At 37.6% G+C, this 141,862-nt stretch overlaps 13 protein-coding genes across 19 annotated transcripts in view; 7 read left to right on the top strand and 6 right to left on the bottom strand.

Moving 5' to 3' along the window:
• The window catches only part of LOC103444875 (dicarboxylate transporter 2, chloroplastic-like), a 3,852-nt gene extending 135 nt beyond the window's left edge, over window positions 1-3,717 (top strand). Inside the window, exons 1-4 of the mRNA XM_008383822.4 lie at window positions 1-786; window positions 1,761-2,074; window positions 2,373-2,821; window positions 3,472-3,717. The exon at window positions 1-786 is cut by the window's left edge and continues 135 nt beyond it. Of these exons, the coding sequence (XP_008382044.2) occupies window positions 1-786; window positions 1,761-2,074; window positions 2,373-2,821; window positions 3,472-3,587 (1,665 nt within the window). The 3' untranslated portion in view covers window positions 3,588-3,717. The remainder of the gene's footprint in view (window positions 787-1,760; window positions 2,075-2,372; window positions 2,822-3,471) is intronic.
• A 1,062-nt stretch (window positions 3,718-4,779) lies between these two features.
• On the top strand, window positions 4,780-7,620 carry LOC139188894 (uncharacterized). The gene is made up of 2 exons (XM_070806940.1): window positions 4,780-5,612; window positions 6,507-7,620. The coding sequence occupies exon 2, from the start codon at window positions 6,511-6,513 to the stop codon at window positions 7,489-7,491; it is 981 nt and encodes a 326-aa protein (XP_070663041.1). The 5' UTR covers window positions 4,780-5,612; window positions 6,507-6,510; the 3' UTR covers window positions 7,492-7,620.
• Window positions 7,621-10,316: 2,696 nt separating this feature from the next.
• LOC103444872 (putative H/ACA ribonucleoprotein complex subunit 1-like protein 1) lies at window positions 10,317-12,507 on the top strand. The gene is made up of 4 exons (XM_017334799.3): window positions 10,317-10,558; window positions 10,917-11,065; window positions 11,161-11,276; window positions 12,130-12,507. Exons 1-4 carry the CDS (start codon window positions 10,426-10,428, stop codon window positions 12,278-12,280), a joined length of 549 nt encoding a protein of 182 aa, XP_017190288.2. The 5' UTR covers window positions 10,317-10,425; the 3' UTR covers window positions 12,281-12,507.
• Window positions 12,508-25,169: 12,662 nt separating this feature from the next.
• Window positions 25,170-29,103, bottom strand: LOC103444873 (2-carboxy-1,4-naphthoquinone phytyltransferase, chloroplastic). 2 transcript variants are annotated; one of them, XM_070806733.1, is made up of 13 exons: window positions 28,911-29,103; window positions 28,699-28,778; window positions 28,510-28,587; window positions 28,077-28,326; window positions 27,316-27,419; window positions 27,134-27,205; window positions 26,869-27,007; window positions 26,582-26,688; window positions 26,397-26,496; window positions 26,261-26,299; window positions 26,051-26,161; window positions 25,891-25,956; window positions 25,170-25,674 (listed from the first exon to the last, which is right to left on the bottom strand). In XM_070806733.1, exons 2-13 carry the CDS (start codon window positions 28,704-28,706, stop codon window positions 25,537-25,539), a joined length of 1,212 nt encoding a protein of 403 aa, XP_070662834.1. In that variant the 5' UTR covers window positions 28,707-28,778; window positions 28,911-29,103; the 3' UTR covers window positions 25,170-25,536. The 2 variants fall into 2 exon arrangements, with proteins under 2 accessions (XP_070662834.1, XP_070662833.1); XM_070806732.1 differs by lacking the exon at window positions 28,699-28,778 and having other exon boundaries at window positions 28,911-29,082.
• Window positions 29,104-55,591: 26,488 nt separating this feature from the next.
• Window positions 55,592-57,319, bottom strand: LOC103444961 (nuclear/nucleolar GTPase 2-like). The gene has a single exon (XM_029109490.2). The coding sequence runs from the start codon at window positions 57,284-57,286 to the stop codon at window positions 55,607-55,609; it is 1,680 nt and encodes a 559-aa protein (XP_028965323.1). The 5' UTR covers window positions 57,287-57,319; the 3' UTR covers window positions 55,592-55,606.
• A 2,247-nt stretch (window positions 57,320-59,566) lies between these two features.
• LOC103444870 (uncharacterized) lies at window positions 59,567-68,869 on the top strand. The gene is made up of 13 exons (XM_008383817.4): window positions 59,567-59,916; window positions 60,471-60,544; window positions 60,994-61,077; window positions 61,252-61,332; window positions 62,256-62,336; window positions 63,120-63,212; window positions 65,541-65,720; window positions 65,877-65,944; window positions 66,129-66,180; window positions 66,388-66,441; window positions 66,525-66,617; window positions 68,204-68,270; window positions 68,485-68,869. The coding sequence occupies exons 1-13, from the start codon at window positions 59,766-59,768 to the stop codon at window positions 68,571-68,573; spliced, it is 1,167 nt and encodes a 388-aa protein (XP_008382039.2). The 5' UTR covers window positions 59,567-59,765; the 3' UTR covers window positions 68,574-68,869.
• Window positions 68,870-70,702: 1,833 nt separating this feature from the next.
• Window positions 70,703-75,701, bottom strand: LOC103444871 (uncharacterized). The gene is made up of 5 exons (XM_008383819.4): window positions 75,129-75,701; window positions 73,401-73,525; window positions 72,276-72,590; window positions 72,009-72,178; window positions 70,703-71,327 (listed from the first exon to the last, which is right to left on the bottom strand). Exons 1-5 carry the CDS (start codon window positions 75,429-75,431, stop codon window positions 70,927-70,929), a joined length of 1,314 nt encoding a protein of 437 aa, XP_008382041.2. The 5' UTR covers window positions 75,432-75,701; the 3' UTR covers window positions 70,703-70,926.
• A 2,964-nt stretch (window positions 75,702-78,665) lies between these two features.
• Window positions 78,666-84,390, bottom strand: LOC103444960 (ATP-dependent Clp protease proteolytic subunit 6, chloroplastic-like). The gene is made up of 9 exons (XM_029109488.2): window positions 84,152-84,390; window positions 83,973-84,040; window positions 83,723-83,792; window positions 83,019-83,220; window positions 82,826-82,891; window positions 81,770-81,910; window positions 79,979-80,032; window positions 78,972-79,064; window positions 78,666-78,801 (listed from the first exon to the last, which is right to left on the bottom strand). Exons 1-9 carry the CDS (start codon window positions 84,256-84,258, stop codon window positions 78,754-78,756), a joined length of 849 nt encoding a protein of 282 aa, XP_028965321.1. The 5' UTR covers window positions 84,259-84,390; the 3' UTR covers window positions 78,666-78,753.
• A 10,175-nt stretch (window positions 84,391-94,565) lies between these two features.
• Window positions 94,566-95,625, top strand: LOC114827251 (probable sodium/metabolite cotransporter BASS3, chloroplastic). Its single transcript, XM_029108906.2, has 3 exons — window positions 94,566-94,801; window positions 95,205-95,300; window positions 95,417-95,625. Exons 1-3 carry the CDS (start codon window positions 94,737-94,739, stop codon window positions 95,547-95,549), a joined length of 294 nt encoding a protein of 97 aa, XP_028964739.1. The 5' UTR covers window positions 94,566-94,736; the 3' UTR covers window positions 95,550-95,625.
• Window positions 95,626-102,534: 6,909 nt separating this feature from the next.
• Window positions 102,535-113,007, top strand: LOC103444868 (potassium transporter 7-like). The gene is made up of 10 exons (XM_008383815.4): window positions 102,535-103,079; window positions 105,718-105,946; window positions 106,159-106,407; window positions 106,609-106,659; window positions 107,545-107,805; window positions 108,898-108,950; window positions 109,083-109,197; window positions 109,403-109,657; window positions 111,307-111,829; window positions 112,106-113,007. Exons 1-10 carry the CDS (start codon window positions 102,807-102,809, stop codon window positions 112,644-112,646), a joined length of 2,550 nt encoding a protein of 849 aa, XP_008382037.2. The 5' UTR covers window positions 102,535-102,806; the 3' UTR covers window positions 112,647-113,007.
• Window positions 113,008-113,529: 522 nt separating this feature from the next.
• Window positions 113,530-117,290, bottom strand: LOC103411985 (copper-transporting ATPase PAA1, chloroplastic-like). Of its 6 annotated transcripts, none has more exons than XM_008350598.4 (5): window positions 116,538-117,290; window positions 116,372-116,425; window positions 116,108-116,261; window positions 114,007-114,085; window positions 113,530-113,883 (listed from the first exon to the last, which is right to left on the bottom strand). In XM_008350598.4, the coding sequence occupies exons 1-4, from the start codon at window positions 116,976-116,978 to the stop codon at window positions 114,051-114,053; spliced, it is 684 nt and encodes a 227-aa protein (XP_008348820.1). In that variant the 5' UTR covers window positions 116,979-117,290; the 3' UTR covers window positions 113,530-113,883; window positions 114,007-114,050. The 6 variants fall into 6 exon arrangements, with proteins under 6 accessions (XP_008348820.1, XP_008348817.1, XP_008348819.1 ...); XM_008350595.4 differs by having other exon boundaries at window positions 114,007-114,091; window positions 116,538-117,287; XM_008350597.4 differs by having other exon boundaries at window positions 113,530-113,939; window positions 114,007-114,091; window positions 116,538-117,278.
• A 12,317-nt stretch (window positions 117,291-129,607) lies between these two features.
• LOC103422096 (calmodulin-binding transcription activator 2-like) lies at window positions 129,608-137,983 on the top strand. The gene is made up of 13 exons (XM_008360131.4): window positions 129,608-129,793; window positions 129,889-130,008; window positions 130,437-130,552; window positions 130,758-130,846; window positions 131,085-131,127; window positions 132,123-132,300; window positions 132,461-132,574; window positions 132,718-133,016; window positions 133,477-133,977; window positions 134,561-135,246; window positions 135,615-136,194; window positions 136,705-137,028; window positions 137,486-137,983. The coding sequence occupies exons 1-13, from the start codon at window positions 129,754-129,756 to the stop codon at window positions 137,618-137,620; spliced, it is 3,225 nt and encodes a 1,074-aa protein (XP_008358353.2). The 5' UTR covers window positions 129,608-129,753; the 3' UTR covers window positions 137,621-137,983.
• On the bottom strand, window positions 137,548-141,503 carry LOC103444959 (tobamovirus multiplication protein 1-like). The gene is made up of 11 exons (XM_070807030.1): window positions 141,176-141,503; window positions 140,944-141,034; window positions 140,797-140,849; window positions 139,705-139,800; window positions 139,535-139,606; window positions 139,341-139,413; window positions 139,073-139,118; window positions 138,906-138,969; window positions 138,712-138,765; window positions 138,553-138,630; window positions 137,548-138,425 (listed from the first exon to the last, which is right to left on the bottom strand). Exons 1-11 carry the CDS (start codon window positions 141,347-141,349, stop codon window positions 138,333-138,335), a joined length of 894 nt encoding a protein of 297 aa, XP_070663131.1. The 5' UTR covers window positions 141,350-141,503; the 3' UTR covers window positions 137,548-138,332.
• Between the last annotated feature and the right edge of the window lie 359 nt (window positions 141,504-141,862).

The raw sequence follows: 141,862 nt of genomic DNA, 5'->3' as shown, positions 1-141,862 counted from the left end.
TCCTTCTCTCTATCTTCCCGCCCTTCCTTATTCCGTTTCTCAAAACCCGTCATCAAATCCCCACCGTCCATCCACCACAACCTTAAACCATCTCCCTCACTCCCCACGCTCCGATCACCATCCCTCTTGGCCTCAAAACCCTTCATTTCCCCGTCTCATTCCTCAAAACCCAGAAAACCCCACTTCCCAATCGAAGCCTCTAAATCCACAGAACCCGGAACCACTCTCACACCACCGGCGCCGCTTCAAGGTGCCAAACCCATCCCCTTCATCATCTCCATCGCCGTAGGCATTGCGGTCCGCTTTTTCGTACCCAAACCAGTCGAAGTCACCCCACAAGCCTGGCAATTGCTCGCCATTTTTCTATCCACCATTGCCGGCCTGGTTCTGAGCCCGTTACCCGTTGGTGCTTGGGCCTTTCTCGGCCTCACCGCCTCCATTGTGACCGGAACTCTGTCTTTCCCGACGGCCTTCGGTGCTTTTACCAATGAGGTGATCTGGTTGATTGTCATTTCCTTCTTTTTCGCTCGCGGGTTCGTGAAGACGGGCTTGGGGGATCGGATTGCCACCTACTTTGTCAAGTGGTTGGGGAAGAGCACACTGGGTTTGTCCTACGGGTTGACAATAAGCGAGGCACTAATTGCTCCAGCAATGCCGAGTACCACGGCCAGGGCTGGCGGTGTTTTCTTGCCAATTATCCAGTCATTGTCCCTCTCCGGCGGGAGTAAACCCGGTGACCCCTCCAAACGAAAGCTCGGTTCTTATCTGGTTATGTCTCAGTTTCAGGTTGGTGCTCTTTCAGTCCCTCCCTTGTATTTGTAGATATATGAATTCTATATTCTTAGCCAGTGGATTTTCTTCAGTATTTCATATTTAGGGTACGGACTCGATAACATCTTTCGTTGATTGCCTCTTTAGATACCTGTAATATTGTGAATGATATGACTTTGATAAACTCAGTTTGGAGGAGTTTTCTTTTGCACTTTTACTTAATCTGCTCACTGAATATCCTTATTTCAGTTGTTCTATTAATTTAAACCAAAAACTGTACTAAAAACGCGGAAATCTAAATGCTCTCGACCATGCAAGAAGAAGAAAACTAGAGCTCTACAAGTGGGAGGAGGGGGTGGCGGGTTATTGTCTTAACTCTTCTTTGTACTTTACCTTTAGTTTCTGCTGAATTAGATGGGAAGAGAACCTTTTCTTTTTCGTACAAACAAACAACTGCCCTTCACTCTATGTTGTTGAATTAACCAAGGGGAGAACTTTCTTTCGTTGTTCTGCCTTTCGCCTCAACAACCACTGCCTCTTTTACTCTAGTTGTTGTTGAATTGTACACAAGAGGATTTCTTTTTTCCCTCTTCGTTGATGTACTATGCTTTATAAGTTTAATTTTTTTGCCTCGTCCTGTGTGTTTGTTTGAAGACAAAATGCTTATGTTCTCCCGTAGTCAGTCAAAGTACAAAGAAGAGCATATAACTCTTTGTAGTTCTGTCGTGTCCCACATCAGTGGATTCTATTAAATTTTAAGTAGAGATCCTTGAACTAATCAAACTTATTATCCGTACAATTGTTTGTTGAAAGAAAGGGTAGGAACTCTCATGTGTCAATTAAGAAATCCAGTGTACGTTTTATGTTTTTTCTAGTGAATTAATCCAGCATTAACTATTACTGTGTTATATATTCTTTCTTTGCTGACTCTAGTAGCATATGTTATTTGTGTCTTCTTGTGACTTATGCATCTGTGTTGTCGGTGACAGTCGTCTGGTAACTCTAGTGCTCTTTTCTTAACGGCTGCAGCTCAAAATTTGCTGTGCCTTAAACTGGCTGAGGAAGTTGGGGTGATTATTCCAAGCCCTTGGGTTTCTTGGTTCATGGCTGCTAGTTTACCAGCATTTGTCTGCCTTCTAGCTTCTCCGCTAGTCTTATACAAGCTGTTTCCTCCAGAAACCAAAGACACACCTGATGCCCCTGCCATGGCTACAAAGAAATTGGAGAATATGGGTCCCGTCACAAAGAATGAATTCATTATGGTTGGTACAATGCTTCTTGCTGTCTCTTTGTGGGTCTTCGGGTAAGTAGTTTATCTTGCTTTGGACTATTCGTGTCCAGTAGATCATAATTGCATATCCTTCTTTTTTTGTAATCGGATATATTTTTCACCAAGAATAGGACTTTGCTTGGGATAATGGGATGTTTCCATGGACTATAGTTTTACAATATATTCTTACAGTGATGGTTGACGGTAGCAAACCCGTCATGTGTGTGTGTGTGTGTGTAAGTTATCTTCATGATTTCCCTGGGAATGCATTTTGTTCTACTAGGGTTCTAAATCTTCTGATTCACCAATTCGTTTCTTTGTTCGCTTGCAGAGACACTTTTGGTATATCAAGTGTTGTAACTGCGATGATTGGCTTATCTATACTCCTTTTGTTAGGAGTCCTTGATTGGGATGACTGTTTAAGTGAAAAATCAGCATGGGATACATTGGCTTGGTTCTCTGTTCTTGTTGGTATGGCTGGCCAGTTGACAAATCTTGGTATTGTAAATTGGATGTCTAGTTGTGTAGCCACTACGCTTCAGTCTTACTCTTTGAGCTGGCCAGTTGCATTTGGTGTTCTTCAGGCAGCTTACTTCTTCATCCATTACCTCTTTGCAAGTCAAACCGGTCATGTGGGTGCTTTATACTCTGCATTTCTTGCCATGAACTTGGCAGCTGGGGTACCTGGTGTGTTAGCAGCGTTGGCTTTAGCTTACAATACAAGTCTGTTTGGGGCTTTAACGCATTATAGCAGTGGTCAGGCTGCTGTATACTATGGAGGTATGCTCCCTTCCAATACCCACTTCATAAGTTTGGATTTTTTTTCCCTAACAATAACATTTTTGGATTTTTTTTTTCCTTAAACAATTACATTTCTGTAGTGTTAGTTTTCCTTTTCAATAACAGTTGCTTCATTTTATTATTTTATGGTCTTTAAAATTAGGGGAAATTTTCGAGATGTCACTTGAAGTTTGTACAAAGTTCATTGTCACCTCAGAAAAAGAAATTTAAGAAATATGTCACGTTAATTTTTCAAAACCCATGACAACCTCACTCTGTCAAGTTCTCCATTCAAAACATGGCACTTGCGTCACTCTGACCCACTTTCAGGGATATTTTTTTACTTTTTGAGGCAAGTTTTTAGGATTTTTCATTATTGTAAAGACTGGGTTTCTTTTTCTGGACGGAAAGTTTGAAGGTGTTAGCATGAGGTTTCAAAATGAATTTGGTGTGTTGTAAGTTGGTGACATTGAAATTTCGCTTACAATTTGATAGCCTCAAATATTTTTATTTACCTCTCTCTCTCTCTCTCTCTCTCTTTATTTCTTTCACTAAAGTGCTCAGAAGTCAAGAACATGAAAGAAAGTGGATTGTCTTTATCAGTATCTGTTTTGTGTGGTGACTGATAAGATGTTTGTTGTTTCCAACAGCTGGTTACGTTGATCTTCCTGATGTATTCAAAGTTGGCTTTGTAATGGCTCTTGTTAATGCTGTCATCTGGGCAATAGTAGGATCCTTCTGGTGGAAATTTTTGGGCCTCTACTGATGTTCATCAGTTTCCTGTAAGTAGATTATTTGGTATTCCCTGTTGTATTATTATTTTCAGGGCAGAATGGAACTATCGTTTTGGCAGAAGCCGATAATAAAATGCAAAACCATAGGTTTACTTAGCCACAGTTCAGGTAATTCCGTAGCCGTAGGACCTCTCTTCTGTTCTTTAACATGAAGCAAAGTATTCTCTCTTTTGAATTACTCTTATTTGTCCACCCCAAGCATGCCTCACTACACTTGTGTTATACGTTAGTCTTGTTTCGGATTTAACCATGTCGGAAAAGAAACTTTTCTTCGTTTGAGAATCATATCCTGCTAGTCTCGGCGTAGAATTTCAAATTAGCGGACTCGTTCATGGATGCTGTTTTATGACCTGACTTTTCATTCATGGTTCATGCTCTTTTCCAGATCATTTGTTACCCTTTCTCATCTTGATGTTGTTAGAGTTTCTCACTATCTATAAACAAATTCCGGTGAAATACTAGCTGCGGTTAATGAGATTCCGGCCATCATTCCCGGACTTCAAAAGGGGCTAGCATTGCTACAAAATAATTTTCACACCTTACTAAAGATTCAGAATCATGAGTGTTTCTCTTCTGCGCATGACCCGAATCAATAGAGAGTGACTTGAACGAAGCGAACGACGATATTGCGAATGAGCATTTTGGAAACATAAGGGAGGGATTTGTAAATGACTACTTGAAACGTGTCATATACAAATCCCTTGTAATTTAAAAGTATCTCACCCAAACATACCCTGAGGATTCTCTTGGATAGAGAATTTATATGAAGGAATTTGCTGATGATGGGACTAGAGAGTGAAGGGATTTAAGATGATGATATTGTGGAGTTGGCGATAAAAAAAATTTGGCTTTATATATTAGCACCTCACAAAATATTAAATGCACCTCACATTAAAATTTAATATTAATGACTTATTTACTCTATTATGCAATGACAATTTTGACCTTATTAGGTTTAAAAAATAATACAAAATTTATAAATACACCCCAAATCACTTTTAACGTATTATTTATTTAATTCAACTATCAAAACCCCTCTCACTCTCCATTGTTGAATAAAACCCTAAGTAATGAAACTACAAACATGATTGAGAAAAATTATTTTTGACGAATGGAACACAAAATCGATGTTTCGAAAGCTTTGAAATCATTATTATTGTTATTGAAAAACGTTCAAATGAACCTAAACATTTTTTCAAATCATTCAATTTGAAATCATTCGGCAAACTAACGTTCAGATGGTTTGAAATCATTCAGCAAAATTAAAAATGAGTGTTATAAGATTTGAGGAATGTGGGGTGTATAAAAAATGTGGGGTGTGTGTTGAAAATGTAAGGTGTATATTAAGAATGTGGGGTGTGAGAGTATTATGGGGAAGGAAGTGGAGTGTATTATGATAATTTTTAATTGAAAAAATAAATGTGGAGTGTATTAAGTATGCGGGGTTTATTCAATAATTTATGGGGTGCTAATATAATAAGCCTTTTGTTGTAAACATTCCTAGTTTAAGTATAATTGTGTAAATCCTAGATAAGATTTGATTCTAGTTATCATTTCCTATTAAAACTTGTATTACTTGGAGGAGAAGGAATATCTTCTCTCCCTTTACTACTATAAATAAAGGCACAATGTAGGAGGGATAACAACACACACATTCCCCTACAATTCTACAAACACACATCTCTCTCCTCTCTCTCTCTGCCGCCGGCCCTAGTCCATCTGTCAGATAACATAGACCACAACACGTTATCAGCACGCTCTTCACGCTGTGCTTAGAAGAATTTAAAGAGAATTTATTCGTCTACAATCAGGGGAGTATTACGTTTCAATTATTTTTAATTGATTAAATCTTGATTTTATTGAATTCATATATTGTTATTGATTCAATTTATTTTTCTTCTTATGTTGAACGTGATACAAGCTTGAAGATGAAAGCCGAAATTGAAGAAATAATTTTTCTGCATCAAACCAGTTCATCTATATCATCACGCAATCAGGTTCTTTCTAAACAACGGCTTTTAACTCGATATTTTGCAAGCCCTGATAGCATGAACATTCACCATGATGCATGACCCAACTTTACGTTTAACGTATTTTAGATTCTACATAAATTGTGTATGCTTCATAATCAAAATTGCTACAATTATGTGAATTTGATATTTGTCATGAATTGAATCCTACATATGTACATGCATTGAAACTATTATTTGCATATGCATCAACGTAAATATGTGATTCATTGAATTATATATGCATCTAATTTAAAAAAAAAAAAAAAAAAAAAAAAAAGAAGTTTCTGGGCTCGCCTGGAGCGGCCCGCATAAAAAAAATAATAAAAAAATAAAAAAATTCTGGGCTCGCCTGGAACGGCCCGAGAAAAAAAAATAAAAAAAAAAATTTTAGGGCTGCACACAGCAGCCCATTCCCCTCTTCTCACCCCGTGGGCCTGTAATCCCACTCGAGGGTTCTTGGCTTATACTTTTAGGCCCTGAGATTTTATTATTTAATATTTTTTTAAATATGGGTTTTTATATTTTCACCCACACTTTAATTTGGCCCCGAAGACCAAAAATAAATTAATTCACTTATCATTATACAATATTTCTGCATATATTCTTTGCATATTTGTTTGCATATATATTTGTGTTTGCCTGCAGGAATATATGAACCTGAAGTTCATAATTACTTTGAAACCCGAAGTTTCTTATACACATGCCTTGTTAGAAAACCCGAAGTTTTCACTTAAACATATCACCCATGAAAACCCGAAGTTTTTCATGCAAAATTAAACCAATACATGTCTATTAGAACCTGTATGTTCTACTCCTATGTGAATGGATTGATTTTTCTCCATTACACTAACCACATCTTGTTCATCCATTTTGTGATAGGAACATGTCGAACTTGAACAAACTCGACTTCACCACTTTGGAGGTTTCTGGAAGGAACTACCTCAAGTGGGTTCAAGATGTGAAGCTCCACCTCACTGCAAAGAACTTGCGTCCTGCTATTGAAGAAGCAACAGATAAACCTGTTGGCGAAGCTGAAAAAGCCACTGCTATGATCTTCATCCGAAGACATATCCATGACGCTCTACAAACTGAGTACCTTGCTGAGGAGGATCCACGTGCATTATGGGTCGCTTTGGCTGATCGTTTCGATCACCAAAAGGACATATTCTTGCCTGAAGCAAGACACGACTGGCAGCACTTGCGCTTCCAAGACTTTAAGTCTGTGAATGAATATAATTCTGAAGTTTGTCGAATCCGATCACTTCTCACGTTTTGCAATGAAACTTTGACTGAAGAGGATCTCCTGGAGAAGACCTACTCGACCTTCTCTGCTTCTAATATTGTCCTGCAGCAACAATATAGAGCTCAGAAGTTCACTAAGTTCTCGGATTTGATCTCTGTTTTACTTCTTGCTGAAAAGCAGAACCAGCTGTTGATGAAGAATCATCAAGCTCGACCTACTGGGGCTACTGCTGTGCCTGAAGCACATTATAGCACTAATCAGCACCCAAAACGCCAAAAGAGGCGTGGTAAGGGTGGCCAGAAGCCATCCCACCAAGGTCAACAGAGCCAAGGCCCATCCAAGGGAGGAAACAAAGCCCAGAAGCGCCCAAACCTCGCTCCCAAGGCCCCGAACTTCAAGAATAAGGGCAAAGCACCTGCCACAATGAATGACGATATGTGCTATCGTTGTGGTTCCAAGGACCATTGGTCCTGTATTTGCCGTGCTCCCAAGAAGGTTGTGGATGCATATCATTCTCGTCATACGAAGTTTGAATCAAACTTCCTGCAAGTGGACGAACCGGAGACTACAAAGATGGAGGTTTCTAATTTTCAGGAGGATACCACTCCTATGGAAGATTAGAATCTTAGACATAGACTTATTTTTCAGTTAAAATAAGACAATTGGGGCCGAATTCCACCTTGTGGCCGAACCCCCCCTTGTTTTTGGTTGATTTTGAACAATTTTCCTTTATGTTTTGGATTATTAGTTGGCGATTTATTTTGGATATTAAGTTTTTTCCTTGAATAAAGGAAATTATTTTGAATTGATACTTGTTTTTATAAACTTTTATGCATGTGACCGATTCAAATTAATTTTTCATTCTAGGTATGACTAGTGGGAAAGTTAGTTGTCTAGCAGATAGTGCAACCACGCATACTGTTTTGCGTGAACGCATCTATTTCACTAACTTCGTACCTAAGAATGCACATCTGACAACCCTCTCAGGCCCATCCAACCTGATCGAAGGATACGGTAAGGCACGTATAATGTTGTCCAATGGTACAATCTTGACCAATGCTGAGGCACTCTATTCTCCACGTTCCGGAAGAATGTTACTAAGTTTCAAGGACATTAGAGATAACAATTACCACGCTGAAACCCACGTAGAAAATGGAGTTGAATTTTTGTGCGTAACTTCCTACGAATATGGCCAGAAACGTATTCTCGAGAAGATGGAGCGTAACCCGAGTGGTCTGTATACTACGACCATACGCCCCATAGAATGCCACTATGTGGCCGGCCCTACCACAAGGACCGCGTACGAAATTACACTTTGGCATGATCGTTTGGGACATCCTAGACGAATAGCGATGCGCCGTATCCTCAAAACTTCACACGGGCATCCACTAACCCGAAGCTTAGGTTCGATCCATGAAATTGCATGCCAAACATGTTCTATGGGAAAGCTTATTACAAAGCCTTCTTATGACAAGATTCGTTCGAATCCTCCCATTTTTCTACAACGGATTCAGGGGGACATTTGTGGACCGATTCAACCTCCCTGCGGACCATTTAGATATTTTATGGTTTTGGTTGACGCTTCTACACGTTGGTCACACGTGTGCTTGTTGTCCACAAGGAACGCTGCATTCTCCAAACTGTTGGCTCAGGTTATTAAGCTCAGGGCTCACCACCCTGATTATCCGATCAAATCTATTCGATTGGATAATGCTGGAGAATTCACATCTAAAACTTTTGATGACTATTGCATGTCGGTTGGGGTTGAAGTTGAACATCCTGTACCCCATGTTCACACCCAGAACGGCCTGGCAGAGGCTTTCATTAAGCGTTTACAAATGATTGCTCGATCGTTGGTCATACGTACCAAGCTCCCGATCGCTGCTTGGGGCCATGCAATATTGCACGCAGCAAAGTTGGTCCGCCTGAGGCCTGTTGCGACACAACCATTTAGTGCCCTTCAGTTGTTCACCGGATGCGAACCCGACATATCGCATCGGCGCGTTTTTGGTTGTGCGGTCTATGTGCCGATCTCGCCACCCTTACGTACAAAAATGGGGCCTCAGCGAAGGATGGGAATCTATGTCGGATATGATTCTCCTTCGATTATTCGTTACTTAGAACCTTTGACAGGCGATCTGTTTACCGCTCGTTTCGCGGATTGTCACTTCTATGAGACAGTCTTCCCGTCGTTAGGGGGAGATAAGAACGTCAACGTTCCTAATGAACGACGCGAATTATCGTGGACGACTCCCACTTTGTCTCATTTAGATCCCCGCACCGCTCAGTCTGAAGCTGAAGTGCAGCGCATATTAGATCTCCAGAGCATAGCTCAGAGCATGCCAGATGCTTTCACCGATCTAGCGCGCATGACAAGATCACATATTCCAGCTGCGAATACGCCTGCAAAGATGGATGTACCAAATGCAAAGATGGTTTGAAATCATTCAGCAAAATTAAAAATGAGTGTTATAAGATTTGAGGAATGTGGGGTGTGTGTAGAAAATGTAAGGTGTATATTAAGAATGTGGGGTGTGAGAGTATTATGGGGAAGGAAGTGGAGTGTATTATGATAATTTTTAATTGAAAAAATAAATGTGGAGTGTATTAAGTATGCGGGGTTTATTCAATAATTTATGGGGTGCTAATATAATAAGCCTTTTTTATTTTTTGTCAAATGATAGATTTTGTTATATTAGATGTTAGATTAGCTACTGACGGGTTTTAACCCACGCTGTCATGTAATGGCTCAACACCTTTCCACCACTGTAGGCGATAAAATCTAAATTGATGGGATTTAGAAATTACTAAATTTGCTATCTTAGGACTAATACAAATTAACAAAAATTGAAATTCTTTAGCAAATTACTATTGCGGCAAAATATTTTTATAATAATACGTATGTTGTAAAACCTCTATCAAGCCAATGAAAAAAATTTCGATAGTGAATTATCGTGCTGGTTAGGAAATTTGTTTTCAACCTAGTGCTCTTGGGTTTAGACCCTCCTATTTCCTCTCAGGTAGCGTCATTTACAACCCCAAGGGGCTAGTCTAGTAAAACAATAAAAAGAAATAAAAATTTTGGAATCCTTAACCTGAGTTTGAATTCTCAAGGATACATTATCTAAGACATTGATTCTGTTTTGATATACCGTTTAGTTATGATGCTAAAAACACATTGTCACATCATGTGGAACTGAGATTGCATGGAGAGCATGATTAGTCAATCACTAATGTATGTTTGGATACCTCTCGTATTAAAATAATTATTATTATCATTAAATGGATAAAAGTATTTGATAATTAACTTAAAAGAAAAAGGTTCAAATAATCTTTTTATTTGAAATAACTAATTTGGGCCGGTCCAGAGTGATATGGCCCAAGCCCGCGGACGCATCTTGAAGCAGGGGTATTTTAGTCATTTGAAGACGGAGCATGGAAAGCCCTAGACAGACATGCTTAAACCCTAATGCCATTTCACTCATTGATTGTATTGGAGGCCGAAACCAACACTCTCAGAGCTCCTCTTCCTCGTTCCTTAAGCACCCAAACATCATGCGACCTCCCAGAGGCGGCGGAAGTTTCAGAGGCTCCCGCGGTCGCAGTGGCGGTGGCGGTGGCCGCGGCTTTAATAGGGGTGGTGGTCGCGGTTTCTTCCGCGATGAGGGCCCACCTTCCGAAGTCGTGGGTCTGTTCATTTTTCTTTCCAAACTCATTTTTGTTCATTATTTTGGTAGTTCTTCTATTTAATGGGGAATTTGGGTTTTCCGTGGAGTTTTCGAAACCCTTTTCTTTTAGTTTTTTGTTTTGTAAATTTTGGTGTTCAGCTGCTGTGGAATTTAGAAGTTGAATAGAAATCTGGGTTGGTGAAATATGTCCCAGTTTCTGCAAAAGACGACGACAACGACAACAAAGTCTTATCTCACTAAGTGGGGTCGGCTGTAAAAATCTTAGAACGTCGCTGTTCTCGGTTTTGTAGATTTTGAATTCTGTTACCTTTCCTCATCGGGTGGTTTGTTGATTTTTTTTTTTTGGTTGTTTTGCAGAGGTTTCGACATTTGTTCATGCATGTGAGGGTGAGGCAGTGACAAAGCTCACAAATCCGAAGATACCCCATTTTAATGCCGCAATCTATCTGCAGAACAAGACTCAGATAGGGAAAGTTGATGAAATATTTGGTCCAATCAACGAATCTGTGAGTCCTTCTGTGCACTGTTTATGATGCCAACTCGTTGTGGCTTGTTTTTCAGTTTTGGATGTTTAATTTGGTTTCTTGTGATGCAAATGCAGTACTTTTCGGTCAAAGTTATGGAAGGAATTGTGGCTACTTCGTATTCACAGGGTGATAAGTTCTATATTGACCCAATGAAGCTTCTTCCTCTTGAAAGATTTCTTCCGCAGCCAAAGTATGATTTTCGTACTTTTGCATTATTTAGGTTGCATTTCATGTTTGAGGTGAAATAATGATAAGGTTCATTCCACATTCCGTACTTTAATTAAACAACACATGCTTTCCAATGAACAACTGCAAAGAGTCTATATCATTCCTTGTTACTTCATGACCTCTTTTTTCTTCGAAGGGGATTATTGTAAAGACGTCAGTGTCCCAAGTTATTTATTAGTGTAGGACAATCTAAAAGCTGATCAGTCTAGCTTAATTTTGGTCACATTGCCAGACCAAATTCTACTTATTATAGATAATAGATATCCCATTGGTTTCTCGGGGAGCCTCTCGATACGCTCTTTATTCTTTGGCTTATCTTCAACTGTTATGTTTGATAAGAACAGGAGTTGGCTGATGGAACATTTTTATTCAAACACTTGAACTTTCAAGATCATTGTATGATCGTTCACAAGGCTTATTTTGAACTCTGTTATTTTTATTTGACAAAAATCAATGTCTGAAAGTTCTCTTGGAAATGGTCTCGTCGATGGGCTTAACTATGTCATTCAGTTAACACATGAGCTAGTTTTATGGCTGATCCTTGGCTCTGATAATTTTTTGGTAACTGTTAGTCATATTCATTCGTTCCTTTCTTGTACTGTGTTGAGTGACAATTCCTTTGCTTCATTGTTATTTTGAGTTGTATATGTATAGGTTTTTTTTTTTTTTTGGGTCTGCCAGTGAGCATGGTTTTGTGTGGTAATCTGTTTTTAGTAGTGTTAGAAAGGTCTTCCATTGTTCATCCGAAGTAATTGTCATATTATTCTCGTTGTCAATTCTTGTGAGTCACACATGTATGGATGGTTTTCCTGCAGGGGACAGAAGCCAGCGTTTTCTCGAGGTGGAGGCCGTGGAAGGGGTGCTCCAAGGGGAAGGGGTTTTCCAAGGGGAGGGGGTTTTACGAGGGGAAGGGGTCCTCCGAGGGGTGGTAACCGTGGTGGCTTCAGGGGCAGAGGGAGATTTTAGAATAGCATTTTGTAATAGTTCTAGTGCCCTCCCCACTTTGTGTTATCATTTCTGGATGCTTAGGGCTCACAAGAATCACAACTTCATGCTGATTTTGGTGTTGACATGCGGTTGATGGACTATTTACTTTCCTGAGTAATGTAGTTTTATGATCCTAGCTGCAATTTGAACTTGAGTTGAGTTAAACGTAGATGTTTATTTTGAATTTAAGAAATCTGCTGTGGAAATGAGCCTTGTCTGAGTGGTTATGAGTTTTTGCAGCACCGTATTTGGTAGACCCAAATACATCATTATTTTATACTTTTTCGTATGTACGGCGCAACCCAATCTTTGTTGGGCCATCTTGGAACCTAAGACCTTGCTCGTAAAGTAAATCATCGCACCTACGGTCCAATCAATTGAAAGATAATCAATTGATTTTTTTTTTTCTTTAGATTCCTGAGTGTGAAAGTTCTCATTTGTCAAGTTTTCCAGACGCCAAGTGGTGATATAAGTTCATGCAAGATTTTGAGCTTTTATGGAAGCTTTTGAGCTTTATGATCTAGTGGTTTATTTTTTTTTATCACTTGTAAGTGAGGTTTTTTTGTTTAAATCTCGTAAATAGCGAGTTCGTTATTAATTTATTCACCTATCTTTTGGTGTAAATATATCATGGTGTAAAAAAATAGAGTGAAGTGTTGGAAATGTGCCCTAAAGCCAATCATATGATGATACTTTACGGACATTTCACATGTTAAACTAATCTAGTTTACATATAAAGGGCAAAGATTATTGTTTGAGCCGTCTCATATAAAGGTTATATGCTTAAACGATAAAGTCCAAGGAATATGTGATTGGGAGAATGCAATCTAATGAAGTTAGATTAATGAGACCATTCTTTTGTAGACACATCCTAAATGTTCCTGATCATAGGATTGCCAATTGGGCATTGACAGTCCGTTAAGATCGGTACGTACTGTGTCTTCTCTCAGGGAGAGTGACTAGTCTCGAGTCATTGGTGTGTGTGACATCAAGACAAGTACTTAGGTGCTCAATAGAGAATGAGTTCACTGAACGTGATCAACGAAGAGTTCTTATATTCCATGTCACATGAGAACTCATGGTTGGGATAATGCAAAATAGTCCTTTGACCTGAGGCATCACAGTTGTCTTGTGGTTAAGTCCTTGATCTTTGATTATGTCAAAGTCACCCCCTCAGGGTGTCCACGGCATCGTTGGGGTTAAGCCACTTAGCTATGGAGACAAGTGAATGCGCAACAAGGGATCTCTAACCTTCAAACAGTTGAGGGAGAATACTCTATGATATGATTTGGAATCTCTGGCCAGAGTATGAATGAGATTAGGGAATGCGTTCCAAATCACATTCAAGGAAATCATATAAGCACACGAATCACATTGGATAGTAGACATGAATAAATAAACTATCATACCAAACAATGTGGTCAAGAGTATTAGATTAGAGAAGGACCGTATTGCATTTGTAATCCCAAACTGAATAGGTTCTCTATCCTCTTCTGATTAGCTTAGGTAACCATGATATGCTGCTAGGTGTCACTCATGGTTTGTGAAAGCCCTAAACGTGTGTAATCACTAAAGGGAGAATTGAAAATAGTTTCAATTCACAATCGATGTAAAATGGTTTTAATCGCCCACTACCTCGCTAAAAGGAACCTAATGGATCGCACACCATAAAAGGTGGAGATTGAAGATTAAACGGAAATGAGTAAGAATGATTAAATGGTTTAATCATTTATTTATGGCAAGGATTAATTAATATGTTAATTAATCAAACGAATAAGTTCGTTAAAGACCTCGGGATAGTTTTGGACCTTAAGGCCCAATGGGCTTCGAACGTCAAGCCCATTAACTTAAGTTGTATGACAATTTAATGAATAAAGATTCATTAAAGCCCAAAAGCCCAAAATTCCTTAGGTGGCCGGCCATATGGTGATGAATTAGGGTTTTGGTTGTTTAGGTCACTTAAAGAAGTGACTATATAAAGGACTTTATAGCCAAATATTCATTAAGATTATTAAGGGTTTATTTTGGGGGAAAATTGGTGAGAATTGTCTCTCCATTTTCTCTCTAAAGAAGCTAACACCTTGGAGGGTACATCTAGCAATCCTACTACTCCAAGGTCACTCATTTCTTCTACAATCAAACCTTGGTGAAGAGACTTAGATGTTCCCTATTTTGGGAACTTGGAGAAACCTATTCTTCCATCCAAATCCATGGATCTAAGAATCAAGGAATGAAGGCCCCTATCTCTTTGGGTGATTAGCCTTTGCTTATGCAAAGAGGAATCTACAAAGGTATTAATTTCAACTCACTTTGTTTTGAGTTGATTATTGGTTCACCAATCTACTAGGCTTTGAATTTCATGGGTAATGTTTTGTTTTTGAATGCATACAAGCATGATTCCGCCTTTAATTTGTTAATTGCATGCTATAGATGTTATTCAAATGAACATGTTTTTCAAAATAAATCCTTCAAGTGGTATCAAGAGCCTAGGTCTAGTAGTTGGTGAATCCTTTTGGGTTTTGTAGTTCATAAGTTTATGATTTAAAAGTTGTAATTGTTACAAGCTTTATTCTTGCTTCTTTGAATGTAAATTTTGTTTGAAAATTTGCCATCTCAAATGTTGTAGATGTAGTTCATATGAGGATGAATATTGGAGCTAAAATTTGGTGCCATGATTTTGGGGATTTTCGGCCAAATCCAAAGGGTGATTTTTTGGGTTCATGTTTGTCTTGTTAAAAATGTTTTAAGGTGACTTTTGGAACCCCTAAGTACCCTAGGATGTTAACACCATTTTGAATGGTGAAAATTTGAGTTTTATGGCTTGAAAACATTCATGGAGCTCTTATGGGTTTTCATGGATGTTCTTCATTGTTCTTGATGTTCTTGCCAAGAACAAAAAGGTTTTGTGTTTTGATTCAAAGTTTTGAATATTTCATAAAGTTTATGTTATATGTTTTTCAAATGATTTATCATGTATTTAAAGTGTTAAATATTTGTATAAATGATGATGGAAACATCAATCATCAAAACATATATTATTTTTATGAAAGTATTTAAAGTGTTAAATATTTGTATAAATGATGAAAGAAATATCAATCATGAAAACATATATTATTTTTATGAAAGGTGAAAGCACTACTTGATTGTTTTTGACAAAACTAATAAATCAAAACACCCACCACTCCTTTTTATCCCTAAAAACCGGCCACCCTAATAAAATAGGGTATTTTTGGGGCTTTTATGCAATTACATAAAGTTTTGATACTTTTGTGTATTTGTACTTTGACCCGAAAGTTTACGTTTTGACGTTAAGGCCTAAAAACGCTAAAGGACAAATTGTTTTGCTCCTTTAATGAAGTTTTGAATTTATTTAAATTTTGGGTTCTAGTTGTATTTACATGAAGTAGTGACTTTTGTGTTTTTACAAAGTGACCCCAAAAGTTTATGTTTTCGCAATATGGCCCAAAAAGTTGTGGTTATTGCATGATGGCCCAAATATGATGAGAACAAAATTGTTTTGTCTCTTTAAATGAGAATTGGATTTTCATTTTGTTTAGCTCCACTTAAATCAATTTTATGGATACAAAAACCAAATGAAAATGTTGCATTCAATTAATTAGTTAAAGCGTTAATTAATTAAAGGATGATTATGAACCTAAGCCTAATATAATTGAGCTATGTGAAAGGCGTTTCAAATTTGTTTGAACCATGGGAATGTGTAGATTAGATTTTGGTTGTAATTTGATTTGATCAAATGTTGTAAAAGGGCATAAGTCCTTCTTTACTTTAAGGTAATTTGTTTTATGCAAATGTTGTAATGAGCATAAGCTCATCCTTTACTTTGAAGTATTTCTTTCTTGCTTTATATGATATGCATGAAAATGAAGTAATTGGGTCCAACGCCCCTAAGACAACACGCCTTAATGTGATTAAACGCGTAACTAAAATCAATCTCCATCCCTAGACCGAGATTCAACACAAGGCTCGTGTTGAATCTAAACAAAGGTTCATAGTCATCCTAAGGCCCTAAGGCAACTATATAGTCCATCAAATGAATGCAAACCTTATGTTAGTAGTAACATATACTCTTGCTTTAAAAACCGTTTTAAAAGCATAGTGGGAGTATTATGTACAACTAAAACAATCATATGGACCAATAGTTGTAATAGGACCAAAATTGTTTTAATAGAGATTAAAATGTATATTGATATGTGATGAGACCTAAAACCCTCAACCAAACCATTATTAAGTTGATAAGCGGAGAGTGCTTTGAACACTCTTTCGTGGCCTTCCATCGTGGTAGGCTTCAATCGTTTGTGACTCATACACCGTATTCGTCCAGTTCTGGGGTTGCAAAGTATGTGCTTACATTCAGGAGAAGCCTATAAACATATGATGAAGTGAAAGGTAGGCAACGAGTGTGGCCAATATGGAGTTCTTCTGAGGCCATTCTTGAACCCCTACTTGAACTAGCATGGTGGGAATGACTTAACTAAGTGCAATGGTGCCAATATGGAGTTCTTCTGAGGCATCATTCTCTAGAGGCCAAACGAGATGGGTACTTGCATTAGTTGCAAATGAGTAAGCGTATTCTCTCATTATTATTGTTGCTAGCCAATATGGAGTTCTTCTGAGGTGGGCTTGGTAATAGTGAGCCTCCCATAACCTACTAAGAGTTTCATCCAAAACTCTCGAATTCCAATGAGGGATATGGAATTTGCCAAAAATAGTGGGTGGTGCTATTTGATTTAAAGACCCGAATCAAATGGCTTAAAATCAATCAATTTATATTCGTTATGTATTTGTTTACCAATATATTTGCAAACGCTATCCAACACTTGACAAAACCGAATGTTTTAGTTTCCGGACTTAGGTACCACAATCCCAAAGAATGTCTTAAAAGGATTGCATATGTATCTAAGTAGTCTCATCCTCACAATCTTACTATTGATAATGTATCATTAGAAGAATATGTTAGAAAAGGTCTATCATAAAGAGGACAACACTTTTAAATGTCATAATTCTTCAATTACAATTTGTTGTATGAAGAAATAGGAGTTGCTTTGAACAACTCTTAGTCAATGCAAACACTTAGTGCTTGTTTCTTTGTTAAATGAACAAAGAACTTGAGAAGAAAGCACAAAGGCATGAATACATTATGTGCCATGATTCTTCACTTACAAATTGTTGTATGAAGAAATGAGAGTTGCCTTGTACAACTCTTAAAGGTTTGTAATTATGTTTAGAACATAATGGTTGATTGACAAAAATAGTCCATTAACATGGACTTATGATGATTTTGAATCATAAAATGTTGAAGTGATAAACCACTTAACGAGACGGAAACTAGGCAAGGACTTCACCTTTGTTTCCCTATCCTAATCGTTCACTAAGTTTATTGTAAACTATGTAGTGAAAAATAACCACATGCTCTCCAAAATGTTTGATGTGTATAACACAATTGAAAAAGGTTTCAAGAGAGATAGTGGGAGTTTAGGGACCATGACTAATGTAGTCAAAGGTGAAAGTCAAATAAAGAAGATAAATAACTCCAAGGGAACAAACTTTCTTTATGAAAGGATGGACATTGGAAGGGGTATTTGCAAGAAATGTCTTGCAAGTGTCAAGAACACACCTTTCGAAGGTGTTGTAAATTGTTCTTGAATAGTTCAAAACAGTTGGTTCTTCTACTTGAATGTATGATTCCGTATTAGTAACTATGTTTTACAAATCGTTGTAAAAGTGTGACTAATAAGAAGTAGAAGATATATGAGAGAAGAAAAGGTGCTTCACATACGGAACGTGAATAAGATATAGATCTCTGCGAAAGCAGATAGTACTTACTTCCTCATATGAACTACCAAAGAAATTGGATTATAGTAATCTAATTGATTGTCTCTATAGTATAGATGATATGGTAGTGTTAACTGTTTAGAATATAATGATGCTTAAAACCCAAAAGGTTGCAAGGTAGTGACTAATCCCAACTAAATTGTGATACCTCTAAAACATAAGTTACGAGTTGGTGAAACAAGGATGCTTTGGATCGTTAGATCCGGATCCAATACCTTCTTGTTAAAATTGTATAGAGGCGAAATGTTCGAATCTTTATTCTTTTGGAAAGAAGAAAGAATCACAAAGTTGTTGAGGTTAATTCACTTAAATGTTAGTGGCACTTGTCCACAAACATAATATTACTCATGTTGAATAACATTCACCGAAGATCACTCTCGGTTGGACTATAGTTTATTTTGAATAAACACAAGTCCGAATACTTTGTAAAATGTTTCAAAGAATTCAAGTAATGTAAGTTGATGAGTAAGACATCTAAAGTATTTACCTCCTTAGATTTGATCCAAGGAAAGGTAACACTTTAGATAAGTTTCCTTGAAAGATATCAAGGAAAATAGCATCATAAGATAATGTATTTCTCCATTAGGAGAAGAACGAACTTGAATAAGATTTAGTTCGTTAAATGTTATCTATTACCCATATATAGGATATATACTTCTAAAACAATATGATTGTCAATGAGAAGATCTTCCAATATTTTCATGACTCCATAAGATGTAGTTGGAAAAGAAAGACAAATCTTAAGCATGTTAAAGATTTGGGGTTGTGTGCTAATAAGCAATATTTGTTTGATAACAATCTTGTAGGATATCCTTAAAATAACTTTTGGATATCGCTTCTATAAACCAACTAACAAATGTTGTTTTGTTGGGTAGTTCATTGTAATTCTACAATGTGATTTGCCTAAAAGCAAATGAACGAGAGATAGAACTCAAAGAATGGGTTCTTTGAGAGACAAGATAGTAATCAACAAATATAACAACCTAGTTCCTATACCACAAGCTCCAAGATAGTCGATAAGAATGAAAATCCTTATGACTACATTGAGTGCATATACGATATATACTCAAGGAAATGGTAAAGTACCATTTGACTCGAAATAATGAAACCTTCATAGCTAATTGGTAGCTTAAGGTAACTACAATCAAAGAGAATGGTTGACTTTGAAGAAACCATCTTTGAGATAGGCTTGGTTTCAATTAATTCGAAGATTGCTAGCTACAACTAAAATGGTGATTCAATGTTTTGACATAATATGGGTTTCCGAAACCATTATTAAGATATTCTTGATAATATATGTCCAAAACTATAAATCACAAGACATGTAAGTTGTAGAGATCCATCCATCATGGATCTTAGCAAGTTAGTGGGAGCTATTTGCATTTTATGAGGAAAAAGGATCAAATCGTTTGATTTCTCATCAAGATGTAAATGAATCTTTTGTTTACGAGTTTTACAAAAGATTAGTGGGAGTTAATCATGTTCCTAAATTTTAAGTATATATGATATATTAATTTTGGAAATGAAAAGAATACTTCTTCGTTAAAGTTATTACTTTAATACATTATATGAAGATAGAATGTATATGGGAGAAATAGTCTATATACATGGGATGGAAATCTATAATGATATATTTCATGATATAATTGGATTATATCAATCCCTAATAATAGACAATGGATGCTAGGAAGTTTCTCATATGATGATAAACTTCAATAAGAAGGACGATTCTAGTGAGACTAGCAAGTTGCCCTTCTCAAAGGGAACGTACCATTTGACTCCCATAGAAATAATGCGTAAATTGAATCCTTTATGCATAAGCAGAAAGGTGATTTATGTATTTCATATTGTATGAAAAACATTGATATGAGTTGTACCTAGAACGGTACAAGACGATATCAGTGCAAGCCCAGGATCAGAACCGTGGCAACTGTCAAGTGAGTCCTTAAGTATTTAAGAAATACTTAAGGATAGATTCCTCAAAGAATGAGGAAGAATTAGAGTAACGTAATGGAAGCGTAAATGTATTAGATTATGAATCTGATCCATCATTGGATGTTTCTTCATTATGAATGAAGAGATAAACAAATATCTCTTTATTATGACTAAAGAGATATTTGGATGGAAACATTAAAGTAATGACTTTAATGTGTTCCATTATGAATGCAAGATATATTGCCATATAGAAGTTTACAACAATGTTGTTTGGATGGGAAAGTTCATTTATGAACTCTCTATTCGGTTCTAACTAGAAAGTGTATGACACTAATGGGGCGATAGCTCAAGCCTGGGAATCAAGGTCTCATCAAGATCCGAACACAAATGAGAGACTGAACCACATGATTGAGAATCATGTATAATGGTGACGTCGTTATTCTCAACGTTGCTTCTATGGATAACATATAGATATCCATTGACTAGGCCTACTACTCAGCCATTTATGAAATGACTACAGAAGAGGTATCATACTGATGACCAAGCTGATTGGCTCTAGTGCAAGTGGGAGATTGTTGGAAATGTGCCCTAAAGCCAATCATATGATGATACTTTACGGACATTTCACATGTTAAACTAATCTAGTTTACATATAAAGGGCAAAGATTATTGTTTGAGCCGTCTCATATAAAGGTTATATGCTTAAACGATAAAGTCCAAGGAATATGTGATTGGGAGAATGCAATCTAATGAAGTTAGATTAATGAGACCATTCTTTTGTAGACACATCCTAAATGTTCCTGATCATAGGATTGCCAATTGGGCATTGACAGTCCGTTAAGATCGGTACGTACTGTGTCTTCTCTCAGGGAGAGTGACTAGTCTCGAGTCATTGGTGTGTGTGACATCAAGACAAGTACGTAGGTGCTCAATAGAGAATGAGTTCACTGAACGTGATCAACGAAGAGTTCTTATATTCCATGTCACATGAGAACTCATGGTTGGGATAATGCAAAATAGTCCTTTGACCTGAGGCATCACAGTTGTCTTGTGGTTAAGTCATTGATCTTTGATTATGTCAAAGTCACCCCCTCGGGGTGTCCACGGCATCGTTGGGGTTAAGCCACTTAGCTATGGAGACAAGTGAATGCGCAACAAGGGATCTCTAACCTTTAAACAGTTGAGGGAGAATACTCTATGATATGATTTGGAATCTCTGGCCAGAGTATGAATGAGATTAGGGAATGCGTTCCAAATCACATTCAAGGAAATCATATAAGCACACGAATCACATTGGATAGTAGACATGAATAAATAAACTATCATACCAAACAATGTGGTCAAGAGTATTAGATTAGAGAAGGACCGTATTGCATTTGTAATCCCAAACTGAATAGGTTCTCTATCCTCTTCTGATTAGCTTGGGTAACCATGATATGCTGCTAGGTGTCACTCATGGTTTGTGGAAGCCCTAAACGTGTGTAATCACTAAAGGGAGAATTGAAAATAGTTTCAATTCACAATCGATGTAAAATGGTTTTAATCGCCCACTACCTCGCTAAAAGGAACCTAATGGATCGCACACCATAAAAGGTGGAGATTGAAGATTAAACGGAAATGAGTAAGAATGATTAAATGGTTTAATCATTTATTTATGGTAAGGATTAATTAATATGTTAATTAATCAAACGAATAAGTTCGTTAAAGACCTCGGGATAGTTTTGGACCTTAAGGCCCAATGGGCTTCGAACGTCAAGCCCATTAACTTAAGTTGTATGACAATTTAATGAATAAAGATTCATTAAAGCCCAAAAGCCCAAAATTCCTTAGGTGGCCGGCCATATGGTGATGAATTAGGGTTTTGGTTGTTTAGGTCACTTAAAGAAGTGACTATATAAAGGACTTTATAGCCAAATATTCATTAAGATTATTAAGGGTTTATTTTGGGGGAAAATTGGTGAGAATTGTCTCTCCATTTTCTCTCTAAAGAAGCTAACACCTTGGAGGGTACATCTAGCAATCCTACTACTCCAAGGTCACTCATTTCTTCTACAATCAAACCTTGGTGAAGAGACTTAGAGGTTCCCTATTTTGGGAACTTGGAGAAACCTATTCTTCCATCCAAATCCATGGATCTAAGAAGCAAGGAATGAAGGCCCTTATCTCTTTGGGTGATTAGCCTTTGCTTATGCAAAGAGGAATCTACAAAGGTATTAATTTCAACTCACTTTGTTTTGAGTTGATTATTGGTTCACCAATCTACTAGGCTTTGAATTTCATGGGTAATGTTTTGTTTTTGAATGCATACAAGCATGATTCCGCCTTTAATTTGTTAATTGCATGCTATAGATGTTATTCAAATGAACATGTTTTTCAAAATAAATCTTTCATGAAGAAAGTTGAGTTCTACTATAAAACAAGAGTGATGATAGACCCACCCTATTGTCCTATTTCTACACCAAGGAAGAAAATATCGGTAATATCGGAAATATCGGTAGTCCGAAAACACGGAAATATCGATGGAAATATCGGTAAAATATCGATATCGATAAAAATTACATGGAAACCACAGAAATTGTAAGAAAAACTTGGAAATTTTTATTGAAACTTTGTAGGATGTTTATTTAGTCAATTATCTATTAGTTTATCACAAAAAATTGGAAGGAAATGCATTGCATGATGGATTTATCATTATCAAGTTGATTATATATCGAGCTGACAAACATTGTGAGTGTAGAAAATATGTAGTAATTAATGAAAGAAGTCTAAACACACCATAATCATTTATATATAATGAATTAGTACAATATTTGGAGGTTTTATTTAGGATATTAAAAAAAAAAAAAGGGAAGTGAATAAAATGATGAAGACTAATGTGCCAAATTTGACATTTTAAATTTCTTACGCATAAGCATGCGTCTAGGCATTGAAGTTCCAAATTATAGTATATCAATTAACGATTGAAAATCAATACATTGAATAAAACTAAACTTTAATTTGGATGCCGATTATGTTTTTTCAAGTTTATATAAAGTAAAAGAATTGAATTTTGGAAGTCAGGAGTGTGTCAATTGTTTTATAATTCGTCCGAATACATATATCAGGTTGCTACTCAACGTAATTTGAAAGTATATCTAGTGCAAAGACTTGTCTTTTTTTGCTGATAAGCAAAGGGTTTGTAGCTTTTTTTGCTAAGCAGTAGAACATATTATGTTTGTTTAATCTTTAGCATTTGATGGTTGTCCACAAATATAGGATAGAAGGTCCCAAATTAGATTTGGCTCTTACCTAGTTGGAGTCACAAGTTCACATGTACCAGCCCTTGAGGCAATACGTTTTGGTTTTCCGGCCAAACCACTGCGAGTTGGCCGGCGTGCAAGGTATCAATCTCTTCGTCTCGTCGAGTAGTACAACTTTCCTTTTTGTTTCACTTAATTTCGTTGAGTATTGAAAAAGTTATACTCATTTGAATCTTACCCAGTTTTCGGCGACCTCAGTGGCTTTCGAGGCAATTTCTGGCCAAACCACAACGAGTCAGACGTCGTGTGAGGTACCATTCTCTTCGTCTCTTCGAGGGCTACAATTTTCCTTTTTGTTTCACTCAATTTCGTTGCGTATTGAAAAAGTTATACTCATTTGAATCTTACCCAGTTTCCGGCGATCTCAGTAGCTTTCGAGGCAATTTACGGCCAAACCACGGCGAATTGGCCGGCTTGCAAGGTATCAATCTCTTCGCCTCGTCGAGTAGTACAACTTTCATTTTTGTTTCACTCAATTTCGTTGAGTATTGAAAAAGTTATACTCATTTGAATCTTACCCAGTTTCAGGCGACCTTAGTGACTTTAGAGGCATTTTCCGGACAAACCACGACGATTCAGATGTTGTGTGAGGTACCATTCTCTTCGTCTCTTCGCGGGCTACAACTTTCGTTTTTGTCTTGCTTGATTTGGTTGAGTTTTGACAAAGTTATGGCCGTTTAAAGTGGGTATGAATTTTCGGCCGAAATTTCTATTTTTTTTCCTTGGTCGAGTCCCACATCGCCCAGAGAGGGCAGTGAGCATGCCGAGAATGCCTATAAAAGGCTCATTCACTCGGGGAGAAAATCATGACTTGGTTAGCCTTTTGGGGCTTTGATCAAGTGTAGTATATGTTGATATTTTCAACATTTTAAAATATTTTTGAATATTATATTGTGATATTATCGATAATTTTAAAAATATCGCGATATTATCGATAATATTGCGATATTTTGACGAAAATCATTTGGATAGTTAAAAAAATTTCGGATCTCTAAAAAAACGATAATATCGGCGATATTTCGCCGATATTATCGATTTTTTCTTCCTTGTTCTACACCTACATTACAATTTCACACACCATAAAAATAAAAAAAATAAAAAAATATTATTTCTCCACCCACCATTATTCCTAAATTGCCACTACCATATTATTTCACACACCATAATAATATTAATATGTTAATAAAAATAAAAATAAAACTTCATGGTTCCTTAATTGCCACTACCTAAGCTCAACAGAACTTCCTTCCACCCCCATCAAAAACCAAAACCTTTGACACCTGCTTGGCGGCATCTCCTTTGGAAAGAGAGAGAAACCAAAGGGAAAGGAAGAGAGAAGCACAATGGGAGTTTTCCAATACAAAGGTAGATTGCTCCAAATTGATTTATTCCAACTAGAATTGGGTATGATTTGATTTTAAAATCTAGGTTGTCGTCGTTGTTCATTTATGAGGAAAATGAGGAGAGGATGGAGGTGGTAGTACCAGAATTGAAAGGAAGAGTGGGTTGGTGTTTGTTTCTGAGGAGGGTAATGGATGATTAGGGATTTGATAGTTGTGTCTATCGTGGATGATTTGGGAGGATGATGGATTTATTTTTACTTTTGTTAGTTTTAGTTTTTCTTTATTCTCTTTTAGTTTATTTAATTGAAGTTATAACAAATTTATATATGTGAATTTAAAAGTCTTTTGCTAAAAGGATAATTATGTGATTAGCATTTTGATTAAAAGGTGGGTGGGAAAATAAGACAATTGGGTGGTTTTAGTAACACTCTAAAACAATTGGCAATATGGTTTCCCATCAATGTGGGGTTCATTATTACCACGCCAACTCACATGTGGCGAATTTTTAAGCCAAACATGTGAACAATCAAATGAGGTGGCATGGAGCACGTGTGGCCGTTAAGCTTCATAGATGGGACAAACTGCTCTAATACTATGAATAAAAGTGAGGTTCCACCGCAAAACCAATTGGTAATATGGAGTATCCCAACTACTTATAAACTCAGGCAAAGATCCACTCTCCCATCAATGTGTGATTTATTCTCCACACCTATTTTTAGTCAAGTTGGCCAAAGCAAACTTCTCGTAGTCCTTTGAAAATGGTATATCTTCGTGCGTACACAACAGATTCTGCGATTGCAAAACTTCATGACAATCCAAACGTTGAGGAAAGGCTAAGTTTAGGGAACATTCTCGACACAACGAGTCCAGCAGCCAATGCAGTTCCAAACAAAGAATGCAGTCTCACACAGTAGTACTTCGCCATGAATATCTTCTGCTTGTCCTGTAACAAAAAGAAATTTCTTGTAATCAAAATCTGCAACACTCGGAATAAAATGAGCAGATGTTGTCGTTCCTGTCACTACACCGATGTATGAGTGAAGCGACAGGAACGACACTCTGCGCCAAATTTCAGTAGAATCACACATAACAGTTACAACAGAACCAAGAGAATTTTGAAATCGAGGCATCCTGCGTTCCACGCTAGCTGCGTACTCACATTGTGGTTTTCTTCAACATAGCTAACCACCAGTCTTGCAATTGGTAAGGTCAAGCAGCAGAGAAACTGAAAGAAGCCGCGATCAAACTCAGACTTATAAATGTAGGATAGAATCTAGCTACTAGGCACATGTATACTTCACCAATTAGATATAACTTACGATACAAGTAAAAGGAAGAGCGCTGCTCAGACCGAAAGTGAAAGTAAGAACATATAGTCCTGTTACTGCCCATTTCACTACCCCTGATCCTCTTTCGGTGCCAAGCCTAACCTGTATACCGATAGACATACAAATTAAAAGATCAACGGTAAGTGGTTCTCGTTAAGGTTTCAAGTTTAAACATATAAGAGCTCAGTTAAGTGTATATACCAGAGGGGATATTTTTCCCACAGCCCGGTCTCCTTCGATCTGTGTTACATGACATTTGTGTGAGTTTCGACACACTGTCATGCTAATAAACCAGCCGGAGAGCTCAAAATTTCTCAATATAGAAAACGATAACTACCTGATGAAAGTGACTACAGAAGAGGATCAAGGCCGTTGTAATGCCAACAAGGAGTGATAGGGAGAGAATTGAACCGGTGAAAGGAAGATGGATCACTTCCCTGTCAAGACAAGCAATATTAACAAGGGTATCAAAGACAAGAAAAGGTTAAATCAACATCCATGGCATTATCGAAGTTAGTTAACCTTGTGCTGCCCTGCAATAAATAAAACCCGGTAGTAGCGAATGGACCAAATGCTGCAAAACACAACGGCTCTCCCAATCCCTTGTAACTTAACCGAAATGGTGGACACTGCAACCCAGCAGTAGAGGAAACATGCTTCGAAAATTCAGCTAATGCTTACCCCCATTTATAAAATTGCTAATTTCAAAAGATGTGACTCGAATTTTCATTTGCTAAAGAAGATCATCAAAGATACAGATTTGTTGTTCAGATTAATTTACTTGGTCTCATATGCAGCATTCTACTTACCTGATATATATAACCACAAGTGACTGCACAGCCGAGTAATAATATTGCACGCATACTTCCTGCCTTAACAGATACCCAAGCAAGCCCCAAGAAGCCAAGAGCAAGCAGCAAGTATGCAGAAACAAGAGTGCCTGTACGGCTTGCCAAACACATTGCAAAACAAAATCGGAAATTAATACTGGACATAACGACGACACAAGATTGCAGGAAAGCGCAGACACACTAAATTCATTAATATACAACAAAGAAGAAGCATAAACCTTACCTGCCCACCAGATTTACAACTGATTCTTTCTTATTTATGTCTGCTCCTGTATCGAAATCGTATACATCGTTGCTGCAAATTGATGAACGAATATGAATTTTAAAGGTGCAGAAGTGAAGAAAGGAGTTAACACATTTCTAAAAGCCAAACGCATGCACTTACGAAATTATTACGATGTATACCTTAAGTTGAGCCATGTGATGATAAGAACCGAGGAAATCAAAAGAATAGAATAACGTTGAGCTGAAAACATGCCTGTCTGCAAATAAGCAGCTGCGCTACCTACCTGCTTAAGAAAGCAAGACATGGTGAAGCGAGCTATAGTTAGAGGCGGGGAAGTGTATATCATTTCAAGCATAGTGATGATCAGAGCCAACGGTGTAACAGAAATGACTGCATTATATTAAAAGCAGAGTATATCAGTAACTTTAAGAGAGGAAGAGATATGCTAGAAGCACTCCGCGTAGCGTACTACTTCAAAATCCAAAGGAGGATATAAATTACAGCGAAGACAACTGGAATATATAAAATTTAAACCTGTCAAAATTGTAACGTGAACAAAATTCTACAGAATCTCGTGTACGTGCCCTCACTGAATGTCTGTGTCGTATAAAAATAGTAGTTACATAAACACGAGTTCTCAAGTATAGTGTAGGAGCTCTGTGGAGTTTTCGGGATTCACATATCCAAAGTTATTTTAGTTATGCAGTCTTATGTTTTATAAATGCAATGCTTCCTCCAAAACACCGCTACACACACATTCAACATGTTTATGTTTCTTCCGATGTGTGTATAGTCCATTATACTGCACACAGAGAACGGAAGCTGGATTTCCAACAGTTGCGGACTTGACAACCATATATGTACAAATACATAGAAAATTGAAACCTTAACATGATGTTAGTAGAAACGGAGAGATGTATGCATCACCCGAAAAACTCACCGTGAGAGGAATCAAAGCAACGGAGTATATTGGTAACTTGATCGCCCTCCATGTCAAGGTTGCTTTAGAAATATCCGCTTCCTTATCCTCTTCTTGGTGGATGGTGGTGTTAGAATAGTAGTCTGACTTATTGTTGACAAAAGCCTGTCCACAATGTTGCCACTGCCGCCTGACCTCTACCTCTCTTCTAGGGAAAACTTTTTGAGGATTACAGGAGAAACAAGACAACGTTTCGAAGCGTCGATAAGGTCTGAGATATGAAAAATGTCAGTACAATTATACAGAGATTCTCGGGAAGTTTCATCTATTTAATTTTTTTCTTTCTTTGATCCGATGATTTGATTTTATTCTAGCGATATTTGATCTAATCTAAAACAAAGAGGAAAATGATTCGGTCACAACTTAGCAATGGAAAATAAGGCCGAGAACTCGCCTTTTGGAGACACGGTAGTCATTCAGTTTTGTGAGACCAGACCCCGTGGGAAGATAACAGAATGTTGTTGCCATGAACCTATCCAAGAGAGATGCTTAGGGTTTAGGGGTAAGCCAGCAGTAGTGAACAAACTAATTAAGTCATCAGATTAGTGTTAATTTACAAATACACATCCAAGAACCAACCAACCTGATCATACAAAGACACTAATCAAAGAAAGCCAGTTGAATGATTGAAGCTTTTTCACTTGCGTACGCGTAGCAATACAGCTGAAGTGGAAGATCATTCACCCATTTACAATGAAAAAATGCAGTCAAATGTTTTCTAAGCAAATAGTTTACAACAAATATAGCAGAAAAATCTCCGAAAGTCAGAAGAAAAACCAAAAAAGAGAGACCGACCTCTCTAATCTGCCGGTTGCGGTTGCGGTTGCGGTGGGAGTTAAGGCTTCCGCAACTTCATTTATCATCTGAGAATTGATCGAGTCCTTTTCTGGTCAAGGAGAGTGAGTTCAGAGTCTTGAGGTTTTAGACTCGCCAACAAAATCTAGCATGCATGAGATAAGATAACGTTAGTCTGATTCTGTTTGTCCCATTGCCACGTCTAATTTCTCTTTTTGACCACTACTTTCAAATCCCTGAAGTTTTAGGCAATTGTCAAGTTGGTCCTAAACTTTTCAATATTTTCCAATTTTTTACATCAACTCCAATAAACACTTGCATGTAAATCCCTAGTCAACAATGAGAGATTTTTCCATGTACATGTAACACAAGTCGCTATACCACGTGATTCTTTCATGTACACGGAATACAAACCGTTATACCACGTGTCATAGTAAAATGAAGGAGAGAATATTTTTCAATGCTCCCTTACTTGTACTATTATGACAAACTGTGTACCGACTTGTGTTATGAGCACACTGAAAAATCTCTAGCCAAGAAGGCTATGAAATCTAGTTTATTTGTACTCATTACCCACGAACCAAGATGCAGTAGCATCCCTATACTTATCGTTATTATTTTTCCGTAGATCTGACAAAATTGCTTGTGGAGCAAAAAATAATCAAGAAAATTATAGATGTGACACGTCGACTTTTGGGTAAAATGTACAAAAATTCCCCTCGAATCACACCAGGATTCCCACGCGCATGCAACGGACAATAACGGCTCAATCATGGAAAAGCCAAAGGTGATTAAAATGGTAATTATTTAAATCCCTCTCATCACTCCTCATCAAATCCTTATTCGAAAGGTAACTCCTAAATCTCCTATTTAATTTAGGATTAATTGTCATGTTAATTGCAAGATATTATTTCACATAATATCTTACAATTATTTACCCAATCACACCATATATGGCCGACCACTACTCTTCAAATAGGGCCGGTCACTCTCCTATATATAGCCTTATTATCCCGCTAAAAAGCTAAGCCATTTCTTACCCACAAACTTCTAAACACATTCTTTTTAGAATTCTAACTTTGGCATCAAAGATTCTCGGCCAAAGCCCCTCATTCATCGTGGGCGCATGAGGCTTTTGGCCTTAATATTAGGTGTTATTATTTTGCAGGTGCATTTTCGTCAAAGGAGAAGATGGCAGAAATTTGCATCCACAAATTGGTGCTTTCATTGAGAGTCTTCTTTCACACGCTCGAAGAAGACTCTCGCATTCAAAGTTTCTCATTTCTCGTTCATTCGTAGATTTTTCGTACGTTCTTATTTCTAGATTTTATTTATTTATTATTTTATAAAGTTCTTTGAATAAACGTAAAAGAAAAGTATAATGACTAGAAATTCGGAAACCACAACGAACGAAAACTTCCTACGTTCAAGGATTTGGACCAAGCGAGGAGATCAAGGCATAGTCCCACCACGACCATCCACAAGGCTCAACGCGACGACGAGTGGAGCGGCACCATCCCCACGGGGCACCATCATGGCTATGCCAACGGCAGCAACCACTGTGGTAGCTTACAATGAGACCTAAGCTCACGGTGAAGGCATCACCTTGCAGCCGCAAGCCTAAGTCCATGCCACATTGCAGCAGCTAGCCTAAGCCCACCCCACAAGGGAGACCAGCACGGCTCATCACAAGCAGGCCCAATCTGCAGCAGTAACTGCCAAGGCAGCGGCCCAAGACCCGCAGGCCCAAGCCGCGCCAAGGGGAGCCCAGCGCCTACGCACTCTAGCAGCCCAGCCCACGCCTACAGTCTAACCCATGCCGGTGACCCGACCTAGGTCTAGCCTATTCTCGTGGCCCTTTTAGCAACCCAAACTGGTCTAAGATCGGTTCAACTGTCCCGACTTCAGATTTATAGATTGATGATTGAACATAGGTATTTTCACCTTATTTCCCTACAAATTTGACATATCTCAACTCAAATCTCGCATCTGGAGTCCATTACACTTACCCTACTCAAAGAGATGCATACCGTCCAAGCTCTCCCAACCCAAAGGGCAAACAATACTTGTCTCGACAAGTCATAGAGTTGATAAGCTCCCTCGCGCAACAGACGATCTTAGTGAATCAGCTCTTGTAGCATGCCTCAGACGAGGTGTCCCGAAGTAGGACAAGGGCAGCCGACAAACCTCTCTAGCAGCATCACGGAAATCAGCCTCTCGACCAACCACGAACTAAGCATTTGGGCGGTGTACACTCCCAACTAGGCCCCCAAGATAATGTATACTCTCGTCTTAGCACGTAGAGGAGCGTGCACTTTTAGTTAAGCCCACAGACGAGCATACACTCACGGTTGAGGCCATACTCCGATAATCAACATGAGCAACCTTCTAGGCGAAGTGTTCATTCATGACTAGGCCCACGAGAAGCATCTTCTACCTCACATCGGAGTAGGCAACACGATGGACAGAGAGAAGTAGTCACTTAATCCAACTCAAGTTCAACCGGCAGCCTGCAAGAAACTCGCTTGCCTACTAAGAACATACCACATACACCGCAGTAGAGGCATAGACGAGCCAAACACATGAAAAAGCAGCCTAAACCAGCCAGTCACGATCAGGGGCAGCCGAAAGCTCCGCTACCCCAACAAAGGTAAATTCAAGAAAAAGTAGAGAGGCTTCTGACTGAGCGATTGTGTAATTTCCAATGCAACGAGGTCACTGACGAGACACTACAACGGGACATGACCAGCATAAGTATGTCACATTTTACGAACGAGATCGAGTAGGCAGAGCCTCCATGCAAGTTCAACATGCCACATTTCACATTCTTCAAATGAGATGGAGACCTGGAGAGACACTTAAAGCACTATCAAAGCGCAATGATCCTCTATCAAAACTACGACACTCTTATGTGTAAGATATTTGCCATCACTCTATAAGACGAAGCGTAGATTGGTTCCACACCTTACTGCCACAATCCATCCGTAATTTCACCAAAGCATATTCATCATATCGCTCGATCAAGAAGAAGTCCAACCACTTGTTCAACATCAAGAAGAACCCAAAGGAGTCACTCTGTGACTATATGAAGAGGTTCAAAACAGAGAAGGCAAAGATAGTCGGATGCAACGACTCGATAACTAGTGCAGCCTTCCAAAAATGACTCACAACAGACCACTCGCTGTTTGGAGAATTGATCATAAAAGAAGACCTAACTCTGGCAGACTCATTTGCTCTGACAGATAAGCATGCACTTTGGGTCGAGGCTTGTCAAGTAAAAAAGGCACCCGAGCAACCTTGAAAATAATCGACAGTAGTTCAAAAGAAGGAGGACGAGAAGCAGTACAACAACAAAAGCAGGCAAGAGGCTAAGCGCATAGACTGATCCCTAACTAAAGGAGGCTTGACACCCAAGAACTACTCTAAGTTCTCGATCCCGATCCACCAAAACCTTCATGACATCAAGAATGAACCATGGTTCAAGCTATTGAAGAAATCAAAGGAAGATACCTCGAAGTTGGATCACACCAAATACTGCACATTCCATCGAGGTCCTGGTCACATAACTGACGATTGCTGCACTTGGAGGAACTACCTAGAAAAATTGGTGAAAGAAGGCAAGGTCGATAGGTACCTAGATAAGCTAGTTGCATATCCTAGAAGAAACACAGATGCCAACGAAGAGCCGTCGACCAAGACAATCTGGATCAATGGCATTTTCGTCAAATCCGAGCACTTGGAGGCCACCAACAACTCCATGAAGAGGAAGATCCAATAGGCTCTATTAGTCTTTCAGGTCCAGGCAGTCAACCCCCAACCTAGACCCATCGTTGGCTTTATTGAGCAAGATGTCGAAGGTGTTGACTTCCCACACGACGATGCACTAGTGGTATCTGTCCAACTAGCCCACACTATAGGCGACAAAATGATGGTTAACAACGGAAGTGTGGTTAACCTATTTTAGCTCTCAGTAATTTAGAAGATGGGCCTGGAAAGCACAGACACCGAGCGGAGGTACTTACCGGATTCAACGGACACACCTCGACTGCCATTGGTAACATTACACATGACGTGAGAACACCGCCAGTTGTCTCAAAACAGATGTTCACGATAGTAAGCGACCAGTCTCCTTACAATGGGATTCTAGGGTGACCTTGGCTGATAAAGCTAGATGCCGTAACCTTTATCAAGTATCAAAAAATATTATTCCGTATCCTGGGATAAGGAGTCGGAGAAATTAAGTTTGACCAGGCCACATCTCGATAATGCATTGTGTAAGTACTGAATGAGTAAAAAAACAAGACTTTTACACCTGTAGAGGCTGCCAAGGTCCAAAAGGACAATGAAGTTACCAAATAACAATCACAACAAACGAATCAAGAAGATAGTGTCCAAATCAATGCGCTAGCAAACGAAACGGGATGGAAACCTGAAGATGACGTTGAGCACATCATTCTTGATCCCTAGCAGCTGGAGAAGACTACTAGAATCGGCTCACGTTCGATCCCAAAGGAAAATGAAGAACTCATGTCTTCCCTTAGGGAAAATCGTGACATCTTTGCATGGTCACCTTCTGACATGCCTGGCATCAACCCCAAGATAGCTTGCCTCTAGTTGCACGTCGACCCCGCTGCTAAATCGACGATCCAAAAGAGAATACATTTTGCACTCGAATGAGTGGTGATCATTGAAGCAGAAATCAACAAGCCATTGAAAGTCAGATTTATAGAAAAGGTAGCACACTCAGTATAGCTAGCCAACGTTGTGCTAGTAATGAAGAAAAAGATTGGCAAATGGAAGGTTTGTGTGGACTACACCAATCTCAACAAAGCATGCCCAAATGATCCTTATCCAGTTTCTCGAATCGATCTACTAGTAGATTCAACTTCCGGGAACCAGCTGCTCAGTTTCTTGGACGCATACTCTGGCCACAACCAAATAGCCATGCACGAGCCCGACAAAGAGAAAATCACGTTCGTGATCGAGTGAGGCACATACTACTACAAAGTCATACCTTTTGGCCTCAAGAACTCGGGAACAACTTACCAACAACTGGTAAACATGATGTTCAGGAAGCAAATTAGAGTAACCATGAAGGTCTACGTTGACGACATCATGGTGAAGGGCAAGCAGCGATCATACCACATCGGCATCTTGGCGAAAACTTTCGACATCCTTATAAAGTACAAGATAAAGCTCAATCCCACCAAATGCACATTCGGAGTATCTTCAGGCAGATTCTTAGGGTACCTAGTAACCCGGAGATCTAAAGCTTGACCGGACGAGCAGCTGCACTCAACTGTTTCCTTTTGCAGTTCACCAATCGATGCAAGCCTTTTTTCAAAGCAATTAAGAGAGCACAACGAGACAAATGAGATGATGAGTGCGAAAGAGCTTTCCAAGACCTAAAAAAGTAATGAAATGGGCATTGGAACTTGACTAGATACTTCATAGCAGAATTTATGCCTAGCTTAGATGACGTAACCAGAGTGATCCAACGATGCCCCGGAAGTAACCAAGCACTCCCTAGCCACGCTTGCCTCACCCGATGGAGACTTCTATCATTTGGACGTCTACGGCACATCCAACTACAAGGGCTTGGGAGCATGCGTGGTCCTTATCACCCCAAACGGTTCAATGCTCGAGCAAGCTATCACTCTAGGCTTCAAAGCATCCAACAACAAAGTAGAGTACGAAGCCCTATTAGTAGGCCTCCGAATGGCTAAAGACTTAAAGGTGAAAAAGCTTGTAATTCATTTTGATTCCCAGCTAATCACCAGCCAGATTACTGGAGAGTACAGGGCAAAACTTCTGAAGATGGAGTAATACCTAGAGAAGGTACGAAAGCAACTTGAGGTGTTTCAGACTTACACCCTCATTTAAGTTATGCGGGCAGACAACGCCCACACGGACGTGCTAGCCGGCCTAGGCTTCACCTTCGACCATCAACTCAAACACTCTATTTCGGTGGATTATCTCGACAAACCAAGTATAGAGGCGGAGCCAGTAGCGAAGGTGTCACAGGTTAGTACAACTTCAAACTGGCTAGATTTTATTATAGACTACCTGATCAATGGTACCCTCCCCATAAAAAGATTGGAGTCTAGAAAACTCCAAACGAAGGCAGCACGCTACTACATTGGAACGACATTCTCGTTCGAAGATCTTACACTAAACCACATCTTCGTTGTCTAATGTCTCCCAACGACCTGAGGGTTCTAAGTTCAATCCATGAATTCGTTTGTGGAAATCACTCCGAATGTCGATCTTTAACACAAAAGGCTCTTAACGTAGGCTACTACTGGCTTACTATGCGTTAAAACGCTAAGGAGTTAATACAAAAGTGCGACCACTGCTAATGCTACAAGCCGGTACCAACAATGCCTGCCATCGAACTACACCCACATATGAGTCATTAACAGTTCATGTAGTGGGCAATTAACCTGGTAGGGCCAATACCGCCCGCTACTGGGGGTAAATGCATGATGATCGTGGCAACTGACTACTCCACCCAATAGGTGGAAGTAAAGCCCATGACAACCACAACTCAAAATGACATAGAACGCTTTATATGGAAGAACATCATCTGCCGAATTGGTATCCCTCAATCCATCATCATAGACAACAGCTCATTTGTAGGTAAAGATTTGGCAAGGTATCCCCAAGGCAATGGGCAGGCTGAAGCATCCAACAAGTCGATTCTCGACTGCTTCAAGAAATCCATCTCCGATAAAAAGGGAAAATGGCCAAACGAACTTCCCAGATGTCTATGGGTGTATTGCACAACCAAACGATGAATAATTGGTGAGACTCCATTCTCCTTGGCATTTATTTTAGAAGCAATCATTCCTCCCAATGTCATTGTGCCAAGTATCAGCACTTCACTGCCAAACATCGAGCATAACATAAATAAGATAGCCACAAACTTAGATCTGGCAGAGGAGGAACGCGAGAAGGTCAGCACCCGCATCGCAGCCTATCAGTAGTCTTCTCCAGCTACAACAAAAAGGCCAAGATCTGGCAGTTCCAGCCCGGAGATCTAGTCTTAAGAAAAGCCTTCATCACTGCCCGCAGAGAAAGCTCCAAAAAGATAGATCACATCTGGAAAGGTTTGTACAATATCAGCAGAGTAGGCGGCAAGGGTAGTTGCACTTCACCACCATGAACAACAAAGAGATCGAAAAACAGTGGAACGCCTACAATCTGAGGAAGTACCATGCATGACCTCCCACTATATTAAACCCCGAAGACTCATGTAGCTCAACGGGTACCACCTTACAAGCCGAGGACTATCTAGTTGTTATGCAGTTCCTACTTTACAGCTAAGTTTTCATTCGTTTCACTCGTTTTTCAATGAGGAATTCATAAGTAATTTACAACTTGTCTTAGTTGTATGCTTACGACAACTAATCACTCTTACACTCCAAAAAAATATTGCGCCCTTCTTAGGGACTTATTGCAGGAATTGCACCCATTTGGGGACCAATCATGCTCTCTAGTGTGAGAGGGTAAACCAACTCCCCAACACCCACATGGGTTTGCTCTCCGATGCGAGAGTATAAACTATACACTCAGAATATCTAGACGTAGATGAGTCGGGCTGCTCTGGTGTAACTAAATGCACGATGGCTTACACCATGATTCTTAGAAGTAGCCATAATGGTATTTTTCAAGGCTTAGCTAACTGAATGATTTTTGGTCTCTTGGCTTAATCCGTTGGGAACCGAGCCTCAGAGACGGATGAGCCACATTACGTAATACGCTCTATAGATAGTTGCCCTAGAACCCTAAAGCTGCTACCGAGTGCACTAAGGTAGCCTACTGTTTCCAGAAGATTGCATACGACTTGTCATCCGAGCAGTAAATCACCCTAAACTTATACAACCGCATATTTTTTATGAAAGGTTAAACAATTAGCGTGCATATATGAAACTCTATCCATTACCGACATGCGACGCAGTCGATAAGCTTCATCTTTGCCATGCGTAGAATGATCGTTCAGATCTACACTAATTCTTAAAGTGTTGTGATACTTGCTACGCAACCCACAAAATTGGTTACATAAAGAGTAAAGAGTTCTCTTGGACCTTTGCCTACGAAATTCCATACAACTGTGTACTTTTTATACGAAAGGTTAGCCAATTTCATGCCCGCAAAATCTTTAGTATGTTGTGATGCAGGCCACACAGCTCCAAAGATTGAAGAAAGCCAAAGTTAATAGCCGAGTTATCACGCAGGCTCGTCTGCTTCTATAATTAAAACGTTTGGCTGCCAACCCTATGGCTAACAACTTTGCAAAAGTTCTACACCAAAACCCATGCATGTTGCTGGCCTAAGAGTCAAATGTTAGGTGTAAACAAAATAAGCGAAGATAAAGAAAAGCGAAGGAAGCAAGTTTATTAAAAAATTTAGCAAAATTGATAAACAAATAACAAGGGCCGAAGAAGTTCAAGCAAAGCAAAAAGCAACAAGGAAAACAAACAAAATCCTAAAGGCTACCTAGAATACTACTCTTCAACAGCTTAGACATCCCATGACTACTCGGTCGCCACACCTTCAACAGCCGCGACATTCTCAGCATCGGCATCATCCAACGCTTCACCCCTGGCTACCTCAACTTGGGCACCAACTTCTCCAACTACTACACTAATGGAAGCCTCAAAATTAAAGGTAAACAAGTCTTTTGGAGAAATAGAGAAGGTCTCAAATTTTTTCCCAGCAAAGTCAAAGTTAGATGGCCTACCAAAGAGATAATCTACATAACCCAGCTTGTAGAAATCGGCCTGACTCTGAACAAGCGAAGGCTTGAGTCCAGCCTTTTCGCCCTTCAGCTACTCGTTCTCTTTTAGTAAACCAAAAAGACGCGCTACAGCTCATCCACTTCCTTCATCAGATTTTCGTTGATCTTCAGCGCGCCTTGGAGTTCCAACACTTGGGGGTTCAAGCCTGTCGACGATCTTCTTAAAGTGAATCACTTGGTTATAAGCAGCAATCAACTCTTCATCCTTTGCGTAAGCAGCAGAACGAATCTCAGAAACGGTATGCTCAAGATCTTGAATTTGAGGTATGTAACAACTAATCTCATTCTCTGCATTTTCATACTTAACTTAGATCGCATCAAGCCTAGTCTTCAAGTCAACGATCTTCTGGCAAGCGATCTCAAGCTGCAGAGAAGTGGGGGCAGAGATATTGGACCCCTTCAAAGTGAAAAACTCAGACTCCAACATTTTAATCTTCTTGGCAGAAGAATAAGCTTCAGTTGCCATAATTGTTGCCATCTATTTGGCAGCCTTAGAATCCCCTCAGTCAAGGAGCATAGACTCGGCAACTTGAATCGTCATTTTCTGCATCATGGCTAGCAGAGTCCTCATATACTGGGTCTTATGCTTCGCAAATGAACTTGGGCAAACAACCCTTATAACGTCATCAACAAGTTTGGCACACGCGTCAATGTCTTCAAGCAAATCAGGCTTTAAAAGCGCACAGATCTCAACAGACTCTCTAGAAACAGGCTTGGTGGATTTCTCGCGCCTATGTGAACAGTCTCATCTTTCTTAGTAGGCAAATTAGTCTTAACAACAAGAAGAGTAAGCCTTAGCACCACTTTAGCAACAAAGTCCACTGTATCACTCTTCATAGTAGCAAGCATCTCCAAAGGTGAACCAAACCTAGCTTCCAACGAACGTCTCGATACAAGCATCTCGACAGTAGGAGAACCCTCACAAACAACGGAGGAAGCCTTTGGCTTTTTCTCAACCGACATCTTTTGAGCAAGCAGGGAAGATATCTTCTTTTCACCTTTATTCACAGTAGGCTCCACGAGAGCGATCAAACAAGCCAATGCATTCACTTTGATCTGCTTTATCTTCTTTTTCGGGGGCATCCTATATTTCTCCTGGTAAAAAGGACTAAGCAACCAACACTATTCACGGTACTCAACAGGGATACCTAAAACAATGTGCACCTTCTTCATATTTGGAGAAATCTTAAGAGTTGAGCCAAATTTTGAATCTACATAGAAAGAGGATGATAATCAACAAATTAGATAGCAGCTCAGCAAGCATAGAGCAGCCTAAAGATCAACTTCGACTGCCCACAAGCCAAGCCTTGCAATTTATCTTTCTTGACTCAATTAAACAGTAGGGGAGCTTAGCCCATGCTAGCTTTTCCCTTATTATTCTCTCTCGCACCAGCAGGCAGGAGGCTTGCATGCCCAGTATTCTAGCAGCCTAGGAGGCCCGTGACCTCATCATTTCTCTCAATCGCCAACCTGGCCCACGTCAAGAGCCCATAAGGCTTGAGCCATGTGGCTTGCCAAGCACTGTGCCCTAAGTGCCTCAAGTTGCAGCCCCAGTCGTGGTCCATGCCACACCATCTTCGCGGTCCATGCTAAGCCGACTCCTAGTCTCTGCCAACTGATTTGTTGCACCACCCCGACGACTGCCTTGTGGCAGCACGTCCAAGAAGAAGACAAGGAAAATTAAATTTTTCTTACCTCGGTGCGGCGTGGAAAAGACAAAGAAATCAACAGAAAATGGTTCTTTGCACGGGCAAGTGATGCAAAATATATAAGCACACAAATTAAACCCTCTTTTGACAATTGTAGTATATGTATAAGTAAGGATCGTTCTAGACCAGGGATTAGGAGGGATTGCTAAAACACTTGAAACTAACTAGAAAACGTAAAACTAAGTTTAAAACACTAAACTAGACTCAAAGAATGCGAAACTAGACTCTAATACACTAAAACAACTCAAATAACTCAAAACAGCACAAAACAAGCTAATTGACTCAAAACAGACACTAAGAGTGAATTTGGACGAAAATTGGTTTTAACTTGACTTAAAACACTTAAAAACACAAACTAAAATAGTTTATAACTAATATGACTCAACAAAGTAAAGGGGGAATTGGTTTTGACGAACTTGAAAGTAAAACAAGTAAATTAAAGACTTAGAGAAATCTGCACGAAATTGGGGAAAAATATGGATGATTGGTTAGCTAGAGTTCCTTCTCCACACATGACATACTTCCATACAAATTAATGTTCAGTTGTTCTTTCGATAAACCATAAACCTCAATGCCCCAGATTAATCGTGAATTGCACTAATTAACCTTCAGATTTTCCTAGTTTCATTGAATTGGACTCGGCGCCGACAACCAAATTATTCCTCACAAGTTCCCTACATGAATTGCATAATAGAGATACAAGCAAAGATCATTAAGTTCTACGAAAATCATAAGCATTGACAAGGCACTTGTAACTATGAATTGCATGATACTTATGCCAAGAATTTACTTAACACGATCATGACCAGCAACCTCCACTACTCGTGAATATAAGTTCATAGTGATTAGGTGAAACTCCCTTATATTCTAGCATCAAATTCATGCATGCAAACTAAGTGTTGACCCTCAATCAACATACAAGAATAAGTTATCAATCAAACCGTTAAGTAAATTGCATTCAAGGTTTATGAAATCATAACTGAAAGTAATCAATTCATATTGCAAATATGTTCATGGCTTTGAATTCCTTCTAGCAAAAATGGGTTTAGCCACTCATGTTCACAGAACAAATATTATTAAACATAAACATTGAAAACAAAAGGTTGAAAACACCTAAGAAACGTTCCAGTGATCTAACTTGAATAGCAAGCACGTCTAAGAGTCTCTTTCCTTCTCCTTTGCTGCGGCACAAGGGATAGGTGATGGTTTGGATGGTTATTTGTATGGAAGAATGGCTTAAGGTTGTGTAAGAGGTGCGGCAGAGACTTAGGTTGATCTATGGATGTGTGTTGGATGGTAAGAATGGTGTAGGATGGATAGGTAGATAGGTGGATGGAATGGCTGAGGAGAAGAGAAGAGAGCCCTAAAGGGTGCGGCAATATGTTATTTATAGGGCTAGGGTACTCAGAAAATAATAGGAAAGGTTTATAGCTTAGCTAATTTGTCCTACAAGAATTAAAAGGCAGAAATTAAAGAGAAAAGGAAAGGGATATGCGGCAAGAAAAGGGAAATGCATTTAATTGTTAGAATTTAAGAGAGAAAAGGGAAGAAGGTGCATTTTAGAGCATTTTGGAGCAGTAGGAAACATTGGCAAACATTCCTTCTTTGAGTAAGAATCCTCATTCTTCTAGGAATCCTCATTCTTCTAGGAATCCTTCTTCAACTAGGAATCCTTCTTCAATTAGGAATCCTAGCATCTTTAGGTCTTCAATTTCGTCCATACCCTTTGCTCCAAGCCTATGCTATCAATTTCATGCTCAAAACTGCTCCAAAATGCTCTAAAATGCACTTTCTTGCTTCCTTAGCCCTTTGGACCTACAAACACACGAAAATAGCTTAAAATACTAAAATAACTAAGAACTAACAACATAAATGCAAGAAAACAAGCTAACTAAACTAAGAACTAACAACATAAATTCAAGAAAACAAGCTAACTAAGTCGCATAAATATGCTCATATTAGCAAGCAAAGAAGAATGATATGGGATGGGGAACAAATATCCTTTAGCTTTCTCTCTTTCTTGTAGGGATAAATAATTGTCCTCTGAAGTTGATTTAATCCTCTACTTAAGGTAGGCTTAAATAGGCTTTGATGGCGATTTACTTCTCGTTCCTAGGAGAATCTAATTCCAAATCAAAGTGGGAATCTACATCAAAATAGGAAACAATCTTATGTTTCCTTAAGCAAGGGAAGATCTATACACCTGCTGCCCTTTCGTACAAGCAACCCAAAAGGTGTGGGGGCATTTGTGGAGCCAAAAATAATGAAGAAAATTATGGAGGTGACACATGGACTTTTGGGCGAAATGACAAAATTACCCTCAAGGCACACCGGGATTCCCACACGCATGCAATGGACAATAACGGCTCAATCAAGGAAGAGTCAAAGGTGATCAAAATGGTATTTTTTTCAAATCCCTCTCATCACTCTGAAGGATTTATTTTGAAAAACATGTTCATTTGAATAACATCTATAGCATGCAATTAACAAATTAAAGGCGGAATCATGCTTGTATGCATTCAAAAACAAAACATTACCCATGAAATTCAAAGCCTAGTAGATTGGTGAACCAATAATCAACTCAAAACAAAGTGAGTTGAAATTAATACCTTTGTAGATTCCTCTTTGCATAAGCAAAGGCTAATCACCCAAAGAGATAGGGCCTTCATTCCTTGCTTCTTAGATCCATGGATTTGGATGGAAGAATAGGTTCTCCAAGTTCCCAAAATTGAGAACCTCTAAGTCTCTTCACCAAGGTTTGATTGTAGAAGAAATGAGTGACCTTGGAGTAGTAGGATTGCTAGATGTACCCTCCAAGGTGTTGGCCTCTTTAGAGAGAAAATGGAGAGACAATTCTCACCCATTTTCACCCAAAATAAACCCTTAATCACACTTTTGAATATTTGGCTATAAAGTCATTTATATAGTCACTTCTTTAAGTGACCTAAATAACCAAAACCCTAATTCATTCCATATGGCCGGCCACCTTGGGGATTTTGGGCTTTTGGGCTTTAATGAATCTTTATTCATTAAATTGTCATACAACTTAAGTTAATGGGCTTGACGTTCGAAGCCCATTGGGCCTTAAGGTCCAAAACTATCCCGAAGTCTTTAACGAACTAATTCGTTTGATTAATTAACATATTAATTAATCCTTGCCATAAATAAATGATTAAACCATTTAATCATTCTTACTCATTTCCGTTTAATCTTCAATCTCCACCTTTTATGGTGTGCGATCCATTAGGTTCCTTTTAGCGAGGCAGTGGGCGATTAAAACCATTTTACATCGATTGTGAATTGAAACAATTTTCAATTCTCCCTTTAGTGGTTATACACGTATAGGGCTTCCACAAACCATGGTTGACGCCTAGCAGCATGTCATGGTTACCCAAGCTAATCAGAAGAGGTTAGAGAACCTATTCAGTTCGGGATTACAAATGCAATACGGTCCTTCTCTAATCTAATACTCTTGACCACATTGTTTGGTATGATAGTTTATTTACTCATGTCTACTATCCAATGTGAATCGTTTGCTTATATGATTTCCTTGAATGTGATTTGGAACGCATTCCCCAATCTCATTCATACTCTGGCCAGAGATTCCAAATCATATCATAGAGTATTCTCCCTCAACTGTTTGAAGGTTAGAGATCCTTTGTTGCGCATTTACTTGTCTCCATAGCTAAATGGCTTAACCCCAACGATGCCGTGACACCCCTAGGGGGTGAATTAGACATAATCAAAGATTAAGGACTTAACCACAAGACAACTGTGATGCCTTAGGTCAAAGGACTACTTTGCATTATCCCAACCATGAGTTCTCATGTGACATGGAATATAAGAACTCTTCGTTGATCACGTTCAGTGAACTCATTCTCTTATTGAGCACCTACGTACTTGTCTTGATGTCACACACACCAATGACTCGAGACTAGTCACTCTCCCTGAGAGAAGACACAGTACGTACTGATCTTAACGGACTGTCAATGCCCAATTGGTAATCCTATGATCAGGAACATTTAGGATGTGTCTACGAAAGAATGGTCTCATTAATCTAACTTCATTAGATTGCATTCTCCCAATCACATATTCCTTGGACTTTATCGTTTAAGCATATAACATTTATATGAGACGGCTCAAACAATAATTTTTGCCCTTTATATGTTAAACTAGATTAGTTTAACATTTGAAATGTCCGTAAAGTATCATCATATGATTGGTTTTAGGGCACATTTCCAACAATATCCCACTTGCACTAGAGCCAATCAGCATTGGTCATCAGTGATGATACCTCTTCTGTAGTCATTTCATAAATGGCTGAGTAGTAGGCCTAGTCAATGGATATCTATATGTGTTATCCACAGAAGCAACCTTGAGAATAACGACGTCACCATTATACATGATTCTCAATCATGTGGTTCAGTCTCTCATTTGTGTTCGGATCTTGATGAGACCTTGATTCCCAGGCTTGAGCTATCGCCCCATTAGTGTCATACACTTTCTTGTTGGAATCGAATAGAGAGTTCATAAATGAACTTTCCCATCCAAACAACATTGTTGTAAACTTCTATATGGCAATATATCTTGCATTCATAATGGAACACACTAAAGTCATTACTTTAATGTTTCCATCCAAATATCTCTTTAGTCATAATAAAGAGATATTTGTTTATCTCTTCATTCATAATGAAGAAACATCCAATGATGAATTAGATTCATAATCTAATACATTTACGCTTCCATTACGTTACTCTAATTCTTCCTCATTCTTTGAGGAATCTATCCTTAAGTATTTCTTAAATACTTAAGGACTCACTTGACAGTTGCCACGGTTCTGATCCTGGGCTTGCACTGATATCGTCTTGTACCGTTCTAGGTACAACTCATATCAATGTTTTTCATACAATATGAAATACATAAATCACCTTTCTGCTTATGCATAAAGGATTCAATTTACGCATTATTTCTATGGGAGTCAAAGGGTACGTTCCTTTTAAGAAGGGCAACTTGCTAGTCTCACTAGAATCGTCCTTCTTATTGAAGTTTATCATCATATGAGAAACTTCCTAGCATCCATTGTCTATTATTAGGGATTGATATAATCCAATTATATCATGAAATATATCATTATAGATTTCCATCCCATGTATATAGACTATATCTCCCATATACATTCTATCTTCATATAATGTATTAAAGTCATAACTTTAACGAAGAAGTATTCTTTTCATTTCCAAAATTAATATATCATATATACTTAAATTTTAGGAACATGATTAACTCCCACTAATCTTTTGTAAAACTCGTAAACAAAAGATTCATTTACATCTTGATGAGAAATCAAACGATTTGATCCTTTTTCCTCATAAAATGCAAATAGCTCCCACTAACTTGCTAAGATCCATGATGGATGGATCTCTACAACTTACATGTCTTGTGATTTATAGTTTTGGACATATATTATCAAGACTATCTTAATAATGGTTTCGGAAACCCATATTATGTCAAAACATTGAATCACCATTTTAGTTGTAGCTAGCAATCTTCGAATTAATTGAAACCAAGCCTATCTCAAAGATGGTTTCTTCAAAGTCAACCATTCTCTTTGATTGTAGTTACCTTAAGCTACCAATTAGCTATGAAGGTTTCATTATTTCGAGTCAAATGGTACTTTACCATTTCCTTGAGTATATATCGTATATGCACTCAATGTAGTCATAAGGATTTTCATTCTTATCGACTACCTTGGAGCTTGTGGTATAGGAACTAGGTTGTTATATTTGTTGATTACTTCCTTGTCTCTCAAAGAACCCATTCTTTGAGTTCTATCTCTCGTTCATTTGCTCTTAGGCAAATCACATTGTAGGATTACAATGAACTTCCCAACAAAACAACATTTGTTAGTTGGTTTATAGAAGCGATATCCAAAAGTTATTTTAAGGATATCCTACAAGATTGTTATCAAACGAATATTGCTTATTAGCACACAACCCCAAATCTTTAACATGCTTAAGATTTGTCTTTCTTTTCCAACTACATCTTATGGAGTCATGAAAATATTGGAAGATCTTCTCATTGACAATCATATTGTTTTAGAAGTATATATCCTATATATGGGTAATAGATAACATTTAACGAACTAAATCTTATTCGAGTTCGTTCTTCTCCTAATGGAGAAATACATTATCTTATGATGCTATTTTCCTTGATATCTTTCAAGGAAACTCATCTAAAGTGTTACCTTTCCTTGGATCAAATCTAAGGAGGTAAATACTTTAGATATCTTACTCATCTATTTACATTTCTTGAATTCTTTGAAACCTTTTGCAAAGTATTCGGACTTGTGTTTATTCAAAATAAACTATAGTCCAACCGAGAGTGATCTTCGGTGAATGTCATATAACATGAGTAGTATTATGTTGTGGACAAGTGCCACTAACATCTAAGTGAATTAACCTCAACAACTTTGTGATTCTTTCTTCTTTCCAAAAGAATAAAGATTCGAACATTTCGCCTCCATACAATTTTAACAAGAAGGTATTGGATCCGGATCTAACGATCCAAAGCGTCCATCTATGACCAACTCGTAATTTATGTTTTTAGAGGTATCACAACTTTAGTTGGGATTAGTCACTACCTTGCAACCTTTTGGGTTTTAAGCATCATTATTTTCTAAACAGTTAACACTACCATATTATCTCTACTATAGAGACAATCAATTAGATTACTATAATCCAATTTCTTTGGTAGTTCATATGAGGAAGTAAGTACTATCTGCTTTCGCAGAGATCTATATCTTATTCACGTTCCGTATGTGAAGCACCTTTTCTTCTCTCATATATCTTCTACTTCTTATTAGTCACACTTTTACAACGATTTGTAAAACATAGTTACTAATACGAAATCATGCATTCAAGTAGAAGAACCAACTGTTTTGAACTTTTCAAGAACATTTTTCAACACCTTCGAAAGGTGTGTTCTTGACACTTGCAAGACATTTCTTGCAAATACCCCTTCCAATGTCCATCCTTTCATAAAGAAAGTTTGTTCTATTGGAGTTATTTATCTTCTTTATTTGACTTTCACCTTTGACTACATTAGTCATGGTCCCTAAACTCCCACTATCTCTCTTGAAACCTTTTTCAATTGTGTTATACACATCAAACAATTTGGAGAGTATGTGGTTATTGTTCACTACATAGTTTACCATAAACTTAGTGAACCATTAGGATAGGGAAACAAAGGTAAAGTCCTTGCCTAGTTTCCGTCTCGTTAAGTGGTTTAACACTTCAACACTCAATGATTCAAAATCATCATAAGTCCATGTTAATGGACTATTTTTGTCAACCAACCATTATGTTCTAAACATAATTACAAACTTTCAAGAGTTGTACAAGGCAAATCTCATTTCTTCATACAACATTTGGAAGTGAAGAATCATGGCACATTAAGTGTCCAAGCCTTTGTGCTTTCTTCTCAAGTTCCTTGTTCATGTAACAAAGAAACAAGCACTAAGTGTTTGCATTGATTAAGGGTTGTTCAAAGCAACTCTTATTTCTTCATACAACAATTTGTAATTGAAGAATTATGACATTAAAAGTGTTGTCCTCTTTATGATAGACCTTTTCTAACATATTCTTCTAATGATACATTATCAATAGGAAGATTGTGAGGATGAGACTACTTAGGTACATTTACAAGCCATTAAAGACAATCTATGGTTTTGTAGTACCAAGTCCGTAAACTAAACGTTCGGCTTTTATTTGTCAAGTGTTGGATAACGTTTGCAAATATATTGGTAAACAAATACATAACGTATATAAATTGATTGATTTTAAGCCATTTGATTCGGGTCTTTAAATCAAATAGCATCACCCACTATTTTTGGCAAATTCCATATCCCTCATTGGAATTCGAGAGTTTTGGATGAAACTCTTAGTAGGTTATGGGAGGTTCACTATTACCAAGCCCACCTCACGATGATACGATATATGGCTAGCAACAATAATAATGAGAGAGTACGCTTACTCATTTGCAACTAATGCAAGTACCCATCTTATTTGGCCTCTAGAGAATGTAACCTCACAATGATATGATATTGGTTCCATTGCACTTAGTTAAGTTCTTCCCACCATGCTTAGTGCGTGAAGGGGTTCAAGAATAGCCTCACGATGATACGATATATAGCTATCCTCGTTGCCTACACTCACCTCATCATATGTATATAGACTCCTCCTGAGTATAAGCATGCACTTTGTACTTCCCCATGATAGGGTGAAGCCGGTGTACAAGTCATAAACGATTGGAACTACCATGGTGGAAGGCCACGAAAGAATGTTCTAAGCACTCTCACGCTTTCAACTTAATATTGGTTTGGTTGAGGGTTTTAGGTCTCATCACATATCAATATACATTTTAATCTCTATTAAAACAATTTTGGTCCTATTACAACTATTGGTCCATATGATTGTTTTAGTTGTACATAATACTCCCGCTATGCTTTTAAAACGGTTTTTAAAGCAAGAGTATATGATACTACTAACATAACCTTTGCATTCATTTAACGGACTATATAGTTGCCTTAGGGCCTTAGGATGACTATGAACCTTTGTTTAGATTCAACACGAGCCTTGTGTTGAATCTCGGTCTAGGGATGGAGATTGATTTTAGTTACGCGTTTAATCACATTAAGGCGTGTTGTCTTAGGGGCGTTGGACCCAATTACTTCATTTTCATGCATATCATATAAAGCAAGAAAGAAATACTTCAAAGTAAAGGATGAGCTTATGCTCATTACAACATTTGCATAAAACAAATTACCTTAAAGTAAAGAAGGACTTATGCCCTTTTACAACATTTGATCAAATCAAATTACAACCAAAATCTAATCTACACATTCCCATGGTTCAAACAAATTTGAAACGCTTTTCACATAGCTCAATTATATTAGGCTTAGGTTCATAATCATCCTTTAATTAATTAACGCTTTAACTAATTAATTGAATGCAACATTTTCATTTGGTTTTTGTATCCATAAAATTGATTTAAGTGGAGCTAAACAAAATGAAAATCCAATTCTCATTTAAAGAGACAAAACAATTTTGTTCTCATCCTATTTGGGCCATCATGCAATAACCACAACTTTTTGGGCCATATTGCGAAAACATAAACTTTTGGGGTCACTTTGTAAAAACACAAAAGTCACTACTTCATGTAAATACAACTAGAACCCAAAATTTAAATAAATTCAAAAACTTCATTAAAGGAGCAAAACAATTTGTCCTTTAGCGTTTTTAGGCCTTAACGTCAAAACGTAAACTTTCGGGTCAAAGTACAAATACACAAAAGTATCAAAACTTTATGTAATTGCATAAAAGCCCCAAAAATACCCTATTTTATTAGGGTGGCCGGTTTTTAGGGATAAAAATGAGTGGTGGGTGTTTTGATTTATTAGTTTTGTCAAAAACAATCAAGTAGTGCTTTCACCTTTCATAAAATTAATATATGTTTTGATAATTGATGTTTCCATCATCATTTATACAAATATTTAACACTTTAAATACTTTCATAAAATTAATATATGTTTTGATGATTGATGTTTCCATCATCATTTATTCAAATATTTAACACTTTAAATACTTTCATAAAATTAATATATGTTTTGATGATTGATGTTTCCATCATCATTTATTCAAATATTTAACACTTTAAATACATGATAAATCATTTGAAAAACATATAACATAAACTTTATGAAATATTCAAAACTTTGAATCAAAACACAAAACCTTTTTGTTCTTGGCAAGAACATCAAGAACAATGAAGAACATCCATGAAAACCCATAAGAGCTCCATGAATGTTTTCAAGCCATAAAACTCAAATTTTCACCATTCAAAATGGTGTTAACATCCTAGGGTACTTAGGGGTTCCAAAAGTCACCTTAAAACCATTTTAACAAGACAAACATGAACCCAAAAAATCACCCTTTGGATTTGGCCGAAAATCCCCAAAATCATGGCACCAAATTTTAGCTCCAATATTCATCCTCATATGAACTACATCTACAACATTTGAGATGGCAAATTTTCAAACAAAATTTACATTCAAAGAAGCAAGAATAAAGCTTGTAACAATTACAACTTTTAAATCATAAACTTATGAACTACAAAACCCAAAAGGATTCACCAACTACTAGACCTAGGCTCTGATACCACTTGAAGGATTTATTTTGAAAAACATGTTCATTTGAATAACATCTATAGCATGCAATTAACAAATTAAAGGCGGAATCATGCTTGTATGCATTCAAAAACAAAACATTACCCATGAAATTCAAAGCCTAGTAGATTGGTGAACCAATAATCAACTCAAAACAAAGTGAGTTGAAATTAATACCTTTGTAGATTCCTCTTTGCATAAGCAAAGGCTAATCACCCAAAGAGATAGGGCCTTCATTCCTTGCTTCTTAGATCCATGGATTTGGATGGAAGAATAGGTTCTCCAAGTTCCCAAAATTGAGAACCTCTAAGTCTCTTCACCAAGGTTTGATTGTAGAAGAAATGAGTGACCTTGGAGTAGTAGGATTGCTAGATGTACCCTCCAAGGTGTTGGCCTCTTTAGAGAGAAAATGGAGAGACAATTCTCACCCATTTTCACCCAAAATAAACCCTTAATCACACTTTTGAATATTTGGCTATAAAGTCATTTATATAGTCACTTCTTTAAGTGACCTAAATAACCAAAACCCTAATTCATTCCATATGGCCGGCCACCTTGGGGATTTTGGGCTTTTGGGCTTTAATGAATCTTTATTCATTAAATTGTCATACAACTTAAGTTAATGGGCTTGACGTTCGAAGCCCATTGGGCCTTAAGGTCCAAAACTATCCCGAAGTCTTTAACGAACTAATTCGTTTGATTAATTAACATATTAATTAATCCTTGCCATAAATAAATGATTAAACCATTTAATCATTCTTACTCATTTCCGTTTAATCTTCAATCTCCACCTTTTATGGTGTGCGATCCATTAGGTTCCTTTTAGCGAGGCAGTGGGCGATTAAAACCATTTTACATCGATTGTGAATTGAAACAATTTTCAATTCTCCCTTTAGTGGTTATACACGTATAGGGCTTCCACAAACCATGGTTGACGCCTAGCAGCATGTCATGGTTACCCAAGCTAATCAGAAGAGGTTAGAGAACCTATTCAGTTCGGGATTACAAATGCAATACGGTCCTTCTCTAATCTAATACTCTTGACCACATTGTTTGGTATGATAGTTTATTTACTCATGTCTACTATCCAATGTGAATCGTTTGCTTATATGATTTCCTTGAATGTGATTTGGAACGCATTCCCCAATCTCATTCATACTCTGGCCAGAGATTCCAAATCATATCATAGAGTATTCTCCCTCAACTGTTTGAAGGTTAGAGATCCTTTGTTGCGCATTTACTTGTCTCCATAGCTAAGTGGCTTAACCCCAACGATGCCGTGACACCCCTAGGGGGTGAATTAGACATAATCAAAGATTAAGGACTTAACCACAAGACAACTGTGATGCCTCAGGTCAAAGGACTACTTTGCATTATCCCAACCATGAGTTCTCATGTGACATGGAATATAAGAACTCTTCGTTGATCACGTTCAGTGAACTCATTCTCTTATTGAGCACCTACGTACTTGTCTTGATGTCACACACACCAATGACTCGAGACTAGTCACTCTCCCTGAGAGAAGACACAGTACGTACTGATCTTAACGGACTGTCAATGCCCAATTGGTAATCCTATGATCAGGAACATTTAGGATGTGTCTACGAAAGAATGGTCTCATTAATCTAACTTCATTAGATTGCATTCTCCCAATCACATATTCCTTGGACTTTATCGTTTAAGCATATAACATTTATATGAGACGGCTCAAACAATAATCTTTGCCCTTTATATGTTAAACTAGATTAGTTTAACATTTGAAATGTCCGTAAAGTATCATCATATGATTGGTTTTAGGGCACATTTCCAACACACTCCTCATCAAATCCTTATTCAAAAGGTAACTCCCAAATTTCCTATTTAATTTAGGATTAATTGCCATGTTAATTGCAAGATATTATTTCACATATAATATCTTGCAATTATTCACCCAATCACACCATATATGGCCGACCACTACCCTCCAAATAGGGCCGGCCACTCCCTTATAAATAGCCCTATTATCCGACTAAAAAGCTAAGTCATTTGCTACCCACAAACTTCTAAACACATTCTTTTTAGAATTCTAACTTTGGCATCGGGGATTCTTCGGCCAAAGCGCTCCATTCATCATGGGCGCGTAAGGCTTTTGGCCTTATTCTTAGGTGTCATTATTTTGAAGGTGCATTTTCATCAAAGGAGAAGACGGTAGAAATTTGCATCCACATTGCTCATTCCGTAAAATCTCTAATGGTGTTGGCAACTAAAGTAGGCAAATTGTAATGTGGTAGCTTATATGGCATGCTGCCTACTCATTTTCCTTGTCGACAAAATTGGTTACTCCAATGAACTAGGTCTGGAAAAAAAAATTGAAAGAATTGAACCCGAACTGAAAAACTCAAATTGAAAATCTTGCAAAGTTTGGTAACCGAAGCAAAAAAAAATCTGAAAATTTCGGTAACCATTGAAAATTATAGAAGACTAACAGAAAACTTAGCCATTTCTCTCTTTTATGCGCGATCTCAAACCTAGACTTTTTGCACAAACTCTCTCTCCCTCTCGACCTACCACGACTCATTCCTCACCATTAAGGGGGAGCCTCCTCACTTCCAGAGGCCATTTCTTAAGCCTCCTCACCCCTCTCAAAGCCTTACTCTCATTATAGAGGCTCTCTCTCTCCCTCACAATCCTCTCAGAGAAATATAATATCAGTGTGGACGTAGCCCAAACATTGGGGTGAACCACGATACATCTTGTATTATTTACTTTCTTGCAGATTCACGATCGGATTTACGTTGTTCCAATACCCCTCCGGTTTTGTGCATCAACAGTATTAAAAGTAGCAAATCAATATCATGAAGGCTACATCAAATCCCTATTAAAAAAATTAATTACTCATAGCCATCATATTACAGAACATCATAATTATGAAAATCATAAATACAAATTCTGAAAAACCCTTAGAGTGCCCTTGGCGTCAAGCTTCCTCCTTGGATTAATCGTCAATGGAAATCCGACTGTGAGTGTGAAAACACAATAGGTTGTACCATAAAGCCTAGAAGAGATGACATTCTCTTATTCCAGTGCCCGAAGGACAACGGGATGGCCACGTGCTGGCTGATACCTGAGGGTGACACAATCCATGTTCTCAACATATGCATTAAGAAAATGACTTGTGTCACCTTCGGGTGTCATCCAACACGTGGCCATCCCGTTGTCCTTCGGACACCGAGATCGGGGCGTGTCAAGAGAGGTGAATAGGCTTAATCCAATTTTCACAAACTTTACTTATTAATCACATTGATCAAGTATGCATCAGAAATAGTAAACAAGTTGTGATTAACAAGTGCAATGGTCGAATGATGCATGTCCAATATTATAGTGGATAAGGTGTTGGGTTTCTACTAATGCGTACCAGGTGTCTCGAAACACAATTGTTATACAAGCCTCAAGCCGAGCCCAAATGCTGAAAGTCCCCAAACACTAGGTTCGAAACTCCCCCTTCCCTAAATTATTGTAAAAGTTTCGAACTCTCCCCGCTCCTCATAATAATAGTAAAATAGAAAAAAGTACAATGATCGAACGCAAATAACAAGCAGACATCAGGATGGCCTAGGCCTGGCATTATGGACCCAACCCGTTAACCCGACCCGACCCGACCCAACCTGTTAATATTTGTATTTGGGTGGATGCTTAACGGGTCGGATCGCTAACGGGTGAACCCGTTAACAACCCGTTAAATAACGGGTCACTTTGGGTCAACCTGTTAGACTCGTTAGGATCCGTTAACACCCGTTAGCACCCGTTAGTTGAGGATATTTTAGTAATTTTAGTAAAGTCTTAATAACAAAAAATAAACTTTATGCAAAAAAATAATAATAATAATTGTTAACAGGTGATAACGGGTGAAACGGGTGATCCATTAGCTTAACGGGTGACCCATTAGCTTAACGGGTCGGGTTCGGGTGACCCGTTAACTTAACGGGTCGGGTTGAATCCGACCCAAACGCAGTAAACCCGACCCGTTTACAGGTCTAGGATTGACCATGGATATCAATCTTATTATGCATATAATAAAGTGCAGAAAATTAAATCATAGAACACAAGGATTTAGCAAGGTAAAACTCCAATGCATGGAGAAACATCGTCGACCACACAACCAGCAAAAAAAATCCACTGTGAGAAAAGTAACTTTACAAGACTCACCCAATGAACTTACGCAAGCACCAGGACGCAACCTTAGCCTAGCACACAAGACACCCTCCAAGATGTTGGTATATGGTCCAGCCCATGATCAATGTTCTAGATTATTCTAGTAAGCAAGATAGGAGGCTGGAGCATGCTAGACAATTCTAGCATGTTATTAAGTTGATGGAAGAAGCTAGAGAGTACTAGTTTCCTTGGTTGCAAATGGAAAGATCTAGAAGCTACAATTATGTGGCTAGTCTAGAATTTTCTATACTAGAGGTTTGAAGAAGGAACTAGAAACTAGTAGAATGCCAAGCCCTCACCTATAAATATGGGTGTGATGTAACCAATTAAGAACCGAGTGTGAGTAGCAAAGGATCAAGTCCAAAGCTAGAGTTCCACTCTAAGAGTGAGAGTGAGAGTGTTCCACTACACATTGTGAGTGAAGTTTAGAGTGATAGAAAGTGTGTGTCATACTTTCTTGTATCCATCAAGCCTTGTCTTTGGCTTGGTAAGACTACTCTTGTTGTACTCATCTTTTTTATATAGTGAAGATTGATCCTTGTCTTGTGGACGTAGGCATAAATTGCTAAACCACATAAATTCTTGGTGTCCATTTTCTACTTTACTTTGAGCATTCTCTATCTTGTAGTACCAACATTCCTAACACAAGACTCCCAAGACTTACATTGTCGGTATGTCGTCCTCCACGATGAAAATATCACTTCACGACTTTTCTCCCACAGGATCTTCCACGTACAATCTCAAGATAAGAAATTGTGATAAAACCCTAGAAAATGATCCAAAAAGGAAACAAATCTTCTAGGAACATGATATGCACATTAACTCACTCAAAAACTATTTAACACGTATAAAGTATTTTCTCTCTAATGCGTATGAATTCTCTATGTTCTGTATACTGCGTATCTGTGTGCAATTTTTCACGGAAACAAGCTAGCAGCTACATAATATTTCCAGTGTAAACCCTAGCACCAAAACTTCAAGTCTGCTGGGCTTTTTTCCCAAAGCCTTAACCAGTACTTACTCATCTTAACCTACGCCTAAATTGTTGCCGTAAAAGGAAAGTTAATAGAGTAGTTCTATACTTACCATCTAGTTGTACCATCACTTGTACTATCTTCCTAATAGAGGTAGGGCTCGCCAAAATATTTGTATGAATGTAAACCACCTAAGAATGCATGTAGGTCTCTATGTCTCACTTACCGTTCTAAACTTGAGATAATAACACTTCAGCTTCGTGTTTGAATCAACTTCGTCAGTATCTTGCTCCAAATTTATGTATAAAGATAATCAAATCTACTTTAAGTTTTCTTACTTTACATTGACATTTTTGCACATAAATCAAGTTTTGGTATATGATCCAGAATCATTTGGTGCAACATTTAATCAATTTTTTATACAGAATATCAAGACAACTTTAAGCATTCATATGGATGACTAAATATCCAATACATTTACTTTTGAGATGAATAATGCTAAAAGGAATGAATGATACCTGTTACGACGTTTGTATAGTGAAATAACGTTGTATAGTGAAAATGTGCTTTATTAAAATACCAATAGATAGTAGAAGACATCATAAAGAACTATTGAAAAACTCAAACGTGACTATTAAGAACAAAACCTTCGTCTAATAAAAAGAAACGCTGCCCTATCTATCATAGGGCAAACACTTGAACAAAAACTGCGTCCATATAGATAACTTATCTGGTTCCTCTAGAAAGAAAATGCACACGCTAACAAAACACCTTCCGTGACAAAAACATGTGTTGGAGGCTTAGATGTGTTTAGGATTTCCAGACTGTTCAGCCGTGTCATCCTCCAAGTCCAGTGACTGCTCAGATATTTCATCATCCGACTCCGGAGACTTCTCAGATACTTCAGTGGCTGGAAGCTGTTCAGGCCCCTCATCGCCATTTAACTCTTCTTCACTGAAAAGATCCCTTTGCACCGGGATAGTGCAGATCTTCTGAAATGAAATAATATCTCCAATGACTCGATAAGCAGCCTCCTGATTGTTATCTTCCACAGTGTCATCTTTATTGTGATTGGTATCAGGCTCCCCGGTTGATGATTCACTTTTTGGTGGCGGCACAAAAAATGGTATCTTACCCCTCTGCCAGTCGTGGAGGACCATCTTTGCTGCAGTCATCAAGTCGGGTTCACCACCCTTCAAAAGTTTGCCTGACAATTTGCATAGCTGACATAGGAAGTCATTATCATCTTCCCACTTCTCTATCTTATATGCTCTTTTCAGGTGGATTTTTTGAACTCGTTTCAAAACTTCTCCTATGTGTTCTGTAGCATCCTGCAAATTTGTGACACGTACCACGCCCTTCAGTACGATATCTGTTTCAGAGTCACCGCTTTGATAGACAACTCCAGGGCAATCAATCAAGAAAATCCTCTTTGTAAGTGTTATATACTGCCACACTTTAGTCTCCCCTGGGATAGGAGCAACTTTGCAAACATTTTTAGTTCGCAATGTGTTGATAACAGATGACTTTCCAACATTGGGATACCCAACAAATCCAACAGAAATTGCTTGCTTGTCGCTTTTCAAACGGGCGAATTGTCTCAAAACCGATAGAAGAGTTCCCTTGCCAAACGATTTATTGATGCTAGCATGAAATGCAATAGTTGGAAATTCAGCCTTCAGTACGTTCAACCAGCGTCTAAGCACCCATGAAGGAATCAAATCACACTTGTTTAACAAAAGAATTAAGTGTTTATGCATGCAGTGCTCTTTCAAATATTTCTCTAAGTGGTGGCATCTTGTACCTTGTGGATCCCTTGCATCCAAAACCTGGACAACCACATCAGAAGAGTCTATGACTTTGTAGAGCTCACTCCAAATACGTTTACTTTGGCCCTTCTCAAACATTGTATGCCGAACCAGGTCCCGAAATCCATCCGTTTCACTACCTTCTACAACATTGTCAGCAGCATGCTTCTCCTGAAACACATCAGCCTTCTTAGCTAAGGATTCATAATCTGCTGCGAGGAGCTTTGGACGTTTCCTCTTTGTCTTAGGTCCAAAGACATTAGAAAATGTCTCTCTCTCTAAAAGATGGAATCTGGTTAGCTTCTGATGGTCATTCAAGAGGGACCATGGCAATTGCTTCTCCTTCAAAATAACATTGTAGTTACTTGAACCCGTCCTACCGTGCTCCTCACGGAAAATGTCGATCTGCTGCTGAGACGCAGCCCGAGTAACCCCAAACAGGCCGCGATCGGGCTGGATACGAGTGTTAGGCAACTCCTTGGACTGGAACTTGTTCCTCAAGACCTTTCCCTTGCGGTTACGTTTGGGCCTAGTGTTGTACATCTGGAGGCGGCGGACGGTGGCGCCGGTACGCGCGTCCTTGTTCTTGACCTTGCCATCGGAACGATTTGCGTCCAGAGAGTGCTTCGGATTCCCAGAGATGTTCACTTTCCTCTCCGTCTTCTTCACCATCTTTGCAGTGGGTCTGTTTGGCTGCTGAGAACGTGACGGAAATGTCCGAGATTTTGTTTTGAGCAAAACCCTCAGATTAGGGTTTCAGTTATATAGAAAAACTAGGATGGTATCTTTATTTATTTATTTTGTGCTAATTACATTTTACATCATGAGATTTAAAATTAAATCGATTTATGTCTTTTAACTCTTTTAATCATCTATTAAATTGATTTACATGATAAAATTAAAACTTTAGATTTTGAATAAGAGTGGTACTATTAACATATTTATTTTTACTTCTTTATCTTCTTAAATTTTTACCGTCGAAGACCTAGAAAAAATTAATTTCAGAGGGTGTAGTCAAACTTGGATTTGAGAGGATTTTAAAAAACTTTAAAATCCTAGTGTAGTCAATTAAAAGATTTTAAAGGATTTTAAAATCCATTCAAATCTAGGTGTAGTCAATTAAGGGAGGTGTAGTCAAACTTGGATTTGAGAGGATTTTAAGACTTTAAATTCATAGTGTAGTCAATTAAAGATTTTAGAATCCATTCAAATATAGGTGTAGTCAATTAAAAGATTTTAAAGGATTTTAGAATCCATCCAAATATAAGTGTATTAAAAAAATTAAGATTTTAAAGGATTTTAAAAAGTTGTGGATTTTGTGGGATTTGAAAGCAAAAACGATATATAACCAAAACTAAAAAGAATCTAATCTCACCCCCTAGGATTTCAAATCCTTCCCCCACAATCCACCACAATCCATTCAAATTCTTTAAAATCCATATGAATTTTGTAAGAGTCTTTAATCATCTTAAATCCTATAAAATCTATCACTTTTAAAATCTTTTAAAATCTTAGTTTGACTACACCCCTAAAATATTTTAGAATCTATTCAAATCTAGGTATAGTCAATTAAAAGATTTTAAAGGATTTTAGAATCCATCCAAATATAAGTGTATTAAAAAATTAAGATTTTGGAGGATTTCAATAAGTTGTGGATTTTGTGGGATTTGAGAGCAAAAAGTATATATAACAAAACTATTCCAACCTCACCCCTAGTATTTCAAATTCTTCCGCCACAATCCACCACAATCCATTCAAATTCTTTAAAATCCATATGAATTTTGTAGGAGTCTTTAATCCTTTTAGGGTGCGTTTGTTGCACCGGACTGTCTCGGACTGGATTAGCTTCAGGGACTAAGCTGGACTGACTTAGACTAGACTAAGCTGGACTAACTTAACGAAACGTTTGGTGCAGTGTCGGACTAAGAATCAGGATAATAACAAAATTTTATACAAATACAAAAAAATTGAACCCCAACGTCAACATTTTCTGCAAAATCCAAATCCTAACATCCAAATCCAAAACCCTTCTCTGTGTCTGTGACCCAAGTGTCGAAAACCTTACCCTCTTCCCTCCTTTTCTTTCCGCCATGGAAACCCAGCCGAGTTGAAACCCCACAAACAAGACTCGGAACCCAGTTCCCGGAGACATGCGTCTTCTTCTCCATCGGCCTTTCCGCAACCTCCGGGCTCCTAATGGCCTCCAAGCAGCTACTCAAGTCCGCTCCTTTTTCGAACCCACTGACCCCTTCTGCAAAAAATTGAAGATTATTCTGCAAATTTGCATGTTTGAATTGAATTTGGGGATTTGAGTACTGGGTAAATTTAAATATGTCAAGCTCTATTTCTTTGTCTAACGGAGAGGGCCCAGGCGAGCTCAGAGGAATCAAACGACGGCGAGAGCGGAACCTTCCTTGGAGGTTTGCAGCATATAAGTCATTGTTGGAGCTCTATGCAGCTGCAATTTGGTCGGGTTGCCGAGAATATCGCCATAGTTCTCTCAGATTCGAAACGAGGGAATGGTCTTGGTGTGGTGCTGTGATCTCGTTGGATAGAGGACGCAACGCAGACGAAGCAAGGTCTTCGCAGAGGGAGGACGCCAAGCGGCGCAAAGGAGACGAAGCAGGTCTTAGCAATCCGGTGGTTTTCGGGGTGCTTCGCTAAGACGACCTAGCAAGGGAGATAGTCCACACGAGTCCGGGCTAGTCCCACTTAAGTTAGTCCCCAAGCTTACCAAACATGGGACAATAATCCTAGCCAGTCCAGTCCCACTTAAGAAGGTGAAACAAACGTACCCTATAAATCCTATCAAATCTATCACTTTTAAAATCCTTTAAAATCCTTTAAAATCTTTAATTTGACTACATTCCCAAGATGTAAGATGTAAAAATTAAGAGGGTGTAAAATGTAAAAATGGGTGTCTCAATGGTACAACCTTAAACAATTGCAATTAATTTTTGTTCAGCAAACATAAGTATAGCCGGTGACATTTCAAATTAAAATTTGTCAACCGGTCGTCTCTGTCTCTGTCTGTCTGGTCGGGTCGTCGCTGCTGAATTGAGATTCCCGAATCGCAGCATCCTTCCTTCCTTCCTTCCTTGTTGTGGACTGGTGAGATAGAGAGGGCAGGCAGGCAGGCAGAGAGAGGCGAATGGGCAGGGACGGTGGTATCCTTGAGAAGCTGAGGGGTTTGGACGCCTACCCTAAAATCAATGACGATTTCTTCAGCCGTACGCTCTCCGGCGGCATCATTACCCTCGCATCTTCCCTCCTTATGTTCTTCCTCTTCGTCTCCGAGCTCGGTATGTAATCATATGCAATTCCAATTCCAACCCTTTGCTTAAGTTTGCTTTTTTTGCCCTCCTGTATTTTACAAGTTTAGAAATTGAGTTGTATTGTTCTGGGTTTTATCTGTTGGCTTGAATGATATTGTTTTGGGTTTCTTTAGGATAATTCAATTAAGTTAGCAGAAGAAATATAATTTAGTTTGTTGACTTGATATTTACGATTTTTAGAGGGGATAACTTATAGGTTAATGTTATTATTCCTTCATGTCGCCACCGTTAAAGCTGCTGGAAGCCCGCCTTAATTAACCTTTCATACTCCCTCCTGTGATTTTTCTTTGATAGTAAGCACTACCCCATGCCAGTGATCAATCAGGGGATCAAAAGTGTATAAGAAAACAGCACAATAGTAATCGTGTTTAAATCTGTATGTAAAGCTGAAATTATTTCCCTTCTTACTGCTCTAGTGTAATGCGTTGAGACGAATGCTCGAGTGCTTATTATGACCACGCCTTCTGCCCTCTTCAATCTTTGTTAACTATATAAATTCTTTTACTTGTTTGTGCTTGCAGGACTATACCTCCACACTGTTACAGAGTCAAAGCTTCTTGTAGATGTTTCAAGAGGAGAAACCCTACATATCAATGTAATCCTCCCTTTCTTCCTCCCCACTCCCTTCTGGGGTGATAAATATCAAAATCTTCATTTCCAATAACTTCAGGGATAAATTAAACTTCTTTTGCAGATATCAGTTTTGTAGAACACCATCTTACATGTTACGTTCATAGGTTTACCTCTGTCATAGGTTTTTACAAGATCAAATCTTTTGTACCCAAAATGGGTGGGGCCTCTTGTGGCCTCCATCATTGTTTGACACATATTAAGTTTATGAAAACAAAATTAAGAAAAGTTCAGTTTATAAATACGTGTTGGTCAATGATTGGGGCCACAGAGAGGCCACACCCATTTTGGGTGCAGAAGATTTGATCTTGGTTTTTACATGGAGTAGTTCTTTTGCATGTAAAAAATTGTGTCCTTCATAATTGTTAATGGTTGTAGATTTATTAATTCTCTGTATCTTGTTTGAAACTGCAGTTTGATGTGACTTTTCCAGCTATCCGATGCTCATTACTCAGTCTTGACACAATGGATATTAGTGGAGAGCGGCATTTTGACATAGTATGTACCGCAGGCAGCTGCTTCTTGATAATTATTTTCCTTAATAGTTTCAATTGTGTTAGGAACATGCCTATTGTTGACTTTTATCACAATCATACCGCCAGTGACCAACTTGCTTGAATGTCATGCTCACTTATTTTGTTAACTGACAATTTATGACACATCTACTTTCAGCGACACGATATAGTCAAGAAACGAATTGATGCGCATGGTAATGTAATAGAAGCTAAGAAGGATGGAATTGGTGCACCAAAGGTTTGTGGGAACACATTTTGTGCCATTTTCTTCAGAAAGCAGTGGTTACATATCATACATGTTTGAATACCTGTCTATATTATTTGGTAAACATAATATTATGACTTGTATTTTACTCTCTGTTCAGTTTTTGTGCTTTTGGAAAAAACATGTAGAATTACAGAAAACCTTTCATAATGTGCACACAGACATTTATCAAACAAAATTTTCATCCGTATTCCTCATAATCTGACTATTCTGTCTGTTGCTGGATGGTTCTTTGTGGGTGCAGCTAGATTAAAATTACCAGCATTCACCATCTGCCATAATTGTAATTAATCATGTGATTATGATACTTTCATATGGCTTTGTAGCAGATGCTTTGCTGTCTTTGTGAATATTCCATACATCCCTTCATCATAGCATGTGCTAGTGCACCATCGCTTGAATATTTAGGTTCTTTTTTATGATGGGTAGAATTTGACAAGGCATATGAACTACAGATTTGAATTAGTAATGCATTTGGCCTTATTTACTGATATGGAAAATGTTGCTAAAGAAAAATATTCTAGCGGCGGTGCCTTATGCACCATTTTTTGGTAAACTTCATTTAAAAGGTACTCTTTTTGCAAGTTTGTTCACCTTTGTTGCATGAGTAGTGCACAAGAAAACACCTAATAAAAGAGATCTAAAAGCAGACCCATTGAAACAAGAACTCATCAGTGAAAACGAAAGAAGAGGAAAGAACCTGATCACCCCTTCATAAATGGAAGAAATGACAGTAGATAATACATATGTTTTTTTGTTGCAATCCTTGTTCATTTTTTTGGGTGGGAAGCAAACAAGGAATACGAAACAGAATATTCTGTTTCTTATTCCTTGTTTGATTGGTACCCTGATCCTTTTATTTATTTATATACTTTCATTTTAATTCTCTAATGCAGATTGAGAGCCCCTTGCAAAGGCATGGTGGAAGGCTTGAGCATAATGAAAAATATTGTGGATCGTGCTTTGGAGCAGAAACGGTATAAATGATTTTCTTCCATTCCTTGTGTTAATAATAGTTCTTTTTTATTTGGAAAAATAATGCTAGGGACACCATGTTTGGTCCCAGATGATCTGCCTCCAATTTTGGAGCTCTCTAGACTCCACAGCCGCAGGTACAGATTCCCAGAAAGAAGCCCAAAACAAAACCATAGAGAACTCTATGAGTGCCTAACAGGTTTTGTGTGTGTGTGATTAGTGGTTTCATAGAACGCCTAGTGTTTTCCTACTCCTTGTTCTCTCCTTCTAAACATTTTTTTCCAGAAAATTCCATTAACCTTGGGATACTGCGAAAGCTGTCAAGGGGAAATGTTATTACTAAGAAACTGTTCAAAAGCTCAATTCCTGTAAAATCTCCACTAAGTTATAAGGATTCTCTATCATAAACTGGAAAATACATTTCGATAATGCCATGTTTGAAGAATGCGTATGTGTATGAGTTCTTAGCATGACCAGTAAATTTATTTTTTAGTTCAGAGGATGTAGATTAAGAAGGTGGCACAGCTTACCAAATCTTTTAAACAAGTTGGTTTTGTTCAACTTGCTTCCTTAACATATGTACACGAATGCAAATTGCCTTATTCGTAAATGTCCTGCATGCTTGATTCATTAACATTTGATCAAATATTCTTGTTTTGTTATTTCATATTTTGGCAATTCTGTTTTAGTTAAACTGATTAGAGAATTAGTAATCTTGAAGCGTGCATCAACGAGCAATGTTCTTCCATTGTCCTTTAATCTCTTCCTTTTTCTTTCTTATGCAGTCTGATGATGAATGTTGCAACTCGTGTGATGAAGTTCAAGAGGCATATAAGAAAAAAGGTTGGGCATTGACGAATGCAGATTTGATAGACCAGGTTAGGTCATAGAAACTTAGGATTTTTCTTTGTGTGATCTGGTTCACTGGTATAAACATGGGCATATTACACCAATAAGTTTTCTTATTACAAATGTGTCTTCTTGTGAGTCTGCTGACATACCAAATTGACTGAGAAAGTTAATAATTGGCTGGGGCACAGTTTCTTTCTTCGAGATCTGTATCTGAAATTTTATACCTAAGAAGTTTTGGACACCCTCTCTCCGAAAAATTGAAAAGAAGTGTTAAGGTAAGGAGACTGAGGATAAGGGGATTTTTGTTTACAGCTAATTTTCAGTTTTAATCAATGGGAGACTGAGGAGTAGGTTTGGAGCATCTAGAGGGTTAAGGCAAGCAGATCTCCCATCTGCTTTTTTATTTAATGTTGTGGTGGATGGGTTGAGTACATTGGTGAAAAGAGCCAAGGACATCTGGTAAAGAGTTTGATAGGTGGTAGGAAAGAAGTGGAGATTTCTTATTTGCAGTTTATGGATGATACAATTCTTTTACTTTCCAAGAATGATCAAAATTTGAGAAACTGATTGATTGTACCGGAAGTTTTCTGTACTACTTCGGGACTGAAGATGAATAGAGGAAAATCTTCGATTCAGGTATTGACACCCCATAAAGAAAAGCGGAGAAGCCAGCTTTGGTCTGGTGGTGGTGAAGTGGGCAGATGGGCTGTGAAGTATTTGGGGCTGTTAAGTATTTGGGGCTGATATTGGGTTGTAAGCCATAGGCTTAAGGACAACTGTAGATGCAAGCCATATGCTTGGTGATAATGCTTGCATTAGTATCAAATTGACCACAAATAAACACTTTCCTGTTATTTTACTTTACCTTTTCATAGGATCCTATGTTCGCATTGCTTTTGAGTTAAAAATTAAATGAACAAGAAAAGTGTGCATAATATTTTTTTATATGATGAGTTTGTGCGTTACAATTTCTGCGGAATTCCTGGCAAGAGGTAGGAACATAAAGATGATAATGTTCCAAAAAGATGACAAATACCCGTCACGAGCCTAGCAAATCTATTATTGAGACATGTTCAACAACATTTGGATAATTCCTTCATGTTGCTCAATCCGAAGGCTTCTTTCCATCCCAATGGACCGGAGCACCCCGAAATATAGCACATATACTCCGAGAGAACTTGAGCAGACAAAGCACTGAGACTTGTTACTCTATCATTGTGTTCCAACATGTAAATGCCATTCATGTAGAACAAGTAACCAGAATTTAGAATTTAGAACTAGAGGATAGAAAGAAATAGAAAGGCCAAGTAGAATCCAAGATAAGACAGGAGTAAAACAGAAATCTAGAGGAAGACCGAGATAGAAGAAAGATTTAGAGCAAAGAAGATACACACGGAGAAAATATGATTAAACAATCTTTAAGTCTGTCTAAATACAATTAGAAAGGACATATTTATACTATTGAAATCCTACAGCAAGGGTATTGTCTGGGAGAATCTTTTAGGAAGACCGAGATAGAAGAAAGATTCAGAGAAAAGAAGATACGCATGGAGAAAATATGATTAAACAATCATTAAGTCTGTCTAAATACAATTAGAAAGTACATATTTATATCATTGAAATCCTCCAGCAAGGGTATCGTCTGGGAGAATCTTTTATCAGTTGTGGTTGTGGACTGCTTTTGCGGGAGGGAACTCAAGCTTAAAGGTGAATAAAGAGTGCTCGTTGTCGATCAGAGTAAGGTGGAGAGGTGGGTTACTTCCTGAGGTGTGAATGTGATTAAACAGTTGCCACTCCCTTTGTTGGGTATTTTTTTTTTTGGGGTGGGGGGTTGGATCCATGGCGGAAAAGTTTGAGAGAAGGTTACAAAGTTGGAAGTTAGTTTCTCTCTAGAGGTGGCATGTTAACTTTTGACTACATCAGTTACCGAATTTTACAATGATTCTTAGACCTGCACTTCACTTATTCATTGAATTCACTTCAATATCTGTAGTGACATCCACCAAAAAATTATTTAATAAATTTAATTTGAATAAGCAATAAGAGAGACTATCTCTCATTAAGAAGAATAAATATTTTTTTTTATAATCAATATTTTAAGTAACAGGTAAACAGGCCTGCTCGTTTAAGGGCCAGCATGACCCGGAGTGAACCGGGCTGCAGGTGTGGTAAGTTTTAGGTGTAAGTTATTCGGGGCATTATTAAAGACTGGCCCGAGCGGGACATGGCATACTATAGGTCTCTGGTCTTGACGGGCATCTGTTGAACACCTTTACTCCTCCCAAGTTTGGACAGTTTTTTATGTTTGTGTGGCATTATGTTGATATTAATCATCAATGTGCTTTTGTTTGCAGTGCAAACGGGAAGGTTTTATTCAAAAGATAAAAGATGAAGATGGTGAAGGATGTAATATTGAAGGATCCCTTGCAGTTAACAAAGTCGCGGGAAATTTTCATTTTATGCCTGGAAAAAGTTTTCACCAGTCTAACTTTCATGTCCATGATTTGCTGGCTTTCCAGACAGATAGTTACAATGTAAGGAATATTTTATTTCCTTCGGTAGCAAAGAAAATAATATATTCATGAAGTATAATATAAGTTTTGCCATCATTTTTTGGTTGTAATTTTCTTTTTTTGTTTTCAAGTAAAAAGCATGTGCCAACTATTTCAGTTTCATATTTCGTGATACAGATGAGTCACAAGATAAACAGATTAGCTTTTGGTGACCACTTTCCTGGCATGCAAAATCCCCTTGATCGGTAATTGTTTCTTTCTACCCATCCCTAGCTATTTATAAATTGAAGAAATCTTAGTGGCATCAACTTCAAAATATGGAATTTGTTTTAGGTGGTAGTTTAATAGATATTGTTGATATGTTGTTAAATACAATATCATATGGTTGCAATTTGAATCTTTTTTGTTATTTTCTTACTGCATTTTCAGTGTACAATGGATGCAGGAAAGACCTGGTGGTATGTACCAGTATTTCATCAAGGTTGGTATTATCGGTAAATTAATTTGGGTTTTGCTATATGGTTATCCTTTCCAGGAACTCTGTTGAATGATTTCTGGAATTTCATCGCTTTCTCTGAATAATGACAGCACAGGATTGCGAGCAAGTTATTATTTGCATTTGTACTGTTTCTTTAAGAGTAGTTATTAATCAGTGAGGATATTTAGACACTTAATTTATACTTTGCAGGTGGTCCCTACGCTATACACCAATATTAGAGGCCGTACAATTCGCTCAAATCAGGTACTTTTAAGCTTGTTGAATTTGTTTGGTTTGTGTTTGCCATCACATCTGCCCTGATATGTAGTCAAATTTGTATGGTATAGTATTCTGTGACAGAGCATTATAAGAGTTCAGAGCTGGGACACTCTCAATTGCCACCAGGAGTTTTCTTCTATTATGATCTTTCTCCAATTAAGGTGTGTTTCGTGGTCCACATGTAACGTGGTATTCTAAATCTGATGTAGTGTCTTTGATAATTATGGTGGTGTGCCCATTTTTCTTAATTTGCTTTTTTGCGCTTTCCTTCTCTGGTAATTACGTAAAAAAATAAAAAACTCTTCCATACTAAGATAAAAGTTTAGACTTTCCACAGTGAAAACATTCTATGCTTGTGGAAGCAAGAGGGGGAAACTAATGAAAACAAAAAGGCCAAATTGCATAAATCATCCCTGTTATAAGAGACTAGTCTCAAAATGGCCCATGGGGTACGGAAATTGGCATTCAAACCCTTGTGATGAAGCCTGATAACAATTTAGCACCAAAATTGAAATTTTTGTCGATTCTTCATCTGAAGGATGCACACGAGCCTCATGTGTGAGGTTAACTTTGTCTTCTCACCACTATTATTTCAGTAAGACAAGTGAGCCTTATAAATCTCATAAACCTTCCTGTGGTGTCAACTCTCAAGATGGCTCATGGTAAAACAATTGACATTAAACCTTTGCGGTGAAGCATGTTAGAAATTTAGCCCAAAACTTGAAATTTCATCGATTCTTCATCCAAAAGGATGCACATGAGCCTCATGTGCTAGTTAACTTTGTCCTTTTACCTTTTTTTATTGAGAGATGATGAATTTCATTGTTTTAGGGAGAGGCAATATTGAATGGGTTAATAAATGTGAAGGTGTTAAATATATTGGAGTATTATCTATTTGCCTCCTTATGTGCAAGTTATGGTAGTGCATACAACTTTAAGATACAATCCAAAGCCTCAGAATTTCTGGTTCGTTGTGCACGTCAACGACAAATGAGAATCCAAGTCTTGATCGATTGCCCAGAAAGTATAACACAAAAATAGTAGGAGAGGAATATTGATGATAGTATTAGAGACGTGGAGAGTGAGAGCAACAAGGAAATTGTATGTTCTCTAGTTTGTTTGAGGGGTATCTTATTTATGGAAGTCCTAATAACCCTCTAATAAGAGTTGGGACTATTAGGCCAACAACTTTTAATATTAGTAGAGGTTGTGACTTAAGAGGTGAAGCTCGTACCTGGGACTAACGTATTAGGTGGAAAATCTACGAAATAGGGGGAAAAAAATATGGGCTGACTGATGAAACCCAGCAGAACATTTACTTTTTATCCTGAGAATGCTCTTCCTTTTATCTAATTATAAATTTTTCTCAACTGAAAATAGATCTGTTGGTTTATCTTTTCCCTGTTAAGGATAAGATTGGGGCTCGAAATTGACATGAGAGCACATCGATATCGACGTGACATGAGAGCACTGTCATGCCACACTAAAAAACCAGTAGGATTTTATTTGAGCTATTCCCTGAATATGGGGAAAAAACCTTCTGGTTTCTAGTGTAAGTTTATATCGGAACCTATTCTTTGTCTCTCAAATATCAACCTCATCTAGATTTGATCAAAGAACAATATCACAAAATTGTCAGGTTTATAACTTCAGTTAATAAAGTAGCATATAATCATGTTATTGAGATGAACATTTGTATGAGCTGCCTTGTATATCAAACCATCTTTACATATGATCGATGTTGCAGGTCACATTCAAAGAAGAACATGTTCCGTTTTTACACTTCGTGACCCATATCTGTGCCATAGTTGGAGGTAATCTCGCCCATTCTTACATGCATTGATGTATGTCGAAGAAACTAACCAGTATTTGATAAGTCCGCAAAATCATTACGCACGTAGTATAACCATTTGATTCAAACTTCAAATATAAGCATGTATGAATGACCACACTGTTCTATCTTTTTTGTGGTTATGTTTTTACCTAAAAGACTTCTAACGAGTGTTAAAATTCTTGACTTTGTTCTAGGTATATTTACCATTGCAGGACTTGTGGATGCGTTTATATATCACGGTCAAAGAGCAATTAGGAAGATTGAAGCTGGAAAATTTGGGTGAATCCGGCAGTTGGGTATATGCTGCTCTAATATCCTCGGCTTTCAGGCTTTCAGGGAGACATCGATTACAAATTTACAAGAGATGGTCGTCGAATTACTCTCTCTACTGAGTGTCGTCGTGATCACAGATTATTAGCAAATATGTGAAACTAAGTAGTAATGTGTAATGGTAAATTCATTTGGTTCGGTTTATCTTTTTGTAAGTTGACTTACTAGATATACGAAGTGATTTCATGCATGTAACCACCAAGCTCGTTCAGGCTTCCCAACAGATAAATACACCGAAGTGTTAATTAATGGGTAATGTAGTATATTTCAACAAAATGAAAATGTATGTGGAGTGATGTGTGAGGGTAATTTGTGTCACATCGATCCCGAGATAAGCCAAGAATTGACGCGTGGCAAAAGGACGCAACGGTACAAAATACAGAGTCCATTGGAACTCATACATAAAACATCAGAGTTTCATCGGAATACAAAGTAGCAATAAAGGGTAACAAAACCTCCTATTGAGTGCGCTAACCCAAAATAGTTATACTACACTGCTACAGGTGCAAATATAATAGATAGTAATTCTTAGGACGGGATATCACAATTTGAGTATGTAAAGTGGGTACATTAAGATAAATTTTTTTTTAACAAACGATATTAAAAAGTAGGGATGTGATATCCACATACCATTTTTTACTTCTCACATACCCTTTTAATTTTTGACCTTTAGATCGGATGAATTGAAGAATATCAACGAACAGAAATTAACAAAGGGTGTGTGGAAAGTAAAATAAGGTGTGTAGATAGCACACTTGAGCAGTTTTCAGTACGTAATGTGTATATCTAAGGTGTTTTTATCCACTTGAGCAGTTTTCAGTACGTGTATTTAACAAAATGTGGAATAATAAATGAGGGGACAATGTTGATGAGTTGACAAAACCTGAAGGACCAATTGTGATAAGCAAGTCTTTTCAAATGTTCGTTTTTCTCCTTTTGCATTTATTCAATTCAAAGTAAAAAATTAAAGATAATTCTATTCATACATTCTTTTTTCTTGAACAACAAATGATATTATCTACACTAAAAAGGTAGGGAGTGGACTTAGCCTCGCAATGAGCTAGCAATAATGTGGTTCAAACTAGCACCTATTTTTAATTGAAGCTTTAATGAAAAAGGTTTGAACTAAGTTTATTTTAACCAAAAACCAGCCTATAACTTTATTTAATGAAAATAACTTAAATTTCAATGAAATTGACTTAAATTTTAATGAAAAGAACTTAAGTTTTAAGGAAAATGTAATATAATAAAATAAAATGAAAAAGGTTGGTGGCCTTCCTTGAGAGACAACACAAGAAGTTTTCATGAGTTTCAGAAGCCTCAAACTTCGTCATTGACTAAGTAATCGACTCCAAAAACTATGATGGATGATCAGGACCTGGGCTTTCTTACCAATTTACTGGGCATCTGGATTTACTTAAAAGTTTTGTCATACAATATGACTTGCTTCATATGATTTTTCTTCTCTGCAAACAAAAGGTTAAAAAAAAAAAAAAAAAGTAAAAAATTGACTATTTCTTAAACTGAATACTGACTAGTTCTTCAATTATTATTTCTGAAAATGAATACGGGTACTACACTATTTCTTAAACTAAATACTAACTACTTTTGATAACTGAACACGGGTACTATCATTATTTTGTAAACTTAACACTAGTACTATAAATATTTTTTAAAACTGAACACTATTTCTAAAATTGACAATTTCTAAAATTGACAATTTCTAAAATTGAACACCAGTATTATACTATTTCTAAAACTAACTATTTCTGAAACTAAATACGAGTACTATTTCTAAAACTCAGTGCGCTTTTGGCTAGGTTTTTTTTTTATTATTTCTTTCTTTCTTTTGTCCTTATCATTAAATAAAATTATTGAATAACTTTTAGTTAAATGTAAAATTTTAAAGCCATTTTCATTATTTTTTTTAATCTCCACGCACCCTTGTTAATTTTTGTTATTAATCTTTTTCAATTCATTCGATATGACAACAAAAAATTAAGAGAGATTTGTGAGATGTAAAAATGGATGCATGGATTACGCTACCCAAAAATAAACAAGTGTGGATTTAAAGAAAAAAGGTGTCCAAAAATCATACTTTCCCTTTATACGAAAATTTGAATAGATATTTCTATCAAAAATACATGTTTAGAAAAATTGAAGAAAATTCATCTCTTCCACTCACTTGATAGTGCGATAGTGAAGGCAAAAGTTCCCGAAAAAATAAAACAAAAACTAAAAGAGTTGGAACAATAAATTAGATATCACCCCATTGGTACATGAAAACATATCAATCCATGGGGATTTTATGTACTCTCTATAAGAACCTGGATACCTCCCTTATGAATTGAAACATGGGAAAGCTTCAATCTAATGGCCTCAAAATCTGCATTCTGCCTCTCTTCACTTGTCAACCACAAATTGAAGCAACGATCAATCAGGTCCTTGCCGCAGCTTAAGTGGGAACCTCCTTTCTCAAACCTCGTAACCCTTGCTAGATTCAAATCCGAAGGCTCCTCGGCATAATTTTCTAAAATGCGCCGAATGGAACAGCACCAAATTGGTCGAGCTACTTTAAGAAAGTCACGCAAAACCAATACTGGAAGATTCACACTACCCAGCTCGGACTCGCCATGCCCACCTCTCCCATGGTAATCTGACCCTCCAAGCTTCAGCAGATCGTAAGTATCAGCAAGATCACTGTACACTGTTGACAACATCAACGGACAGAGATGAGTACAGCACTAAGAACATAAGAAAAAACTTCCATTGTTTCCAAGGACAACATCTACCAAATGAAAACCAGGATTCCACGCTTATGCCACAAGAAGTTAAGACATTTAAAGGCATAACCCAACAGGCATGTGATCTACACATCTATTCATGCCAGTTGGACACAGTTCCAACCAGAAGTTCACCGAGTATATTGCATTATCATGATGAAAAACATTGTGTCTTACTGAAACAATTGTGCAGTAGAGAATCACTGAATTGCATTTGACCTACACGCTTGTTAGATGACAAACAGTAAACTGACACCTAGATCCTATGACTCCAACGTATAGCATGGTGAGTTGGGAGCAATTCCAGCTTGCTCCTCCTTATAGTAAAACATACAACTTGTCGACTATCTTATAAGACACTTTCCTTTTCTACCAGGAATGTGACCTGTAACACTTAGCATGAATTAACCCAAAGTTGAAGTCAAGCCCTCAGTCGTTTTATATTCTTAGAAAGAGATGCATGACGTGTACATCTATTCAAAGAAAAAACATTGATATCCATTCTCTTTCTAAAGATGACATTGTACAAGTAAAATTTCTGCATCGACCGCGTAAAACACACATTATACAGAAAGGAACAAATAGTTGCATCTCGTATAGCATACCAGCTAGTTTTCCATCACTTCTGTAAACTTCGATCCCATGAAGACCAGCTTCTTTCAAACTTTTGACGATGGCAACTGGATTTTTCAACGACCAAGGATGAGCTAGCACAGCCACACCTCCCGTGTCGCATATCAGTTTTATTGCTTCTTCTGCCAGAGGTTCGCTTCCCCTGAGAACTCATACAAAGAAAATATTTCTTTATAATTGTTTATTAGTCATATATACACATCAATAGTAATCTGAAAACAGTAAGCTCAAAATTTTACGTAGAGTATGCTGGTCCACCATCGTATAGATAGCGGGCAAAAGCTTGTTTCAAATTTTCCACATAGCCGGCTTCAACCATCGCACGGGCCACATGCACTCTCCCAGGAGCAACTCCCTTGCCTGCAATCTTTGCAACATGCTCCCATTTAAGAGGGAACTTAAGCTTGTTCAATTTCAAGACCATATTTTTTGCACGAAGATAACGACCATCCCTTATATTTGACAAGAACTTTTCCAGATCTTCAAAACTTGTTGGTCCACAGCTGCTGTAGTATGCAAGGATGTGAACTGGCTCCTCTGGTGCAGACCCTCCTCTGAAACCATTGTGAAACATCATCGGAGGTGTTCAAGAACTACCAATATGGGATATTTCCTTTCCATTGCTAAAATAACCTTATTTCTCATTTAGTTTAAGGGTGCCTTGATTTGAACTATAGTTTCAACTATAACCTTTTTAATGAATTATAAACTTCCAAATTACCCTTGAGTAAAATGACAATAAGCAACATGGTTGGTTTAAGAAAGGAAAAATATCAGGAAAGAAGAATTTGAAATGGTAATCTACCCATAAACCCAAAACATTCATCACTCATCCCCTCCCACCAAAAATCTTAATACAACTTGTATCATTTCTTATAATAACTTCATCATATTTTAGTGCCAAAAATGCTATGAATTCTCAAAAAGTGTGACAACCAACTTTTTAGTTTTTCACAAAACCGTAATAGTCCATGTGTTCAGCAGACCACGACCGAATGCAGAAGATTTACCAAACAAACAAATAACCAAAACCAAAATTACTTTTCAGTAGGCTTGGTCTTTCCCATTCTCGTATGTCAATTTTGGTATTAGATTGTAGGTCCCTCCACTATGTTCTTACAAGGTGGAAGATCCTACAGTTTTGGCAAGGAGGGGAACTTGGTACCAGCTTAAGATCTTACTACCTCAACATGACAAACTCAAGGTCAAGTTTTCTGCAACCAAGGGTGAATGATGCAGGAGCAAAGTTCAAAATTTGTTGAAGTATATCCTTTCTAGTTTCTTATGTAATAAATGCAGTTTACAACAGCCCAATGTTGTACTTATTTAAAAGCATCCAGAAGGCATACTTCTTCCAAAGTTACCTTGAGTAGAATTTTGTACTTATTTCAACACCTGGAATTATCTTAATGCGATGTCTCCGAGCTGCTTCTAGGGCCTCGGGGATGCCAGACATTGTGTCATGATCTGTCAGAGCAAGAACTTTCACCTGTTATGAGCACATATATTAATTAAAGATCACTACATCTCAGCATGTATTCATGTATTTAAAATGTAGGAACCTTAGTTAGCTGGCCAAAGAACTTCTAATGTCAATACATACGATATTTTGGGTCTTTTCCGACATTAGTTACACCCATGAGAAAAGATGTTGAGTAGAAAATCAAGAAATTGTTGGAAGAGTCATGGATTCTGTTTGTACCATATTTCACCAAGCCCGAAACTACCAAGCACGGGCAACCATATACCTTCGGAGACTTACTGAAGAGTTCATGGTGAGACACACTTGCCAAAGCACATGAGTTTCTCTCCAACTAGGAGACCAATCACCATGCGCCATGTGTCAACACCAGTATAAAGTATCTAGAGTCTCACATCGACAGGGGACAGCAACAGGGTGTAGCCCAACTTAGATCTTGCTAACGACAATTATGTGCAATCCCTTGTTTTATGTAAACACTACATTGTTAATGAGAACTCCTCTACCCTCGTGGATGTAGCCCAACTTAGGGTAAACCACGTACACCTTGTGTCTATTTCTCTTCCCTTTATCTCTCAATCTACTATCTTCACTAAGTGACCAAAGCACCCTTGCGAAGGTCACTTTATGACAATTTACGTTGTTCCAAAGTCAACCCAATTTTGTGCATCAACAGATTCGATTATGACATAGCCTTACATATCCTCCATACATAAAATTGAATGGAATACGTATAAATAACCCCTAAAAATCATACATAAACCTCAACCATTTCAACTGAATCACTACTTTAGCTAACCCAAACCAGCACACTAAATTAGCTCAGTCATCCCTAAACATAAAGCTGTTCATCGTCTCCATCAACTACACTTCTCAAACTAGAGCATGGATATCAACATTCCCCAGCTTTTGGAAAATATAGTACAATACAAATTTAACAGCTTTTGGAGAAAAACTTAACGAGAATTGAGCAAGACAATAACAGAGACTAGAATGGGCTGTAAAGAGCTATGTTGCCAACACTCCCCCACAAACTGGGAAATAGTAATGGCTGACTCAACCTGATACAAAAGTATTAGATTAACTACTGCGGAGCTCATCGCCTTTCCCGTGTTCGCAGCCTTTTAAAGTCCAAATAAACCCTATTCTTTCTACGATTAAGGTGAAAACAAATTGTTCTCCCCCTACCCTATGCATACAGCAAATAGAAGGTTAATTTTTTGTGATGCCTTCGTAGTCCCCGAGTCTATTGAAAGCCAATTAAGTCTTCATTGTAACTAACATCCTTCGCCCGCACGAGGTTGAACCCGAGTCCCATCCATCATTACAGCGTGTATGCTTAATCTGCTAATATTTCAGGCCAGAAAAAAAGACCCTAAACAGGTTAAAGATGCTGCATTTTAACCAATACAGGGTATGTCTCCTACTCCTACTACTAGAAAACCGGAATGTGTGAGAAGATTGAATTCGACACCCACAAGCGGTTAAAGAAGTTAACATGTAATCTAAAAAGATAGACAAAGAAATTACATGATAGAAAATAAACAAACTATAACAAGTTAAAGAACCGACACCCACGAAACGAAAGATTTTTGTTCAGAATTTAACTCACCCCATTTTCATGAGCCCTCTCGACCAACTTGGAAGGCGAAAGAAACCCATCACTGCAATTTGAATGGGAATGCAATTCAAAGAGTAGCTTGTTTGCTATGCTCTTTTGCACCAACGAAACCCCAAAATCATCCGAAGCTGCAGCGGAAGAAGCTTGGTGCTGTTCCAAGAAAACCCATTCACTCACAGACTTGAAAGCTAAAGTCTGCTCGGCAGTCATCTTCTTCTTGCTCCCGCTCCCACCTCGCTTTTTCTTCTTCCTCGCTGTTTTCTTTGGGCTGCTCAAGTTGTTTGTGGCATCCATACTGCTACTGATCCAGGAGAAGGGAGAAGGGCGACTTACGGTAGAGCAAGCTAGGGATTTTTAGGGATATCAGATTAGATAAGGCGGCCTACTAAGACTGCCAAGTTTGCTTCATACAGAGAGAGTTCACAGGTGTCCTCCCCTCTCTTCTACTTTTTCTTTTCGTCAGACAAAGCTTGTACCCCCCAACCCAGTAGTACATCCTCTGTTTTAGAGATTTTTCATGACTAGAGACTTTTCGTCGGCACGAAACACGGGTACATACGTTATATATACTGTGACCATGACTTTTTCATTTTTAATATTTGCGCCCTATCCACACATGTTCCTAGTCGTAGATGTGTCCTGGATGTGGCTCTGGTTGTTACAATGAACTGTCTTTATCTTACATAATACTAGCTTCAGGAGCTAAAGTGAATTACTTTAACAAGTGGCTTCTTTTTCCCAAGTAGCATCTTATACTCCATGATTTCTGCATACTACTTTGACGGTGGTAGGCGTAGGATTGGTGGTAGTGGTGGTAAGCGGTGGAGTCACTTTATTTTTCATGAAAAAATACTTGTATAAAACAATCTAAGTTTTATTTTTCTTCTTATCTTTAAATTAATTTTTATTTCATAAAGAATCTACACAACATTAATAAACTTTAATTTTTTTTCTTCACTTATAAGTAAGAGATCTTAAGTTTGATTTTCGTCAAATGCAAATTTGAACCACATTATTACTAGCCTATCATAAGGTTTAGCTCACTCTTCCACCGTCTTAGTATAGATAGTATCATTTGTTCAAAAAGAAAAAAAATTCATTAGATTGAATTTGAGAGTGTTTGGAGGCCTTTGTGTCGAAGGCTTTGCTGGCCTTTTTGTGTTAAGAGCAAACAAAACCTTCACGTCCCCCATTTCTGAGTTAACCATTTTACTTGTTACAAAATTTGTTAGATTGGGGACTTTTTGTGTCGAAGGCTTTGCTGGGCTTTTTGTGTTGTAAAGAGGCAAACAAAACCCTCACATCCCCCATTTTTGAGTTAGCGAGAATTAGGCCCAAAGCATCTGAAGGGAAAACAAGTCCTGGGAAATGCATTGTTGTTCTTCCAGCAGCTCTTAGGTGCTTGGTTTGGTGTTACGTTGAAATGCTTCTAGCAGTTGTCGAAGTTTTTCCATGGCTATTGAAGTGCTTCATGCGGCTGTTAAGGTGGTGAGTTAATATTAAAAAGGGTTTGGCATGAGAGCTTGAAGTGTGGGAGCTAGAGATCCACAAGTTCAGCAAATAACAATGCATGAGCTTCATTTTGGTACAGTTACGTTAAGATTTAGGAGAAGAATATGTAAGAGATATTGATAGTGGTTGAGCTTTTGGTCATGGTGGTTGGTTGAGGTTTCTAAGGTAGAAGATCAGTGGTGAAAGGAGAAAGCTTAAAGCTTGAGTCTATGGCTTGCTGGAAATCTTGTAGCAGTCAAGACCAGGGAGAGAGATTTCCTACAGCAAGGAGAAGATGTTCTTCTTTAAGCATGAAGTTGAAAGCGCGTGATGGAGAAGGTTTCTAGCACGTAAAACAAGAATTGGAGCTACCTTATATTCAGTGAACAAAGTGGGGCGTTAGAAATTGCTTCTAGTAGGTAAAACACTACTACAAAAGGGGATATTACTTTCGGAGTAAAAACGACAAGAAACACTACTTACTGTTGAATTATTGGTAAAAATCCGACATTAAATTGTGCAATGTCGGATAGAGGAACCGACACCATGGTGTGTTGGAAGCTACTTGTTTTCATAGGGTAAAGGGATGGATTGGAACCTCCTTGTGTCCTATGGACAAGAACAGGCACTGAGACTAGTTTTTTTGCAACAGCTAAAAGGGTGGAATGGTATCTTCTTAGTGACATATGGATAGAAGGGTGAGATAGGTTGCACCATGAATAGGTTCACGAGAAACATATGTCTTGGTGCAGGAAAAGAGAAGATATAAATATGTCTTGTGTGGATGGGTTGTTGTAGAGTTAGGTTATTGTTGTAAATAAGGTGTTGGAAATTATCTCATTTGCTTTTCCAATGTGAGACCACTCCAAATAATAATCGTGGACATTGATGCTCCCAAGTAGACCAAAGTCTCCATTATCGAAGAGTTTCTATGAGCCTTGTGGACGTCCATAACCGTCCACACCTCAACTCATCTAACAAGACCATGAAACCATATATCTTGGGTCATGTGAGCTTGATAGGTGTTAGGTTTAAAGGGATGTGTTTGACATGGTGTTATATATTTTACTGTTTGGCCTAACATGAGAATTTAACTTACGTAAATGCTTGCTAAACTATTAGTTTTGCCACGTTTCCAAAAAAAAAAAAAAATTATTAGTTTTGCCACTAAATTTGCATAATATAATCGAGATCCACATGGGGCAATAAAACCGTAAGGGTAATGGATGTTTAATGTGTTTGGGCCTATGCGTGCAATTTTTGGGTCCAACAGAGAGTATGAATCCCGCTGTCCTGCCAAACTCTTTTATTTAGGTTCAAAAGCCTTCAGGTTAGTCGCATCGGATGGTCCTTCTAAATCTTGATCGTGGAATCGGATTGCCTAAATGAATATGGTGAACAGAAATGGAGTTTAAAACCTTCGAGCCTAGAAAATGAAAACCAAGAGACTTTACACATGCATTATATGGAGTTGTGGTACTCTTTGTATTGCCAATTAATTTTATTATGAAAAACTATCAGAGCAGTTTAACCCATGTGTGAAGCGTAATGGTCACATGTGCTCTAAGTACCCAATTTTTGTTTTTCAAGTGTCTAGGTAGAAAATTTGCCACATGCTAAGAGGCATTGCAGTATCCATATTGTCGATTGATATTATGGTAAAACCTCAGCTTCATACTTATCAAGATAGAAGAATAGTGGGAGAAAAACTATCCTGATGTGCACCTAACAAAATGATGATTCAGTCCATCATGGATGCCCTGCAGCTGCTTGCTCAGACCCCTCTTCCATTGTACAGATTCTCTCGTCCCTGAAAACAGTATATACAACGGAAAAACCAAAAAATCGAGGGGGCTGCTCCGACCAGTTTAGTCGAGTTGCCCCTCATAACCTCCTCGTGTATGCTCAATCTGCTTCTCTGAAGAATGACGCGGCATCTAAATTCCAATGTCATAACCTGCACCGCGCATTGTTAAATCTTGAAAGCCAAAATGATCGAATATGGCATTCATCACAAGGTGAAGTGAGGCAGCAACATTGGAATCAAATAAACTGGATAACTGATGACCGATCATAATTTGTAAAACATTGAAATTTTAAGACAACAAACGGTACAAATTTGGAATCAATATTCGGTTTCCAGCACGCCATCAATAAGCCCGAATTCCATAGCCTGCAATTTAAAAAAAATAAAAATAAAATAAAATAAAATAAAGGGGAGGTTAATAAGCTGGATAGATAGATATGTAGTGCTGGAGTATTACTAGCGGCTGGAAATTGAAAAATTAATTTGGTTAAAAGAAGTTTATCGTAGTTCTGGGGTCGCAGAATTAGCAACATTACCTCGGAAACAGATAAGAAACGATCCCTCTCAGTGTACTGTTGCACTTTCTCTAGAGATTGCCCAGTAAACGCAACATACATTTTGTCGACTTTCTGCATCAAATACATCAGGACACAAGACCAAATTAAAAGACTTAATGTGGAGCAGATGGCACTCATAAATTTGATGAATAAAGCACAAAGAAATAGCTCTAAGGGAAACTAAGTACATGTTAAACACAGTATTGACAGAACCCTAAATCTTGATTTCCTAGAACTCGAAAAGCAATAATCACAAATGCAAAGTCTTTCAAACATTAAAAGGAGATTCCCAGTGGATGAGGACCCCGCCCATGCAGGGTCTGAGTAGTACGTATTTTCTCAAAGGTCCAGAGAATGCCCTTTTAGTTTTTGGAGCAGTAAGTGTTATTAGCGATGTTCCTTCATTGTATGTGATTCTCCTCACAATAGATCCACGCTACTTCAAAATGGTGATTATGGCTGTATTATCTACCACTAACTGCCCCCAGATAACCAAGGTTTGTCTGTCACTAAATGAAGACTAAACTAATGGCACAGTGAATTTATACATAACAACCCAACCTCGAACAGGGCTGAACCTAAATTTAAGTTGTCCTGGTATCACTGTGAGACAACAGCTCTCAACATCCGCATTCAAATTGTAATTCTCTAAAATACCACATCAAAAAGAGATTTCCTTGGACACCAAGGTTTGTCTGTCATTAAATGAAGTTGCAACTCATGCAGTGAATTTATTTGCAACAACCCAGTCCCAAATAGGGTTGAATCTAATTCCAGTTTCCCTAGTAGCCCTGTGCGGCAGCAGGTCTCAACAAGCCTTCAATTTGTAAAAGTCTATAAGCCATCAACTTTGACTTGATCAGAAAAATTATATAACAAAATTGATTATTCTGCTCACAGTTTGATTTAAATCAATTAGGCTGCAACACTAATATATGATCACCAGAAAGATTTTCAAGAATACAACTAAGGGAGAAGAGACTGACATGGCGAGTTTGAACTGCTTCATTCACTTGGCGCCTCACATCTTCCACGTGGCCCTACAATAAGACAATTCCAAATCAATCCACGGATATAAAATAAAATGGATCACGTAGTAATTAGTATATAAAAAATTATTTTAATTTTACGGAAAATAATTAACAAAGAATCTGAGAATTTGAAACTAATATCGTTAATTTCTCAGACAATATCAATTTGTTGCGTTATACATGGAAAAATCAACCACAAAGACATGAACTAATGTATTACTATAAAAATTCATGCAGTTATGATTGCAGGAGAAAATAGGGCAAGAAACAAAAAAGACTATAAAAACTAGATTAAGTAACAAATAGGTTATGAGATTATTAGGTCATTTACAACAGAAAGTCAAATCTGAGACCTTCGATGGTTCAAGGATGTAACATAGTACAGAGGTATTTAAAAAGATCAAATACAAAAACTAAACAAGAAGTTATCTTCTCACGGTAGTATTTCTTCTTCATACTTGTATTTATTTTTTTGTTGGAGACCTTCACAGTTCCAAAAAATACATTGACGTTTAGGTAGTACGATAATTTTTGGTCAAACTCACATCACACCTTTAGTATTGAGACCATCATACTTAATCAAACGCTTGGTAGAACCAATAATGAGATAATACAAAATTCAGCATTTCCATCATCATCTAAGGGCCTACTGAAGCCACCAAATTTTCTATCATCTCAAGCAAATGCAAGGATCAAAAAGAACATTTAACAATTTTCAAAGGCATTAGTTCTAGGACTAAGAAATAACATGCTTCATGGTTATAATATCAATCAGAATTGGAACATAAGAAAAATGGAACCTTAGGACACAATGCATATACGATTCTAAGGGAGTTTATAATATGAAAACATTTTACTCAAACTTCAATTTAAAAGTTAAAACAAATATATATTCACTCTTTTTCCTGATCAGTACAAATAAACTGAAAAGAAATGTAATCAAGTTCCATTTTCTGGCATGTCCTTGCTAAAAATTAGTGGAATGATGGAAATGCTATATAGAATCCTAATCCAACCTAACATAGCTGTTCCAAATTCTATATTCTTAAATGCATGCGCTGTGGAATCATGAAAATGTGAAAAGTGTTTTACTTGTAATCTAGAATCCTTGAATCCTTGAATCCTAGAATCAACCTTCAGAAAAATGTTTTACATGAAATGTATGCATTATGGAATGGTGGAAATGTTAAAAATGTTTTACAAGTAATCTATAATCCTAAAATCCAACCTGCCGAAATGCCAGGTTAAAATAACCAAGTTCCAGCATCTATGTCCTTGCAATATTAGTGGAATGATGCAAATGCAAGGATTGAAAAAAATATTTAGGCTATGTTTGGGTGGGGATTTCCAAGTCCCAAAGGATCGAGATGAAGTTGGTAAGGATGGATCATAAAATGTTTAGGAGGGATTAGAAAAATACCACATGAGCATTCCAAATCCTTCTCATGTAACTGCTCGATGAGATTTGAGATTTCTATATCATTATATTCATTACCAAACTTTGATTTTTAAATGATACTACAGAATTAATTAACATATGGTACAAAAAGAAGTTAGGTCTTTCCTCCATACCCAAAACTGATAACAGCACAAGATAGGAAAGACACCTAAAAGAATAGACCATCAAAATACAATTCACTTTTACTTCTTGTCATATAGCCCATTAATTCACATCCTCCTACCCTCTTATAAGCATCTTCTTAATAACAAAATAGGCAAGCTATCCAAAAAAAAGTTGATTCATACCCCACATCCACTCTGTGGTTGGTGTATCATGATTCGTGCATTTGGCATCGCATAGCGCATTCCTTTTTCTCCCCCAGCAAGAAGAAGTGCTCCTTGGCTTGCAGCTACTCCGAAACATACTGTTCCTACCTTAGGTTTGATCTGATAACATAAAAAAATCATTTAATGCAAACAGAACATAATTGATAAATAAAACTATTTCTTGTTTGGTGCAATCGAGCTATGGTTATAATTTTGTCTTGGTTTTTCTTTGTGTTTTTGTTTGCCTGATTATTACTTAGTTAGGTTTATCTTGTTAAAGACAACGCAAACTTAATCAGAATGACGAATTTTAAAGTTAGTTCAAATGCTATTTGAGCCCTATCACCTCCTCAAGGCTACTGTGACAACAATCTAAACCGTAAATTCAATATAGGAGTTTGATGACAAATTGATGATGTAACAAATAGAAATGAATGAAAATGCAATAAAGAAGAGAGCAAATGTTCTGTTTTGGTCCGCTCTCATGTCTTCTGTTTCTAATTAATTTAGACTTATTCCTTTCTCAACTATCTGCTGGCATTGGAAGTCATTTTAGAAGGGATTTGATTCCCTCTTTCATTTCTCTTATTTCTTACTAGCATATGGGCACACACAAAGTGTGTGAGAAAATTTTTTATTTTTGTTTTTGAAATATAAGGAGAGAGGAAGAGAGTGATAGAGAATGTGGGAGTGGGATTTTTTTTTTTTTAATTAGAGATATGTTAGGATTACATGTAGGTGAGGCTTTAAAAAAAACAGCAAAATTTGGTTGTGTGAAATTACATTTATGCCCCATATTTCTTATTCATTTTTTTTAATTAGAGGGTTAAACTGGTAATTTCATAGGGTTTTGGTTAACAATGAGTGTTTTATTAATTAGGTAGAGATACTGGTGTACTTTAACACTCCTTTTTCTATGTTTTTTTTATTGTCTCTGTTGCAATACAATTTTCTTTATCCACAACAAAGTGCAAAGAAATGTGATAAAAATTTGGAAGAAAAAAAGAGAAAGATGACAAAGCTTCATGACATTACCCAAGACATGCAGTCATAAATTGCCAAAACAGAGTATGTACTCCCACCAGGGCAGTTCAAATACACCTGAAATGATACAGGACAAAGTCACAATCTCTGAAAGAAACCGACTTTGACATGTTATTACTTTAGCCATGCTGAATCAATTGAAAGGGGGGCGGAGGGGAGAAGGGGAGAAAGTGTAAGTACACACCAGTATATCTGAATTCTCATCAATAGTAGCCAAAGTCACAAGCTGGGATATGACTCGTTGTGCCACCGCTGAAGTGACTGGCTGCCCAATGAAGATTATACGGTTCCTGAATAATACAGATGAGAGATCCAATGGTCCACCTGGGGTCATCACAGCTGGGAGTATGGGTGGATTCCCTTTTTTGGCTTCTATTGCACCATAACTAAAAAAATTCACAAACTTATAATCCTATCTAAAGATAATGGAATACATCATTCAACATACTACGCATGAGTAGAATTCAAGAGCCTTGAAGGACAGAGACTGATAGAATTATTTTCCATTGAAATTCTAACAAGTTTAAAAAACGTATCATGCCCCAGTTAAAAAAGTTTTTGGCCCTAACCTATTTTCATCAATTCATCCTCAGTTATCAATATCATTGAATAAATATATGCATTCGTTTCCAAGGGACTTTGCATAACTTGTGACCCGATGGATGTAAAAACAAAAAGCCATTTCAACCTATTTTGATTCATAAAGGAACAGAAACACAGAGTGTGTGCAGGCAAAATTGGGGTGTGCAAAAATCATCTCCCAAGATAAAACTACCTTATGAATACAATATAATGTGAAAATCAATACAAATATAGTCTGAAAACGCACTTTAAATCAAATCGAAAAGAAAATTCTATCAATTATGCAAAAGGGCACGAGTTATAGACCTTGTACTGGTATCACCAAAATCGTTGCCGTCAAGCTTTAGAGGTGACCCACAAGTTCTACTTGATAATCCTGGAAACAGCAATACGTTTAGAATTTAATCTAGTCTGCAAAACTGAATATAAACTCCAAATAAATAGCCAAATGCAAGTAATTATTGAATAAATGACCGAAATCACGGATTAAGCTCAAACATTGAACAATTGGGTCTCTTACTCTATGGAAATAATGTAATTAGTAAAAAGAAATTACCACTAGTTGCTAAAGAATCGCCGTACGGAGTGTGCAAGGCAGAGACTGTGGACTTGGGCGTCGAATTTCTGCACCACCACCACAAAACATGAACAAACAACAGACAAATACATCATCATATAAAATGAAAACTGTAAAAATTGAAAAATTGAAAGATAATCCTCTGCATTTGTTCGTACCTGAGACTGAGAGGCAACAAAGGAAGAGATGTTGAGTTACTACTGCGGCAAGAACCCAATGAAAAGCTCAGCCTCGGAGGGGCTGAGAAACCTGCTAATGCTACCATTTCAACTCCCTCAGAGAGACGCAGAGAGCGCGAGCAGATTAGGAGGATTTAGGAGGAGCACATATGTGGGCTGTACGGCTCGGCCCATTAAAAATGAAACAGTAATAATCCTGTTTACTGGTTCCGTTGACTAGGCAGCCAAGTGTGTGTGTGTGTATATATATATATATATATATTTTTTTTTTTTTTTGAATAAACGATACATTGAATTTTAATGTCAGTCGAGCATATATTGAATTTTAATGCAAGATATTCCACCTGTTACTAAATTCATACTATTTTTTGCACTTTCATCAAAATTCTAACCTTGAAGATTTTTTGAGCTTCTCAATGCATTGCCACTAAGTACTACACTTTAGCTGTATTATTCTTTCACTTGTAAGTTAGAAGTTTTAAATTACCTTCCGTACATGGTAAGTTCAATCCTAAATTATTTTGGCAGACTCATAGTGTGGCTAAGATGGGTCAATGTTATTTGTTGATTTTTCCCCTAAACTTGTAAGTCATTGCTAATTTTCACCCCTTTAACTTTTATTCAGCCAATTACCCTCATAAGACCATCTCAAAACTTTCCCTAATATTCATGTCTTTTAAGTCCATCGTAGTCTTGAGTGTGTCCTTTGATTTCTCCGTAATCAACAATGTCTCAATCAAAATATCAAATATGTTCTTCTCAATGTGCATGACGTCAAACTAATATTCCAACTCGAATAAAATACTATTCCTTGTCCAGTTTAATTCTTCAGCATTCCACTTCCTCTTCTTGTCTTTATTACCACGATGCTTACCAAACATGTGAGAAACAATATAATCTAATTGGTCTAGTATGTTCTCGCCTGAGAAATCTCTCAGACTATTTCTCATCTCTCGATGACCCCATGAATGATTCATAGGTAAATAGCGACGGTATCCAATATGACAATACTTCTCAGCTTGGTGTACGATCCATCCTCATTACATATTGAACATGTCAACTTACCGTGAGTGCTCCAACTTGATAAATTTCCATAAGCAAGAAAATCATTGATGGTCCATATCACAGCTGCACCCAAATTAAAAGTACATGCAGCCATCTTATCATAAGTTTGAACGCTATTTTCCCATAATTCCTTAAGCTCATTTATTAATGGACGCAAATATACATCAATCTCATTTCCAGATGCATTACGTCCAGGAATTAACAAGGTGAGAAAAGAGAATGGCTTTTTCATACATTTCCATGGGGGCAAATTATACGGAAACAAAACAACTGGCCACATACTATAAGGCTTGCTCATATCCGAAAAATGATTAAACCCATCAGTTGCAAGACCTAATCTAACATTTAGTGGGTCTCGAGCAAAATCAGGGTACATTGTGTCAAACTTTTTCCAAGCAATAGTCTGCTAGATGCCTCATTGTGTTCACATCATTGACTCTTTTATCCTTGTGCCACCTCATGTCTTTGCTCGTACATCTTGACATGAACAACCTTTGCAACCTTGGTTTAAGTGGAAAATACCGCAATACTTTTCTCGGAACTTTCTTTCTTTGCTCATAAGCATAGCCTTATATTCTTTATAAAACAATGCACAGTTGTAGTTACAAGCATGAATATTTTCATACCCTGATCCAAGACTTCTCAATATCTTCTTGTACTCATAGAATGATTTAGGAACGTGGTTGGGTTGGAGACACATCTTCATCATTACTAACATCTTATCAACTGCCTTGTCAATCATATGGTTGTCAACTTTGTTGTGAATTAATTCCACAACGTAGGTCAAAACTGTATATTCATTGCATCCAAGGTATAGTTCCATTTAAGCTTCACAAAGCAATTTCTCATAATTATTAAAATCTACCCTATGAGCATTAGTCACCTCACCATTCCACAATGTATCTTGATAACTCATTGTATCTTGATCATCATCATTATCATCGAATATTTGAAATGCATCCTAAATCATATTGATCATGTTGCCATTAGGATTACTAGTCGGCTCGTCATTCGTAAATCCTGAAGTTTGTCCTTGCACTTGATGGATTCGCTCCCTATGATATATCCATGTATCATAATTCATATCCATACCGGAATTCAACATATGAAGATGAACATCTTCAACATAATGAAAAAATATGTTATGACAAACTTTACAAGGACATGATACTCATGAGTATTCACAATATGAGGTAGAACAAAGCATTTAACTCTTTAAGCTCTAATTACTAGTTAGTAACTTAATATGGTTAGTCTCACCATCACCAATTTTATCCTTCTACGTCTACACTCATCCCCTACTCTTGAAAGATAAACACATAATGATCAAGTTGAAATCACTTGTTAACATAGTTGATGTGCTACAGATGGATTGCTGAGATATAGGCTTAAACATGTTTATGATACATTCTACAACTCCTGACAACGGTTACTTTCACAGTTAATAATTTATTATGATAAGGTTTATGCCTAATGTTAAATGTTACAACTTTTCTCTACTACAATCAATTTCACTTGCTGATAATCAATTTTTGCAATGCAAGTCGACCGGCATATACTTGCCAGTTGATTAGCCGAATGTCAAACATGTTTAAAGTGACTAATTTCCCTTTATTTGTTTGTTACATTTGACAAATATCTTGGTTGATAAATAGGTCATGACCTAGCTCTAAGAATCAAAGCTACAACAACTACAATAGTTGTGCAGATTTCATGAAAATGTTCTAAACAAACAACATTAAGAAAACAAGAAGGAAAATCTTCTACAATCATCCACCAAATAACAATCATGAGCACTACACGGAACCAACACCATCGGGAAATTTTAAAGCTAGTTACTAGACAAGATAATGATCAAAACTATAAATACTGAAACTGATAAGGGTTCGATCAAATAAGTAAAATAATAAAACTTTAAGGGTGCGTTTGTTGCACTGGACTATTTCAGACTGGACTAACTTCAAGGATTAAGCTGGACTGCCTTAGACTAGACTAAGCTAGACTAACTTAATGAAGCATTTTGTGCAGATTCGGACTAAGAAGCAGGATAATTTAAAAAAAAATCCATGATATATAAAAAAATATTTTAGTTGCTTCAACTTCAATTTCAACCAAATATTCATGTTATTCATGTAAAACATTTCATCTTCTCCATGTTCAAAGTATGTTTGTGTCACTCAAATACTGTATTTAATCCAACCTTTTTCTTCTTCTGGCAATTGTCACCAGTGCCATCTACCATAATAAAAATTTCAAAATTCTTGAGATTTCAAAACCAGAAATTGATAATTTGCTTCACATTTAAACAAAAACCCATCCACAGCAAAGCAACCCATCACAAATTTTCCCAAAAAAAAATCAAATTTATAAATGTGGGTTTTGTGAATAAGGAAATATACCAACAAGAACAAATAATAAAAAAGCCATATATTAGATCTAGTAAAAACATATACATACATATATGTGTGGGAAAATACACACACACACACAAACCTAGAAAACGGTGCTTTCTATAATTTCAGCTTAAATTAGAAAGAACCACCATTGCAAACACCATTAAACCAAACAAAACATATTCAAAAATCTGAAATTCATATTATATTACCAAAAAAGGCCAACGATAGCTGATTTCTAATTTGGGATTTGGGAGAATAAAATCTTGGATTTTAGGGTTACAAGTTTAGAAATTGCCATAGTTTATTCAAACAAAAGTTCATGTACATAACCTAAAACAAAATTAAGATAAGGTAAGACCTTACCCAATTGTAGCCACCAAGTTAGATGCAAGTATATGGGTGTTGAGGAGAGTGATTTAGGGTAGTAAGGCAAATCATAGTGCAATGGGAAAAAAAAAAGGTGCGATCTGTGAGAGATGAAGGGGAGATGGGTGGTCGCCGATGATGGCAACCACCGGAGCACAAAAGAGGGAGATGAAAGGGTGGGGCGAAAAATGACGAAGTGAGAGTGGACTCTCTTTGTTCTGAAAAAAAAAGGAAGGTGGACTCTCTCTATGGAAGATTAAAAGAGAGCTTCAATTATTTTATTTTAAGTTTGAATATTTGGCTTTTATGAATAATTTTTTATATATAATCAGTGAGGCATCTTTAGCCTCACATTTGAGTATGTCATATTATTTAATATTATGTGACGCATTCTACAATTCGTCTAAACTTTCACTTAGGTGGTAAAATTTCCTGCCCATTTATATGTGGCGAATCTGAAAGTTATATGTGATGCATACAATCTAAAAAACCATCCTGGTCCTGCGAAAGTTTTTATATGACACTTTCTAAAATCTTCTAACTTATTCTCGTAACATATGACGAATTTCTGGACGCCACCACAAATTTCATCAAATATTCTTTGTTTTCTTGTAGTGAAATGAAACAAGACACAATAATTACGAGGATCATCTACAGTCAGTACGACTGGAGTACGTCTTCGAAGCAGCAAGGGTGCTTTCCATTTATAATCTGAAATAATAGGAATACAAAAATAACTCTCTATTCTCTCCTCTCTTCTTCCTTTTTTTTCTCTCTTCCTTCCGTTTCTCTTCTATGTCGAGTCTTTCATCACCCCTCTTTATTTCCTATGTATGTTTTCATTTTATAGGCAAAAAATTACTGTAGCAAAATTATTCACTTTACAAACTTTCCTCAAATGAATAGTGAAAATACTATGCATGAATAGTAATCCATCTGATTTTTCTTTGAATGAATAGTAACAAACTATTCATGTGGGCCATCCACATATTATATTACAACACTCCCCTTAGATATGAGATACTTTTACTTTCGACCTTAATGATATGAGATACTTTTGCTCTTGAAGATAACGGTAGAAGATTAGAAGATTTTGATACTAACGTAAAACTTCTCAATCAAAATTATTTTCTTTCTGAGGAAATGAGTTGAGTAGTTTGAGTGACTTAGTTGAAGAGGTATTCTCGGAGAAGAAGAAAGTAGAGCATTTTGAGATGCTTTGTTGAAGATGTATTCTCGAAGATGAAGAAGAGTTAGGCATTCTTGCAGGTCTGCTTTGCCATGGAGGATGGATGTTGACATATATAGGGATTTAAGCAAGTAGTGGTGTTGTTCTTATACTCTTGTCGGTAATAGTGGTGTAATTGGAACTGTAAAATTCACGCGTTTCAACTTTGTCAGTGATCTTTGACAAAGTTGCCCATGATATTCAAAAAGCTGAGATTGCGTTTGAAAAGTGCCAACGAACTTTATTAAGGAAAATTTGACTTTTGAAATGGGAGAGCGGTGTCTCTTTGATTTTTGAACAAGTAACCCTATTGCCTCTTCTTTTATAAAGGCATCAATTATGTTCAAAAACACACTCAGAAAGTCGCTGCTAGTAGATAATTTTCCTTTTTATATTTTTGATATTTCAATTTATCTGACCTCATTTTCCTTCATCATTTCTCAAAATAGCTTTCCCTGACCATCGTTTCAATTTGAATGTTGTAGAAAATGCAGATATGTCTCCTCAAGACAATATATGACACTCATTCTTCTTATCTGCTAATGGTTCTCTTACGGTTGAGGACTCTTTGATGAAGAATGACATAATCGCTACAGTAGTAGCTAAGAATCTTCTTACTCCCAAGGATAGAATGATACTTTCAAAATGGTCCGATGAATTGGCTATTCAAGACTCTTTGACTTTTAGCGTTCAATGTGCTAGTTCTGTATCCAACATGGGCCAAGTGTACTTACTCGAACTCGCCAAGTTGAATCATTGATGACTAAGGTGGCAAGTTTTAGACAAGAAATTAGAGGGCTCAAGCACGAAAATAGAGAGTTGCACATGCTTGTAAATAATTACTTAATGAGTATGAAAAGAAAGCTTAACCAACTGTAGGAATCCGATAGTCGGATTCAAAGTAACCATCAGATGTTTATGGCTCTATTACAAAGGCACTCACTGCCCCCACCGTTTGGAGTTCTTCCAAGTATTGAGGCTCCAAATAATCAACCCTGGTGCTTCTTCTTTCTGGAGTTTCGCCAAGTACTGAGGCGTCACATGATCAATCTCCAATGTCTCCCCCTTCTAGGGTTCTGCCAAACATTGAGGCTTCACATGAGCAACTTTTGTGAAAGCTCATTCTTGTTTGATTGTTTTAACTCATGTGTGTACACATGTTTATAATTTCTTGGAGATATCAATAAATAAACTTTATTTCATTCAGTATATTGTGCTAAATACAATAAAGCATATACTTCACTAAGATACGGTACTTCTGGATCAAATATCAATTCATCTTTTCCCTCACGAATATAAATGATCATTCTTTGTGTCTAAATATTGGTTAATTATTTGAGTGTCCAACTCATGATCTTCAATCCATATGATCATTTAATATCATAAACATCATGGATACGATTCGTGTTGGCACATTGTTCGATCTACAGCTCGTGACAATATTCCTTTCAACACCTTATAATCTTTCTAGACTCTTTAGGAGTCCTAATCTAATATCATTAACTCTTGCAAGAGATTTTAGTATGTTGCAACAATATCATAATAATAGTACTTACTAAGGCAATTTATATCATCCATTGGTATTGAGTACATAATTTATGTTTTATCCTTCGAGGGCTTACTTTAAGCCATTTGAATCCTTCATGGATTTTCTACACTTCATGACACATTACCCTTTTAGAATTTATATAAAGCAATTTGCTCTCATGTATACTTGAAGGATTTACTTATGAATATATGATGTAGACGACTCACAAACCTTTCGTATGTAATTCTCCATTCATATGAACTCGTTTATGGGAGTATAATTTCAGGTTTCAATTAGTAATCTTGTGTCATATCATGTTGGTGTATTTTACTGCATTACAAATGCTCATATGTAACCTTCTGGATTCAACATCATTTGACGATTTGTACTACATATTTTTCCACGTTCTTAATAAATTGTAATGGAATTTCCTTTCTCCATCTTTTGCCAATAATTTTTCCTTTCATCGATGAAAAAAAAAAGAACGAGACTCAATATCAACATAGCTCATTAATGAATTTAGTAGCTACTTGTAAAGAAACCAAAATTACCATTGGTTATCATCAATTCATGATCCCATATTCTCATTGCATGCGCATGCAGAAAGGCTTTTTATTTCTTTGGATATCCATTGCCTTTTCAATGACATTACACTATCTCTTCCAGGATAGTCATAGTTTAGAAAATGCAGATCATAACATCCTCTTGAGCGTTATAGAGCTTGGATTTTAATCTCCACTTCCGGGAGTTGAGTCATTGGAACCTATATGTCTATTATGCTTTATGCATGAGACATCAACATTTCCATGTCCGTGGATTGTCCTTTCTGGGACGTGTATCCATGCTGCGACTGTCATGCTTTGAGCATGCAACAATTATGCTTCGAGAATGCAATGGTTCAATAGTGTCATATTCTTTTTTCTTTCGAATGACTTAATCTTTTGAGTCTGAGGGTCTGTCATGCTTCAAGTGTGTAACAGATAAATCATTTGCTGCTACATTGGTTTTGTCCAACAGGGACATCAATTCTTGTAGGTGGTGAGTCAAAACCAACATAAATTCCCAATATGCAATGATGCCTCATTTTAGTACGTTGTGATAATGCAATAGGCACATAAATAACACAACCAAAAACTTACAAATGTGTACTGTTTGGCTGGTGCCTAAATACGAGTTGTACTAAGAAGTATTGATGGTTGGTAACAGGTCTCAACCGAACTATTAATGCATCATGTAAAATGGCATGTCTCCATGTAGAAAACTTGGCAATTTTGTTTTCATAAGCAGAGCGCATGTAATCAATTTCATCCGCTTAATAAATGCTTCTGCTAAACCATTTTGAGTATGGATATGAGAAACATGGTGTTCAACATCAATGCCCATTGACATGCAATAATCATCAAAATTTTGAGTTGTAAACTCTCTAATAAATATACATGGATTATATCATCATTTACATGATTCAAGGAACTTCTGGTCCTTATTTAATAGTCTGTGGACTAAGACTCTTATGTCCTTTATTACAATTAAGTTGTGGCACTGCGACACTTCAAAATTATGATACTCATCAAGGAACTTCATGTCTGATCTTGAGGATCAAGGGACTTCATGCCCGATCTTTTTATATGATAGAACGGGTCCAATCATTTTATATAATGTGAATCAAGAAACTGTAGGTTCTAATCTGATCAAGGAACTTCGGGTCTTGTTTATACTCATTGTAACAAAAAGAAGTACAATAAATAAATTAAAGCAATAGACGGTAATTCCATCAATTGTAAATAAATTGCTTTTAAATAAATAAAGATTGTGACAATGACTCTAATTCAGCATCATTCACATAAATAAATCAAAAGTATTAGACCATTTTTTTATTATTTATCTTTCTTCTTTTCAGAATGGTGGTGGTGCTATCAACTTCCCACTATCAACATTATTATTATTTTTTCTTATGGTGCAACCAAAACCGCACATTTCCAAACTTTTTTTCACATGGTGCCTGAAGCACCAGTCTTAAACCCAGGGCCAGCTGGGTTGCTGTGGAGTCGCACAAATCTAATTCAATCCAATAGGCTACCAGAGACTGTCATCGTTCTTGCATGGCCTAGAGAACACGACATTGTGAAGCAAAAGCCTCCTTGCAGGGACATAGATGCCAACAGGGTTGACACAGGCACAAGAGAGGAAGGCCTGTGTGGAGTCAGTTCTACCATCACCATCTCAGACAACTAAGTATTCATGGAAGTCCTCGAGATCAGAAAAAAGGACGCAATTTGAGTTTCCAAGTCTGATGAGATTCTTCTGAATCTCTAGAAACCATATGTTAGGTACAAGTTTTCTCATCTCATGACAACTACAGGTTATTGTAAATTTCAATTCTCATCGGAATTCGGTGGGACGCTTCTAGCACGGTGGGGGAGACGAAAAATAGATGAAAAAATGGACATACCTTTTATTATGCAAATAATGGAAGTCATATAACAAAATACATAGTTGCTTCAAGAAAATTAATACTATACAGATTTGAAGATGAAATGAAAAGATTTTCTTATCTGTGAGATTCCAACTGACAGTGGTGAGAGGTATGTAGTGCTTTTCCGGATTTATGGCTTTGTGCTTTCCACTAACACGAGAACTTCTCATGCTGATAACATGTTGTAAAATTGGCGGTGTGTGTACAATGGAATAAATGAAATAAGACACAATATTTACGAGGTTCCTCTACAATCAGTGTGATTGGAGTACGTCCTCGGGGCAGCATGGGTGTTTTCCATTTATAATATGAAATAATAGGAGTACAAAGATAACTCTCTCTATTTTCTTCTCTCTTCTTCCTCTCTTCTGTCTTCCTTCCGTTTCTCTTCTTTGCCGAGTCTTTCATCACCCCTCTTTCTTTCCTCTCTATGTTTTCATTTTATAGGCAAAAGATTACTGTATCTGTTGTAAACATTCCTAGTTTAAGTATGATTGTGTAAATCCTAGATAAGATTTGATTCTAGTTATCCTTTCCTATTACAACTTGTATTACTTGGAGGAGAAGGAATATCTTCTCTCCCTTTACTACTATAAATAAAGGCACAATGTAGGAGGGATAACAACACACACATTCCCCTACAATTCTACAAACACACATCTCTCTCCTCTCTCTCTCTGCCGCCGGCCCTACTCCCTCTGTCAGATAAAATAGACCACAACACGTTATCAGCACGCTCCTACCGCTGCGCTTAGGAATCAGACGTTGGAAATTTTTTCTGCATCAAACCTAGGGGTGGGTTCAAATAACCGAAAACCGAAAAAAACCGAAAACCAAACCGAACCGAGGCCGAAAAAAACCGAACCGAAACTGCCAAACCGAACCGAACCGAATCTGGTTGGTTCGGTTTCGGTTTTTAAGGTTCGGAAACCGAACCAAACCGAACCGAACCGAAAAGATATATATATTTAATTTTTTTTCAATATTATAAATACTTTAGTGATACAATTATAACAAGACATAACCTGTTACCAAGTTGGTTTGCTTGAAACTTTTCAAGCCCCTGCGCATGGGTTCGAATCCTCATGCCTCCAGGGTTTCAGAAAATTTTTTTAGGTTTTTTGAGCAATCAACAAACCTTTTAAACTTAAAATTAAATTTACTTAAAACCTGCTGCTGTGAGGAATCGAACCCCTTCCGTCCAGGGGGGATAATTCCTTCAAGCCAACTTGACTGTAGGCTTGTTGTTGCTATATCTGTACCAGTATATGATTTATAGGTATTCTAATCGCTAATGCTTTATAAAATTTGTTAAGTTTACAAACCCTAGCAGCCGTCACTCAAACACTCTCGCTCCTTCCTCAGTCTCTCTCTTCCTCATCCGCTGCTCTCTCTCCCTCATTCCTCAGTCTCTCTCTCCCTCCTTCCTCTCTTCCTCTCTTCAACTCTCCTTCCTCTCTTCCTCTTTCCAACGTGCCAAGTCCTCGTCGTCTCAGGTCTTATCTGCAATGCTTCCTTTCGTCGTTGCTGCTACCGCCATTGCTGCTCTGGCTCAGCCGTCAACGTTCACTTGGTCAGTTCTGGTTTTCTTGAATTTTATTGGGTTTTGAATGGTCGCATGTCGAGTTCTTGTGGAATTAGCAACTGGGATTCTGTTTTTTTTTTTTTTTAGTTTATAGCAAGTCCAGTCCAAGTTAGCTTATTTTATATATGGATACTTTGTTTTTGCTGGGATAATTAAGGATTAAATTTATAAATTAATACTATTTGTGGATACCCTTTCGTATAGATTAATCTAAAGTCATTATCTTTAATCCTGGCTCATTTTAGTCAACTCTTAATTTCAGAGATTTTGGTTTAGGAAAATTTTAAAGCTCATGAGCTGGGACTGCTTGCATGTGTTTGCTTATAGGCACATGAGAGTCTAATTTTTTGTTAATTTAGTTTAGCAATGTATTAACTTAAAATTAATACAGGGTATCCAAGGATTTATATGCCCCTGCTCTTGGTGGGATCATGCTGTCAATTGGAATCAAACTTTCGATTGATGATTTTGCTCTTGCATTCAAAAGGTAATATCTTTGTTCAGTGTTGTGTATATATTCTTCTTACTGTCATTTATTTATCCTGATCTGTCAGTGAGGTTTTGAGTGTGCTTCCAATACTCTTTACTTCTCATCTGTTGCAGACCTTTACCACTCTCTGTTGGGTTTATCGCGCAGTATGTGCTGAAACCGCTACTTGGGGTACTAATTGCAAACGCATCTGGCGTGCCGAGGATGTTCTACGCTGGCTTTGTTCTCACCGCTTGTGTCTCATGAATATTGAAAAACCGTCCTAGAGAGATGGAAACATGTCATATTTTCTATTTCTATCTTATGTTGTGGTTGTTTTGCATTTTTTGGAGGAAAAAAAAAAAAAAACCGAAAAAAAACCGAACCCGAACCGAAAAAAACCGAAAAAAATATGGGCCGAACCGAACCGAACCGAAATTTCGGTTTGGTTTCGGTTTTGGCAAAAAACCGAACCGAAAAGAACCGAACCCAGCCCTAATCAAACCAGTTCATCCATATCATCACGCAATCAGGTTCTTTCCAAACAACGGCTTTTAACTCGATATTTTGCAAGCCCTGATAGCATGAACATTCACCATGATGCATGACCCAACTTTACGTTTTACGTATTTTAGATTCTACGTAAATTGTGTATGCTTCATAATCAAAATTGCTACAATTATGTGAATTTGATATTTGTCATGAATTGAATCCTACATATGTACATGCATTGAAACTATTATTTGCATATGCATCAACGTAAATATGTGATTCATTAAAATTATACATGCATATAATATAAATGAATACAAAAAAAAAAAAAAAAAAAAAAAAAAAAACGAAAAATTTTTTTTTAGGGCTGCACACAGCAGCCCATTCCCCTCTTCTCACCCCGTGGGCCTGTAATCCCACCCGAGGGTTCTTGGCCTATATTTTTAGGCCCCGAGATTTTATTATTTAATTTTTTTTAAATAATATGGGTTTTTTTATATTTTCACCCACATTTTAATTTGGCCCCGAAGACCAAAAAAAAAAAAAAAAAAAAAAATTAATTCACTTATCATTATACAATATTTCTGCATATATTCTTTGCATATTTGTTTGCATATATATTTGTGTTTGCCTGCAGGAATATATGAACCTGAAGTTCATAATTACTTTGAAACCCGAAGTTTCTTATACACATGCCTTGTTTGAAAACCCGAAGTTTTCACTTAAATATATCACCCATGAAAACCCGAAGTTTTTCATGCAAAATTAAACCAATACATGTCTATTAGAACCTGTATGTTCTACTCCTATGTGAATGGATTGATTTTTCTCCATTACACTAACCACATCTTGTTCATCCATTTTGTGATAGGAACATGTCGAATTTGAACAAACTCGACTTCACCGCTTTGGAGGTTTCTGGAAGGAACTACCTCAAGTGGGTTCAAGATGTGAAGCTCCACCTCACTGCAAAGAACTTGCGTCCTGCTATTGAAGAAGCAACAGATAAACATGTTGGCGAGGCTGAAAAAGCCACTGCTATGATCTTCATCCGAAGACATATCCATGACGCTCTACAAACTGAGTACCTTGCTGAGGAGGATCCACGTGCATTATGGGTCGCTTTGGCTGATCGTTTCGATCACCAAAAGGACATATTCTTGCCTGAAGCAAGACACGACTGGCAGCACTTGCGCTTCCAAGACTTTAAGTCTGTGAATGAATATAATTCTGAAGTTTGTCGAATCCGATCACTTCTCAAGTTTTGCAATGAAACTTTGACTGAAGAAGATCTCCTGGAGAAGACCTACTCGACCTTCTCTGCTTCTAATATTGTCCTGCAGCAACAATATAGAGCTCAGAAGTTCACTAAGTTCTCGGATTTGATCTCTGTTTTACTTCTTGCTGAAAAGCAGAACCAGCTGTTGATGAAGAATCATCAAGCTCGACCTACTGGGGCTACTGCTGTGCCTGAAGCACATTATAGCACTAATCAGCACCCAAAACGCCAAAAGAGGCGTGGTAAGGGCGGCCAGAAGCCATCCCACCAAGGTCAACAGAGCCAAGGCCCATCCAATGGAGGAAACAAAGCCCAGAAACGCCCAAACCTCGCTCCCAAGGCCCCGAACTTCAAGAATAAGGGCAAAGCACCTGCCACAATAAATGACGATATGTGCTATCGTTGTGGTTCCAAGGACCATTGGTCCCGTATTTGCCGTGCTCCCAAGAAGGTTGTGGATGCATATCATTCTCGTCGTACGAAGTTTGAATCAAACTTCCTGCAAGTGGACGAACCGGAGACTACAAAGATGGAGGTTTCTGATTTTCAGGAGGATACCACTCCTATGGAAGATTAGAATCTTAGACATAGACTTATTTTTCAGTTAAAATAAGACAATTGGGGCCGAATTCCACCTTGTGGCCGAACCCCACCTTGTTTTTTGGTTGATTTTGAACAATTTTCCTTTATGTTTTGGATTATTAGTTGGCGATTTATTTTGGATATTAAGTTTTTTCCTTGAATAAATGAAATTATTTTGAATTGATACTTGTTTTTATAAACTTTTATGCATGTGACCGATTCAAATTAATTTTTCATTCTAGGTATGACTAGTGGGAAAGTTAGTTGTCTGGCAGATAGTGCAACCACGCATACTGTTTTGCGTGAACGCATCTATTTCACTAACTTCGTACCTAAGAATGCACCTCTGACAACCCTCTCAGGCCCATCCAACCTGATCGAAGGATACGGTAAGGCACGTATAATGTTGTCCAATGGTACAATCTTGACCATTGCTGAGGCACTCTATTCTCCACGTTCCGGAAGAACGTTACTAAGTTTCAAGGACATTAGAGATAACAATTACCACGCTGAAACCCACGTAGAAAACGGAGTTGAATTTCTGTGCGTAACTTCCTACGAATATGGCCAGAAGCGTATTCTAGAGAAGATGGAGCGTAACCCGAGTGGTCTGTATACTACGACCATACGCCCCATAGAATGCCACTATGTGGCCGGCCCTACCACAGGGACCGCGCACGAAATTACACTTTGGCATGATCGTTTGGGACATCCTGGACGAATAGCGATGCGCCGTATCCTCAAAACTTCACACGGGCATCCACTAACCCGAAGCTTAGGTTCGATCCATGAAATTGCATGCCAAACATGTTCTATGGGAAAGCTTATTACTAAGCCTTCTTATGACAAGATTCGTTCGAATCCTCCCATTTTTCTACAACGGATTCAGGGGGACATTTGTGGACCGATTCAACCTCCCTGCGGACCATTTAGATATTTTATGGTTTTGGTTGACGCTTCTACACGTTGGTCACACGTGTGCTTGTTGTCCACAAGGAACGCTGCATTCTCCAAACTGTTGGCTCAGGTTATCAAGCTCAGGGCTCACCACCCTGATTATCCGATCAAATCTATTCGATTGGATAATGCTGGAGAATTCACATCTAAAACTTTTGATGACTATTGCATGTCGGTTGGGGTTGAAGTTGAACATCCTGTACCCCATGTTCACACCCAGAACGGCCTGGCAGAGGCTTTCATTAAGCATTTACAAATGATTGCTCGATCGTTGGTCATACGTACCAAGCTCCCGATCGCTGCTTGGGGCCATGCAATATTGCACGCAGCAAAATTGGTCCGCCTGAGGCCTGTTGCGACACAACCATTTAGTGCCCTTCAGTTGGTCACCGGATGCAAACCCGACATATCGCATCTGCGCGTTTTTGGTTGTGCGGTCTATATGCCGATCTCGCCGCCCTTACGTACAAAAATGGGGCCTCAACGAAGGATGGGAATATATGTCGGATATGATTCTCCTTCGATTATTCGTTACTTAGAACCTTTGACAGGCGATCTGTTTACCGCTCGTTTCGCGGATTGTCACTTCTATGAGACAGTCTTCCCGTCGTTAGGGGGAGATAAGAACGTCAACGTTCCTAATGAACGACGCGAATTATCGTGGACGACTCCCACTTTGTCTCATTTAGATCCCCGCACCGCTCAGTCTGAAGCTGAAGTGCAGCGCATATTAGATCTCCAAAGCATAGCTCAGAGCATGCCAGATGCTTTCACCGATCTAGCGCGCGTGACAAGATCACATATTCCAGCTGCGAATACGCCTGCAAAGATGGATGTACCAAATGTACGACGGACTACCCTCCTGGAAGCCCGGGACGCCAATTCTGGTGATCCACGTACATTAGCGGCTAGCCAATCATCTGCCCCTACACAAAAGCGTGGCAGACCCCTTGGTTCAAAGGATTCACACCCCCGGAAGAGGAAAACCACGGCACAAGGTCCTGAAGAGCCTACCGTGAATCCGACTATCGCTTACTCATTTTACCCAACTCATGAGGAAATTCTAGATTATGGAAGCGTCCTTGAAGAGACGAATCCTCTTCCCGAGAATCGTGAGATTTTGGTCTATTATGCTAGCTTAGATGATGTGTGGCGTAGAAATGAGATGATTGTCGACGATGCATTAGCATTTGCAGTAGCTACTGAGATCATGTTGAGCGATGACATTGAACCGCGTTCCGTTGATGAATGTCGACGTAGAGCTGATTGGTCAAACTGGAAACAAGCAATCCAAGTCGAACTTGATTCACTTGCGAAACGTAAGGTGTTTGGACCTGTAGTTCCTGCTCCTCCACATGTGAAGCCCGTTGGCTACAAGTGGGTTTTCGTTCGGAAGCGTAATGAGAAGAACGAAATTGTGCGTTACAAAGCTCGTCTTGTAGCACAAGGTTTCTCACAACGCCCCGGGATTGACTATGACGAAACTTACTCACCCGTTATGGATGTGATTACTTTTCGATACCTTATCAGTTTGGTAGTTTCCGAAAAACTGGATATGCAGCTGATGGACGTAGTAACCGCGTATCTCTATGGGGATCTTGATACGGAAATTTATATGAAAGTTCCCGAAGGACTTACATTGACTGGTTCAAATATTTCCAAACCCCGGAACACGCTCTCAATTCGGCTGAGGCGTTCACTATACGGTTTGAAACAATCCGGAAGAATGTGGTATAACCGTTTAAGTGAGTATTTGACTAGTCAGGGATATGTGAATAACGAACTATGCCCTTGTGTGTTCATTAAGAAGTCACATTCCGGATTTGCGATTGTTGCAGTATATGTCGATGACATGAATCTCATCGGAACTCCTGAAGAGCTCGCGAGAACTGCTTCGCACCTGAAGTCGGAATTTGAGATGAAAGATCTAGGTAAGACTCGATACTGTCTCGGTCTCGAGATAGAGCATTGTTCGGATGGAATCCTAGTACATCAATCGAACTACACCCAGAAGGTGTTGCGCCGTTTTAATGAGGATAAAGCGAAGCCTTCGAGTACTCCTATGGTCGTTCGTACGCTAGATGCAAAGCGAGATCCCTTCCGTCCGAAGGAGGATGATGAAGAGATTTTGGAGCCTGAAGTTCCTTATCTAAGTGCGATAGGCGCTTTATTGTACTTAGCTCAATGCACTAGACCCGACATCTCCTTCGCTGTTAATCTTTTGGCAAGATACAGCAATGCACCAACACGCAGACATTGGACTGGCGTGAAAGACATCTTCCGTTACCTTAAGGGTACTACGGATTTGGGCTTATTCTATCCCTACGAATCCTCGAGTGATGCCGCACCCTATGCTCATTGGGTTGATTCTCGCCTTGTTGGTTATGCCGACGCTGGATACTTATCTGATCCGCATAAGGCGCGTTCTCAAACGGGTTATGTCTTTACCGTTGGAGGCACCGCAATATCTTGGAGGTCAACTAAACAGACCTTAGTTGCCACTTCGTCTAACCATGCTGAAATTCTCGCCTTACATGAAGCAACTCGGGAATGCTTTTGGTTGAGAGCAGTAGTGCGCCATATTCGAAGCTCCTGTGATCTTCATCCCGCCGTTAATGCCCCGACGACGATTTTTGAAGACAACGCAGCTTGCATCGAATAGCTCAAGAAGGGTTACATCAAAGGAGACAACACCAAGCATATTGCGCCGAAGTTCTTCTTTACACATCAACAACAAGAGCATCAGAAGATTGAAGTCACGCAAATCCGATCACAAGACAATCTGGCCGACCTCTTCACCAAATCACTACCGAAGGCGACGTTTCAGAAGCTTGTTCATGGAATTGGTATGCGTAAACTTTCTGAGTTGTAACTTTGCTATTTCTCTTTGGAATTATGTCAAACTCAGGGGGAGTATCTTCTGGATACTTGCTTGATCTTAATGTACTCTTTTTCCCTACGATTAGGAGCATTTTTCCCACTAGGTTTTTGCTACCTAACTAGGTTTTAACGAGGCACCCACCTTGGGCTGATCATATCCCTGATGACGTCCTGTAGACGTTTCTTTTGACTTTGCATTTCTCACGCATTTTTCCTTAGACTATGGATTTTGTCCCTACTTGGGTTTTTTCCATAGCCTTAGGGTTTTTTAGTGAGACTTACTACTTATGCAAGTTCCTACCTTATTGAGAATAAGCGTTGTTCCTTGGAATCAATGCCGACAAGTCGACTTCCTCAACTTCTGCATGATGCTGAATCTACCTTGAGTATTTACCCACTCAAGGGGGAGTGTTGTAAACATTCCTAGTTTAAGTATGATTGTGTAAATCCTAGATAAGATTTGATTCTAGTTATCCTTTCCTATTACAACTTGTATTACTTGGAGGAGAAGGAATATCTTCTCTCCCTTTACTACTATAAATAAAGGCACAATGTAGGAGGGATAACAACACACACATTCCCCTACAATTCTACAAACACACATCTCTCTCCTCTCTCTCTCTGCCGCCGGCCCTACTCCCTCTGTCAGATAAAATAGACCACAACATAACATTATTCACTTTACAAACTTTTCTAAAATGAATAATGAAAATACTATGTATGAATAGTAATTCATCTTATTTTTCTTTGGATGAATAGTAACAAATCATTCATGTGGGCCATCCACATAATATATTACAACAATTTATGTTTTGTAAAAGTTCACTAGTTATCAAGTGAGAAATATGAACGAAATAATATGAAAATTTGAACATTTAAAAAAGAAATTGATTATTTATAAAAATTTCATGATGAAAGTTACCGGTTTGGACGTCGCTCCTTGGACCGGCCTCACGCGGCCCGAATCTAAAAGAAAACAAACCTTAACCGGTTTGGACCGGCCGGATACATTGGAATCTGGACCGGACATGCATACAGCAACTGCAAAGCAGTACGAAGAATGTTAATACACAATTTAACATTCTCCAGTTTAAAGCTTGTAGCGTAAGAATCTGAGATGTTGAAGCTGAACCCCATATTTAGTCAAAAATAACCAAATTCCCCCAACAATTTCATTCCAATTTTCCCCAATTTTCCACATATGCCAAACCCTACAATTTTCCATCACTTTCCTCCCATCCAAACACCCTCCCCAACAAAATTCCACTCCACCATTCCCCAATCCTAGTCCCTCTTCACAATTACACGCACTCTACAGTTGTTGTCATTGATCGATGGAGGAGGAGGAAGGTCCCGACAGGGGCGAGATCAATGGCGGACTGGCGTCCATGGACTCCATCGAGTCGCGGTGGGTCTTTCAGGACGAGGACGACTCCGAGGATGCGGATACGGAGGAAGATGCGATGCATCGGACGGTTCTCGATTCGGAGGATGATGAAGAGGAGGACGATAATGCCGAGCAGCGCTTGATTCGCACTGGCCCTCGCGTCGATTCCTTTGACGTCGAAGCGCTCGAGGTCCCCGGCGCTCACAGAACCGAATACGAGGTGCTTCAAACTCCCAATCTCTCACTTTTACTATTTACTTTGTCATGAGCTTAAGACTTGCATTTCTGGATTCGGTCGAGTAGCCTCGCTCGTTCAGCATTGCTTAGTGTGATGTAGATCAATGCTTGTAGCCACCTTACTTTCCTATCATGTTGTGCTACATACACACATTATACATACATGATACATCCTATGTAGCTTTGTAGTTAGTTTACGTTTTGGGAGATTCAGTTATTGGACAATTATCAGGTGCGTATATAGACGTGTTACATTCGCGATTTACTGTACACGTGAAGCTGGATTTGTTGGTTTTATTAACCCTGTTTTTAATAATTATTTTAGTTCTAATGAATGTCTTACCATGTTGATGCTTAGGCTCTGAGGAGGCATGTTTAGCATCTCCTACCCACGTTAAGAAATTGTCACTTTTCAGAGTGTGGAGTTTAATTTTTACTTTGTGCTCTTTGGCTAGCTTGATTTCTGGTAGAATACGGTGCTAATAAAATAAACTGCCTAAGCATCTATGCCATATACATTTTAGGATTATGTGTTTTTTCCGCTTCATCTAAATTTTAGGATTATGTGATCTTTCCGTTTCATTAAGAAAATTCTGAATGTTATCTAAGAGCTCATGACCATGGTATGAGTGGCTTTGTAAAGGTAAATTAGTAGCGGATATTGTAATTGTGGTAAATACGGATGTTGCAATTGTGGTAAACATTAAGGTTGGATTATTTTGAATCTTTAAGCAGAACTTCAGAGCAGTTACATGATGTTGTGGGTGGGTATAGACTATAGAGAGGAGTATGGAAATTCATTAATGTAAAATGGCAGCTTTTAGTGAACATAAGTTACATTGTCATAAATTGCATACTCGTTTACCTTTCTAAGTTTGGAATTTGTGATGATTGATGACTTTTTTTTTTTATAAAACAGAATGCTCATTCATCAATCACATACACCATTAGGAAGTACAAGTCATAAATCATCAACTCCAAATTTCAAATGATAAGCAATTATGACAATGTAATCATGCTCAATCCACTCTTCTCCAAAAACGGTACCTTTTATTGAACCATCTCAATTGCTTTGGACGGCTGAGTTACGTAATAAAGTACAGATGTATAAGTGGATAGGGTCATTAAATTTTGGTATTTCTAGTGTAAGAGACCAGATTAGTTTTCTATGTGCAATAATGGATTAGAAAATGTTGATTATATTATTTCTTTATTGCCCAGTAGCTCTTGGACTCTGGCACATGCGGAGGTGGGGCTGAGTTGGGTATTCTTCTAGGAGAGGAGGTGATAGTTTTTATGGGGTAGGGTGAGGCTTTGGGCTTCCTTGTGTCCAATGGTAGAGACGGTATCAGAGATTTCCATTTCTTCATTTTTCATTTGGATTGGGTGCTGCAGTCAATTGATTTTGGTAGGGTTGCTGCTGGTAGATAGGAGTTGTATATTTGTTTTCGAAGTTTTTTGTTTTTTGTTTTTGTTGGTGGTGAACCTCATTTCCACCACTGGGCATTTCTTATGCTGTTCTTTCTGTAACTCATTGAGCTTTCGCTTAATAAAGTCTCAATTTCTTATATTCTCAATGCTGGAAGGCTGATAGTGTGCTTCATTTTTTGTTCTGGGAAATAATGTGGGGAAATAATGTGCAGATTTTTTATGTAGTGCTGAATATAGATTGCCTTTCTCACTATTTATGTTTCTAATCCCTTTGGACCATTACTTAATTGGAGTAGAGTAGTTAGAATTGGAAAAGACCTACAATAGCAGCAACTAGAGACAGGAGGAAATTTTACTCGGTGATTTTCAAGAAGAAACCTCAGTTATGTTCTTATGTTTAATTTACTTTTTAAATCATCTGTTACTTTGTGCATATACGAAGAACATTGAGTTTTAGGTTTTTAGCAACTTGGTATTTTCATGTTTTGACGATGGTAATATTCAGAAACTTAAGTTGTAATCATAACCCAACGAGTATGTTGAACTTTCACAATGAACTATACCTAGGCAACTCATGGTAACTCCAAAATTTTCTTCACAAAAGTAGTTAACTTGCCTTATATATGGCCACGGGAGAAAGTGGCATTTTTCTCAAATATGGATTAATAGATTAGTTTTCCTTAAAGTATATCGTCTGCCTTAGTTCATTGTCTGCCATATAGTTCATAAGGAAAGTATTCAGGTTTTCTAATTTGAATTTATACATAGGTATGGTTCATCGAAATGAAATTTGAAACTTCTTTGCCTGTGTTTCTTTATTCTTTTCTTTTATAATTTAGAAATTTTCTTTTGGCTCAACTGTTGAATTATGCTGATGTGCACGCGTATTGTGATTAGAATTTCTAATAATAATGTAGGAGTAATTTGTTTTAGGTGACAAAAAAAAATACTTATAACATTTGTATTGAGCCATTCAATATTTTTGTTTTATAAGGAGAGGTCAATAAAGAGATATAGAGGAACGGGTGTTGACCTTGGTTGCGAGGAAGATTGTTTTATTGACCTTAATTTAAGAGAAATTGTTTTGAATAACTTACACTAGAAAATGAAATGACGATTGACCTATGGGAAATATGAAGTTATTTATTGACCTGAACCAAGTTTCCTTAATAATGTATATTTTATTGCAGGATTTCAGTCTTGGAAGGAAAATAATAATTGCTTTTCAGACCCTTGGGGTTGTCTTTGGTGATGTTGGAACAAGTCCATTATATACGTTCAGTGTCATGTTTAGCAAAGCACCTATTAATGGAAATGAGGATGTTATTGGAGCAATGTCGCTGGTCCTATACACGTTAATCTTGATCCCGTTGCTTAAGTATGTGCTGGTGGTTCTTTGGGCTAATGATGATGGTGAAGGTATGCTGGATTCGGTAAATCAAGTCGTATTCTCTCTCTCTCTCTCTCTCTCTCTCTCTCTCTCACACACACACACACACACACACACACACACACACACACACATACACATAGAGTACAAACAAAGCTATTATGTATGCAGTTATTGCAGTACAACGTAAATGTTTAGTTGAATGCATATTTTCTATTTCATGGTTATTTAACTTTTCCAGGTGGTACATTTGCTTTGTATTCATTGATCTGTCGACATGCTAAGGTCAGTCTTCTTCCCAATCAGCTTCCGTCAGATGCCCGGATATCGAGCTTCAGGCTAAAGGTGCCATCTCCTGAACTTGAAAGATCTTTAAAAATCAAGGAAAGGCTTGAGGCTTCACTGACTCTGAAAAAGCTTCTTCTGATGTTAGTGCTTGCTGGTACTGCTATGGTGATAGCTGATGGGGTTGTTACACCAGCAATGTCAGGTATTTGCATCATCTATTCTTATTCTGTTTTATCTTGTTGCAAGTTGCAACTATCAACCCATTATTGATGTGATGAAATGTGGTAATGCTGCATAGCTGTTTTAGATGTAGTGTTCTTGTTTTAAATCGTGAAGAGTGGGTGTGTCTAAAGCTTTTTATGTTTTGTTTACTTTGTGATTGCTTTTTATTTTCTTAATGCAGTAGTATCAGCTGTTGGTGGTCTAAAGGTTGGAGTAGAGGCAATTGAGCAAGGTATTGTTTATCCCGTGGACCATGTCTCAAAAATGGGTCTTAGCTGTCATGATTCTGTTGGAGTGCATCATACTAAAAAGTTAATTCTACTGCCATCAATTTTAATTTTATTAAGAACTAGAACATTTGCAAAATTTAAAGTTCTATGCTACAACACCACATTGTGCAAGCCATCTCCTCTAACCAAAATCATGACAGTGAACCAATGTTTTAAAAGGCTCGCCTTAGGGTGCCCCTAGGTGCCCTGTGAGGTTGGGCTTGAGGGTTGCCGCCTCTGTTTTGAGGGAGTGGGTGGAAGGCGGCGGAAGGCGCCGCCCAGAGCCACCTAGGCACGTCTCAGAGGATTTTTTTTTTTTGTACTCCCAAACCCAAATTTTGGGTAGGGTTTTAACTGCCTCATACCTCTTCCTTGCACTATCATCTCTCTGCCTTTTTTCTGATTTTTATTTTTTTATATAATGGATGTGTGTGCTGTCTGCGTGTATTGTTATATGTGTGCTCATTGTGCTTTTCATCCTCTATTTTTTATATATAATATAATATATGTATATATATGTGTGTATATGTATTTATAATATGTGTGTGCTTAGGGTGATTATTGATTAATAATCATCTTTTTTTTTTTTAATGTAATATATGTGTACGCTCAGTGTATATATTAAAAAAATTTAGGTCCCGTGAGGCTTTGCCTCACTCCTCACGCCTCAAACCTAGACTGGGCTATCCCTCAGACGCCTTGCCCACGCCTCACACTTTTTATACATTGCAGTGAACTAAGACCCATTTGCATATGTGTTTTATTTCTTTGTTCTAAATATGATAGTTGCTTGTGCTGTTTCAATTAAAGCGTACTTTAATTTACCTCCCTTTTCTATTTGTATGCAGATGAAGTGGTGATGATTTCGGTTACCTTTCTTGTTATTTTATTCAGTGTACAGAAATTTGGGACAAGTAAAGTTGGACTGGCTGTAGGCCCTGCCTTATTCATATGGTTTTGTTCCCTTGGTGGGATTGGGATTTACAACCTTGTTAAATATGACAGCAGTGTCTTAAAGGCATTCAATCCTGTTCACATCTATTATTTCTTCGAGAGAAACTCAACTAAGGCTTGGTATTCTCTTGGGGGTTGTCTTTTATGCGCAACAGGTAATCAGTCTGGAAAAAAACTTAGACCTTGGGGATGCATGGGAGTTGCTATCATTACTTTTTTGTAAATTTTTGCAACCTTGATTCCATTTTTAAATTGGCTCCACTCTTTTCTGTAATTAACTTTTCATTTTCTTATTGAGTTGTATTGTCATCTTTTAGCTTGTGCATGGATTTCATCTGGAATGAATTTCTATAATGTTAAATTTTTTCTTCCGAAAAGTATACAAAATATCTTAATGTCTGATTCCCTGGCAATGTAATCCAGTCAGTAAAAAAGGTCCTTTAAGACAAGTTTATGCAGAAATATGTATAAGGGGTTGAACTATTGCCTAGGTATAATAAGGGATTTAGTTTATAGAAAAAAGGATTTATGGAATTAGTGGCAGCATGGTTTATATGGCTGATTAGGTTGCTCCCCTCACAATTGAAGCTAGACACGTACTGGAGTTAGGCTTGAAGAACTTAGAAAGTCTTTGGATTCATATAGTAAAGCTGATAGTTAGGTAGTATATCTTCTGAAACAATCGTTTTCACATGCCATTTTTAGTCAAAGAAATCCACAGTTTAGTTCCTACGACTTGAATTCTTCTGGACACTAGTGTTTTTTTTTGGTCTGCTGCCATGGATATTTGTATTTTCCCGTCTTTGTTCAATTGTTTAGCTAGCATCTTCTAGCTAGGCTTGTCCTCTGTATTGTCCTGTTCCTTCGTATTGAAATATTGTGTGCTTACAAAATATTTTAAAATGGAAAGAAACTGCTAACTAATCCCTAGCTTGCATTTTCTGTTTTCTTCTGAAAAAAAGAAACAGAAAAAAGAAAAAAAAGAAAAAAAAAAAGACATGATTAGAGTGTACCTGAGGTTGCACAATTTAGGTATTGTATTATTGGAAAATGTTAAATCATGAATTATGGAAATTACAAAGGGGGATACTAAGAGTCACTTACAAGAGGTGAAATATTGATAGAACTGTTAAGGTTTATGTAAATTGGGTTCAATTTTGTTTGATATTATATGAACTGGGAACCTATATTATTGGTTATCACCTACATATTTTCCTTTTCTTTACTGATGTACTTGTATGTATCAGGTTCTGAGGCAATGTTTGCGGATCTTTGCTATTTTTCTGTACGATCAGTCCAGGTAAAGAATGAAGAATAATTGGTCTTTATTGAATATTCATTTTGTTTATATGATACATCGAAGTGTCAGAATGTGTGGTGTTTACCTTCTGATTACTAGAACTGTAATTTACTGGGTATTTGTTCTTTTCAGCTTACATTCGTTTTTCTTGTTTTGCCCTGCCTTATGTTGGGTTATTTGGGTCAAGCCGCCTACCTTATGGAGAACCAAGATGGGGCTGAGCTAGCTTTCTTTTCTTCAATCCCAAGTAAGCTTCACTGGTGCATTTATCGATTTTCAAGCAAATTATTCAGTTAGGATTTTCTACGAATGTGTCAGTAGTCAATACTTATTTCACTAATTCTTAGATATATCATATATCGTTAATTCGTTTTAAGTCCCTTTGCAATTTGCAAGCATATGTTATAGATGGAAATTTAATTATGGAGAAATCACTCTCTCATTGTCTGCAGGTGGTGTTTTCTGGCCTGTGTTGCTCATTGCTAATGTTGCAGCATTGATTGCTAGTCGTGCAATGACAACGGCCACTTTTTCATGCATAAAACAATCAATGGCACTTGGTTGTTTCCCTCGCCTTAAAATCATACATACCTCCCGGAAGTTCATGGGGCAAATTTATATCCCTGTCGTAAATTGGTTTCTGCTGGTTGTTTCCCTAGTGGCTATCTGCACTATTTCAAACATTGATGAGATTGGAAATGCATATGGTAATTCTCATCATGTTTCAAAGCATATGGTCTCGTTATCTGTTCAGTTTTGTTATTTGTTTGTTAACAAACTCTAGGTTTTATAGTTGGGTTTCCTGTAGCTATACTAAGTAAGCTTTTCCGTAATTCTTTTCACCAAACTCTGTAAAAAAAGTTGGGATCCCCTCACCAAATGTTCTCAGTTTGCTAGACAACTTCATCAATCAATTGTCTTTTGGTTTCTGCAAAACATCTGTTGCACCAAAATGCCTTGTTGGAATTCTGTTAGTTTAAAGAATTTAATTTTTCTCCCTTTTTATTCATTTTTATGTCAACACTTTATAGTTTCCTCTAACACTATATCGTTTCCTCTCTCTGTTTTTATCTATTTTTTTTTTATAAGATAGTTATGAAAGATATAGAGATATGAAAAAGGATTTGCACATGGTCTTTATAGATTTGGAAAAATCGTATGATAGGGTCCCAAGAGACATTCTTTAGAGGATTTTAGAGAAGAAAGGAGTACGAGTAGCATATATCCAAGCTATAAAGGATATGTATGATGGAGCAAGGACTGTCGTAAGAACTTATGAAGGACAAACTGAAAGCTTCCCTATAACTGTAGGGTTACATCAAGGCTCATCTTTAAGTCCTTACTTTTTTGCATTGGTAATGGATGAGTTAACGGGACATATTCAAGATGATATTCCTTCGTGTATGCTTTTCACAAACGATATAGTGTTGATAGGTGAAACTCAAGAAGGAGTAAATGCGAAACTTAACCTTTGGAAAGAAGTGTTGGAATCTAAAGGTCTTTGCCTAAGTTGGTCAAAGACAAAGTATATGGAGTACAAGTTCATTGCAAACAGAGTCTCAAATGAGTTAGGGGTGAGGATTGGAGATCAGGAAGTACCAAAGAGCGACCGCTTTTTCGTTACCTAGGATCTATTTTGCAAAAGAATGGAGAGTTGGTTGGAGACCTCAACCACAGAATACAAGCTAGATGGATGAAGTGGAAGAGTGCATCCAGCATGTTGTGTGACCGTTGTATGCCGCTAAAGAACAAGGGAAAATTTTATAGGCCGGCAATGCTTTATGGCACAGAATGTTGGGCAGTGAAGCATCACGACATACATAAAGATATACAAATTGGCATTGTAATAAAAAATTTGTGGTTAAAGTTCTCTAGATTAAAGATAATAATAGATATTTGGAGTCTTTGCTCTTTCTGTTACATGCCCTAGGATTAGACATCTGAATGTCAAGGAATGATTTCCCTTTGTAGCGTCTGGTGCTTCTTGCAGGAAGCACTTCAAGTGCCCTTGGAACGCAAAAACATATTCTCTAAAAGCGGTTACAGTCATTTAAAAGCAATTCTCAAATGTGCTCGTATGTGGTGAATAGGTTCTTGACCTCATTACAATGCTTTTTTTTCTTAGGTTAGATCTACCTGACAGGACATTCCAAATATCTCTTTGGTTCCAACTCTAAATCAACCACCGATCTGGCTTTACCCACTTGAAAAATAACATGCAGGCACTGTCATGAATTATTTCAACAGTTACCACTAGTTACATCTTCTTGTATCTCCGTGTATGAGCTTTAGTTTTACATAAATCAATTTATATGCGGTTTTTTAATTTTTTGATAACTATCCTCTTTTACTACAGGCATTGCTGAGCTAGGAGTGATGATGATGACGACCATTTTAGTAACAATCGTTATGCTTCTTATATGGCAGATAAACATAATCATCGTGCTGAGTTTCTTAATCATTTTCCTGGGGTTGGAGTTGACCTTTTTCTCATCGGTTTTGTGTAGTGTGGGAGATGGAAGTTGGATTATTTTGGTCTTTGCCATAATTATGTTTGTTATAATGTCTATCTGGAACTATGGAAGCAAGCTTAAGTATGAAACCGAAGTCAAGCAAAAACTTTCAATGGATCTGATGCGAGAATTGGGTTGCAATCTTGGGACAATCAGAGCTCCAGGCATTGGTTTGCTTTACAATGAGCTGGTGAAGGGAATACCAGCAATCTTTGGCCATTTTCTGACCACACTTCCTGCAATCCATTCGATGATCATATTTGTTTGTATAAAGTATGTTCCAGTTCCTGTAGTGCCTCAAAGTGAAAGGTTCCTTTTCCGGCGTGTCTGTCCGAAAAACTACCACATATTTCGTTGTATTGCCAGGTAACATGCTTAACACTTCTGATTTGGTAGAGTAGAGTGATGTCTTTGTATAATCTAGTGCAAAGTTTAGATCCATAATGTATATCATGGATGCCAAATGGTGAAACCCGTCATAGGATATATTTATGCTTAGTAAGATGTATTATTTTACCGTAGGCCTGACAACAAATGAAGCGGAAATCACTCATGTTCGCAGTTGAAGTGTTTTTTCCTTTGTTTTCTTTTTCATCCTTCATGTCTAGTTACCTTCTATATCTGCTGTTGTGACTTCAACAGGTATGGCTATAAGGATGTTCGTAAAGAAAATCACCAAACATTTGAACAGCTACTAATTGAGAGCCTTGAGAAATTCATACGTAGGGAAGCTCAGGAGCGGTCACTGGAGAGCGATGGGGATGATGGTGATACAGACTCAGAAGATGAGACCTCTGTCTCGAGGGTTCTTATAGCCCCCAACGGAAGTGTTTACTCACTTGGTGTTCCTCTTCTGGCTGAGTACAAGGAGACGAGCCGGCAGCCTGTATCAGAAGCAAGCACATCAGAGGTGAAGCCAGTGCTTCCAGAAGATCCAACAGTTTTTGACTCTGAGCAGAGTATGGATAGGGAACTATCGTTTATACGAAAGGCCAAAGAATCGGGGGTTGTTTATCTTCTTGGTCACGGGGATATTAGGGCCAGGAAAGATTCATGGTTTATCAAGAAGTTAATCATCAATTACTTTTATGCTTTCTTGAGGAAGAACTGCAGGAGGGGCACTGCGAATTTGAGTGTGCCCCATTCGCATCTAATGCAGGTTGGGATGACATATATGGTATGAAGGCCGATTTTGCTACCAAAATAAGGCCAATTTTAACCTTTACACCGGAGTCGTGACAGGCAGCTGGTGTTATGAGTGGTTCTTCATGCGGCTCAGGACTTGTTCGTTGCTGCAGTTTGTGACCACGAGCTTCTGGAATTCGATTGCTGGCCATTTTGGTGCACCGCTGGTTTGAGGATGTCGCATGGCCGAAGTTTTGTTACTTATTTGCGGTTATGCATCTGGAAAGTGTGCCGTAATTCCGATGTCAAAGTTATGTGAATGTGATATATAACGACATCCTTCCACTTCAAATTGATTGCCATTCATTCATATCACTTTGTATAGACATTAATTTATAGGAAACTGAATCAATTAATTACCTGCTTTCTTTTTTGATACTCTCTCTTGTTTTTTTTTTTTTTTTGGCCAAACAATAGATTTGTTAGATTAGATGTCAGATTAGGGAGTGGACAGAGTTCGAACTTACACTGTGGTGCAAAGGCACCACTTCTCTTCACTACTGTGGTAGAAGATCACTTGCATATTCTCTCGTTGTTTTTACTATAACCTATGTTTTTCCTCACCTCGTGCTTTGTTTCTCAAAATTTTAAGTTATTTGATTCCCTTTCACTACCACTTATGTATTAAACAACGATGTATTATTTACCAAAATGTTACTTGCGTGATTTGTGTTTATCATACATCGAACAATTCAACCTGCTAGCAATTTCGCATTTGTTCAATTGGTTTGATATACGATTTTATGCATATTATACAAGGAAAATTAATGAAAAAAACTTGAAAACTTTGAGTTTTAATGATAAGGACAAAATAAAGGGTAAAGTGAATAGTACCAGGTGTAAAAATGTGGTTTTTCGTTAAAGTGAACAGTACCGGATGCTTTTCGTTAAAGTTCCATATTATATATCAATGCTATAAAACATAAATAATTGATTTCCACGTGAAGTAGGATTGCTGCTCAAAACTTATTTATCGAGGTAACATTCCCCCATGGAAAGACTCTTTCAACCCTATGCCTATGGGCAAACAATCAGTCCAATTCTCAAATATCTTATGCATGGAATACAGCCAACTTACAGAAAGCCAGGAGTCCTCAATGTCCTAATGACAACTAAGGAATTGCTAAGCTCGGAGAGGAGAAGAGGAATCGAAAATCCTCCGGAACAAATGGGTGCTCCATAGCAGAAGTGCTCCGCAAACTTATCCACCACAATGAGCTGCTTGTTGAGACTGCCTAAGTAAGCAAGTAGTCGTGAACCAATAACGATTTTCAATCCTCTTTTGTTACATCTGATAAAACAGACATTATGCGCATATACACACTGCTGAAATTGAATTCAAAAGTCAGAGAACGTACCAAAAACTACTATGATTCAGCATGACAAGAAATCTTTTGCACTTCTATGGTGATATATCTCCTTCCGTAGCTCCCTGACCTGCCACTAAACCCAGAAAGCTTCACATAAATCATTTGGAAACCCTAAGCAGGCGAATAATGAATATATATATGCTTTTATTTTAAAGCTATGGAGTTCTAATTGGACAACCAGAAATATAATTTATAATTATTATAAATATTATATTAAATATTATCTGGATACACCAAGAAAGATGTACGGTCTAATGAGGCTACTACGAAGTATTTACTCATGGGTGGGGCAAGCTCTTCTATTCTGGTTCACGGTTTCTCTTGGAAGAAACAACACTCGAAGGAGTAAATAGATAATAGTCTGTTGTATTCAGCAGACCCAGTAAACTGCTATGAGTGCTATCATCATTTCCAAAGCAGGACAAAACCTAACCCACTCAGTTTATGTCCATCTTGTTTTGTGGATGGATGGCAGCTGAATCGATTTCAACCTTCAAAAGCAATTATAATAATATGACAACAGTAGAACCCAAAGTTCCCAAAGAACTTTGATCCTCAACTTCTCAAAAGGATATAGCAAATTCCGCGGCATCACAATTTTTTAGATGTAAAAGGAGCACGCTTGAGTACCAAGAAAAGAGAAAGAGCTTTCTGGCTTTGAAATCAAACGGAGATAGAAAAGAAACCCTTTCAAGCAAGATCGATGGTTCTCATGCTCTTTTGTCTGACTTTGTTTTTTCTTTTTGCAACCTTTTCTCTTTGAGAACCAAAATTTCATTAAAGAACTAAAGCATAATAAAAGAACATAGTGGACCACAGGTCCACCAACAAACTGATACAATCCTCAAAACAAACTAAAGTACTCTCTCACATTGCATTACAACTTGAAAATCTACCCTACAGCAATTACCCAATCTAATAAAACTAAAGAAAATGATAGATCACTAAAAGCTGGAGAAACAGAAGCCAAAAATGATGCTCAGAACCTGACTGAAGAGTTTTCTCTTACATCCCCACTATAGTTCTCAAAGATTTTTCTGTTTCTCGCCAACCAAATTACCCAAAAGACAGCTAACAAAGTGCAACTCCACAAAATTCTTGCTTTTTTCCACCACCAAAACATACTCTTTTCACAAAAAAATATTTGAAGGTGAATGAGGAATAACCCAATGGACTCTTGCTTCCCCACCCTAACTAACCGTCACCGGTCTCAATGCATATGGACAATGTGGAAACAAATGATTTTCAAATACTTCCTCCTTGTTGCACAAAATACACCAACGAGGAGACAGGCAAAATGGTGATTTACTTTGTACCAAAGCATAAGTATTTTCGCTTCCATGAACTATGATCCAAGCCAAAATATGAACCTTGGTAGGACCATTCGATTTCCAAATCACTTAAGCAGCAGACTGGAACTGAGGAATTGATTGCTTGTTACTTCCTCAACAGAAAATTTAAAATTTCTTAAAAGAGGACCCCTGATGAATCCAGTTTCCGCTTCCTATCTGGCCTAATTTTGCAACTCCACAAATCTAATGATGTCAGCCTATATCCTCATACCAACGCAATCAACTAATGTGCTAAAAAAACTCTGAAAGCCAACATCAGAACAATCACCACTGAATGTCTGCCAATATAAGTTAATCTTAATCAACATCATGTTAATATATCAAGAATTTCAAGAACGTCTAGCATTAAAAATTAGCACTTCGGTGTTTTTCAATAACTGAAAAAGTTTAAGTTGTCACTGATTCTTGCAATGTTAATCTAAACGGACTCTAAGGAAACAGTTTCATTACACTTTTCCTAATACGTGTATAAGTAACACCGAAAACACACTCGAAGAAAATAATCAACAAACTTTAGGTCCCAAATCAATATGAACATTGATTACCAAGTTTCAAATGTGATCCCGAAAAAACAGCAAAGAACAAGCAATGCCCTTGAAAAGTTAAAAAGACTAGCCATTACAAGGATTAACCAAACATACAACTTTCCATTAACTGAGAACCATGGAATTCATACTTTAATAAGAACGATAAATAAAAGTAACAGGCTGAATGCGAAACAATTGTGAAATGCTTACCGCGAAGGTTAGACTTGAAACCGCAACTGGTCAATTGGTTTGCAAGTGTCTCTCCTAACTGCTTTTGCCAGTTTGGTGTAGCCTTCGCTTCGGACACAGGCCACACAATTGCCGTCTCAGTTGTGAGGTTTACAGTCGCAGACGATACCTGTGGCTGCCATATATACATACACACATATATATAGGTGGTATTAAACTTACTTGAAACTTTGATAGCAAACGAAATACATGTAAATTTGAGGTAGAAAGTGAAATTAAACTTACTTGATTTTCTAGAATTCGCTTCACACTGGCTGCACATCCTCCACATGTCATTCCCTGTCCAAGCAAATCACCAATCAATCAGACTGAGGAGGGAGAGAGAGAGAGAGAGAGAGAGAGAGAGAGAGAAGAGAGAGAGAAAGGAGTTTCCGTATCAGTGTATTCGTACTCCAACATCGAGAACAATGACATCAGTGGAGAGCGCCGAAACCTCATAGCCTCCAGTAGCAGCAACCTTGGACTTGGCATCGCCGCCGCCAGAACCTCCCTCGCCGTCACCGCCGCTGCCGCCACTCTCTCCGCCAAAGCCACCATTTCCACCGCCGGAGGCAAAAGAAGAAGCGGAGCTACCGACGCACTCTAAACGGCGCCGTAAAAGCGGGCCAGCGACGCAGACACTTCTCAGAGAAGAGGAAGAGAAAGGATCAGGTTTGGGGGCCTGAAAGCCGTAGTAGCTGGTGTGAACCGAAGTGAGGTGCCTGCGAGCAAGAAGACGACTCGGGAGGCGTTGACTGAGAAAGGTCCTCCTTTCCAGTCGGCGGTTGAGGGATTTGGAGACGGCGAGGAGAGCTGCCGTTGTCGGCGTCGCTGCGGACAATGTGGACTCCATTGGAAAATCGCCGCCTGTCCCCTCAAGCTTCAAGTTTCTGCTCTACTATCTATCTTATCAAATGAAGATAATCGCAGAAGATTTGAAGTCGCACGTGCGTGCTTAATAATAACAGCTGCAGCAAATTCAGAGTGGAGCGACAGGACAATACTGTCACTGTGACAAATTGACAATTTGACAAACTGACAATCGAATCGAATGCGGTGGTGGTGGTGGGTGGTAGGTGGTGGTGCGTTTTAAATGTGAAAGATGAGTTATCCGTTTACGTGGAGTGGAGTCACCAACGACGGCTATGGGTACTGATATTTTCGCAACCCTTATTTTAGTTCTTGAGATATAAAATCAATAGTTTTTTTATTGTCCACTATCAATCATTTTATTTTTTTTTGTACAAAATTTTGGTCTTAATTTAACGGAGATTTCTCACCTAAAAATATCCTACGAATATTTTATTTTGTCAGAACCGCCGAGATCCTCAATGCCACCAATAGCAAGTCTACCTAAAACCTAGAGGGGCGCAAAATAGAAAATGTAAGTGGGCAAAAACAAAGCTTTTCAAAATCATTTCATTTATCAAGTGCTCTAACCCCTCGCCGTAAAACATGTATAATTTTTTCCCAGAAATAGAATATAAATATATACATACATATATATATCAATTCAAATCATGCTTCACATATTCATAATCATGAGTATGTCATGCCAAGATATAAACAGAATAAATAACTCAGGTGAAAATAAATTCATGGAAAATAACACATTAACCGGAACCCCTGTAGAAGTCTGTATGGCTGAATTCATAGCTCATTAGTCAATCTAGCCAGAGTTAATACAAGTGACCAATACAGCACTACACTGCACACGAGTCGGAACCACTGAAAGGGTACGTACGACAAGACTGGGTGTAATATACTTATGCTCTCGTGATAGCTGTGCGATAAATCGCTAGTCACTTACGAGTCGGAACCATCTATAATGGTTTGTACAACAAGACTATGCACCTAAATTGGATCCAATGTGAACATAGGGTGCGGGAGGTGACATTATGTACAGGCCTATGCCACATCTCTGACTAATCACTAACACCGGGGTGCATGTTTATGAGTTCTATACTTCTCAATTAATCACAACCGTTATTCACATTCACAATTCATAAACTCACATGGGCTTACCTGAGCCCACGCGCGGCCACGCGTCGGCAAGGACATGGCAACACTCTCGGCCACCCGTAGGGACCCTAATGGAATCCCCTAACCCCGTTAGGAATATTTCGTTAAAAGTAACAGAAACCATTAAAAATAACCAACGCCATTAGGAATATTCCATCGAAGTTGACGGAATATTCCATCATCCCCTACCTTCGAACTCCGACGACCGTCGCCATCACCGAAAACTGGGAAAACTTAAAATCCTTATATCTTCTTCATTTTTCAACCAAATTTCACGAATTATATACCAAAATGAAGCTTAAGACAAGTAGAACAAATCCTTACCAGTTTTAGGACCTAAAGTTCACGGGATCTCGTCGGAAAAATCCACGATAATCCAGCTAAACTTAAAATTCGCCAATCTCAAGTTCCCGATGTCCAATTTACTTGGTTTTTCTTCTCCGAACTTCATAAGGATGTTTTAAAGCTTTTTACAAGCTTCAAATCACCTGAAACATCCATAATTACGACCACATGAACATTGCATCAAAACTGAGATTATGAGTTCTCGGGTTTTCGAGGGTTTCACTTACCAAAAATGGTATAAACGGGTTCGTGACGATGAGATGAAGGTGATGATGATGACTACGAGCTTGATCCGTCACGGGAAGTGAAGTTTCAAGGTTGTCCGTACAGCTTGTACGGAAAAACTGAAAATTCGAGAGGAAGGGAGTCAACGGGAGAGAAAGAAACAGGGTATAGGTGTTTGTGTGTGTGTGTGATCCTAGTTGGTCACAAACCAAACAAACTAAGTCCTTTTTAGTTGTAATTGGTTCTAAAATACTAGGGACTTAATGAATTGATCCAAATCCAAAAAATGTAAACCACACAACACCACAAACGCTCAAAGGCATAATTGACATTTTACGCCTAAAAATATAATATTCTAGGACGGGCTGTGACAATTTTGGATAAAAAGCCCACCAATGAATTTGTCAACAAAATTGGGAATTACCCTTTTCCATAGATTTTTATTTTTTTTCGAAAATTGATTAAAATAATTAGAAATTAAATTATAATTGTAGAACTGATCAAAAGTAAATGTTGATTACAAATTAATTTATGTTAACAACATAAAAATTAAATATTGACGACATATTGAAAACTGATTGGGAGTTAAGATTTGGAAACCTATCATTTTGACAAACTTATCAATTTCTAAGAAGATGGAGGAATTGTTGTATTGCTTTTTAAATTGGGTTGCTTTATTCACACATCACATATTATTGAATACACTTCACATACTGAATACACTCTATTTATACATTTCCAATTAAAATTTAACTTAATACACCCGACATACATTCTCATATTGCCCTTGTACCTCACACTTTCTACATATACCTTGCACTCTTTACATACACCCCCACGTCAAATAAGAAGAAGCAAAGGACGACAACTGGTTTTGGTCGTGAATATTAAACATCTAACATGAATGTTGTTTACTCCCACGGATATCAAATGCAGAAAACATGAACATACATGACAAATCAAATGAGATATTTCACAAATGCGAGATTTATGTGATCAATCATCAAATAAATACAAAAAAATATCGATGAATAATCATAAATGTGTCATTAATAATTGAAAACATGTGAAACAACATACCGCAAGAGAAACGAAAATTTCCTCCCATTTTTAAAATAATATCAAATGACTGGCCTAAATAATAATTCTTAGATTTTTCTACTCGTTTTGATTTCTGTCAATTTTAGGGTTTAGGTCCATCAATTTTGGGGTTCCAGGGGTTTAGGATTGAATTGATCACTGATGAATCAACCATGCCAACATCACTTACATGTTATTTGGAAAAATGTGTTCATAAATAAAAAGGCAGATTTGGCTATTGCCTTTTTCATGGAATCAACAATGCCATTGACTAGACAACCAAAAAGCAGAGCATGGTGAAAAATAGGATACAAATTGAACATGATTTGGGGTGTATTCATAAAATAATTTTTATTATAAAATTTATGGGGTCTAAATAGTCATTTTATATTAAATTGTATAAATTATTTAAGATTTTTCAGCCAAAATGGTCCATAAGATTTGCATAATAAATCACTTTGGTCCCTCAGATAACAAAATCATTTTAGTCATTCCGTGCAAAATTATGTTAAATAAGGGCCAAAATAACAAATATAACCTCAATTTAATAAATAATGGGCCAGAATGATTTGACAAAAAGTAAGAGTATTTTGGTAATTTTATTCTTATTTAATGGAGATTTTTACATAATGACCAAAATGATTGATGGTGGACAAACTCAGAAACCAATTATATTGATTTTAAATCTCATAGACCATTTTGGCTAAAAAGACATTATTTAATAACAAAACAATATGTGAGGTGCATTCAACAAAGTGTGAGGTTGTAATACCCCGTATTTAAAAAAAAATGGTTATATATGTGTGTGTGTGTGTGTGGGTAATTATTTTTACGTAATGATTTTATTAGATTTATTTTATGCAAGAACCTACTTTTGATATGTAAAATAGTTTCAATGTAAAATCTTTTTTTTTGCTACAAATTATTTTAAAAACTAGCTATTTAATGTTCATATGTAATTAGAGATATTTTTAGTTTGAATTGGAGAAGGGAGATTAAATGAGTTTGGTTTAATTTTTCCCACAAAGGGCCGAGAGTTTGAGATTGGATTAAATGAGTAATTTTGTCTTGATATTTTCTCTCAAAGATGAGGTGGAGAGTTTGTAACATTAGGAGTTAATGATTTGGTGATTACTCACCACTCTAAATGTGAAGGTGGAAGTCTATTTAAGGGTGAGTTGGCAAGTTTGTATTCATTAGGAATCTAAGAGTTAAATGTTTGGTGATGATTCATCCCTCCAAAATTTGAAGAGGTGGGATTCATATCCCTTAGACTTTGAACGTGGCTTTTGAGTTTTTGTCCACTTTGCATGATATTCACCACTCTAAATAAAGGAAGATGACAACTTATTGTGGTTAGAACATTTCCCATGGCCTTTGATGCAAGGATCATCTTGCATATTATTCATTAGTTCATAATTAGCTTCTCATTTGTTGTTTTTCTATTGGATCACATTTCATTACTAAGGGTTAGGACAACATTTATTGCCTTGTTATTGGAACACATTTCATGGTGATGATTAGGTTAACAATTGGTGTGTTTCTATTGGAACACATTTTATGTCTAATGATTGGCACATCACTTGCTTTCTTTCTATTGGCACACTTGTGGAGATTCTTTGGAGAGGAAGATGTCATGCAATCTTTATAAAGGAAGGAGCAAGAACCAACGGAAGACAATGGAGAAAAGAGAGAAGAAGAAGAAAAGAAAAGAAAAAGAGCAACTAAAAAAAGAAAGCCATTCTCCCTTTCATATTACCTCCTTATCTTTCTTTTACATGTACTTAGGGCTTTAAGCCATCTTTTACTGTATTTGTAAGTTTCTCATATATAGTGAAATACAATGAAAGTAAACCCAGTGGATGTAGTCGATTTGGCTAACCACTTTAAATCTTGTGTTGTTTATGCATTTACATTTGGAGATCATTACCATGAGAAGCACTTCCGCCAAACTATCGAAAATCTCTATTTATTTCCCTTGAGAATGATGTACAAAAAGTGTGAGACAAATCCCAGAAAAATACATGAGACCTTACCCAACAAATCTCTCCACAAACTCACTGTCATTTTCATCTCTCCAACAAATCTCTCCAAAAGCACTGACAATTTGACAAACTGACAATTGAATCCAATGTGGTGGTGGTGGTGGTTGTGCGTTTTAAATGTGAAAGATGAGTTTCTCTGTTTCTGTGGAGCCGAAGGGTACTGATATTTTCGTAACTCTTATTTTATTTCTTGAGATATAAAATCAATAGTTTTGAGATCGTCCACTATCAATCATTTTAGTCTTTTTTGTAAAAAGTTTTGGTCTTAATTTAATGGAGATTTCTCACATAAAGACTAAAAATAATTGACGGCGAACAATCTAATGGTAAAATTCAGAGACCAAAGTGAGGAATTATGTCAATCTTAAGGATTATTTTGGATTAAAAGCCCACCAACGAATTTGTTAACAAAATTGGGAATTACCCTTTTCCATAGATTTTATTTTTTTCGAAAATTGATTAAAATAATTAGAAATTAAATTATAATTGTAGAACTGATCAAAATTAAATGGTGATTACAAATTAATTTATATTAACAACATAAAAATTAAATATTGACGACATACTCAAAACTGATCGGGAGTTAGAATTTGGAAACCTATCATTTTGACAAATTTATCAATTTCTAAGAAGATGGAGGAATTTGTTGTATTGCTTTTTAAATTGGGTTGCTTTATTCACACATCACATATTGTTGAATACACTTCACATACTGAATACACTCCATTTATACATTTCCAATTAAAATTTAACTTAATACACCTGACATACATTCTCATATTGCCCTTGTACCTCACACTTTCTACATATACCTTGCACTCTTTACATACACGCCCATGTCAAAGAAGAAGAAGCAAAGGACGACAACTGGTTTCTATCATGAATATTAAACATCTAACATGAATGTTGTTTACTCCCACGGATATCAAATGCAGAAAACATGAACAAACATGACAAATGAGATAATTCATTTGATATTTCACAAATGCGAGATTTATGTGATCAATCATCAAATAAATACAAACAAGTATGGATGAATAATCATAAACGTGTCATTAATAATAAAAAACATGTGAAACAGCCTACTCTAAAAGAAACGAAAATTTCCTTCCATTTTTTTTAAATATCAAATAACTAGCCTGAATAATAATTCTTTTCAACTAAATAATAATTCTTTTCAACTAAATAATAATAATAATAATAATAATAATCCTTAGATTTTCTACACGTTTTGATTTTTGTCAATTTTAGGGTTTAGGTCCATCAATTTTGGGGTTCCATTGAATTAGGAGGTTAGGATTGAATTGATCACTGATGAATCAACCATGCCAACGTCACTTACATGTTGTTTGGAAAAATGTGTTCAAAAATAAAAAGGCAGATTTGGCTGTTGCCTTTTTCACGGAATCAACAATGCCATTGACTAGACAACCAAAAAGCAGAGCATGATGAAAAATAGGATACAAATTGAACATGAGTTGGGTTGGGGTGTGTTTATACCATATTTAGGGCCTCGTATTTAGACCTCGTATAAATACTCGGATGACTTAAATGTAATTATGTGATAAAGGAATGGGCAAATATGTAATAAGTGAGGAGTCCTTATTCTATAAAAGGACCCCTCACCCTCACAATTAGGGGAGGCTCATTCTCACCCTCAGATGCCATTTCTGAATCTTCTCTCAACGCTCTCACTCTTAGAGTTCTCTCTCTCCCTCACTTCTCAGAGAAATATAATACAATCAGTGTGGACGTAGCCCAAACCTTGGGGTGAACCACGATAACTCTTGTGTCATTTACATTACTTGCAGATTCACGGTCGGATTTACGTTGTTCCAAGACCATCCGGTTTTGTGCATCAACATTTGGCGCCGTCTGTGGGAATCGATACGAAAAGTTGTGTTGGTTCTCTTTCATTTTTTCACATCCACTGTGAATTTGCAAGAACCAGAACCTCCTGTCAACTACTCCGTGTACATGGTCCAGCAGCAGAAGAATTCACAGTGCTAAATCCTAACTGCCAAAAACACAAGCCCACAATCTGCAAAACAATGAATCAACACACGAGCTCGTCATCATGCCCAGGCCCATAAGCCCAATCTTAACTGCCAAAAAAATAAAAATAAAAAAACTCTTCATCAGAACATCACGTTGCAGGTTCTTGGTTTTCCCAGTAATCACTTCACAGGGTCTCGATCTCTCCCTCTCAGATTTTCTGGAGTTGGAGCCGCTGCAGTGCATTTCTCGGCTCCATGTTGCTGTCGTGGATCAGTTTTCCGGAGTTACCAACCGAAATGGGCCCAACCAAGTCAATCTCAAAACCCCAAATCACTAATCACGTGCATCAAGATCTCTGCTCTGATCTCTGACGCCATCGACCGCGTCAAGATCTCTGACGCCAGGCCCAACATCATCCACGCCTTCGCAGGTACCAACATCGCTGCAACCATCACTGTCGAAAACGGCGACGTTCTGGCCCTTGCCAAGCTCTTCGCGGCGCAGTCATGAGTGGCCAACAACATCATGCCGTTCCACCCGCCCTCAGGCTTTGCTCTTCCGCATCGAACCTGTGCTCCTCCTGACGAGCCTGCCTCTTAGTGCTGCTGCAGTGGGAAATGTAACGAAAAGCAAAGATGCTTTGTGCTCATCTTAAGCATCTCAGTCCCTTGAACTCAGTTGTTACAGCACCAGCAAAAACCACCTATCCAGATCGTGCCACGTCTGTCAATGGTAGACTAGGTTTGTTTCAAACGACTGCTCCAATGAAACTATTCCCTGCTGGTTTCTTGTGCATGACTGAGGTGGCACAATCTCAGCCGTTAATTGTGGCTTCATCAACTACCAAGCCATCCCAGAGCATCACCATTAATCATCACCCAAAAGATGACGACAAGAAGATCAGAGGGACGGTGCTGGTGATGAAGAATAATGTTTTGGAGCTCAACTCAGTTTCAGCGTGAAAACCAGCAAAAAACGTAGCAGATGCCGGTAGTGATTGTGAAGATCCTCATGCCGAGACGACGACAAGGGGCCGGGTAGGCAGGAACCATTATCGAGTTTGGAGCAGGATGTCGGATCCATTGGCGGGTTGAAGAGAGAAAGCTAAGCAGGACATGGTGGGATCGGATCATGAGGTATTGTAGAGAGAGATACTCACTGTACGCAGAAAGAAAAAAAAAAAGTGTTAGTGGAATTGTAAACAATTCCACAAAGAAGTGGAAGACTATTCTGCACCTAAAAAGAAATGGAGGGCACGACAAAAGAAAAAGAAAATGGAGGAAAGGAATAAAGAAAGAAAAAGGTGTTAGTGGAATTGTAAACAATTCCACAAAGAAGTGGAAGACACGGCAAAAGAAAAAGAAAATGGATGTCTGGAGAAAAAACAGAAACAAAAGCAAAAGGAAAAGAGAAAAGCAAAAGATTTTTCTATTATTATGATTCTTTATGTCTGCCAGAGACAGAGAGAGTGCAGAAGAAAAATACTGCAAAAGTAAGGAATAAACACCCCACCAGAATGATGTAATTTATTTTCCTTATCTTTCGGAAACATATGTATAAACCCCATCAGAGGGTACAAAAAAAAAAAAAAAAAAAAGGGCAAAGCCCAAAATAAATGGGTTGGAATGTTGCGTGGAGGGCAAAGGCCCATAAGCCCAAAATAGCACCAACCCGGTGACTAAAATTACATCCAGTACTACAAAAATTATTCGGCACCCTGCCGCTACTACCACCAACTAGGTGATCAAAAGTACACCCAGTATTCCAAATTATACATGAGCATTACTCATGTCATTCATACATAAACATTCATGAGCATCACTCATGACAATCATACATAAACATTCATGACCATCATTCATGTCAACATTCATGAGCATCACTCATGACAACATTCATGAGCATCACTCATGTTAACATTCATGAGCATCACTCATGACAACATTCATGAGCATCACTCATGTCAATCAACATAAACATTCATGAGCATCACTCATGTCAATCAACTTCAAAAGCTTCATTTACAGAGCTCTACCTTCAAAAGCTTCATTTATAAAAGCTCCAGCTTCGAAAGCTTCATTTACAGAGCTCTAGCTTCAAAGCTTCACTTGCAAAGCTTCACCTACAAAGCTTCAGTGCAGGGTATACAAATACCGCCTCCGAACAACCGCCACTTCGGCCCATACATGGATTCAATTTGAAGTCTCCAACCAACAGACTCTATTGACCGAAGACTTGGGGGACTACATTATGTACCATATATTGGGCCTCAACTGGGCCTCATAAAAAATACTTGGGGGACTTAACCCATTACTTATGTATTGAGGAGCGAGCCCTTATTCTATAAAAGGGACTCCCTCACTTTCATTATAGAGCACCCATTATTCATGTACTGAGGAGCGAACCCTTATTTTATAAAAGGGACTCCCTCACCACCATTAGAGAGCATCGCCGCCTACTGAGCAACCATCTCGCCGTGAGCATCAACTCTAGTCCATCACTTATGTATTGAGGAGCGAACCTTTATTCTATAAAAGGGACCCCCTCACCTTCAAACACCACAAGCCGAGCCAACCAAGGTAACATAAGCCACGAGCCGAGCAGCGTGTGCTACTTCTAGTTGATCGTCATTTCAGATTGAGCACTGCCTCATATCGAGCATCAGTTCAAAACAACATTTAGTTACTTCGGCCCACACATGGACTGAATTTCAAGTCTCCAGCCAAAAGACTCTCTTGACTGAAGACTTGGGGGACTACTGTTTATACCATATTTAGGGCCTCGTATTTAGACCTCGTATAAATACTCAGATGACTTAAATGTAATTATGTGATAAAGGAATGGGCAAATATGTAATAAGTGAGGAGTCCTTATTCTATAAAAGGACCCCTCACCCTCACAATTAGGGGAGGCTCATTCTCACCCTCAGATGCCATTTCTGAAGCTTCTCTCAACGCTCTCACTCTTAGAGTTCTCTCTCTCCCTCACTTCTCAGAGAAATATAATACAATCAGTGTGGACGTAGCCCAAACCTTGGGGTGAACCACGATAACTCTTGTGTCATTTACATTACTTGCAGATTCACGGTCGGATTTACGTTGTTCCAAGACCATCCGGTTTTGTGCATCAACAGGGTGTATTCATAAAATAATTTCTATTATAAAATTTATGGGGCCTAAATAGTTATTTTATATTAGAACGTATAAATTATTTAAGATTTTTTAGCCAAAATGGTCCATGAGATTTGCATAACACATCACTTTGGTCTATGAGATTTGAAATCAATAGAAGTGGTCCATGAGATAATGAAATCATTTTAGTCATTTTATGAAAAAATTATGTTAAATAAGGGCCAAAGTAAAATGGTATCCTTGGTAGATGAATTATCTGGTTTCTGATGGGTAGTTTTAGGATAAAAGTAATTAGCCTTTTGATGATATTGTAAAGCTTTTGGGTTAATGGAACATTGCTACGTTGCACTAGAGTATGTTGTTCAATGTGGATTCAAATTTCACTCTTATTTTCTTTTAATTAAATTACATTTGTCTATGGTAATTAAGGGTGGGTTCAAAAAATCGAAAATTAAAAAGAAAAAAAATAGAACCGAAAAAGAAAAAATCGAACCGAATCAGATCCCTTTACACTTTATGAATGTATGCCCATTTTTGTGAAACTTTGTTGCCAAGTTTGAAATTAAGCCTATGGCTTTTTCAAGAAGCATACTTCGTTCAATTAGGGAGGATATTTCATTGGTTATAGAGGAAAGTTTTGGAAGGCTTTAAAACTTGAAAAAGCTTCTCTATTTGTTTGCTTTTTGAATGGATAAGGTGATTGTTTTTCTTTGCAATTGAGGTTGTTGATAGCATAGGATTGGTTTATATGATCTTGTATATGTACAACCAAGGTATAAAATATCGATGATATCGGAAATATTGGTAGTCCAAAAACACGGAAATATCGATGGAAATATCGAGATATTATCGATATGGATAAAAATTGAATAAAAACCACGAAAATTGTAAGAAAAACTTGGAAATTTTTATTGAAACTTTGGAGAATGTTTATTTAGTCAACTATCTATTAGTTTATCAAAAGAACTAGAAGGAAATGCATTACATGATGAATTTAACTGATTTAAGTTGATTATACAGCGAGCTGGCAAACACTGTGAGTGTAGAAAATATGTAGTAATTAATGAAAAAAAGATTAAACACACCATAATCATTTATATATAATTATTTACTACAATATTTTACATTTTATACATTGCATGTGCAAAAGAAATTGTCAAAGATTCATTGTCATGTGCAAATTTGTTTCTTGCAAAAAGAATTCAAAACAAAACCATATATATAAATATTTTAGCATATTTTCACAAAAACATAAGTGATATGATGGTTAAGGTGTTGAAGGAGTAAAGTGGAAGGGGTTCGAAGACCCTTGGTGTTATTTTAGCATATTTTCATTGTCATATGCAAATTTGGGGTTTATTTTATCTCGCGAGATAAACCCCAAATAATGTAGTAAAATCATGGTCTAAAATATCTCGATATTTCCATTGAAATTTATGTGTTTTTTGACTACCGATATTTTTTTGGACTACCGATATTTCCGATATTATCGATATTTTAGACCTTGCTAAGTCACTCATGTATCTTACTATGCAATGTATAAAGTGTAAAATATTGTACTAATTAATTATATATAAATGATTATAGTTTGTTTAAACTTCTTTCATAATTACTACATATTTTCTACACTCACAATGTTTGCCAGCTTACTATATAATCAACTTAAATTAGTTAAATCCATCATGCAATGCATTTCCTTATAATTTTTTGTGATAAACTAATAGATAATTGACTAAATAAACATCATGCAAAGTTTCAATAAAAATTTCCAAGTTTTACTTACAATTTTCGTGGTTTTTATTTAATTTTTATCGATATCGATAATATCCCGAAATTTCCATCGAAATTTCCGTGTTTTGGACTACCGATATTTCCGATATTATCGATATTTTATACCTTGAGTAAAATCATTGAAAATATCGTATCTCAATATTATCATGATAATATCGATATTTTAATGATATATTAATGGATAGTGTATAAAGTATCGCGATATGAAAAAAATCGTCGATATTATCGTTTTTTTCGTCCTTGTGTACAACTACCCACTTTCCCATTTTTCCCATTTTCATATTATTAATCTACCAATATAAGCCTATTAATTTCATGTTAAAAAATGATCAAATTTTATAAAATAAAAAAAAATCAAAATCGTACCGAATAAAACCAAACAAAAGAAAACTGAACTGAAAAAATCGAAAGAAAATTGAACCAAACCGAACCGAATCGAAATTTTGATTCGGTTTCAGTTTTGACAAAAAACCGAACCGAATAAAACCGACCTCACGCTTAGTAGTAATGGGGAAGAAGATGAACATATCAATTTTATTTTATTTTTAAATTTTAATTCTACAAAAATAAAAATTATTATTTTTATTATTTAAATATTTTATCTTTGTGTCAATATTTAATTAGATTTGTGAGATTGCCACATCAGCACATAACATAATTTTTGATAAAATTATAATAGAAACATTATATTGATTTGCAATATTTATTTTCAAGGACTAGTTGATCGATTTTCAATTTCTTGATGAATGAGTTCATATCATAAACTATTTATTTACCATAAAAACTGCCCTATAAAAAATTTTCTTACTTACATCTGTACAAGTTTGACTTTGACTTATTTCATCAGAATTATCGAAACCAAATGAATTGAAGACAATAAAAAAACACAAATTAATAGGAAAATATGTGTGTGAATAACGGACTTGAATAAAAGTCTACTTTGGATCAACTCGTGCTCAGCTCAGCTTCCTTGGCTTCAACTAGTATTTCCATGGCGGAACGCGGATCGGACGCTCAGGGTCGTCGATTAGGTCAGATTTCCAACCTTTAATTACCCTTAATTATCTGGAACTTAAATTCCTGCTCGATCAGTTTCTGATTGGTTTGATTTCGTTCGTGTATGCAGACTTTCGGCAATTACTGGTTGAGGCCCAGCACCGATGGCTGCGCCCTGCCGAAATCTGTGAAATTCTTAGCAATTTTCACAAGTTCCATATTTCACCAGAGCCTCCGAACAAACCACGTAGTACGGTTATTTGTTTATTGACTTTGTAATTAATTAACAATATATGTGTTTTTTTTCTTTCAATTTTATGTTTTGCTCATGTTTGCTTCTGCAAAGTTACATGTTATTTCCTCCTAATTGGTTTATATAAAAAAAATAAAATTTCCAGTTTGTTAGGGTTTTAACAGATCAGCTATCTCCAGACTCGGGTTTAGCCAAGTTGGCTTAAAAAACGTAGTTCAGTTTAAATTAGATTAGATTAGAATGAATATTCAGTGCCCCCTGATGTCTCGGGATATCGTTTTTGTATGTTTTCTGTCGAACCTTTTGATCATGTTAGGCAAACTCACTAGCTCTTTCTGTACATAAAACGTGGTTACGGGTTGTTGTGTCAGTTGTAGTATTTACACACAGAACATTCTGGTGTGCAACTTTTTCTGCCATGCCAGGCGGTTCGCTTTATCTTTTTGACAGGAAGGTTCTGAGATACTTTAGAAAGGATGGACATAACTGGAGGAAGAAACGAGACGGCAAGACTGTGAAGGAGGCCCATGAGAAGCTAAAGGTATCTGGAGTTTGTGTGTTTGTAATAAATTTCCTCTTAAAGACGATACTTTTTCCGTATGTACTGAAAGAATGCTCATGTATAATTGGACCCAAACTTTTTTCTTTATCGGATGTTTTCTGAAGAGAAATATTAAAATCATCTTCATTAAACTCAACAAAGAGTTACTGGAGTCTGCGAGGTAACACTCTTCAGTTTATTTCAGGTTGGCAGTGTAGATGTTCTACACTGCTACTATGCCCATGGAGAAGATGATGAAAATTTTCAAAGGCGCTGCTATTGGCTGCTCGAGCAGTAAGTCTGAGTTAGATACGTTTATTTATTTAAATGTGTTCTACGTTTTGGTATAACATTTTGTATTTCACAGTTGACTGTTCATGCCTTTCCATAAAGCTCCAAATTTATCTGGTTATATTTCTTTTTGGAATGCATAAATATGGTTAGGTTTTGTACAGTTTTCTGCCTTTTAAAACTTTTCTTTTCTGTTTTCACGGTTTCTGTTTTTAATTTTATGTACTTGTTCAATTTGCAGGGATTTGATGCACATAGTTTTTGTTCATTACTTGCAAGTAAAGGTATTACTGTTCTCCTCCTTGTTTTTTTATCTACTTTTCATGTCCTTTATTGTTTCTGTTATGTAGACCAACTTTCCTCCACTTAAAAGTACTTGCTCATGCTAGTCTCTCGAGTCTTTCTATTTCCTAACAGTTAATCTAAGGAATTAATAGCAGGGTTGCAACTTTACTTAATGTAAAAATAATCTTCTCGTCAAATATCGAAGTTCCAATCACTAGTTGCCAAACTTGCCACAATTTCCCTTCATTGACCTCTCCTTAAAGCATAAAATGTTGATTGAGCCACATTATTTTGGACGTAATCCTATATATATATATATGTGTATTTTTTTAATGTTTTTTTAGTTTTCTCAAATCTCTCTCTCTCTACTGGTGTGAATTAACGTAAAACGTGCCCTAGTCCCTGCTCACCATTTTTAATAAGCCAAGGCTCAGGTACTAAAATCAAATTGATATAGTAATTTTGGAAGATCTGGAACAGTACAGAGTGGCTTAGAAAAAATAACCAAACGGACTCCCTAGGTTGATTTGGAATGGCATTAGGGGTGAGTGACATGATCTAAAATTCCAAATAGCAGCAATTGTTGTAATCTTCACATTGTCAAGAAAGTAAGAAATTACAATAGGAGTGAAACTGCATGAAATATTCATCTGAAGGATAGGTTTATAGAAATAGAGGAAGTGTACAAAAGAAAAAGGTACAAGGAATGAGAGGAGGGCCTGTAGTTTCACAATTGCGGTTTGCATGATAAAATGCCTTGCGCAGTTCAGATATTTGACCTTTGCCACGTACTTTCTCAACTTTGCGATTTTGTGTTGGTAAGACATTGGGTGTAAGTTTTGTCAGAGTCAAGATTCAAGTTTGTCTAAGTTTCTCAACCCAGATTATCTCCGCTATGCATACTTCTTTTTTTATTGTTGCCGCTTTCTTCTGAATTTTTTTATGCATAAAATATATTTGTTTGTGATTTACCTTTTGGTTATTTTGTTATTAGGGTAATAGGGCAAATGTAGGAGGCATTATAGAGAATGATGAGGTTACACCGGATCTGAAAAGGGGCAGCCCCTGGACTTCTAGCCCTTCTAATAGTAATGGCAGAACACCTTCAGGATATACAGATCATGCAAGCCCAAGCAGCACTTCGACATCAGCATGTGAAGATGTTGATTCCGGTATTCTGTTTCTCTGACTTTGTTAAAAGAGGTCATCTTTTACTTGTCGGGTTTTCTCTTATTTTGGGTCGAGAACTTTTTGTCTTCATTTGAGACAAATTGATTTGCACACTTCTTAAATTTGCACTAGAATTTTCATTTAACATGTGAGTTGATGCAGGAGATAGTCGCCAAGCGAGTTCCTTATTTCACTCAGTTTTTGAGTCACCAAAAATGGGGAATGGTCCTCTCATGGACAACGCAGAGATTGATCCCTCACTGCATCCAAGTTCAAGTAATCTTCTTTCTTTCTTATTTTTTTTTGCCGCAGGGTTGGGGGAAAAGATCTTACTTGTTTATTATTCCTTGTTTGAATTGCTTCGTCCAGTAGCCTCTTATGTGGTGTAACACGGTGATTTGATTTTACAATCTTACCAGACAATCATGATGGCCAGTCATCAATTCATGGAGTCTACAGGCCACAATTTGAGAATGATCAACATTGTTTCAGTGCTGACTCTACTGGTGTGATTGATTGTCAAAAAACACTTGGCGCGGTATCCTGGGAAGAAATTTTGGAACAATGCACCACAGGATTCCACACCGGAACTTCTCATGCATCAATGTCTACCACCCAAATTGGTTCTGGTGAAGTTCCTGTTGAACAACAAATTTTAGGGAATAGTTTTTTAAAGGAGGAGTTTGGGAGTTCTATGCCATTTCAAACAAATTGGCAGGTATTTAATAGCTTCTGTGGTTTTTTTGATCTGCGGTAGGCATGCTCCTTAGCTGTATATCATTTGGGCTTATTGATACAGATAATTGCTGAAATGAGGTGCAATGCTTCTTCCATGTGTATGTCCTGGGTTTTAATGTTTTGCTGAACTGCAGCACTTTCACTACTTAAGTTGTGTATTAATATCCAAAACAGCGAGGTATTGAATTTTATAAGGTCCAAACAATACTATAAGTATATGGTAATAACATGGTGTATCAACAAAGAGCATCTCAGCTTGGTAACTGACTGCCCAACAGTTTGGATTTCATTTTTTGATTTGTGTGATTTCATTTCATGGATTCTCTCATTTGCTACATATATTTATTTGTCACCTTTTGTATGTTATAAAACAGAACAGATTTCTCAAATTAAGAAATATGAATTACATTAGTTTTCTAATTCTTATATTCTTTATCCAGCTTCCTTTGGGAGACAATTCACTGCAGTTGCCTGAGTGTTCCCTGGACCAGTCAACGAATTTGCAAAGAACTCTTGATGCGAATCTGAGAAATACTCCTGACCTTGTTAGTGCTCATCTCAATCAGCGAAATGAGCAGCTTGTGCAGGACGACCTTCAAGCACAGCTTACAAATGCAGAATCTGAATGTTTAATCATATCAAGTTCTGAGCATGATGTTCCTAAAGATGGGAATGTCAACTATGCTTTCACTTTGAGACAGCAATTATTAGATCGAGAAGACGGTTTGAAGAAAGTTGACAGCTTTTCTAGGTGGGTTTCCAAGGAACTCGAAGAGGTAGATGATCTGCAGATGCAATCTTCATCTGGTATTCCATGGAGCACGGCTGAATATGGAGATGTAGTTGATGATTCCTCGTTGAGCCCCTCCGTCTCCCAGGACCAGCTTTTCAGCATAGTTGATTTTTCACCAAAGTGGGCGTATACAGACTCTGAAATTGAGGTACAAAATTGTGAACCATATAATCATACACCTTAAAGAAGAAAAATTAAAACATAGGGAAGAAAAATAGTAACTTGTATCTTAGACTGAGTTTCTTTCACGTAAATACATCTTGTCAGAAGCTCACTAGAATTTGTTCTTAATGATTGTTTTTGCGCCAAATAATTTCTCGTTGATGAAAATGTATTTTATAACATGCCATTGTTTCATAAGCTTGATTACTCTGAACAAGTCTGTAACTATTAGCTAGACTTTTGTACGTTGTGCTTAGAACTTCTTGCAATACTAACATATTCCACTTACGGAGAAGAAAAGAAAGATGCCTACAATTTAATTTCCATTATTTTTATACTTGAGATTTTTGACATATTTTGGTTTTGCTTCTCCTCTGTCTCCATTTAAACTGATTGGTTAATCAATTTTGCTGTTATATTTATTCTTCGGTATCTGTTTTGCAACTCAATTTCAATAATTAGGGCTACTGAATATGTTGACATGTCTATTGCAGGTCAGATGGTTGTCGTTTATTTGTATATGTGCTCGATTTATTAGTTGTCATCTCATTCTTCTTAACGTGAAACAGGTTCTGGTTTTCGGAACATTCTTGGTAAGTCAAAAGGAGGTAACAAAATACAGCTGGTCTTGTATGTTCGGGGAGGTGGAGGTTCCAGCACAGGTTTTAGCCAGTGGAGTTCTTTTCTGTTTTGCTCCACCTCACAGTGCCGGGCAAGTCCCTTTCTATGTAACCTGTTCCAACAGGTTAGCTTGTAGTGAAGTAAGGGAGTTCAATTATCAAGTGGGCTCCACTAAAGGTTTTGATATGACAGATATAGGCGATGGTGCTGCACATGAAATGCATCTTCACTTACGTCTTGAGAGTTTACTGTCTCTGAGACCTTTAAGCCCTTCAGGTCAACCATTTGGAGGTGTTAAGGAGAATCGAAACCTAATTAGTAAAATCATATCACTCCAGGAGGAAGAGGATTATTTAGCAGAGCCAACAGTAGTGAATTATTTGCTCCAAAATGAAGGGATGGAACATCTTATAAAGCTGATGAAAGAGAAGTTGTACACATGGCTCCTTTATAAAGCAATAGAAGATGGTAAAGGACCAAGTGTATTAGATGCTGAGGGACAAGGTGTCCTACATTTAGCAGCTGCCCTTGGCTACGATTGGGCCATAAAACCCACTGTAACTGCGGGAGTTAGCATCAATTTTCGTGATGTTAATGGATGGACTGCCCTTCATTGGGCTGCATTCTGTGGCAGGCAAGGACATCAGAACCCTTTTCATTTTATTCTAGTCTAGCTTCTGTTGAATCTGCTCTACCTTTGTTGTATACTATGGGACTTGGCTTGTACTCTTTCCTCGGAGCCCATTAAAGCATCCCAAGTTTGTTTTACAACAACTTTTGCAATGCTAGATCTCATCTAAAATATGTGAGGTGGAGTGCTCTGCCACTAGTTAACTAGTGATCTTACAGTAACAAATGTCTAAAATTGCTTTTAACCAGCATCTTAAGCTCTAAGCTATATATGTCATTTAGATTTCACCATTATAAATTTCTTGCAAATTTCCAACACCACTCACATTTTACTCTTTTGTTTTTGCTTTCTTGAACCTATGCCAAATTCAGAGAGCATACAGTTGCAGTCCTTGTATCTCTTGGTGCAGATCCGGGAGCACTGACTGATCCGTCTCCAGAGGTTCCTTTGGGTAGAACACCGGCGGATCTGGCATCTGTTAGCAGTCACAAAGGAATCTCAGGCTTCCTTGCTGAGTCTTCCCTGACCACTTACCTTAAATCCCTTACAATGAACGATGCAAAGGAAGATGGTGCTGCAGAAATATCTGGAACAAAAGTTGTCAAAACTTTTTCAGAGCGGATAGCTACACCTGTGAGTTACGGTGATATGCCCGATGCACTGTCACTGAAGGACTCACTTACTGCTATAACTAATGCTACCCAAGCTGCTGATCGGATACAGCAAATGCTCAGGATGCAGTCATTTGAGAGGAGACGGTTAACTGAGTATGACAGTGATGAGTTCGGAATGCCGGATGAGCGAGCAATTTCATTCATAACTTCCAAATCACACAAGGGACCGATCAACAGAAATGCTCATACTGCTGCAGTTCAGATACAGAAAAAGTTTCGTGGTTGGAAAAAGAGAAAAGAATTCTTGATAATTCGTCAGAGAATTGTTAAAATCCAGGTCCGTTGCAACTTTTTGACTGTTGATTATTATTTATTATCATTTTCAACTTATCATTATATACTATCATCATTAAAAAGAAAAAGAAAAAAAACAATCTTATCATGGATAGCCTCTACTGGTGCCTCTAATTTTGGGTCACTAATGATCCATATAGAGCTCTCTATAAAAGTACTTTACCATCTGTTTCACATACAAAAATTCTACTTTTAGTTTTCTTAGACAAATGATGGAAAGGGTTGTAGACTTGTTAATTTTTGGACCACTTTTAAGAGTTCAGGGTTTGACTAGATTGCGGTCTGAATCTCCGCTTTTATTAACTATTTGATTTCAAGCGGAATCCTAATTGTATATTTTCCTCCATTTCCCATGCTGTTAACTTTTGCAGCAGTTCTGTGAATTTTTTTTATATGAACTTTCGAAAAACCCTCTTAATTTTCTGGGTATTGCTTCTCTGAAAGATTTGACCACGGAAGTGAATGTTAATTTCCCATTTTTCATTTTATGAAGGCCCATGTAAGGGGACACCAGGTAAGGAAACAATACAAGGCAATCACCTGGTCAGTTGGAATTCTGGAGAAAGTTATTTTGCGTTGGAGACGTAAGGGGACTGGTTTACGAGGATTCCGACCAGATGCAGTTGCCAAGATTCCGGACCCCCAAACTGTGGCCTCAAGTGAGGATGATTATGATTTTCTCAAGAAAGGAAGAAAACAAACAGAGGAAAGATTACAAAAAGCACTTACCAGGGTAAAGTCTATGGTTCAATATCCAGAAGGAAGAGCTCAATACCGTAGACTGCTAAATGTTGTTGAAGGATTCGGTGAAACAAAGGTATTGATGGATCTTAACTTGTGCATTTCGCTTTCATATTATTATGTAAATTACTGTAGAACCGAATTTTTGATTGCGCTTCATTTTGGCTTTAGTTAGTTTACTCGTGTACTTGCTAATCCCCCATGATGGATTTAGTTTAGTGATACTATGTTATGATTCTCTTGCTAATGTTTTCACTTCTTGTCGATCATTAGTACCCACCAATTAACATGGTTGTATCGCTAGTTAACATGTTTTTTTTTGGTTCAGTTTTCTTATATTCTTGCAGATATTTTACTTTTCTACTTTGCAGTGTCTGAATCTGTTATAGAAAAACATGTTCATCTCCACGATGCTTATTGGACGTCGCTGTGTCATTTCTATTAGATGATTAATGGAACCGTTAGGCGATACTAAATAACAATAACGCACCCCACTTCGATAACACGTTTTGCATGTTTTGGACTAACGGCAGGTAAATGACATGGCTGTCGAGGTATCAGAAGAAAAGGCTGAGGGTGGTGATGAAAAGGCCGAGGGTGGCGATGATCTAATTGATATCGACAAGTTGTTGGATGATGACACTTTCATGTCTATAGCATTTGATTGAGCCGACTCTGAGTTGCTTGACCTGTACATTATACATGACTGGCATCCTTATCCTGGTTTGGAGATCCTGGTTCATCTGTGCATATGTTTGATGAATTTAAGGAATTGTATACGATATCCCGCATTCTGCAGGAGCGCGCCGGAGTGTAGTCGGGACATCTGAAATGTACTCCGGCTTACAGAATTTTAATGTGGTTGTAATTTCATGTATGTTTTTTTACCCTAGTGGAGGTAAATGTTTAGGTAAATGTGTAGTTTGTATACTGGTTCAATTTGTTTAGGAAAACATGTCTAGATTGATTTTCTATGTTGCATAAGACTTTGTAGTCACTAATTTATTTATGACCCGAAAATCTTTGCATAACTAAGCTCGGCAGATGAACTCATGCACCCAGATGAACTCATTCATCCATTGAAATCTAGTACCCAATCATCGTAGATATGTATATGCATCGGTGCGGCTGGATTCTACTAGCATTGTGCATCTCCAAAGATTCTAGGTTGAACTGAACGCGAGAGAGTTTATCACTAGACTAAGAACTAGTTGGTTTAAACGTACCGACATTCCATAGATACCGTTCCCGTTGCTAGAAAAAAGAATATACAGGAGAGATATTAAGTAAAGAATATACATGTATAATTGAACCGAAGCAGGTCACAGAATCATCCAACAAATTCATTTTCAATATTGGCTCAAAAGGCAAATGGAGCTTTCAACTTATGGGTTGGTATTGATCAGAAACACGCCTCGGGGGCAGCTTTCGGAGGATGAAAAGCACCAAAGCCGATGGAACAATCTCCGCCGACTGCCAACAGAAGTGAAAGTAATTTACATCATAAATAAAAGCGCTTATATAACAAGCAGTCAAAAACACAAGTTGTCCATTGAGGTTTCGGTCCTTCCTGTTCACAAGTTCAGGATTTAAAACTTGCCATGTAATAAACAAGGTTGAGGATGGGATGACCAATGACATCGACATCTGCATCTTTGTCAAATGCAGAAACCGCGAGCTGCAATACAATCACGAAAGAAGCCCTCAGAACTCAATAACTTTGCTGCTTACATGTGCTTCGCAATTGAAAGGGACTTACCACAATGCATCTTATCAAGAAACATGTGCAGCAAATGCCTGTGACCCATCCAACCTGCCACGTAAATAAGTTAGGCACCGTGCCTCCTTGCACAAATTGCAACAATTGCGCTTGAAAACTACCAGTAAGAGTACATCTCATATCTTCGGTTCGTTGAAGGCCATATAGAAAATGAGCGAAATATAAGCACAAACCTCCTCTAGCTTTTTTTGACGTCCTCTTGACTCAATGGGGAAGTGCCTTAGCATGATAAACAACCTAAAGTCATAAACACGTCAAAGTAAACACTTGTTTTTATTAAAAGAAGAATAAAAAATACGAAAAACTCGGGTGCTTTCCCTGAGCTGACAAAAGTGCTTGCCTTCCACCATATATCAAGAATCCCAGAGCAGTACAGAATGAAATAACTGCAAACAAAACGAACATCAACGTATATAGTTTTAGTTATTCTGTCTGCATAACTGTTTATCTTGCAAATGTCACTATCGACTTCATGCGCTGACTAGGGATAATAATTGCCTACAGCAATGAACTTAGTATTCAAACTGCATAGATTGTGACAAGCACTTGAAATTAGAGGAAATAAATTAACCAAAGGCAAACAATTAATATATAGTATCGACTTTTACCTGAAAAGAAGAGTCTAGCAACTTCTACGGCAACAGGACTTCTGCTTAACCACAACAAAATCCAAATGCACACCTATCATCATAACACAATGACCAGGAAACAGTGATGCTCGCAGTGGAGTAGCAAATTAAAATTAATCCGACATTGCAAGCGTCTAACCATTTTCAACTGGAAAAACCTCATTTTGAGTTACCTGTGTGAAGTATACAAAACCGTTTATAACATAATATGCAGGTCTAAGTTTATCTGTCGGAAGACTTCTGGCCTGAAAAAATCATAAAACGAATTAGATGATAGTAATTAACAATGAACAATGATTATTTCACATTGGATCCAAAGGCAAAGAAACGTTGGTATATGTACCTGGTGATAGATCTCAGCCCAAAATAAGACAAGTAACGTATACGTGGAAAAAAATAGAAGTCCAGGAAGATCCATAAAAAGCAGCATTTCAAGAGCCTAGGAAACATTTAGGCAGTGTAATCAGAAGATGTTATATATTAAGATAATGCAAATCATCAGAACAAATTGATATTAGGGATCAAAAGTTATGATAAATCGAACTCCGCTTTCAAATCTAAGAAATGCTGATGTATGACTCATGAAGAGTAGAATACATGATGCATGCTACTGGAGAACAAAACCAAGGCTATTGAAGGCTCGTTATCATGCACTTCTAATTGAACTGCTCCACCAACAAAGGAACCTGGTCAAGCCCGAAGCCTACTTTCACAGTGTGGGAGAAACAAAAACTTATACATGCTTTGTCAATGCACTCACCATACAAGAGAGAAAAACTAAACAACGCCGTACTTAGTTGAAAATGTGGGAGAGCAATCACAATATACATGAGATTTTCTTACAAGTATTATATACCATCTTAATACTGCTTGTACAACTCTTCAGTATTCGTATTCTGATGACTCGAGAAGCTATGTTTTATCTTTTATTGCTCAACTCTTTTTGGAGTGTAGTCTACATGCTAATATAAATTAATCTACTTATACAAGGTTGAAGGTTCATATTTCACCGGTCAAAAGGGAAACTCTACACGAAGTCGAAAAGATTTTCCAACATACTTAATTGATGAACCCTAAGCATTTTCAAGTATATCTTCCGGGTTCCACCCTAAAACCAATAAGCACTCGCAAAGTTTCTTAACTCTTTGAGGTGAGACAATTTTCACATCCTCGTGAGTCACGAGTGTTTACCTAAAATATGAACAATTGTTACTTAAACTGTTAAACATCATACACTCGTCCACTGCCTCTAGGGTTCAAACCGTCACCCCTCTCCTTAGTGTAGAGATTAGCATAGAATACCGATTGTACTTACATCATAGTACACTCACCAAAAACACATTTATTAATCCTAGAACAGGACAACGTTTATGTGTGCGTGTGCGTAAACATAAAAAATTGAGGAGTGCAAATCAAATATGCCATAGTATCATACCTTAGGTTTAATAAGGAAGACAGCCTTGTAGACACCAAATAGGAGAGCCCTCACTGCCCAAATGCATTTTCTTTTCAGAAAAAAAACAGAAGCTTATCCAATGAATGAACACCAAAAAATAAAAATAAAAATAAACTAAAAGCTTACATCCATTCACTAGAAAGTTCATCAAATGGAAAACCTTTTGTATCGTCCACCCATATTCTGGCACTCTTAACTGAATGCGCCCAAGTTGTACCTGCAAATCACTTTTTTTTTATTATGATTCGAGCACACTGCTATAGTCAACTTGACTACCTTAAACGAGATTGATTTAAATTTTCCATCTATAATAACGAAAAAACGATAGAAATGAGAATAATAATGTTTTTAATTGTACCAGTGCAACAAGGGAAACCAATCCATAAGAAGCACACAAGATATAGTAAGTGCTGCTGCTGCCGCCGCCGCTACTCTCCCATTGTTTCTGATCCTGATTCCACCAATCATATGAGCCTCCGCCACCGCCCCCGCCACCGCTGTAATTAAACACCAAGCCCTTCCTGCTTATCATGATCACCACCACCACCACCTCTCAATTCTCTCAAACAAAACAAACAAACTATGTCGTCTTCTTTTTTGCTATCCACAGAGGAAACTAATTAGTTAGGAAAACGATTTCTGTTTGGAGAAGCAGAGAAACTTGGCAAGATGACGGAGCCAAGGGAACTGACACGTGGAGAAAGGAGAACTAGGACACGTAGCTGGACTAGACCACGTGCGGGTCTGCCATGTTCATCGATTGCGCAAAGGACTCATCCTCAATGGATCGGATATGAATTTTAAGTGAGTGCATTTGCCATTTGATCTGCATGCATTTGATAGCATCTTCACCAACCAAATAATCCAACGGCCTCCCATACACCACATCACTACCAGCATGGGATTCCTATGCTGGTGAATAGTCCACAATCTTACGGTCAAATGTGCTGGATTGACATACAACGATCATATATGGTCGTCAAAATAATTGCACTGCCTACTTGTAAATATCGTAGCTAAATTTAAATCAGTAATGCTATACTTA

This window comes from Malus domestica, chromosome 10, assembly GCF_042453785.1.
Source record: "Malus domestica chromosome 10, GDT2T_hap1".
Taxonomy (NCBI): Eukaryota; Viridiplantae; Streptophyta; class Magnoliopsida; order Rosales; family Rosaceae; genus Malus; species Malus domestica.
This window is presented reverse-complemented; position numbering and strand designations above follow the sequence as displayed.

Bases quoted from the DNA above. Each gene is read 5' to 3' on its own strand.
- LOC139188894 (XM_070806940.1), top strand. From the start codon at position 6,511: ATGTCGAACTTGAACAAACTCGACTTCACCACTTTGGAGGTTTCTGGA.
- LOC103444872 (XM_017334799.3), top strand. From the start codon at position 10,426: ATGCGACCTCCCAGAGGCGGCGGAAGTTTCAGAGGCTCCCGCGGTCGC. The intron at 10,559-10,916 runs GTCTGTTCATTT...GTTGTTTTGCAG, and splicing joins CCCACCTTCCGAAGTCGTGG to AGGTTTCGACATTTGTTCAT. The intron at 11,277-12,129 runs GTATGATTTTCG...GTTTTCCTGCAG, and splicing joins AGATTTCTTCCGCAGCCAAA to GGGACAGAAGCCAGCGTTTT.
- LOC103444873 (XM_070806732.1), bottom strand. From the start codon at position 28,978: ATGATAAATGAAGTTGCGGAAGCCTTAACTCCCACCGCAACCGCAACC. The intron at 27,008-27,133 runs GTAAGGTTTATG...GTGTTTGGCAAG, and splicing joins GTTGTAAATCTGGTGGGCAG to CCGTACAGGCACTCTTGTTT. The intron at 26,689-26,868 runs GTAAGTAGAATG...GCTGGGTTGCAG, and splicing joins CTTGTGGTTATATATATCAG to TGTCCACCATTTCGGTTAAG.
- LOC103444961 (XM_029109490.2), bottom strand. From the start codon at position 57,286: ATGGTGAAGAAGACGGAGAGGAAAGTGAACATCTCTGGGAATCCGAAG.
- LOC103444870 (XM_008383817.4), top strand. From the start codon at position 59,766: ATGGGCAGGGACGGTGGTATCCTTGAGAAGCTGAGGGGTTTGGACGCC. The intron at 61,333-62,255 runs GTTTGTGGGAAC...TCTCTAATGCAG, and splicing joins ATGGAATTGGTGCACCAAAG to ATTGAGAGCCCCTTGCAAAG. The intron at 66,442-66,524 runs GTACTTTTAAGC...TGTATGGTATAG, and splicing joins GTACAATTCGCTCAAATCAG to TATTCTGTGACAGAGCATTA.
- LOC103444871 (XM_008383819.4), bottom strand. From the start codon at position 75,431: ATGGATGCCACAAACAACTTGAGCAGCCCAAAGAAAACAGCGAGGAAG. The intron at 73,526-75,128 runs GTGAGTTAAATT...TGCTCATAACAG, and splicing joins AGAGGGCTCATGAAAATGGG to GTGAAAGTTCTTGCTCTGAC. The intron at 72,179-72,275 runs GTAAAATTTTGA...ATGAGTTCTCAG, and splicing joins GGTGGACCAGCATACTCTAC to GGGAAGCGAACCTCTGGCAG.
- LOC103444960 (XM_029109488.2), bottom strand. From the start codon at position 84,258: ATGGTAGCATTAGCAGGTTTCTCAGCCCCTCCGAGGCTGAGCTTTTCA. The intron at 84,041-84,151 runs GTACGAACAAAT...GTGGTGGTGCAG, and splicing joins TTGTTGCCTCTCAGTCTCAG to AAATTCGACGCCCAAGTCCA. The intron at 79,065-79,978 runs GTCAGTCTCTTC...TATTTGATGCAG, and splicing joins AAGCAGTTCAAACTCGCCAT to AAAGTCGACAAAATGTATGT.
- LOC114827251 (XM_029108906.2), top strand. From the start codon at position 94,737: ATGCTTCCTTTCGTCGTTGCTGCTACCGCCATTGCTGCTCTGGCTCAG. The intron at 94,802-95,204 runs GTCAGTTCTGGT...AAATTAATACAG, and splicing joins CAGCCGTCAACGTTCACTTG to GGTATCCAAGGATTTATATG. The intron at 95,301-95,416 runs GTAATATCTTTG...CATCTGTTGCAG, and splicing joins TTTGCTCTTGCATTCAAAAG to ACCTTTACCACTCTCTGTTG.
- LOC103444868 (XM_008383815.4), top strand. From the start codon at position 102,807: ATGGAGGAGGAGGAAGGTCCCGACAGGGGCGAGATCAATGGCGGACTG. The intron at 109,198-109,402 runs GTAAGCTTCACT...CATTGTCTGCAG, and splicing joins TTTCTTTTCTTCAATCCCAA to GTGGTGTTTTCTGGCCTGTG. The intron at 111,830-112,105 runs GTAACATGCTTA...TGACTTCAACAG, and splicing joins ATATTTCGTTGTATTGCCAG to GTATGGCTATAAGGATGTTC.
- LOC103411985 (XM_008350595.4), bottom strand. From the start codon at position 116,978: ATGGAGTCCACATTGTCCGCAGCGACGCCGACAACGGCAGCTCTCCTC. The intron at 116,426-116,537 runs GTACGAATACAC...TTGCTTGGACAG, and splicing joins TCATTGTTCTCGATGTTGGA to GGAATGACATGTGGAGGATG. The intron at 114,092-116,107 runs GTAAGCATTTCA...TTCTGGGTTTAG, and splicing joins TTTCAAGTCTAACCTTCGCG to TGGCAGGTCAGGGAGCTACG.
- LOC103422096 (XM_008360131.4), top strand. From the start codon at position 129,754: ATGGCGGAACGCGGATCGGACGCTCAGGGTCGTCGATTAG. The intron at 130,009-130,436 runs GTACGGTTATTT...CTGCCATGCCAG, and splicing joins GCCTCCGAACAAACCACGTA to GCGGTTCGCTTTATCTTTTT. The intron at 136,195-136,704 runs GTCCGTTGCAAC...CATTTTATGAAG, and splicing joins AGAGAATTGTTAAAATCCAG to GCCCATGTAAGGGGACACCA.
- LOC103444959 (XM_070807030.1), bottom strand. From the start codon at position 141,349: ATGATAAGCAGGAAGGGCTTGGTGTTTAATTACAGCGGTGGCGGGGGC. The intron at 139,801-140,796 runs GTATGATACTAT...AATGTTTCCTAG, and splicing joins TCTTCCTTATTAAACCTAAG to GCTCTTGAAATGCTGCTTTT. The intron at 138,766-138,905 runs GTTTGTGCTTAT...TTTACGTGGCAG, and splicing joins GTCAAAAAAAGCTAGAGGAG to GTTGGATGGGTCACAGGCAT.